At 61.8% G+C, this 113,069-nt stretch overlaps 3 protein-coding genes across 6 annotated transcripts; 1 reads left to right on the forward strand and 2 right to left on the reverse strand.

Annotated features, from left to right (window-relative positions):
• Positions 1 to 6,773: 6,773 nt before the first annotated feature.
• LOC142069171 (HLA class II histocompatibility antigen, DR alpha chain-like) lies at positions 6,774 to 16,753 on the reverse strand. 4 transcript variants are annotated; one of them, XM_075119657.1, is made up of 5 exons: positions 16,622 to 16,753; positions 10,838 to 11,095; positions 8,135 to 8,416; positions 7,774 to 7,924; positions 6,774 to 7,486 (listed from the first exon to the last, which is right to left on the reverse strand). In XM_075119657.1, the coding sequence occupies exons 2-5, from the start codon at positions 11,085 to 11,087 to the stop codon at positions 7,483 to 7,485; spliced, it is 687 nt and encodes a 228-aa protein (XP_074975758.1). In that variant the 5' UTR covers positions 11,088 to 11,095; positions 16,622 to 16,753; the 3' UTR covers positions 6,774 to 7,482. The 4 variants fall into 4 exon arrangements, with proteins under 4 accessions (XP_074975758.1, XP_074975759.1, XP_074975756.1 ...); XM_075119658.1 differs by lacking the exon at positions 16,622 to 16,753 and adding an exon at positions 13,694 to 14,197; XM_075119655.1 differs by lacking the exon at positions 16,622 to 16,753 and adding an exon at positions 13,435 to 13,628.
• Positions 15,277 to 22,554, forward strand: LOC142069169 (DLA class II histocompatibility antigen, DR-1 beta chain-like). Its single transcript, XM_075119650.1, has 6 exons — positions 15,277 to 15,479; positions 16,608 to 16,877; positions 18,021 to 18,302; positions 21,112 to 21,222; positions 21,770 to 21,793; positions 22,164 to 22,554. Exons 1-6 carry the CDS (start codon positions 15,374 to 15,376, stop codon positions 22,175 to 22,177), a joined length of 807 nt encoding a protein of 268 aa, XP_074975751.1. The 5' UTR covers positions 15,277 to 15,373; the 3' UTR covers positions 22,178 to 22,554.
• Positions 22,555 to 35,793: 13,239 nt separating this feature from the next.
• Positions 35,794 to 107,863, reverse strand: COL11A2 (collagen type XI alpha 2 chain). Its single transcript, XM_075119659.1, has 66 exons — positions 107,642 to 107,863; positions 96,997 to 97,164; positions 96,108 to 96,318; positions 93,854 to 94,016; positions 92,775 to 92,912; positions 91,790 to 91,894; positions 88,192 to 88,356; positions 86,655 to 86,714; positions 85,591 to 85,632; positions 85,413 to 85,475; positions 84,868 to 84,942; positions 83,226 to 83,312; positions 79,346 to 79,402; positions 78,901 to 78,954; positions 78,118 to 78,171; positions 77,969 to 78,022; positions 77,199 to 77,252; positions 76,324 to 76,377; positions 76,030 to 76,074; positions 73,506 to 73,559; positions 73,372 to 73,416; positions 73,004 to 73,057; positions 72,747 to 72,791; positions 72,564 to 72,617; positions 69,723 to 69,767; positions 69,362 to 69,415; positions 68,916 to 68,960; positions 67,320 to 67,373; positions 67,125 to 67,232; positions 66,791 to 66,844; positions 66,648 to 66,701; positions 64,991 to 65,035; positions 64,157 to 64,210; positions 63,664 to 63,708; positions 63,019 to 63,072; positions 62,653 to 62,706; positions 61,787 to 61,840; positions 61,516 to 61,623; positions 61,325 to 61,414; positions 61,189 to 61,242; positions 60,821 to 60,928; positions 60,374 to 60,481; positions 60,244 to 60,297; positions 60,076 to 60,129; positions 59,119 to 59,226; positions 58,434 to 58,487; positions 58,290 to 58,343; positions 58,151 to 58,204; positions 57,182 to 57,235; positions 56,308 to 56,415; positions 56,069 to 56,122; positions 55,839 to 55,892; positions 55,297 to 55,350; positions 54,197 to 54,250; positions 53,741 to 53,848; positions 53,115 to 53,168; positions 52,967 to 53,020; positions 52,391 to 52,498; positions 51,896 to 51,949; positions 50,136 to 50,171; positions 49,987 to 50,040; positions 43,445 to 43,715; positions 42,772 to 42,884; positions 42,378 to 42,446; positions 41,310 to 41,543; positions 35,794 to 37,544 (listed from the first exon to the last, which is right to left on the reverse strand). The coding sequence occupies exons 1-66, from the start codon at positions 107,721 to 107,723 to the stop codon at positions 37,398 to 37,400; spliced, it is 5,229 nt and encodes a 1,742-aa protein (XP_074975760.1). The 5' UTR covers positions 107,724 to 107,863; the 3' UTR covers positions 35,794 to 37,397.
• Between the last annotated feature and the right edge of the window lie 5,206 nt (positions 107,864 to 113,069).

Consider the following 113,069-nt stretch of genomic DNA (forward strand, 5'->3'; position numbering starts at 1 on the left):
CATCTCCCCCGTGGGTGGAGACACTGATCACTGTCACTGCAGGAGGGAACAATAGAGTGGGATGCCCAGAAGAAGGAATGACTTGAGGACAATGTCCTGAAGGGTCCCTTACCCTTGCAGAGCTTTCCTAGCTCCGACACTCACATTTCCGCGTCGGATGGGTTCGCCCACAGAAATAAAAGTCTGCACCTCTTCCACGTGCCTTTGGACCAATGGCAAAAACCAGCTACAATTCAAGGGACTTTTAAAACTGCCTCTGAAACTGAGTTAACAAAATAAATGAACAACCGGAAAAAACACTTGGCAAGTGAACAGGGATGCATGGACGTCTTTGCAAAGCAGGTGTGCGGTTTCTTACGGGAAGGGAAGAGCAGCTAGATTTCCTCGCCCCGGGGAAATGAAATCCCCAAACAGAGAATGGCTGTGGCTGTGATGATGCTGACGACTGGGGCTTGCTCACCTGTGGCTCCCCCTCCCCGCGCTGTGCAGGCACCAGGCAGATCTGAGTCTGCAAGCAGGCGCCCTGCCTCAGGGGCAGCTCCCACTGGGCATGGGGGCCAATGGGCTGGGGGGGAGGGGGAAAGCAAAGGGGGAGTGTGACGAAGTGGGGGAGTTTCCTGTTTTTCCTTGTTTCCTGTGGGGGATTTTCTTGGTTTTGTCAATGGGTTGCATGCAGAGGGGGTGGGACTCAGTTTCCCTCGGTGCTACGGGTTTAAGGAGGTGATGGGAGAGGGAGTTTGTTGTTACAGAGGACCAGGGAGGGAACTTGGGACCCCAACCACTGGCGTGGAGAATGGAGACCCCAGCAACTGGTGATCGTTGACTGGTGACCCGGAGGCCCAGCTCAGGAGGCCCAGCCGGGTCTGGCCAGCGGGACGACAATGGGCTGCGAAGAGAGGAGAGGAGGCCCAGGCGACTCTGTTTACCTGGAGAGGAGACAATGGATGGGGGGGAGGGGCTTGGGGCCGGTGAGATCAGATGCCCAGCTGGGAAGCAGGGGGGCTCGGAGCTGAAGAGAGGGAGCAGGCAGGTCCCCCCTGGATGCAGGGGAGACTGGGATGTGCTGGGCTGAGGGAGGCCAGGCCTGAGGCCCTGAGAGTGTCCTGTGCTGGGTTCAGACAGTCAATAAACCCTCCTGTTTTACGCTGGCGGAGAGTCGCTCCGGTCTAGAGAACAGGGGGGCATCATCCCCTTCGGGGGGTGGAGGCCCCGGGGGTCCAGAGCGAGGGGACTCCCTGAGGGGGCCCACGGCAGAGACAGGGGTGCTGAGGCTCAGAGCGGTGCAGCTCCAGAAGATGGAGGGGCTTAACCCCGAGAGAGAGTGGACCCCCGGGAGAAGGGCTGTCTCACTGAATGGGGCACCCCCCACGGACTGCACGGGGCCAAGAGTGGGCACGATCTGTGAGTCCGTGACAGTGAGATGGTAGGGAGCAGGGGGGAGGGGAGCTGTCTCTGGAGGCACAAAGGGGGGGGGCTCTCTGGAGAGGAGTGACGGGGGCACAGGGGTCGGTGGGGGTTTCTCGGGGGGGGCGGAGGGTTGTGTGGGTCTCTGTGGGGCGGGGGGGAGTGATGGATGGAGCTAGCTGCAGCCCAGATCTGCTCTGTGGTGGGGGGAGTTGCTATAGCCCCCCCCCAGGAAGCCCCCTCTGTAGTCGGTATTTAATGCCAACCCCAGGGTGCCCATCGCTGCTCCCCCGGCCTCCATCTGTCTGTCCCAACCCCCACCCCGTCTGTGTCTGTCTGACAGTGACCGACACCTGCTGCTCCGCGGGCTGAGGGGCTGCCTGCGGCTCCCCCCCCACCGTGCCCGACTCCGGGGGCGGGGCCCGGCAGCTCTGGCCCCGCCCCCCGCAGCTCCCACTGGCCGCGGTTCCCGGCCTTGGTTCCCCATGGGCTGGAAGCCGGGTCAGCGCCGTGGGCGTGGAGCCGCCCCGTGGGAAAATGTCACTGGTCCACAGAGCTCAAGGTGTTTCCCACGGACACATGGCCGCCCCGTGAGGGTGGGGGCAGGGAGTGGGGAGGGCGGGGGGGTGGTGGGGAAGGGGGCAGGCAGCAGGGTAAGTAACCAAGCCAGGCAGGGGGACGACGCGCTGAGCGAGGGATGGTGGGGGACAGCCAAGGGGGAGGGATAGGCGGGTAGTGGGGAGGGGAGAGACGGAGGGAGCAAAAGGCAAATGGAATTAAAGCAGCTGGAGATCAATGCAGGAGAAGCAGCAGAGCAAAGAACCACAGAAGCAGAGATGCCGGACAAGAGGCTGCACACCAGAACGCCCTGGAACTGAGACCGATAGAGGCTGATAAGGAAATCGAGGCCCAGAAGCTCGCCATGGAGCAGAAGGAAAGAGAGAGGAAGCATGAACTGGACTTGATAGAGGAGCGGAACCAGCGCCCCATAGAGACACACCACGGGGTCCCACCGCTCCAAAAAGCCACCAATGGGAGCGGTTGTGTCCTGCATAGAGCGAGACAGGGGACATTGCTGAATATTTCATCACCTTGAGAGGCTGTATGTGCTCCATGAGATTCCTGAAGACCAAAAGATGCCCATGTTGGTTGCAAAGTTGTCTGGGAAAGCTCTGGACAGATTCAGTAAGATGCCTATTGGTGATGCTGCAGATTATGGTAAATTCAAGGAAATGGTTTTAAAACACTTTCACACTTGAAGCAGATTGAGTAAAATTCAGAAGCCTAAAGAGAGGGGCTGGAATGAGTAATGTGGCCTGTGGAAGCAGATGAGAGATGTGATGGGCAAGGGGGAAAAGGTGTTAGAAGCGCTGCAGAAATGGCTGATCATGTTGCTCAGGAGCATTTCCTGAGTGTGTGTAATGACGATGTAAAACAGCGTTTATGGGATAAAAAGGTGAAAACTGTCGATGAACTGGCTACTCTAGCTGACCAGTTTGAGCAATCCCAAGCATCTATTAGAAATAAATCACAGGCGGAGGGGGTTAAGTTTGGTAAACTTGTTTTTGTTTTCTCTAAACCCAGGGTGTGAAAATCATAACCGGGGGCAGAAGGCTGTGCATATTCCTCTCCACACTGAGGGAGGGGGTGAATTTCATGAGCTTATGCTGTACCCATCTCTGTGCAGTGCAAGACGGTATAATTTGGGGTTTATCCTCTAGAGGGGGGTGTGCACTTGAGTACCGGGCAGTTCCTTAGCTGAGCCTTCCCATGCAGAGCTGATCTCAGCATCTGTGTGAAGCTGCAGCTGGGGGTGTCCCTACCTGTGTGTGTGCTGGTAACGTGCAGGCTGAAGCCGGGGGGGCTTGGCAGGCTGCAGAGCAGTACGGTGTAAAGGGAGCCCTCGCTGGTGAGTCAGGTGGGCTCAGTGGTGCCCTACTTCCAAGTGGCACCATGGGGCGGGGGGGAACCATCACAGGGGTCTCCCAGCAGGTGCCAGTGAAGCGGTGCAAGGAAGCGCTGGGTTGGGGGCTCAGTGCCGTGTTTGGGGTGGGGGGATCTGCCTTTCGCGTCACAGTGACCCCAGCCTGGGGGACGTCACCGCAGCACCCAGAGAGGCCAGCATCTCTCTGCAGCCGCTCGCCCTGCGGGGTTCAGTCCCGGGGGACCCTGGCCCATGAGTCCTGCCCTTCTGCAGGGCTCCCGGCCATGGGACGATCTCAAAGCTCTTCAGGGACCATCCCTCAGCCCCAGAGCCCCCACCACCACGGCAGGAGGAGACTGGCCATATATCACACAAGGGGAAACAGGCTGTGACGAAGTGGGACTGTTCTTAATGTTTCCTCTGAATAGTGTGGTGGTGCCTCAGTTTCCCCTAGGCAGTTCTTAAGTATCTAGGGGGTGGGGTAAGGGTGTATGATCATTGCAGAGCCCTAGAGGGCATGTGTGTGCAGGAGTCTGGACACAGAGAATGGCCGACACCCTGTTTCCTGGCAACTAATGGCCTGGGCCCTTCCCCCCCTGCAAGGTGAGAGCTGAAGGGTTGGAGAACAAAGGAATCAGGTGACCACCTGGCCCGGGAAAGGAACAAAGCCCAGAGGAGGAGGGGCTGGAGGGGGTTTTCAGTTTGGGGCTGGCTGGGACATGGAGTGAAGTGCAGACGTGGTTATCTGGCTCACTGCCCCCCAGAATGGACCCAGCTGAGGGGTCCCGTTCTCTGCACCTGCAAGCTCTGTTTTAGACCATGTTCCTGTCGTCTAATAAACCTTCTGTTTTACTGGCTGGCTGAGAGTCACGTCTGACTGCGAAGTTGGGGTGCAGGACCCTCTGGCTTCCCCAGGAGCCCCGCCTGAGCGGACTCGCTGGGGGAAGCACACGGAGAGGCAGAGGATGCTGAATGCTCCGAGGTCAGACCCAGGAAGGTGGAAGCTGTGTGAGCTGTGTGTCCTGAAGACAGTCTGCTCACAGAAAGGCGACTACCCCAGAGTCCTGACTGGCTTCATGGGGAGCAGTTCCAGAGCATCGCCCAGGGACTCCGTGACAACTGGTGGCAGCGGTGGGATGTACTGCACCCCGTGGATGGCGCTTCCTGCAGTAAGTGACTGGGGAGCAGTAACACGAAGGGGGATTGCCGAGGACCAGGCCTGCTGAAGGCTCAGAAAGGAGCGGTTTCGGGGGGCGGTTAACCCCTGGGAGTGTGTGACCAGCGAGAAGGACTGTGCAGTAATGGGATCCTCCTGGGGACTGCAGTGAGCAGTCTTAGGGGCGGAGGAGTCTGCAGCTCGACCCTGGCAAAGAGGTGGTGACCTCGAGAAGGGCTGGCACACTAGGGGTTCTCCCTGGAAACCGTGGGGAGCTGAGAACACACGGGCCTGTGAGTCCACAACAACTTGGGAGGAGCGGAGTGATGGCCTGTCACCTTCTCCTTAAGAAGGACATTGTAACCCTGTGCAAAAAGAGAGGGTTGAGCGTTGGAAAGTTCACCAAAGCAGAGTTAATCGTGCAGCTGGAGGAGGATGACTGCTCTAAGGAACAGATTCCTGACCCCAACTGGGGCTATAGCAGGATCTGGGAGCAGCTGGAGTAGTAGCCAGGCATCGCCAAGACTCCTGTCCCCGACCAGACGAGGGTCTTCACGATCGGGTTCCCCATCGGGGGATCGAGACGGACGGGATTGGAGCTGAGTCTGAGAGAGCAAGAGGACCGTGGGAGACAGCGAGAGCCCGAGAAAGAGCTGCAGAAGCAGCAGCAGCATGAACTGGCGGTGGTGGGGCGGAGAGGCCTAGGGGACCTCCCCGGGGTGAGTGGGGATAGATCCCGGGGGGCCAGTTCCGCAGGGAACCTCGAGACTAAATTGCTGCCCCTGGTTAAGGAGGGGGGGGGTGTGGATGCCCACCTCACTGCCTTTGAGCAGGCTGACGATTTGAACCAAGGGGACCCTGCGGAAAAGCCCCGGTGTCTAGCTCCCTTGCTGGGTCCCAAGGCCATAGACTCCGTCAGCCAGATGGTTGGGGATGTGGACAGGCTCCCACTCCTGACCCCAACCTATATGTCTGTGTGGAGTTTCCTGGGGCCAGGCCCCTCGGACCTCCAGTGGGAGCAGAAGGTGATGGTCAATGGGGAGACATTCTTGGGGTGGCCAAAGGGCATGGGCTGCATAAACCTTCCCACATGCGGCCTGCGAGTGCTATCGACCACCCCTGACCTAAGGGAGGGCGTGAAACTGGAAAGGCCTGGTGTAACTCCTACCAAGGAATGGGAGAGATGCTGGGGCATCCATGGGAACGTTGGTGGCTTCAAACTTCCCCAGGTCACCGGCTAAAGTGACCCCGCTCAGTTCGATCTCGAAGGGGGGAGAGATGTGACGAAGTGGGACTGTTCTTAATGTTTCCTCTGAATAGTGTGGGGGTGCCTCAGTTTCCCCTAGGCAGTTCTTAAGTATCTAGGGGGTGGGGTAAGGGTGTATGATCATTGCAGAGCCCTAGAGGGCATGTGTGTGCAGGAGTCTGGACACAGAGAATGGCCGACACCCTGTTTCCTGGCAACTAATGGCCTGGGCCCTTCCCCCCCTGCAAGGTGAGAGCTGAAGGGTTGGAGAACAAAGGAATCAGGTGACCACCTGGCCCGGGAAAGGAACAAAGCCCAGAGGAGGAGGGGCTGGAGGGGGTTTTCAGTTTGGGGCTGGCTGGGACATGGAGTGAAGTGCAGACGTGGTTATCTGGCTCACTGCCCCCCAGAATGGACCCAGCTGAGGGGTCCCGTTCTCTGCACCTGCAAGCTCTGTTTTAGACCATGTTCCTGTCGTCTAATAAACCTTCTGTTTTACTGGCTGGCTGAGAGTCACGTCTGACTGCGAAGTTGGGGTGCAGGACCCTCTGGCTTCCCCAGGAGCCCCGCCTGAGCGGACTCGCTGGGGGAAGCACACGGAGAGGCAGAGGATGCTGAATGCTCCGAGGTCAGACCCAGGAAGGTGGAAGCTGTGTGAGCTGTGTGTCCTGAAGACAGTCTGCTCACAGAAAGGCGACTACCCCAGAGTCCTGACTGGCTTCATGGGGAGCAGTTCCAGAGCATCGCCCAGGGACTCCGTGACACAGGCATAGGGTGCATCACAACTCGCAGCAAGTCCGTGTCAGCAACGGGAATCGACCCCCCGAATCCTGACTCCCAGTTCTCCCCCACTAGCCCCCACTCCCCGCCCACAGCCGGGACAGAACCCAGGAGTCCTGGCCCCTTCCTTAGCCCTTCTACTGAACGCCCTTAACTCCCGCTATAACCCGGGGCCCCTGGACCAACTGCGGCTGGGCTGGGCTAACACAGGCTGCCGCGGACATGGCCCAGACTGACCAGATTTAAAATCATGATAAAAAACGTCCCCAAAACCCATTTTATGGCTGTTCGCAAAGCTGCAGGGCGAGATCGGGGGCGGCCAGGCTGTGGACACACACGGGGCGGAGACTATACAGGGACTGGGCCTTTCCCACACCGACCCCGCGCTGGGCCCTTGGACCCGGGGGAGCCGCACACGGGTGCCATGGGGCCTTTAGCCGGGCACTGGGGCTGCCCCACCCCCAGCCATGGGCCTGATCCCATCCCACAGGGACCCCATTGACCGGGAATGGCCGAATCTAGCCCAAAGCCTTCTGGGTAATGGCTGGAGGGGCTTTACCTGGGGTGACTGACAGCAGCCTCTGGCCAACAGGGGCCGGGCTCGGGGCCCAATCCAGCTCCCACTGGAGTCAAGAGAAACCTTCCCCACGATGGCAATGGGGTTTGGATCAGCCCCGTGGGCCCTGCTGCCCCTGACGAGGGGCGATCCCCATTCCCAGCCCCATGGGACAGCAGCCCTCTCCCTGGATAGGTGCCCCCTCCCAAGCCCAGCAGCGGGGTGGGTGAGGGAAGTCCGAGGGGCCGGCTCCCCGGTGAGTCTTTAGCGGGTTGGCTTGTCCCGGTTACGGGGTCGGGGTACAGCAGCTGGCACCAACGGGCACGGAGCAGGGACCCTGCGGGTAGCGGGGGGGCAGTACGAGTGGGTCTCACGAAGGCACCTGGGGGATTCAGGGGCCCGGCTCCTCCCCGCGTTTATCTGAAAGGCAAAGAGGGTCAGTTACCAGGAGCTCTGGGCCCCAACACGAAGCTGGCAGGGATCGGGGCCACTTCCCAGCACTGCCTGGGAGTTTCCCTGTGACACAGGGGGTGCTGGCTGGGAGGAGCACAGCGGGTGCGGGGAGTCTCCCCAGTGGGTGCTGGATGGGCTATGGGGCTGTGGCTGGCTGGGGGACACACAACAGGTGGGGGTCTCCCCGGGGAGTGCTGTGTGGGCCCAGGGGCTGCGGGTGCAGCGGGTGCCCTCCCCGGGCAGCGGCTACTCACAAGGGGCCCCGCGGGTTGCGGGCGGCGTTCATCTTCATGCCCTTGATGATGAGGATGGTGCCCACGATGATGCCGATGATGCCCACGGCCAGGCCCAGGGCGCACATCAGGGTCTCGGTGGTCTCGGGGACGGGGGTGGGCACCTGGACTTCTGGAGAGAGGAGGAGAGGGACAGGGCACAGAGTGAGGGGGGCTGTTCCCAACCTTCCCTCCCAGAGCTGGGATAGAACCAGGTGTCCTGGCTCCCAGCCCCCCTGCTCTGACCCACTAGCCCCCACTCCCCTCCCAGAGCCAGGACAGAACCCAGGCATCCTGGCTCCCAGCCCTGGGCCCACGGGGTTCCCGGGCATCCCAGCCTTACCCCAGTGCTTCGTGAAGGGCTCGGGCAGCCCCCAGTGCTCCACCCGGCAGTCGTAGAAGTCGCCCTGGCTGGGGAGGAAGGGCAGGTAGGAGAACTTGCGGAAGGAGTTGTCCTGGCGGGGGTAGAAGTCGGTCTCGTAGACGCCCCCCTTCACCTCCTGCCCGTTCTTCAGCCACGTCATGCTGAGCACGGGTGGGGAGAACTTGTCCACGAAGCAGATCAGGAAGTTGGGCTCGCCCAGCTCCACGGGGTCTTCGGGGAACACAGTCACCTCAGGGGGCACTGGGGAGACAGGGGTGAGTGGGTCCCATTGCCTGCCCCTGAGCCAGCCAGTCCCAGCCCTGGGACCAGACTGGAGCCAGCACCCCTGTCATAAATATCAAGGGAAGGGTAAACCCCTTTTAAAATCCCTCCTGGCCAGAGGAAAAATCCTCTCACCTGTAAAGGGTTAAGAAGCTAAAGGTAACCTCGCTGGCACCTGACCAAAATGACCAATGAGGAGACAAGATACTTTCAAAAGCTGGGAGGAGGGAGAGAAACAAAGGGTCTCTGTCTGTCTGTCTGCTGCTTGTGCCAGGGACAGAACAGGAATGGAGTCTTAGAACTTTTAGTAAGTAATCTAGCTAGGTATCAGAGTAACAGCCGTGTTAGTCTGTATTCGCAAAAAGAAAAGGAGGACTTGTGGCACCTTAGAGACTAACCAATTTATTTGAGCATGAGCTTTCGTGAGCTACAGCTCACTTCATCGGATGCACCCGATGCATCTGAGGAAGTGAGCTGTTATGCATCCAAGGAAGTGAGCTGTAGCTCACGAAAGCTCATGCTCAAATAAATTGGTTAGTCTCTAAGGTGCCACAAGTCCTCCTTTTCTTCTAGCTAGGTATGTGTTAGATTATGATTTCTTTAAATGGCTGAGAAAAGAACTGTGCTGAATAGAATGACTATCCCTGTCTGTGTGTCTTTTTTGTAACTTAAGGTTTTGCCTAGAGGGATTCTCTATGTTTTGAATCTAGTTACCCTGTAAGGTATCTACCATCCTGATTTTACAGAGGTGATTCCTTTACTTCTATTAAAAGTCTTCTTGTAAGAAAACTGAATGTTTTTTCATTGTTTTAAGATCCAAGGGTTTGGGTCTGTGGACACCTATGCAAATTGGTGAGGATTTTTACCAAACCTTCCCCAGGAAGTGGGGTGCAAGGGTTGGGAGGATTTTGGGGGGAAAGACGTGTCCAAACTACGTTTCCCAGTAAACCCAGTTAAAGTTTGGTGGTGGCAATGGAAATTCCAAGGGCAAAGGGTAAAATTAATTTGTACCTTGGACAAGTTTTAACCTAAGCTGGTAAAAATAAGCTTAGGAGGTTTTCATGCAGGTCCCCACATCTGTACCCTAGAGTTCAGAGTGGGGGAGGAACCTTGACAACCCCCTAGAGGGGAAAGGCCCCGTGCCCCATTCCCTGCCCCCCTGAGCCAGCCAGTCCCTGGTGCTCACGCTCCAGCTCAGGGGTCTCTCCCCAGGACTGTGGGGGCGTCACCGGGGCCGTCCCAGCTCCCTGCCCTGACGGCTCATGGGGCACCAGGGGCCGGCGAGAGAATCCCTCAGGGGCAGGGCCTGGGGCTGGGCACGGGCAAGGAACAGCCCTTGGCAAAGAGATGCCCTGGGCCACCAGCCTGGAGGGTGTGAACTGCCCGGGGCCCCTGCCCTGCACAGCCCTGGCCCAGCTGACTGGCTCCCTGGAGCCCTCCAGGGGCTGTGGGGGGAGCTGGGAGGAGACTCTCAATCTCTGGTGGGGTCTGGTATCAGGCCCGGGTGGGTGTGCGAGGAGGGGAAGGTAGGGGAGAGATGGGAGGGGTCTCTGCTCAGGAAGGTGGGGAGAAGGATCCGGGGAAGCGGGTGTGATGAAGTGGGACTGTTCTTAATGTTTCCTCTGAATAGTGTGGGGATGCCTCAGTTTCCCCTAGGCAGTTCTTAAGTATCTAGGGGGTGGGGTAAGGGTGTATGATCATTGCAGAGCCCTAGAGGGCAGGTGTGTGCAGGAGTCTGGACACAGAGAATGGCCGACACCCTGTTTCCTGGCAACTGATGGCCTGGGCCCTTCTCCCCCTGCAAGGTGAGAGCTGAAGGGTTGGAGAACAAAGGAATCAGGTGACCACCTGGCCTGGGAAAGGAACAAAGCCCAGAGGAGGAGGGGCTGGAGGGGGTTTTCAGTTTGGGGCTGACTGGGACATGGAGTGAAGGGCAGACGTGGTTGTCTGGCTCACTGCCCCCCAAAATGGACCCAGCTGAGGGGTCCCGTTCTCTGCACCTGCAAGCTCTGTTTTAGACCATGTTCCTGTCGTCTAATAAACCTTCTGTTTTACTGTCTGGCTGAGAGTCACGTCTGACTGCGAAGTTGGGGGGCAGGACCCTCTGGCTTCCCCAGGACCTCGCCTGAGCGGACTCGCTGGGGGGAAGCGTACGGAGGGGCAGAGGATGCTGAATGCTCCGAGGTCAGACCCAGGAAGGTGGAAGCTGTGTGAGCTGTGTGTCCTGCAGACAGGCTGCTCACAGAAAGGCGACTGCCCCAGAGTCCTGACTGGCTTCATGGGGAGCAGTTCCAGAGCATCGCCCAGGGACTCCGTGACAGCGGGGAAGGGGCCAGGCCTCTGGCAGGGAAGGTGGTGGGAGGGCTCAGGCCCCTGGTGGGGAAGGTGCCCCCCCGTTACCGTTCTGGGCCCGCGTGCGGTTCGACCTCTGGATCATGATCTCCATGTTCTTCTTCAGCACGGCGATGTTGCCCAGGGCGCCCTGCGCCTCGAAGCTGGTGAACTTGCCGAAGTCGGGCAGGCGCCAGACGGTCTCCTTCCTCTCCAGGTCCACGTGGAAGATCTCGTCCTGGTCGAACTCGAACATGAACTCCCCGGCCTCGCGCTGGGCCGGGTCCGTGCGCTGGTAGAAGGCCACCTGGGAGAGCATGTTCTCCGCTGCGGGGAGACGGGCGTCAGCCCCGGCCACCTGGGGGGCTGATCCCCCGCCCGGGGGAGGGGGTCTCAGCGCTTCCCCCAACAGCGCAGCCCCCCAGCTCCCGGGCTGTGACATTCACACAAACGCTCCCCGGTGTCGGGGGGGGGCAGGTGCGTGCAGCACGGCGCCCCCCAGCATCGCTGGGGGCAATGGGGCCAGCACTGACTGCGAGGGGAGAGCGCCCCTGCCCCAGTTCCCCCAGCACAAGCCCCCTAGGGCTGCCCCGGTGCAAAGACTGAGAGAGCAGAGACCCCCTGTGATGAAGTGGGACTGTTCTTAATGTTTCCTCGGAATAGTGTGGGGGTGCCTCAGTTTCCCCTAGGCAGTTCTTAAGTAGCTAGGGGGTGGGTGTCACGGAGTGTGCGGGAGTCCAGGCCCTGCACCCCTCTTCCTGGGATTCACTGAGACTCTCAGCCAGCCAGTAAAACAGAAGGTTTATTGGACAACAGGAACACCCAGGACCCCTCAGTCAAGTCCTTCTGGGGGAGCAGGGAGCTTAGACCCCAGCCCTGGGGTTCCCTGTGTTCCTCCACCCAGCCCCAAACTGAAAACTAAACCCCCCCAGCAGGTTCCCTGCTGCACTCCCCGTCCACATTCCTGGGCAGAGGTGTTACCTCCCCCCCCCCCTCAGGTGACAGGCTCTCAGGTCTCCCCTCCAAAGGGCACATTCCCAGGTCAACACTCCCCCCTCCCTGCTGCCTCACATCCTCACAGTGGGATAAGGGGGTATGATCATTGCAGAGCCCTAGAGGGCAGGTGTGTGCAGGGGTCTGGACACAGAGAATGGCCGACACCCTGTTTCCTGGCCACTGATGGTGTCTCTGTGTTAGACCATGTTCCTGTCGTCTAATAAACCTTCTGTTTTACTGGCTGGCTGAGAGTCCCGTCTCACTGCGGAGTTGGGGGGGCAGGACCCTCTGGCTTCCCCAGGACCCCGCCTGGATGGACTCGCTGTGGGAAGCGCACGGAGGGGCAGAGGAGGCTGAATGCTCCGAGGTCAGACCCAGGAAGGTGGAAGCCGGGGGAGCTGTGCGTCCTGCAGACAGGCTGCTCCCCGAGAGGAGACTTCCCCAGAGTCCTGACTGGCTTCGCAGGGAGCAGTTCCAGAGCATCGCCCAGGGACTCCGTGACACCCCCCTACTGACCCCAGCTCAGTTCCCTAGTTTCCATTCACGTCTCCCAGCCAAGCAGTGACCAGACCAAACGCGGCTCAGCTGGCAAGTGGGGACGGGACCCAGCCCAAACCGGCTCCTGGGGGCGTTGGGGGCTGGGGCTGCAGTTGCAGGACATTTCATTCTCCTGGCTGTCCATGGGGCTTGTTCTGTGTCCCGCCATAGCCATGACCTGGTTCTCGGGGCGATTTCAATCCCTGGTCCCCGACACTCACCCCCCCCCCCCCGGGGCTGGTCACCAGGAGCCTGGGAATTCCCCAGCCAGAGACATTAAAGCTGGCTCAGGGCTGAGGCTGGGATTCCCCAGGGCCCAAGGGACTTCAGCACCCACATCCCAGGGCAGGGGTTCTCAAACTGGGGGTCGGGACTCCTCAGGGTGTCACGAGCTTATTACATGGGGGGTCACAAACTCTCAACCTCCACCCCAAGCTCCATTTTGCCTCTAGCATTTATAATGATGTTAAATATCTAAACAAGCGTTTTTAATCTATAAGGGGGGTTGCACTCAGAAGCTTGCCGTGTGAAAGGGGCCACCCATACAAAAGTTTGAGAGCCACTGTCCTAGGGATCCCAGCTCGCCCGGCAGGATCTCACCCAGCCATCGCAAAGCAGGGAACCCGCCACCACTAGCCAAGGAGAGACAGTGCCCCACAGAGCCCCCGTGGGTCTGAGTCCTGGGGACAGGCCAGTCCAGTCCAGACAATGGGGCCAAGCCAGGGAGCAGGGCCAGGGGCTCCCTGCTCTGCACAGACGCTCTCACTGCTCAGCAGGGTCTGGCCCTGGAGTGACCCTCTGGGGAACGTTCCCCCATCTCCCCTGTGTGGAATGGGGGGCTGCACCCCTAGGGCAGGGCTGTGTCATACCCAAACCACAGCGACTTCCCCCGATCCCTCTGCTGCCCCCGTGCCGGCTTCCCCTCCCCCCTCCCTGACACAGGGGTGAGACCCACCACCCTCCACCCCATCCAGATCAGCCCCCCCCCCCCCCCCATGGGACGAGACCCTCCTCCCTGCAGCTCCCGCCATGCCCCTCAGCCCCCCATTGTCCCCTCCCTGGAGGTGGGAGTCGGGCACTATGGGGGTCAAGCTACCCCCCCCAGGCCCAGGCGTCACAGCCCCCGCCCGTACCTGTCACTGCCCCGGCGCCCGGCAGGGCCAGCAGGGTGAGCAGGGCCAGCTGGGCCATGGGGACGCCCCGTCCTGCGCCCATCTCCTCTCCCCGGACACTGGGCTGGGCGTGGGGCCGGCAGTGCTAGGGGGCCGGAGGGCACGTGTCACACTCTGGGGGGAGGCAGGGCTGGGGGGCAGTGCCCGGCATTGGCCAGGGGAGCCCGCCCCAGGGTCCCGCACCCAATGGCAGAAATCCCTGCGCGAACCAGGCTGTTACCGGGCAGAGCACCAGGGCTGAGCCTCCCCGAGAGGACACGGAGAAATTCAGTGTTCCTGGCTCTCAGGATTGTGTCACGAGTCTCAGGATAATTCTTGTGTTTTCCTAAAGCCCCAGCTCCTGGAGTCACGTGGGTCTGGGACGATTCCAGCCTCGATCTTAGAGACAAAGTGAGTGTCCAGCCCTTGGGGCTGTGGGGAGAGCTTCAAACTGTGACCCCCGGGCACCCGAGGGGCTCAAAGAGCAGAAGGCAAATAAACCCCACAGCTGGTATTCGTACATCGTCGCAGGATTTTAAAGCATTTGGGGCTGACCACACGGCACATTCCCGGCCAGATGCCTGCTCCTGGTGTGGACACGGCGCCTCCAGTGGGGGGTTGTCCCTGATGCGGACACGGCGCCGCTGGGTGGGGTCTCCCCAGACGGCGCTCACGCCCCCCCCAGGCACCCTGCTTTGCAGCACGGCTGGGTGCAGATGGGGGACTTGGCCGGCCCAGCTCTCCACTGAGGGGGGTCACACCCCTGAGCCACAGAGATCTGATGGGACAAGTGTAGACCAGGCCACACACGGGGTTTGGGGCATCATCCACGGAAGACTGGGACACGGGACCATCCCCCATGAGGCCCCAGGCTGGGGACGGACTGGCTGAGGAGGTGGGGACGGGGACATGGGGCCTTTCCCCTCTGCTGGCACCGGCTCCGACCTGTTGTTAGTGACCAAACCCCCTCCCTCCGGGGTCTGTCCTGGGCCCTGTGCGGGTGTGTCAATCCGTGTCCCCTGCCCAAACCCGCTGCCATCCGTCCCCCCACCCCCACCCCGCTAACGTGCTGGGTGTTCACACTGCCCCCGGCAGGAGGGGCCGAGAGGGGCTGGCCTGGGACCCAGGAGCCCTGGGGTCATTCCCAGCCCTGTCACAGACTGTGTGTGACCCTGGGCCAGTCACTGACTTCTCTGGGCCTCCCTCCCCAGCTGGGCATTGGGGATAATGGCCCGGCCCTGCCCCACGGAAGCGGGGGGCAAATGCAGTGGAGAGGGGCTCAGAAACAGGGGGGCCAGAGAAGCCACTTAGGGAGATCGATGGTGGGAGCAGCTGGGAGGCCGAGCTGTGCCTGACCCATGGAGACTGAACGTCTCTAGCAGGGTCCCAGGGGGCAGGGCTCAGGCCCGTGGGGGTGGGGGTGGGGGAAGCTCAGAACTTCTGCCTGTGGGGCCAGCCCCGAACCTTCCACTGGGCCTAAATTTATCCACAACCAGAGACCTCCCCCACAGACCTGGCCTGCCCCAGCCAGCAGCAGAGGGTCGAGGCACCAGGAGAAGGGGACGGAGGGTCCCAGGCTTGTTGCTGGGGGCCCTGCTCTGGTGGGGGCTGGTCCCTGGGCTGGCCCCGCTCTCCAGCTGCCCCGGGGCCATGGCAGGCACCAGGCGAGTCCTGCAGCCCGACCCCAGACCCTGCTCTGCCCCCTACGAGGGAGAAGTATGGAACCGAGACCTGCTGGGGACGGCTCTGCCCGGCAACAGATGATGCTGCCCAGACTTGATGCTGCCTGGCCCCTGGGCTGGGGGTGCCCAATCCCCGGGGCCGTGGGCAGCATCCTGGGGCTGGTGCTCGGAGCTGGGCAGAGAAGGTCTCAGGCTGGGGGGTCCCGACAACTTTCCAGATCTCTCCCTCCTGAGCTGCGATGGGGGCGGGTCGGATCCTGGGGGCCGGGAGCCCCTGGGCTGGGGCTCTGCTTGTGACACTGACGGTGCTGAGAACCCACCTGGCTCATTGCACGGAGCCCCCAGGTGAGCAGAGACCCCAGCACCCCGGGGGCTTAATCTGTAATGAAAGAGGGGCCGGGGCTCAGCCCTGGCACAACTTAAGCACTGCCCAGTGCCCAGGGAGCCCCGTCCTGGGCAGGCGCTGGGTGTATCCTGGGGGAGGGGGGTGATCAGACCCACACGCCCCAGGAAGCTCCATCCTGGACAGGCACTGGGTGTATCGGGGGGGGGGGATCGGACCCCACCCACCCTGCGGATCATGGCCCAGGTGGGTGCTGTGTGTATCTGTGAGGTTGGATTGGACCCCACAAACATGCCCAGGGAGCCACATGCCAGGCAGGCGCTGGGTGTATCAAGGGGTTCAGACCCCACATGCCCTGGGGAGCCCCATCCTGGTCACGGGTGCATTGGGGGAATCAGACCCTACTCACCCCGGGGAGCCTGGGCAGGCGCTGGGTGTATCAGGGAGGATCAGCCCCATATGCCCTGGCGAGACCCATCCAGGCAGACAGCAGATGTATGAGGGGGGGATTGGACCCCACACACCCGGGGAGCCCTGTCCTGGGCTGATGCTGGGTGTGTCGGTCTCTGTCTTTTCTCCATGAGCTCCGGCTCCCTGTGTAGTGTTTGGGGGGGTCCCAGGCTGGGGAGGGGCCATGGGGGGAACCAGGCCCCTCCCATGGGGGTGAGACTCAATGCAGAGAATCGTTCCCTTTTACACCCTTCCCCACTCCGGGGAACCTGGAGTCAATCCACATTAACAGGCTGCTCCAGAGCCAGACCCCGGGACCTTCTCCTGCCCCACAGCAACCGGCCCCCAGCCCCCGTGTCAGTGCCCCCGGCCTGGCTCCCCGCCCCCCTGCGCCCCCCATCTGTGCTGTGCCCCCCGTGACTCAGTCTCCCCGCACCCCGCCTGTGCCCCACCCCCGTTTCTCTGGTGTTCCTTCTACCCCGCCCCTCCCCCCGTGTCCCCCCCGCTCAGTGTCCCCCCGCCCCCCCCGCGTCTCCCCACGTCACTGTCACCCCCCCCCAGACCTGCGGGCTCCCGGGGCGCCCAGTGGATCCAGGGCGGAGCTGGGGGGGTCCCGGGGCTCGGGCTGTCCCCGCCCCCCCCCGCTGAGCCTGAGCCCGAGCCCGGCCCGCCCCCCCCAGAGCATTTCCTGTACCAGGCGAAGGCCGAGTGTCTGTTCACCAACGGCACCGGGCGGGTCCGGTTAGTGGTCCGGGGGATCTACGACCGGCAGCAGACCGACCACTTCGACAGCGAGCTGGGGGTGTTCGTGGCGGACACGGAGCTGGGCCGGCCCGACGCCGAGCTCTGGAACAAGGACCCGGCGATCCTGGCGGACGCGCGGGCGGCGGTGGACACGTTCTGCCGGCACAACTACGGGGCGGTCCGACAGTTCAGCGTCGACCGCAGAGGTGAGCGCGGGGGGCGGGGCTCCGAGGGGGCGGGGCCGCAGAGGTGAGCGCGGGGGGCGGGGCTCCGAGGGGGCGGGGCCGCAGAGGTGAGCGCGGGGGGCGGGGCTCCGAGGGGGCGGGGCCGGAGAGGTGAGTGCGGGGGCGGGGCCGCAGAGGTGAGCGCGGGGGGCGGGGCTCCGAGGGGGCGCGGCCGGAGAGGGAGCGTGGGGGCGGGGCCGCAGCAGGACACGCCCTGCCCCGCCCCCTCCTCCCCTCGCTGGGCGCGATCCGCCACCTGCACCCCGGGGGGGGGGACCGAACGTCTCGCGCCACGGCGGGAGGGGGGGGGGCAGCAGGCGCTGGGGCGGGGTCACGGGGGGGAATCTCCCCTTTCCCCCCCCGCCCCGCCCTGCCCCGGTCTGGCTGCGGCGCCCCCTGTCGGCAGGGAGCAGAGCCCCACCCGGGGTCAGTCTCTGGGGGACCGGTGACCCCTCCCCCTTCCCAGCCCCCCCCGCCCCCCCCAGACCCCCCTCGGGGCAGGCAGCTGCTGCAGCTCCTACCCCCCTTCCTGGGCTCGGGGGGCTGGGCGATGGGGCAGAACTTTCCCCTCCCCCCAACCCTGCCCCTCCCCCCTCGGGGTCCCCACTGGCAGGGGTCAGCGCAGCCCCTGGTCCCTGGCTGAGACCCCGTCTCCCGGGGCCCCGAGGGTCAGACCGTCCCCGGCTCTGTCCCCATGGGGGTGACGGGACGCGACTCCCCTCGGGCCCTTCCTGCCGGAGCCTGCCCAGGGCAACGGGGGGCAGGAGAGAAGCCCCACCCCAGGGCAGTGAGGGGGGAACGGGGTGGCCAGGCAATCAGACCCCACACACCATGGGGAGCCCCGTCTGTCCTGGGCGTGTCCCGGGGAACGGGACCTTACACATCCCGGGTGCCCTGCCCCGGGCAGCTGCCAGGTGTCTTCGGGGGGTCGGATGCCCTGTCCTGGAACGGCACCGTGTGTGCGGTTGGGGGGATTGGACTCCACACACCCTGGGGGGCATCGCCCTAGGCAGGTGCTGGGCACATGCGGGGGTTGGGGGGAGTATTTCCCTGGAGGGGCCCCTGTTCTCTCTGAGCCCCCGTCCATCTCCAGACCCTTTCCCAGCTCTCTCTCCCTCCCCCCAGTTCAGCCCAAGGTGAAAGTTTCCCCCACGACATCGGGGTCTGGGCCCCACTCCCACCTGCTGGTTTGCTCCGTGACGGGGTTTTACCCCTCGGGGATCGAGATCAAGTGGCTGAAGAACGGGCAGGAGCAGACGGCCGGGGTGGTGTCCACGGAGCTGCTCCAGAACAGAGACTGGACCTTCCAGATCCTGGTGATGCTGGAGATGAGCCCCCGGCGCGGGGACGTCTACACCTGCCAGGTGGAGCACATCAGCCTGCGGGGCCCCCTCGCCGTGAACTGGGGTAAGAGCCTCTGGGTCACCCAGCCCCCACAAATACCAGCCCAAGGCAAGACTTCAAAGCACTGTCTGCCGTAGCCTTTCGTTCTGTTTACGGTGAATCGCACTCCAGTGGGTTCAGCTCTGGGCTGCAGTCTCAAGTTCCACAACGTTGTCTCTGTTTCTTCTGGATTTAGAGCCCATAGGAACACATGGAGCCGTAGGCACCCAACGCATACGAGAGCATCTGTCTTTTAGCAGTTTTATTAAGGTTACCAACAAAGTTATACATGTCACCGCATATACAAGTCCTAAACATACGTCCCACGTGCCAGTTACACCTCCAGACTTACTCGCCTCCTCCTCGATGGTGTTAGAGTCTCTTGCCCCCTCCTGGATTGACCATCAATATACGGGAGTGGTTCCTGCTGGTTTTCCGTAGGACGCTCCATTTTCCTGCTCCGAGCACTTGGAAGTATTTATTGACAGGTTTCAGAGTAGCAGCCGGGTTAGTCTGTATTCGCAAAAAGAACAGGAGGACTTGTGGCACCTTAGAGACTAACCAGTTTATTTGAGCATAAGCTTTTGTGAGCTACAGCTCACTTCATCGGATGCATACCGTGGAAAGTGAAGAAGATCTTTTTATACACACAAAGCATGAAAAAATACCTCCCCCCACCCCACTCCTGCTGGTAATAGCTTATCTAAAGTGATCACTCTCCTTACAATGTGTATGATAATCAAGGTGGGCCATTTCCAGCACAAATCCAGGGTTTAACAAGAACGTCTGAGGGGCGGGGGGGGGGGGGGGTGTAGGAAAAAGCAAGGGGAAATAGGTTACCTTGCATAATGACTTAGCCATTCCCAGTCTCTATTCAAGCCTAAGTTAATTGTATCCAATTTGCAAATGAATTCCAATTCAGCAATCTCTCACTGGAGTCTGGATTTGAAGTTTTTTTGTTGTAATATTGCAACTTTCATGTCTGTAATCACGTCACTAGAGAGAGTGAAGTGTTCTCCGACTGGTTTTTGAATGTTATAATTCTTGACATCTGATTTGTGTCCATTTATTCTTTTACGTAGAGACTGTCCAGTTTGGCCAATGTACATGGCAGAGGGGCATGGCTGGCCCATGATGGCATAGATCACATTGGTGGATGTGCAGGTGAACGAGCCTCTGATGGTGTGGCTGATGTGATTAGGCCCTGTGATGGTGTCCCCTGAATAGATATGTGGGCACAGTTGGCAACGGGCTTTGTTGCAAGGATAAGTTCCTGGGTTAGTGGTTCTGTTGTGTGGTATGTGGTTGCTGGTGAGTATTTGCTTCAGGTTGGGGGGCTGTCTGTAGGCAAGGACTGGCCTGTCTCCCAAGATTTGTGAGAGTGTTGGGTCATCCTTCAGGATAGGTTGTAGATCCTTAATAATGCGTTGGAGGGGTTTTAGTTGGGGGCTGAAGGTGATGGCTAGTGGCGTTCTGTTATTTTCTTTGTTAGGCCTGTTCTGTAGTAGGTGACTTCTGGGTACTCTTCTGGCTCTATCAATCTGTTTCTTCACTTCCGCAGGTGGGTACTTTCTTCGATACTTTCCACAGTATGCATCCGATGAAGTGAGCTGTAGCTCACGAAAGCTTATGCTCAAATAAATTGGTTAGTCTCTAAGGTGCCACAAGTACTCCTTTTCTTTTTAAGTATTTATTGGTAACTTTGGTTTTATTTGAAACTTTAATTTCACTTCCTGCTTTTTATACTCCTTGGGCGGAGTTGAAATCCAGGGTGCTAGTTTAGTTGCTACGTGGGTTGAGGTGGGGTGTGCTGACTGCTCAGTGGCATGGAATTCATTTGCTGCTGTATTTCTTACATGTCAACGCTCGTGAGAATTTAGGTTCGGGGTCCAGTACCGATGCGTGTCCACCCTGGGAGCACTCTTCCAGAAGTGCTGAACTCATTCTCTAAAGCTTATAGTTATATTCAAACCCAACAGGTGCCAATGGTAGAAACTTATTTTGCTCTGGGATTTACAGATTAATTAGATTAGGGATTTTGGAAACAACAGCTGTAACAGCTGGAGAGACTTCATTTAAGTTTTGATCATCCGTACGAAGACGCCATGATCCATCTGGTTTTTGTCCTGGCCAAATGGGAGAATTGCACATGGAAGTACACACACAAATGATTTCTTGTTGCGGAAGAGAGTCAATGGTTTTAGCAATTTAAGGTTTGGCCTGATTTGGAAAAGGACACTGCTTTTGCGGGGGGAAACTTTCTTCTAAAATTTTAACAGTTACATCCAGATTTTTACATTTATGCTTGTGTTTAGCAAGAGCATCGACCCTACTCACAATTTTTAGAGCACTTGTTTGAGCCCTGCTAACCCAAATCTATTGACCTGGGCTGGGAACTCCTGTTCTCCCTGTCTCGCAGCACAAGGAGAAGGGGACGCTCGACGGAGGGGGCAAATTCACACCTGGGAAAAGCAAGGACGTTTTTCACACACTGTGTAGTTCCCCTGTGGAACTAACAGCCACAGGATATAACGGACCCAAGAGCTGAGCAAGGTTCACAAAGGGGTTGGCCATTTCTGTGGCTCACAGGAGTATCCAGGGCTCGACTAGTTCATGCTGACAATGGGCAGGATGTCAGACCTCGTGCTGCAGAGCCGGAGACCGATCTCTGATGATCACAGACCGGGAGGAGCCCTGATGTCCCATAGCTGCACCTGCGGGCTATGCCCCGGGCTCTGCCCCGGCTGGCGCTGGTCCCTGGTGCTGACGGGAGCCTGGCCCGGAGGCCTCTGGCTCTGACCCGACTGCCCGTTCCCCTTTCCCTGTCTCACAGAGGCACAGTCTGATGCTGCCAGGAGCAAGATGCTGACGGGCGTCGGGGGCTTCGTGCTGGGGCTGATCTTCCTGGTGCCAGGACTCCTCATCTACCTGAAGAATAAGAAAGGTGAATGGCTCCGGGCGGGGTCGGGGCACCAGCGTTTCTCTGTGGGGGGGATGTGGGCCTGGCTGCAGGCTCCTTCCCACCCCCCAGCAGGGGCTGCTCAGAGCCTGGCAGGGGCCTCCCAACTTCTAGTCTCCTGGGGCTGGGTCAGATCTCCCCCCCACACCCACCCTTAGGGCAGGGACAGAGCAGGGGCCATGGGGAGATCTCAGTGGGGGGCCCCAGGGCCAGCCTGGGAGCTCCCATTCTCCCCTCTCCCGGCCGAGACCCCGGGGTGGGACAGAGACCCCGACCCCTCGCAGTGCAGGGAGCTGCCCGTACCCCGGGGCTGAGAGCCTTTCCCGTCCCCTCCCCCAAGGCGGGGATCCTGGGGCAGGGATTTACAATACTGTAATAACAGGCTGGGGGGAACCCCAGGTCTGGGGGTTAGACGGGGGCTGGGGTCCTAGTGAGGGGCGTTCCATGCCGTGGGGCGGGGGCTGGAGCTCTGACCCCCAGGATCTGGCTCCCCCTGCCGATGGCTTTGACCATGTCTCTCTTTGTTTTTCAGGGCGCCCCGTTCCCCAACCTGCAGGTAATTTCAATCCCCCTCCCCCCGTTAAACCCGCCTCCCCCCACACTGACCACAGGCTGCCTGGGACACCTGTGGGGCGGCTGCTTCTGCCCCTCAGCCGATGACACCCGCCCGGCTCAGCCCCGAGGCAGCTGGGCAATGGGGCATTGGCATCGCGGAGGAGGAGTCTGCGGCTCCCTCGGTCCCAGTTCTGGCCGATCCCCGAGCTGCTCCCCGGGGGCAGAGGGTCCTGGGTCCTGCCGAGCATCGCCCAGCCCTGCGGCTGCCGGGCAGAGTCCCTGGGGGCGCCCTGGGGCCTGGCAGAGAAAATCCCCCGTCCCTCCTGCTAGCCCCACGGCCAGGGGCTGATTTCTCTCCCCTCTCCCTGCAGGGCTCCTGAGTTAGATCCTGGGCGTCGGACCCCCCGGCTGGCAGGAGTTTCCGTCCGTCTCTCCCAGCCCCTCGCCCAGCCCGGAGAATGCAGAACCTGGGGCTGGTCCCTTCCCGTCCCCGTCTGCTCCCTGCGCTCTGCCCGGCTCCAGCCCGCGCTGCCCCCGCCTGGGGACCCGTCCCTGCCCCTCAGTCCCCACAGGGTCTGCCACGGGGGTGACCCCTTCTGCGTTAACCCTTTCCCTGACCAGACCAGCCCCTTGTTCCCTCTCGCTGACCCTGCGGCCCTCGGGGAACCTTTGGGGGGACACTGCTCCACAGCCCGGGGGGGGAAGCCGGACCGAGGCCGGGCGCTGTTAGAACTGCTGCACCCTAATAAACCATCCCCAGCCCCCCCGAAGCCAGGCAGGACTCTGGGGAATTCTCCTTTCTGGGAGCAGCCTGTCTGCAGGACACACAGCTCACCCAGCTTCCACCTTCCTGGGTCTGACCTCCGAGCATTCAGCATCCTCTGCCCCTCCGTGCGCTTCCCACAGCGAGTCTGCCCAGGCGGGGTCCTGGGGAAGCCAGAGGGTCCTGCCCCCCAACTCCACAGTCAGACATGACTCTCAGCCAGCCAGTAAAACAGAAGGTTTATTAGACGACAGGAACATGGTCTAACACAGAGCTTGTAGGTACAGAGAACAGGACCCCTCAGCTGGGTCCATTTTGGGGGGCAGTGAGCCAGACAACCACGTCTGCACTTCACTCCTCATCCCCAGCCAGCCCCAAACTGAAACTCTCTCCAGCCCCTCCTCCTCTGGGCTTTGTCCCTTTGGATTCCTTTGTTCTCCAACCCTTTAGCTCTCACCTGGCCCAGGGGGAAGGGCCCAGGCCATCAGTTGCCAGGAAACAGGATGTCAGCCATTGTCTGTGTCCAGACCCCTGCACATACCTGCCCTCTAGGGCTCTGCAGTGATCATACAGCCTTACCCCACCCCCTAAATACTTAAGAACTGCCTAGGGGAAACTGAGGCACCCCCACAATATTCAGAGGAAACATTAAGAACTGTCCCACTTTGTCACATCTCTCCCCCCTTCGAGATCGAACTGAGCGGGGTCACTTTAGCCGGTGACATGGGGAAGTTCGAAGCCACCAACGTTCCCATGGATGCCCCAGCATCTCTCCCATTCCTTGGTAGGGGTTACACCAGGCCCTTCCAGTTTCACGCCCTCCCTCAGGTCAGGGGTGGTCGATAGCACTTGCAGGCCGCATGTGGGAAGGTTTCTGCGGCCCGTGCCCTTTGGCCACCCCAAAACCCCAGGGGGTCAAACTGGGATTGGGTCTTCTCCCCAACAAGCTGGCCAAACACAGCCACTTGGTTATAGGACTGTTTAACTTTCTTAACAGCTTTCACTTCATCTGAGACCTCCTCCAAGCTCTCCACACTGGGTCTTTCAACAGGAAAGTCAGTGGACCCATTCACAACAGAAAATTTCTGGCTGTTAGGAACTGAAACTTTCTTGATTAAATCACTTTCACACCCTTCAGTTGCAGTAAACTGCTTGCAAAGACTCCATGAGGATTCCTTTCCCTAGGGCTTTTCTATGCAACAATTCACCCCTCCCAGAAATGCTGCTCTTACCCTCTTTACCTAGGGCTTGCTCTAGAGGAACACTTTCCTGAGCAAAAAGAAAAGGAGGACTTGTGGCACCTTAGAGACTAACTAATTTATTTGAGCATAAGCTTTCGTGAGCTACAGCATCCGATGAAGTGAGCTGTAGCTCACGAAAGCTCATGCTCAAATAAATTGGTTAGTCTCTAAGGTGCCACAAGTACTCCTTTTCTTTTTGCGAATACAGACTAACACGGCTGTTACTCTGAAAACTTTCCTGAGCAACAACAGACTCTTTCTGGGTCTCCCTTTCATCCAGAATTACCTCTGGCCCATCAGGCGGATTCCTACACAATCCCCTTTCAGGCAAACTTACAGACTTCCTAGATAAAAGGTCAGAAGCATTCTCCTTCCCTTTGCCACACACAAGTTCAGGAATCTTTTCCTTCTTGCTACAGGTTTCCACACCCTCAGTAGGTAACACAATCACATCACCTTCATGCTCTCCTTGTGCCCTGGCTAGGATCTCACCCTGATTAGACAGAGTTGCTCCACCCTTTCCCAACAACACACTAGCAACAGGCAAAATACAAGCACCAGAATTGTCTGGTCTCTGGGATTTTACATAGACACTAACTGGATGTGACCTAGTTACAGGGCCATTTTCCCGAGCAGACACAAACTTAGGACCATTCCCTTCCTGGGCTTTAGCTGAATCCAGAACCAGCTCTGAGACAACTGCACGACCCTCAACCATCACAGGCTGAAAGGCCCCTTCTGTCTGCTCCACAGACAAAGAAGAGCTGGACACACTTTCTCCTTTCCCAGACACACTTTCTCCTTTCCCAGACACACAGCTTGGGATCTCATTCCCCTGGTCCCAGCACACAAGGCGGGTCACAGACAACTGCTTGGAGATCAGGGTAGCTCCCTCCATAGGCAAGTCAATACACCTGACAGACACAGGCACGTTTCCTTCACTGTCCCAATTCTCCACCCAGCTAACAGGTAAGGTCCAGGGACACTCAGCTTCCACTCTCCTCGCCTTCCCCCACTGCTGACTAGACACAGCCATCAGCTCACAAGGCTGCCTAGGCTCATCCAGACTTTCCTTACCAAGCACCTTGCCACTCCCCACAGATCCCCTGCCCTGCCTGTGTCTCCCCCCACTCAGCTGGGGTCTCAGCTCCCACTGTGCTCAGCGCTGCCCTTGCTGTCCCAGTGGGGGTAGGCAGCGAGCTCGCTGCTTTCCTCACAGCATCAGAGCCAGCCTGAGCCCCTTCTCCAGTGTGCAAGGGGGCAGGGAGCATCTCTCTGTCCCACCCAGCCCCAGGGGTCTGGTTACAGGCAGGCAGGTAGCCTGAGCCTAGCGGCTCCTCCCTGCTGCCAGCCAGGTCATCTGCATTTTCACTGACCATTTCCCTCTCCGCCGATTGGTTCCCTAGATTCAAATTCAAACCCTTGGCCATTACAGGAACAGGGCCTGGATCCTGTCCCAAAGAGACACAGTCAGCCCACAACAGGGTCTCGCAGCTGGTGTCCTGGGGCACCCCAACGACCAGCCAGCCCCACCCCTCCTGGGTCTGCACAGGGATCTGGGCCATAGGCAGGGCGAGGGGCTTCGTCCCTGGGACCCTCACCCAGCTCACACAGGCCCTCAGCATCTGAGGCTGCACCACCCGGGGTCTGACACCAGTTCTCTCTGTCCCAGGATCTCGCCACCCCAGGAATGTCTCCCCATTGACCATCACCTTCCACTCCCACTGGGGGTCCGAGGGGCCTGGCCCCAGGAAACTCCACACAGACATATAGGTTGGGGTCAGGAGTGGGAGCCTGTCCACCTCCCCACCCATCTGGCTGACGGAGTCTATGGCCTTGGGACCCAGCAAGGGAGCTAGACACCGGGGCTTTTCCGCAGGGTCCCCTTGGTTCAAATCGCCAGCCTGCTCAAAGGCAGTGACGTGGGCATCCACATCTCCCCCCCTCCTTAACCAGGGGCAGCAATTCAGTCTCGAGGTTCCCTGCGGAACTGGCCCCCCGGGGTCTATCCCCACTCACCCCGGGGAGGTCCCCTAGGCCTCTCCACTCCCCCACCGCCAGTTCATGCTGCTGCTGCTTCTGCAGCTCTTTCTCGGGCTCTCGCTGTCTCCCACGGTCCTCTTGCTCTCTCGGACTCAGCTCCAATCCCGTCCGTCTCGATCCCCCGATGGGGAACCCGATCGTGAAGACCCTCGTCTGGTCGGGGACAGGAGTCTTGGCGATGCCTGGCTCCCACTCCAGCTGCTCCCAGATCCTGCGATAGCCCCAGTTGGGGTCAGGAATCTGTTCCTTAGAGCGGTCATCCTCCTCCAGCTGCACGATTAACTCTGCTTTGGTGAGCTTTCCAATGCTCAACCCTCTCTTTCTGCACAGGGTTACAATGTCCTTCTTAAGGAGACGGTGACAGACCATCAGTCCGCTCCTCCCAAGTTGTTGTGGACTCACAGGCCCGTGTGCTCTCAGCTCCCCACAGTTTCCAGGGAGAACCCCTAGTGTGCCAGCCCTTCTCGAAGTCACCACCTCTTTGCCAGGGTCGAGCTGCAGACTCCTCCGCCCCTGGGACCGCTCGCTGCAATCCCCTGGGGGACCCTGTTACTGCAAAAGTCCTTCTCTCTCCCCGGGCCAAGCTGCAGGCTCCTCCGCCCCTGAAACTGCTCACTGCAGTCCCCGGGGGACCCCATTACTGCACAGTCCTTCTCGCTAGTCACACACTCCCAGGGGTTAACCACCCCCCGAAACCGCTCCTCTCTGAGCCTTCAGCACGCCTGGTCCTCGTCAATCCCCCTTCGTTTTACAGTTCCCCAGTCACTTACTGAAGGAAGTGCCATCCATGGGGTGCAGTACATCCCACCGCTGCCACCAGTTGTCATGGAGTCCCCGGGCGATGCTCTGGAACTGCTCCCCATGAAGCCAGTCAGGACTCTGGGGCAGTCGCCTTCCTGTGAGCAGCCTGTCTTCAGGACACACAGCTCACCCAGCTTCCACCTTCCTGGGTCTGACCTCGGAGCGTTCGTCATCCTCTGCCCCTCCGTGCGCTTCCCACAGCGAGTCCGCCCAGGCGGGGTCCTGGGGAAGCCAGAGGGTCCTGCCCCCCAACTTCGCAGTCAGACGTGACTCTCAGCCAGCCAGTAAAACAGAAGGTTTATTAGACGACAGGAACATAGTCTAACACAGAGCTTGCAGGTGCAGAGAACAGGACCCCTCAGCTGGGTCCATTTTGGGGGGCAGTGAGCCAGACTCCATGTCCCAGCCAGCCCCAAACTGAAACTCCCTCCAGCCCCTCCTCCCCTGGGCTTTGTCCCTTTCCCGGGCCAGGAGGTCACCGGATTCCTTTGTTCTCCAACCCTTTAGCTCTCACCTTGCAGGGGGGAAGGGCCCAGGCCATCAGTTGCCAGGAAACAGGGTGTTGGCCATTCTCTGTGTCCAGACCCCTGCACACACCGGCCCTCTAGGGCTCTGCAGTGATCATACACCCTTACCCCACCCCCTAGATACTTAAGAACTGCCTAGGGGAAACTGAGGCACCCCACACTATTCAGAGGAAACATTAAGAACAGTCCCACTTCATCACACATTTCTTAAGTCTCTAGGTGGTGGGATAAGGGGGTGTAATTGTTGCAGAGCAAAGGGCCAGGGTACATAAATGGCCGACACTCTGTCTCCTGGCACCTGATGGCCTGGGCCCTTCCCCCCCGCCAGGTGAGAGCTAAAGGGTTGGAGAACAAAGGAATCAGGTGACCTCCTGGCCCAGGAAAGAGACAAAGCCCAGAGGAGGAGGGGCTGGAAGGGGAGTCAGTTTGGGGCTGGCTGGGGACATGGAGTGAAGTGCAGACGTGGTTCCCAGCTGCCAGGTCCCAGCCCAGAGGTGGCTGCAGTTCTGTGGGGGGAATTGGCCCCAGCGCTATCAGGGTGCAAAGAGCTCTGGGATCCTGGCTGGGGAGTGTCCCGGAGAGTGAGGAGACGAGGCCGTGGGGACGTCCCTGTCAGCTGCACCCATGGGCTGTCCCCGCAGGACAAGGGTGTGAATCTGTGTGAGTCACTTAGAGCCTGGCCTGCAGCTCCTACTGCTGGCCAAGGCCCACCCCTGCCATGGAGTTTCCTCTCTCCAGCGCCCTACAAGGACCATCCCAGCACTGCTCCTACTCTCCCCCCCCACCCCCGGGACCCTCCTCCCACAAGGTATTCACCATCCTGCCGCTGTGCAAAGCAAAGTCTGTGTCACAACTTAACAATCATGTAGCTATGGCAGCCCGATGGCATCAGGACTCCAGGGTTCCAGCCCAGCCCTGAGTACGGGCCCCTGCTGACTCCAGCCCTAGAGCGTGGCCCTCCCTGGGCTTTCCCTGCGCAGGCTCCATCTGGGAGGGCAAGTGGATGGGGCTGCGCGCCCTGGAGTTACGCTGAAGGTCCGGGTCAGGGAGGGCAAGGAGGGACTGGCTGGCTCACGGGGCCGGGGCCGGGACATGGGGCCTTTGCAGTCCAGGGCCGTCAATCCGGTGTCAGCCGTGCAATTGCCCACAGGCCAGTGGAGACATTTCTCCGGCCCCGCAACCCAGAAAGGGTTAACTCTCTGTGACGAAGTGGGACTGTTCTTAATGTTTCCTCTGAATAGTGTGGGGGTGCCTCAGTTTCCCCTAGGCAGTTCTTAAGTATCTAGGTGGTGGGGTAAGGGTGTATGATCATTGCAGTGCCCTAGAGGGCAGGTGTGTGCAGGGGTCTGGACACAGAGAATGGCCGACACCCTGTTTCCTGGCAACTGATGGCCTGGGCCCTTCCCCCCCTGCAAGGTGAGAGCTGAAGGGTTGGAGAACAAAGGAATCAGGTGACCTCCTGGCCCGGGAAAGGAACAAAGCCCAGAGGAGGAGGGGCTGGAGGGGGTTTTCAGTTTGGGGCTGGCTGGGACATGGAGTGAAGTGCAGACGTGGTTGTCTGGCTCACTGCCCCCCAGAATGGACCCAGCTGAGGGGTCCCGTTCTCTGCACCTGCAAGCTCTGTTTTAGACCATGTTCCTGTCGTCTAATAAACCTTCTGTTTTACTGGCTGGCTGAGAGTCATGTCTGACTGCGAAGTTGGGGTGCAGGACCCTCTGGCTTCCCCAGGAGCCCCGCCTGAGCGGACTCGCTGTGGGAAGCGCACGGAGAGGCAGAGGATGCTGAATGCTCCGAGGTCAGACCCAGGAAGGTGGAAGCTGTGTGAGCTGTGTGTCCTGAAGACAGGCTGCGCACAGAAAGGCGACTACCCCAGAGTCCTGACTGACTTCATGGGGAGCAGTTCCAGAGCATCGCCCAGGAACTCCGTGACAACTGGTGGCAGCGGTGGGATGTACTGCACCCCGTGGATGGTGCTTCCTGCAGTAAGTGACTGGGGAGCAGTAACACGAAGGGGGATTGCTGAGGACCAGGCCTGCTGAAGGCTCAGAGAGGAGCGGTTTCGGGGGGCGGTTAACCCCTGGGAGTGTGTGACCAGCGAGAAGGACTGTGCAGTAATGGGGTCCCCCTGGGGACTGCAGTGAGCAGTCTCAGGGGCGGAGGAGTCTGCAGCTCGACCCTGGCAAAGAGGTGGTGACCTCGAGAAGGGCTGGCACACTAGGGGTTCTCCCTGGAAACCGTGGGGAGCTGAGAACACACGGGCCTGTGAGTCCACAACAACTTGGGGGGAGCGGAGTGATGGCCTGTCACAGTCTCCTTAAGAAGGACATTGTAACCCTGTGCAAAAAGAGAGGGTTGAGCGTTGGAAAGTTCACCAAAGCAGAGTTAATCATGCAGCTGGAGGAGGATGACCGCTCTAAGGAACAGATTCCTGACCCCACTGGGGCTATAGCAGGATCTGGGAGCAGCTGAAGCGGGAGCCAGGCATCGCCAAGACTCCTGTCCCCGACCAGACGAGGGTCTTCATGATCGGGTTCCCCATCGGGGGATCGGAGACGGACGGGATTGGAGCTGAGTCTGAGAGAGCAAGAGGACCGTGGGAGACAGCGAGAGCCCGAGAAAGAGCTGCAGAAGCAGCAGCAGCATGAACTGGCGGTGGTGGGGCGGAGAGGCCTAGGGGACCTCCCCGGGGTGAGTGGGGATAGATCCCGGGGGGCCAGTTCCGCAGGGAACCTCGAGACTAAATTGCTGCCCCTGGTTAAGGAGGGGGGGGGGTGTGGATGCCCACCTCACTGCCTTTGAGCAGGCTGGCGATTTGAACCAAGGGGACCCTGCGGAAAAGCCCCGGTGTCTAGCTCCCTTGCTGGGTCCCAAGGCCATAGACTCCGTCAGCCAGGTGGTTGGGGATGTGGACAGGCTCCCACTCCTGACCCCAACCTATATGTCTGTGTGGAGTTTCCTGGGGCCAGGCCCCCCGGACCTCCAGTGGGAGTAGAAGGTGATGGTCAATGGGGAGACATTCTTGGGGTGGCCAAAGGGCATGGGCTGCATAAACCTTCCCACATGCGGCCTGCGAGTGCTATCGACCACCCCTGACCTAAGGGAGGGCGTGAAACTGGAAGGGCCTGGTGTAACTCCTACCAAGGAATGGGAGAGATGCTGGGGCATCCATGGGAACGTTGGTGGCTTCGAACTTCCCCAGGTCACCGGCTAAAGTGACCCCGCTCAGTTCGATCTCGAAGGGGGGAGAGATGTGACGAAGTGGGACTGTTCTTAATGTTTCCTCTGAATAGTGTGGGGGTGCCTCAGTTTCCCCTAGGCAGTTCTTAAGTATCTAGGTGGTGGGGTAAGGGTGTATGATCATTGCAGTGCCCTAGAGGGCATGTGTGTGCAGGAGTCTGGACACAGAGAATGGCCGACACCCTGTTTCCTGGCAACTGATGGCCTGGGCCCTTCCCCCCCTGCAAGGTGAGAGCTGAAGGGTTGGAGAACAAAGGAATCAGGTGACCTCCTGGCCCGGGAAAGGAACAAAGCCCAGAGGAGGAGGGGCTGGAGGGGGTTTTCAGTTTGGGGCTGGCTGGGACATGGAGTGAAGTGCAGACGTGGTTGTCTGGCTCACTGCCCCCCAGAATGGACCCAGCTGAGGGGTCCCGTTCTCTGCACCTGCAAGCTCTGTGTTAGACCATGTTCCTGTCGTCTAATAAACCTTCTGTTTTACTGGCTGGCTGAGAGTCACGTCTGACTGCGAAGTTGGGGTGCAGGACCCTCTGGCTTCCCCAGGAGCCCCGCCTGAGCGGACTCGCTGGGGGAAGCGCACGGAGGGGCAGAGGATGCTGAATGCTCCGAGGTCAGACCCAGGAAGGTGGAAGCTGTGTGAGCTGTGTGTCCTGAAGACAGGCTGCGCACAGAAAGGCGACTACCCCAGAGTCCTGACTGACTTCATGGGGAGCAGTTCCAGAGCATCGCCCAGGAACTCCGTGACACTCTCTACATCGTTTCACACCCCGTCCACCTGTGGGTGGACAGACAGACTGACGTCTGCTTTCCCCCCTGTCACGGAGTCCCTGGGCGATGCTCTGGAACTGTTCCCCATGAAGCCGGGCAGGACGCTGGGGAAGTCTCCTTTCTGTGAGCAGCCTGTCTGCAGGACACACAGCTCCCCCGGCTTCCACCTTCTTGGGTCTGACCTTGGAGCATTCAGCCTCCTCTGCCCCTCCGTGCGCTTCCCACAGCGAGTCCGCCCAGGCGGGGTCCTGGGGAAGCCAGAGGGTCCTGCACCCCAACTTCGCAGTCAGACGTGACTCTCAGCCAGCCAGTAAAACAGAGGTTTATTAGACGACAGGAACATGGTCTAACACAGAGGTTGTAGGTGCAGAGAACCGGACCCCTCAGCTGGGTCCATTTTGGGGGGCAGTGAGCCCGACAAAGCCCTTCACTCCATGTCTCCAGCCAGCCCCAAACTGAAACTCCCTCCAGCCCCTCCTCCCCTGGGCTTTGTTCCTTTCCCGGGCCAGGAGGTCACTTGATTCCTTTGTTCTCCAACACTTTAGCTCTCACCTTGCAGGGGGGAAGGGCCCAGGCCATCAGTTGCCAAAAAACAGGGTGTCGGCCATTCTCTGTGTCCAGACCCCTGCACACACCTGCCCTCTAGGGCTCTGCAGTGATCATACACCCTTACCCCACCCCCTAGATACTTAAGAACTGCCTAGGGGAAACTGAGGCACCCCCACACTATGCAAGGAATCATTAAGAACAGTCCCGCTTCGTCACACCCCTCACCTGGTTTCACTCCCCCCAGGGATGGTTCTGAGCCACTCCCAGCCCTGGGCCCCAGCAGCATCCAACACACTCTGCTCCCGGCCCTCCCGGCCTGACTCTGCCCGGCGCCCGGTGATGCCCGGTCGGTGCCGCGCTGCCCCTGGCCGAGCCCCGGAGGTGCTAACCCCGGCCCAGCGTCCTGCTTGTTGGTGCGTCAGTGAGACACCAGGGTCCCATGGGCGGGCGTTATTTCGGTGCCAGGGATTTTCCACCCGAAACCACCCGGCATCCGGGGACCTGGCCCAGCCCCACACCTGCACTGGAGAGGAATAAACTATGAGAGAAATGCAGCCCCGGTCGGTGTCCTCACCCCACTGTGCAGCGGGGGGACACTGAGGGCAAGCGACTTGTCAGAAGCCACAGAACTGTGATAGAACCCAGGAGTCCTGGTTCCTAGCCCCCCCTGCTCTAACCCACCAGCCCCACACCCCTCCCAGAGCCAGGACTAGAACCGATGGGTCCTGGATTCCCAGCTCTTAGAGTTACACCCCACTCTCCTCACAGAGCTTGGAATAGGACCCAGGAATCCTGTCTCCCCCCAACCCCTGCATGCTAGAGACAATCATGGGGGCTGTCTGTCCATCTGGGGTGCTCAGTCAGAGGAGTGGGGCTGGTGTGGAATGAGGGGTCCTGGCTGAGGATGGGGGTTTGGGGGTGCTCAGGCTCGGGGTGCAGACGGAGGGACAGGCTGCGGGTCACGGATACAGACATCCCTGCCCAAGCAGGACCCTGTGCGGCCGGCTTTCCTGTGGGGGGGGGGGGGTCTGTAGGACACGTCCCCTCCCTCATGGGTGAGGCACGTCCCAAGAAATCAGGGCCAGCCTGCGCTTCCCCCGCTAGATTCCCCCCCCCCCATGTTCCTGCTCCCCACCCCCCTGAGCTCTGTGGAGAGGGTGTTGCTGCAGGGGTGAACGGAGCGCCCCCCCAGTGACGCTCTCAGAGACAGACACGGGTCGCAGCTCCCTGTCCCCACGGCGTCAGCAAATGCTGCTCCCTGCAGGGAGCCCAGCCCAAGGGATCCCCCTGCCCCACCCCACCCCGGCACAGACCCATAGCGAATCCCATCCCAGAGCCGACAGCCTGCCGCATGGGTCTCCATAGAGCAGGACCCAGTGTGAGCAGCAGTGGGGTGAATCCAGGGGGCTCTGCGAAGACCAGCTGCTCCCCCTGGGGCGGGGGTCAGGCCCTCTCCCCCCTACCCACCCAGCTCGCACCCACCCAGCAACGGCTGCCACCAACACAAGATCTTGTCTTTATAGCTGGGTGTTTGCAAGGGACAGACCCTCCCCCAGGGCAGGAGACACATGGTCATCCCCACACTGGCCTGTGGATGTGGGGGACGCCAGCTGGGCCCCTCCGGGCACCACAGAGCCGGCTGAGACTCCGGCAGTGTCTAGCGATCGGGGGCCAAGCAGCCCCCCGTTCAAGGGGCTGGGTCGTCACGCCGCACTGCCCGCCTGCTCCCCAGACATTGGGGCTCCTCAGGGCGTCCTGGGTCAGGCCCCCGGAGATGGAGGTGCCACACGTGGCCTCGGCACGTGCCCCCCCCCAGTTCAAGGCAAGGGGCCTGCCCCACGCAGGGATGGAGCCGGGCTGAGGAGCAGCGGGGACGGGGGGCGAGACTCCTGGCAGGTGGCAGCGAGGGCAGCATCTGGAGTGCCGGGGTCGTTCGTTCAGGGCAGCACTGGAGAGCTGGGGGAGCTCTAAGCCCCACGGCAATGGGGCAGCCGGGGCCCAGCTGGGGGGACCTTGCTGGGGTGGGTGTGGGGGGGAAACGCAGTATGGGGGGAGGGGCTCAGTTTGACCCGAAACCAGCAGAGCACGTCAGCACACGCGGCTTCTCACAAAATCCAGGGGGTCGCTCAGCAGCTCGTAGCAGGATCGGGGCCTCTCGCCCCTGAGTGACCTGCCTGCGTCCCCCTCGCCTGCCGTTCTCAGCCCCTGGGATCTCCTTCCAGCTCCTCCCGCTGCCGGGACCCGGACCTGGCCGGGCGTTTCCCCAACAACCTGGGGCCTGACCACGCCAGAGAGAGGTAGGTGGGGGGGGGGGTGTCTCCTTCACAGAGCGTGAGCACGGGCGTGTACTTGGCGCAGTTCACCCCCGTCCCGGCCACCTGCCCCTTCTGCGGCATGAGGGAGACCCTGGCGCACGTTTACCTGGCATGCGCCAGGTTGCAGCCCCGTTCCGGCTCCTTTTAGACACTGTTACATTTCTGGTTGCACTTTTCCCCTCACCTCCTTATCTGTGCAGTCCCTACCCATGGCCCCACAAAGCCACGGTTCCCGGTTAACCTCCTCCTGGCCCTGACTAAAGTGGCCATCTACAAAGGCAGGGAGAGGAGGTTGGCCGATGGAGACTCCTGTGACCGTGGGCCTATTTCCGACCCTCAGTCCGCTCACACCTCCGGGCAGAGTTATTCTGGGTGGCATCCACTGACTCCCTTGATGCCTTGGAGGAGCAGTGGGCGCTGTCCCCATCTGGTTCCCTTTGTTTGACCCTTTGACCGCACGCCTGTCCCTGTTATTTCATTAGTTGTCCCCCGAAATCATTTGGTTGCCAGGTCCTGTAGATCCCCCCCTTGAGCTGGGGGGGATTTTTTAGCAGTGGGTGGGCTTCCACCCGCCACTTCCTGGATCCCAATAGGACCAGGGGACCACAGGTGGAGTGATTTAGTTTTTTTAATTTTTTGATTTAGTTGGGGTTGGTCCTGCTCTGAGCAGGGGGTTGGACTAGATGACCTCCTGAGGTCCCTTCCAACCCTGATATTCTAGGAGTCTATGAATGCCCCCCCCCAGACAGCTGCCCCCCCCCAAGCCTGCACACACCTGCGCCTCCCAGGTGATTACCTGGGTCCTGCCACAGCTGCATGGCTCTGACTGACTCCAGGCTGAGGGTGGATCCCTCTGGGGTAGCTCCTCCCCGGGTGCAAACCAGCATTGCCATGGGGAGGGGGGGTGTTGCTGATTCACACCACTGAGTAGCTGGGCCATTTCCACGTGTCCTTGTCATTGGGCGGGGAGGGGGGTCTCCTGGATCTCTGCGTCAGGCCCCCGACGGGAGCGTCCCGGCCACAGACGTGTCTGGCTCCTGCTCCACAATCAGGAACGTCTCAGCCCCGTGTAAATGGCTGCATGACGCACCAGGCAGCGGTGAATCAGGCTGGGCTTGGGCATAAAATCCAGCTGTGAGCGGCTGGTGCAGGTCACAGGCTGGCCTTGCAGGGGGCCACGGATCTGCACGAGGGTTTGTTCATAGCCTGTATTTTCATGGGGGGTGAAGGAAAACAGAGCAACGAAAAAAGCCCCGGGATGGAGCAAAGCGCCCAAGCAAGGTGTGACGAAGTGGGACTGTTCTTAATGTTTCCTCTGAACAGTGTGGGGTGCCTCAGTTTCCCCTAGGCAGTTCTTAAGTATCTAGGGGGTGGGGTAAGGGGGTATGATCATTGCAGAGCCCTAGAGGGCAGGTGTGTGCAGGGGTCTGGACACAAAGAATTGCCGACACCCTGTTTCCTGGCACCTGATGGCCTGGGCCCTTCCTCCCTGCAAGGTGAGAGCTGTGGGAAGCGCACGGAGGGGCAGAGGAGGCTGAATGCTCCGAGGTCAGACCCAGGAAGGTGGAAGCCGTGTGAGCTGTGTCCCCTGCAGACGGGCTGCTCACAGAAAGGCGACTGCCCCAGAGTCCTGACTGGCTTCATGGGGAGCAGTTCCAGAGCATCGCCCGGGGACTCCGTGACACAGGGCAAGGCCAGAGGGAGGGTTGGGAGGGAGCCAAGGGGACGGGACAACAAAAATAACAACCCCCAAAAGCAGCAAAATTATAGCTGATATATTACAATACAACTTCCAAAATTACTTACAAACATTACACCGGCCGCCGGCTCAGCACTCCGGGGCGTGGGGGGGGGCTGCCTGTTAGACCCCGAAAAGCAACAACAGTCACCCCATGAAACGTTTGTCCGGCAGCCCCAAGAAAATGAATTGGGTTCCCCCCCGGCCCAGGACTGGCAGCATCATGCCAGAGCGCATGGGCTCATTTGGGATTCAAAATCCGCAGCAGGGCCCAGACCCCTGTGTGTCTCCACGCCTTAAATAATATAATTAATTTAAAATAAAACAATAAAACCAGCGTCCTTCTCTTCGCTCCTCAGCTTCTTCCATGGGGGGAGGTTGGTGAAGGCTTTTAAATACACCCAGAGCAACAGTCACTTGCAAATAGCCGGGAGTGGGGGGATCTGAGCACTGTGGAGATGTTAATTAACAGGCTTTATTCATTATTTTAACTGATATGGCAGGGAAGGAGGAGCCCTATCCATGTCAATTAATGCTAATTAGTACTGGGGGAAGGGGGAGCACCCCACTGATATTAATTAATAAGATTTTCTCCTTTGATATTAATTAGTTCAATGGGGGAGGGGTTAGAGCCTCACAAATCAATACTAATTACCATAGTGGGGGAGGGGAGCAGAGAACCCTACTGAAATTAACATTTCTTCTTCCTTTGACATTAATTAGTGCCCTGGAGGAGGGGGACTGGAGCCCATTGATAGGAATGAATGAAGCAGAGGAATCCCAGCCGGGACCAGACCAGTGGGCCCATCGAGCCTGGCCTCCCGCCTGTGGCTGCTCTGGGTGGAAAGGGCAGGAACCCTGCAGGAGGTGACTAAACCAGTAATTAAATGAGCCCTCAGTGAGGAGGAAGTTTCCTCCTGACCCCATCCCTGCAGGCCAGCACCTGCCCTGAAGCATGAGGGTCGTTGTCACTGCGACAGGTGTCAGCACTGTGGGGAGGGAGGACGGGAGCCCACTGGTGTTAACCCAGGTCCTCTGTTCACGATGCTGCCCGGCACAGGGGAGCCAGCCACACTGCTGACATTAATTAACTCTGGTTGGCTCACAATGTTCATTAGACATTAATGGCTTTGTTCCACGGTCAGAGGGGAAATTGGGGTACCGGTTCCACCATTTCGGGGTGGCCCCAGTCTGGGGTTAGAGTTGAGGGGCTCTGGGAGATATGGAGGGTGTACCCTGAGGCATTCTGGGAAATATGGCCCATGGGCTCTGAGGGATGTTGCTGGGGCATTCTGGGAGCTCTGGCTGGAGGATTGTGGGAGGGGGGATGTGGGGCTCCGAGGGATCCCGCCAGCGCGTGGGTGTAATTGCCCCCCCCTCTCTCTACACATTAAAATACAGGTGGGCTCTAAGCGGTGACGTCTCTTCGGTGCCTCTCTCCGGTCCCTGGTCCCAGCAGGAGACGGCAGCGGGTGCGTTGGTCTCGGTGGCTGTAGGTGGTCATGGCGTGTCCGTCCCTCAGGTGGCCAGAAGGCCCCGTAGCTTCGCTGCTCGGGGGATGGTGGGGCCTGGGCCAGGCTGGGACATTCCCTCAGGGGCCAGGGCAGGGCTCATGGGGGTTTGGTCCTAGCCCAGGAAACAGGCAGGTCCCACCTCGAACCCAAACTTCTGGTTAGGCTCCCCAAAGTCCGTGAAGTGCGCGTCCAGCAGGGGGAGCTGCTCCACGCGGGGCGTGTTCACCTCTAGCACCGTCCTGTCCGGGCCCTTCCGCAGCTGCTGGGGGGGCATGGGGAGGGTCAGGCCGCGGGGTCAGCGGCTCCAGGGCCTGTTCCTGCCACAGGCTCCCCGGGGAGCCTCTCGCTCCACTGTGACCCGGGCTCTGCCCTCTGTTCCTGGCATGGACACCAGCCTGTCGCCTCCTTCTCCTGCATGCCCCATCCCCTCCCTCCGCCGGGGCGCCTGCCTAGCCCCTGGAACCGTCTGTCTGTTCCTGCACCCGGCGTATTCATCTATCGATCCATCCTCCCCTCCCTCCGCCGGGGCGTCTGCCTAGCCCTGGAACCATCTGTCTATTCCTGCACCTGGCGTATTCATCTATCGATCCACCCTCCCCTCCCTCCGCCAGGGTGTCTGCCTAGCCCTGGAACAGTCTGTCCATTCCTGAGCTTGGTGCATCTAGCTGTCTGTCTGACGTCTGTTCCTGCACCTGGTGCATCCATCCGTCTGTCTATTGCTACACCTGGCACGTCCACCTATCTATCCATTCTTCCCTCCCTCACCCTAGTGTGTCTATCTGGTCACCCAGCCACCCCTCTGCGTATCCCTCTGCGTCCTGGAATCCTATTGCCTCTATCTGTCCGTCATCCCCACTCCGGCTCCCGGTGCATCTGCCCATCCCCCCCCCCCCCCCCCCCCTGCAACTGTCTGGTCATCCAGCCTCCCTCCTAGTGTATCCATCCATCCATCCATCCATCCCTCATCTCCTCATCCCTCCATCCATCCCTCCCTCCCTCCTAGTGTATCCATCCATCCATCCCTCCCTCCCCATCCCCCATCCATCCAGCATCCCTCCTAGTGTATCCATCCATCCATCCCTCATCTCCTCATCCCTCCATCCAGCCTCCCTCCTAGTGTATCCATCCACTCTCCTCAACCCTCCAACTGTCTATTCACCCATCCCAGGGTATCCATCCTGTGACGTTGCACTCTATATGATTTTATGAAAATATAATAATGAGTGTGAATATGTAACTGGAATATGCTTCATGCAAAAGGTCTCTTGTAAGGTATCATTACAAAGATTATAATCTACTGAGTGTGGTCATCCTATTTGTATGAATGTATCATTCTTGTATCTGAAGCTAGATATATGAAATATAACTCTGAGGGCCTACTGTAATTATGCCAAGTGTGGGCCATTAATGGTGGTTTGGAATTGTGATGGCTCCCATTAACCAGGACAATTGACTGTAGATGGCTCTGTTTACTTGTAAGTCTTCCTGTATACCTGTGGGCTGGCAAGTGGGTAATGAAGTCTTACAGTGCCATGTGATCATGTCACCTGACCTGGAATCCATCTTTAACCTGGTGCTTTTCCATTGAGAAGGAGGGGTGAGAACCCAGAGAGGGACAAAGGATTCCCACCTTGTGCAAAAGATATATAAGGGGGTGGAACAGAACAAAGGGGGCTGCAATCATGAGAAATCCCCTCGTGACCACCTGAGCTGGAACAAGAGCTGTACCGGGGAAAGGGTTGTGCCCAGACTAGGAAGGCGTCCAGACTGTGACAGAAGCTTATTGAAACATCTCTGAGGGTGAGGTTTTACCTGTAATCACTTTTTTACTGTATTAGGCTTAGACTTGCATGTTTTATTTCATTTTGCTTGGTAATTCCCTGTGCTCAGGGGTAGTCTCGGCACATCAGCCGGCAGTTCCCAAAGGGGGTTTCTGTGACCCACCCCGTCACAGTGTTCGAAAGCCAATGGGGTTTCCCTGCACAGGTTCAGATCTTGTTCGTGACACCACTGTGACGGGCTGGATCACAGAGACCGACTCTGAGCCTGTTTTCCCCATCAGCTTGGGATGTCAGTGCCCTGCCTGGTCGCGCCAGACACGCCAGCCTGCTACAAACACAGACCCACGTCTGAACCACGTCTCCCACAAGCTGCAGGCTTAACTGAAAACAGCTTAAGAAGTGCTCCTGTCTCCAGCACTCGGATACCCAACTCCCAATGGGGTCCAAACCCCAAATAAATCCGTTTTACCCTCTATAAAGCTTATACAGGATAAACTCATAAATTGTTCACCCTCTATAACACTGATCGAGAGATATGCACAGCTGTTTGCTTCCCCAGGTATTAATACATACTCTGGGTTAATTAATAAGTAAAAAGTAACAAAAAGTAGGATTTAAGTGGTTCTAAGTAATAACAGACGGAACAAAGTGAATTACCAAGCAAAATAAAATAAAACACGCAAGTCTAAGCCTAATAGAGTAAGAAAGTGATTACAGATGAAATCTCACCCTCAGAAATGTTCCAGTAAGCTTCTTTTACAGACTAGACTCCTTCTAGTCTGGGTCCAGCAATCTACTCACACCCCCTGAGGTTACTGTCCTTTGTTCCAGTTTCTTTCAGGTATCCTTTGGGGGTGGAAAGGCTATCTCTTGAGCCAGCTGAAGACAAAATGGAGGGGTCTCCCAAGGCTTTATATAGTTTCTCCTTGTGGGTCTAAACCCCTCCCTCCCCCTGTGTAGAATCCCCTCTACAAGATGGAGTTTTGGAGTCACATGTCCAAGTCACCTGTTCATGCATGACTCAGTTCTCTACAGGAACGTTCCCAGGAGAGCTCAGATGTGGATTGGTGTCTCTCAAGGTCCGTTGTTCGCCAAGTACTTCCATTTACCTGAATAATCCCCTCACGCTATGTTGACCAGATCTGCCTTAGGTGCTTCCTACTGTGACGAAGTGGGACTGTTCTTAATGTTTCCTCTGAATAGTGGGGGGGTGCCTCAGTTTCCCCTAGGCGGTTCTTAAGTATCTAGGGGGTGGGGTAAGGGTGTATGATCATTGCAGAGCCCTAGAGGGCAGGTGTGTGCAGGGGTCTGGACACAGAGAATGGCCGACACCCTGTTTCCTGGCAACTAATGGCCTGGGCCCTTCCCCCCTGCAAGGTGAGAGCTGAAGGGTTGGAGAACAAAGGAATCAGGTGACCACCTGGCCCGGGGAAAGGAACAAAGCCCAGAGGAGGAGGGGCTGGAGGGGGTTTTCAGTTTGGGGCTGGCTGGGACATGGAGTGAAGTGCAGACGTGGTTGTCTGGCTCACTGCCCCCCAAAATGGACCCAGCTGAGGGGTCCCGTTCTCTGCACCTGCAAGCTCTGTGTTAGACCATGTTCCTGTCGTCTAATAAACCCTCTGTTTTACTGGCTGGTTGAGAGTCACATCTGACTGCGAAGTTGGGGTGCAGGACCCTCTGGCTTCCCCAGGAGCCCCGCCTGAGCGGACTCGCTGGGGGGAAGCGCACGGAGGGGCAGAGGATGCTGAATGCTCCGAGGTCAGACCCAGGAAGGTGGAAGCTGTGTGAGCTGTGTGTCCTGAAGACAGGCTGCTCACAGAAAGGCGACTGCCCCAGAGTCCTGACTGGCTTCATGGGGAGCAGTTCCAGAGCATCGCCCAGGGACTCCGTGACACCTACAGCAAACACTTTACATAGAAGCACAGAGCCAACACTCATAACTTCAGATATAAACATGGTCCATGCATACCAATAGGATGAAGACTTCAGTAGAACATAACCTGTGCAAAGGTGTGTTACATGGCATATGTAGCGTAAAACAGATTCCAGTTATGTCATATTTACACTCATAAACATATTTCTATAAAGCATTATGGGGTGCAACGTCACATCTCCCTCCCTCCCTGTACCTCCATCCCAGTATATCTGTCCCTCCCCAGACCTCCACATGCTCCCGTCTCTCTCTTCGCCCCCTCCATCCCAGCCTGTCCCTCCCCCGGCTCCCCTCCCCGGGCCCCGCTCACCGCGCAGCCATCGGTGAGGGCCGTGATGTAGGGGCTGGTGTCGTAGCTCATGTCCTCCTCGTTGGCGCCCCGGAGGCGGAGGGCACGCTGGTGGCCCCCAGAGGCGGCGCTGCCCCAGCCCACCGAACGCTGGCAGTGGTAGGTGAAGTTCTGCCGGGCGGCCACGCTGAGCAGCCGCAGGAAGGTGAGCTGCACCACGCCCACCGGGCGCCCGTCCGCGTCCACGTAGGAGAACTGGGGGGCAGGGACACGTTAGGGGGAGACGTATGTTGTGGCCACCCCCCCGCACTCCCTGCTCGGGGCAAGGCGCAGGGAGCCCCTGCCTGGGGGGCACTCAGTGGGGATCAGAGTCTGTGTGCTGTGGAGAGGGGCGCCAGAGGCAGGGAGAGAGATGGACAGAGCCCAGGACAGACGGATAGACAGAGCTACAGACGGGTTTCTCTGGTACGGATCTGCCACACCACAGACAGAGGGACTCAGGGCTGGACAGACATTAAACAGGCGACTAGCAGGGCAGACGAGACTCCAGGTGGATCTAGGGACGGGTAGCTTCCAGGACGGGTGGATGGATGGATCAGATAGAGGAGAGCCTGGGGGGACGGGCGGGGAGGTGAGGATCTAGGACTGGGGAGATACACCCTGGGGCCTGGGCACAGAGGGGGATTCCAGCGGGGATGAGGGGTGAGGATCTAGGACTGGGGAGATACACTCTGGGGGTTGGGCCCGGAGGGGGATTCCAGGGGGGATGAATGACAGAGGAGTTTGAAGGCTGGCTGGATGGACAGACGTTAGCTGGAGGGGGGGGTGCGGTCACTGGAGACCCCCCCTGCAGACCCCAGGTGTCAGCAGGGGGTCAGTGTTGGAGCTGCAGGGTACAGGAGGTATCTGCACACACGCAAACGCTGGGCCTGTCTCTGGGGCTCATTCACAGGGGCCAGGGCCGTGTATGGGGGTGCGAGGTGTATTATCAGGGTGCAGGATCCCCGGGACCAGGCCGCCTGTTGGGGTGACCCTGGCGGTGTCACCGAGCCCAGGACACGCCCACCGGCCTCCCAGCCCGGCTCTCACCTTCCTGCCTTCCTGGAACTGGCTGAACCAGCGCGGGGGCTTCTCCTCCTGCCACGCAGACATCTGGACCTGGCAGGGGAGACCCAGAGAGACGGGCTCACGGGGGGCTACACCACGGGGGGCTACACCACGGGGTGCCCCACACGCGTGAGCCTGTCTGGGGGCGAGGCTGGGGCTAAATCCTCCCTTCGGCCAGCCACAGCTGCTCCAGTGCCAAAACCAGACAGCGGCGTCTTGGGGTGGTTATAACAGGAGAGAACCCAGGAGTCCTGGCCCCCAGCCCCTGCCCCCTTGTTCTAACCCACCAGAGCCCACTCTCCTCCCAGAGCTGGGGAGAGAACCCAGGAATCCTGGCTGCCAGTTCCCCCTTCCCCTGAGCTCCCATCACACTCACCACCTGCGTCTCTTTGGTGGGGAAGAGGCAGGTCTCCCCGCCAGCCGAGAAGTCGCAGTGCACCTTGAAGGAGTCCCGGGAGCAGCCCTCGTTGGGGTCGATCCAGTACTCGCCTGGGGGGCAGAGAGGGGGTGTCAATGCACAAAGAATCCCCTTTATTTCCCCCACTGAGCCACCCCAGCACCACGGCCCCCTAGCGCCACCTTGGGGCATCAGGCCAGCTCTGACTGCCAGGGGAGAGCCCCCTGCTGCCCCCTGCCCCACTCCCTGCAGCCCAGCCCCCCCAGTGCTGCCCCGGGGCAATGGGGCCAGCCCTGACTCCCTGGGGAGAGCCCCCTGCTGCCCCCCACCCCGCTCCCTGCAGCCCAGCCCCTCAGTGCCACCCTGGGGCAATGGGACCAGCCCTGTCTGCCTGGGGAGAGCCCCCTGCTGCCCCCCGCCCCGCTGCCTGTAGCCCAGCCCCTAGCGCTGCCCTGGGGCAACGGAGCCAGCCCTGACTGCCAGAGGAGAGCCCCCTGCTCCGCTCCCTGCAGCCCAGCCCCTAGCGCCACCCTGGGGCAATGGGACCAGCCCTGTCTGCCCGGGGAGGGCCCCCTGCTGCCCCTGACCCGCTCCCTGCAAAAAAGGCCCCTAGCACCGCCCCGTCTCCCATCAAGCCCAGCCCGGCGCTCACCGTCGGGCAGGTCAGGGTGGCAGAGCCGCAGGTCCTGGCAGGTGCGGGCCGGGTTGTCCTGGGTGCCCATCGGGTGCTTCATGTTCTCAATTTCCAACTTGAGGGCGTTGAGGGAGCCGAAGATCTCATCCATGCCGCCCGCGTGGCCATGGACCCCGTCCGCCACCATCCCCTCCCCGTCCTCACCCACCAGCTGGCTGGCGTCGATCGACCTCTTGCTCTTCTTGGGCAGCTGGATGGGCAGCGGCTGGATCACCTCCCCGGGGGGGCCCTGCTCCGGCACAGCATCGTCAGTGGGCCAGGGGCCAGGCGTTGGGATGGGGGTGGGCAGGGGCAGGGCAGGGCAGGGACAGTGTGGGGCAGGGAAGGAAGGGGCTGGGGGAAGAGTGGTACAGGAGGGGCAGGGAGGGATGGGGGCAGGGAGGGAAGGTGGTGGGGAGGGTAGAGGGTGGGGTGGGGCAGGAAGGGCAGGGTAAGTAATGGAGCCGGGAAGGGGGATGACGCTGTGAGCAAGGGATGGGGGGGGGCAGGGGGAGTGGCAGAGAGGGATGGGGGTGTGAGGATGTGACGCAGCAGGGAGGGGGGAGTGTTGACCTGGGAATGTGCCCTGGGGATGGGAGACCTGAGAGCCTGTCACCTGAGCCAGGAGGGGGAGGGGGAGGTGACACCTCTGCCCAGGAATGTGAAGAGAGTGAATCCCAGGAAGAGGGGTGCAGGGCCTGGACTCCCCCACACTCCGTGACAACTGGTCGTAGCGGTGGGATGTACTGCACCCCGTGAACGGCGCTTCCTGCAGTAAGTGACTGGGAAGCAGTAAAACGAAGGGGGATTGACGGGGACCAGGCGTGCTGAAGAGTCAGAGAGAGACGGTTTCAGGGGGCGGTTAACCCCTGGGAGTATGTGACCAGAGAGAAGAACTTTTGCAGTAACAGGGCCCCCCGCGGGATCGCAGCGAGTGGTCCCACGGGCGGAGGAGTCTGCAGCTCGACCCTGGCAAAGAGGTGGTGACCTCAAGAAGGACTGGCACACGAGGGGTTTTTCCTGGAAACTGCCCGGCCTGCGAGTGGCCAGCAGGGAGATGTACGCTAAACGCCTGAAGAGAGACCTGGTGGAGCTGTGCAGGCAGAGGGGGCTGCGCATCGGGAGGTCCACCAAGAAACAGCTGATTGCCCAGTTGGAGGAGAGGGATCGCTTGGATGACCCGATCCCTGTCCCTGAGGGAAGCCACCCGGCAGATGCAGCATGGGCCCTGCGGCCTGACCGGGCTGGGAGGGGTCAGACTGCTGCAGAGGACATCCCGAGACCCTTCCTACCGAGGCCTGGGGGAGGGGTTGGGGGAAGCCCAGCGAATACCAAGGGCACCCTGACCCCAGCAGCCAGCAGGGGATCCTCCCGGCGGAGCTCCCCATCCCTGGAGCGGAGGCGGCTGGAATGGGAGAGGGAGATGAAAATGAGGGAGCTGGAGGATCATGAAAAACAACGTCAACATGAGCAGGAGGAGAAGGAGCGGGAACGTAGGCATGGGCAGGAGGAGAAGGAGAAACAACGTCAACATGAGCAGGAGGAGAAGGAGAAACAACGTCAACATGAGCGTCAGGAGAAGGAGAGGGAGCGTCAGGAGAAGGAGAAATAAAGACAGCATGAACTGGAGCTGGCCAGGCTGAGGAGCAGTGGGGCGCCGGCTGTGGTGAGTGAGGGGGGACCCAAGACTGCAAGGAGCTTTGATAAGTGCTTCCTGGCCCAGCGGAAGGAGGGGGAGGACATAGATAGCTTCCTGACGGCCTTTGAGAATGCCTGTGAGCTGCACAGGGTTGACCCTGCAGACAGGCTCCAGTTCCTCACCCCCTTACTGGACCCCAAAGCCGTGGAGGTGTACAGCCGGATGACAGGGCCGGAGGCAGGGGACTATGAACTGTTCAAACAGGCCCTGCTCCGTGAGTTTGGGCTGACCCCCGAGATGTACCGGAGAAGGTTCCAGAGTCAGCGTAAAACGTCTGAGGTCACCTACCTACAACTGGTCAACCGGATGCAGGGGTATGCCCGCAAGTGGACAGCTGGGGCCCGAGCTAAAGAGGACCTGCTTGACCTAATCGTACTGGAGCAACTGTATGATCAGTGCCCTTCCGACCTGAGGCTGTGGCTGGTGGACAAAAAGCTCGAGAACCCCCAGCACGCAGGGCAGCTGGCCGACGAGTTTGTGAACAGTCGGTCAGGGGGTAGCCGGGAGGAGTCCCAAAAGAACAGACCCCCCCCGATGCAGAGAGAGAGTCACCAAGGGGCCTCCCAGCGGGGAAATAGGGAGAACCCCCTCCCAAGGGGAACGCCTGGTGTCGGGCCCCTCCGACCCGCTCGAGGGGACCAACGTGACCTGAGCTGCTATCACTGTGGCCAGAGAGGCCACGTACGGTCCCAGTGCCCCGGGCTCAGGGACAAACTGAGCAGACCCAACCTACCCAGGGTTAACTGGGTAGGGACCCAGCTGGACGAGGGGCAGACGACCCAGAAAAGGGGGGCTGCCAGTTTACCACCTGCTCAGGAGGGAAGAGTGCCCCAGGCCAGCTCTGCCAGAGGGCTAGAGGCTCTGGACTCAGGGTGCTCGGTTTACAGGGTGGGCGCGGGGCTGTCCCTCCGGAGAGAGTGCCTTGTTCCCCTGGAGGTGGATGGGAGGAAGGTCAATGGATACTGGGATACGGGCGCGGAGGTGACGCTGGCCTGGCCCGAGGTGGTGGCCCCAGATCGGGTGGTGCCCCCAGATCGGGTGGTGCCCAACACCTACCTGACCCTGACGGGGGTGGGCGGGACCTCATTTAAGGTGCCCGTGGCAAGGGTACACCTGAAATGGGGGGCCAAGGAGGGCCCCAAGGATGTGGGGGTACACCACCATTTGCCCACTGAAGTTTTGATGGGGGGAGACCTAGAGGACTGGCCAAGCAAGCCCCAGACCGCCCTGGTTGTGACCCGTAGCCAGAGCCGGCGAGGGGCACTGCTCCCTGACCTTGGGGAGGATACCACACCGGAGGCGCAGGACCCTTCCCTGGTGGGGAGGGAGCGCCGAGGGGCACGGCTCAGAGCGGCTGAGGCCTCAGACCTGGCCAATGAGGGGGAACCGGGCCCCATCCCTTCCCCAGCCACTGAGTTCCAGGCTGAGTTGAGGAAAGATCCCTCCTTGCGGAAGCTCAGGGACCTGGCCGACCTCAGTGTGGGACGGACCATGAGGAGAGGCTGCCAGGAGAGGTTCCTGTGGGAGAAGGGGTTCCTGTACTGAGAATGGGCTCCCACAAGGGAAGCAGAGTCCTGTGGGATCAGGAGGCAGCTGGGGGTCCCCCAGAAGTATCGCCGCAGGCTCCTGTACCTGGCCCATGACATCCCCCTCGCAGGGCACCAGGGAATCCGGCGCACCCGGCAGAGGTTGCTACAGAACTTTTACTGGCCTGGGGTCTTTACCACGGTCCGGCAGTATTGCCGATCCTGTGACCCCTGTCAGAGCGTGTGGAAGGCCCGGGACAAGGGGAAAGCGGCTTTGAGACCTTTGCCCATCATAGAGGAGCCTTTCCAGAAGGTGGCCATGGACATCGTGGGGCCTCTCAGCAAGACGACCCGGTCGGGGAAGAAATACATTCTGGGGGTGGTAGATTTCGCCACCCGCTACCCCGAGGCAGTGCCCTTAGCTTCCATTGAAGCAGACACCGTGGCAGATGCGCTCCTGACCATTTTCAGCCGAGTGGGGTTCCCCAAGGAAGTCTTGACCGACCAAGGCTCCAACTTCATGTCGGCCCTGCTCTGGTGCTTGTGGGAGAAATGTGGGGTCCGGCACGACTGGGCCTCAGCTTATCACCCCCAGTCCAATGGGCTGGTGGAGAGGTTCAATGGGACGCTAAAGATGATGCTGAAAACCTTTATGAACCAGCACCCGCAGGATTGGGACAAGTACTTACCTCACCTGCTGTTCGCATACAGGGAGGTGCCCCAGGAGTCGACCGGATTTTTGCCTTTCAAACTGTTATATGGAAGGAGGGTGAGGGGCCCCCTGGACCTGATGAGAGACGAGTGGGAGGGGAAGGCCACTCCCGATGGAGAGTCAGTGGTGGAGTATGTCCTGACCTTCCGAGAGAGACTGGCTGAACTCATGGGCCTGGCCAGGGAGAATCTGGCCAGAGCCCAGAGGAAGCAGAAGGTCTGGTATGACCGCACAGCGCGGGCCCGTGCCTACGCCACCGGGGATCAGGTGATGGTTCTTATCCCTGTGAGAAAGAACAAAGTACAGGCCGCCTGGGAGGGCCCTTTCAAGGTCGTCAAGCAGCTCAATGAGGTAAACGATGTGGTGGAGCTGTCGAACCGGGCGCACCACCGCCGGGTGTACCATGTGAATATGATGAAGCCATATTATGCCAGGGGGAATGTGGTGTTGGCCGTGTGTGGACAGTGGGAAGAGCAGGGAGATGACCCTTTAGTAGATCTATTCCCTGGGACCAGAGCTGGTTCCCCCCTGGAAACAATTCCCCTCTTGGATCAGCTAACCCCTGCCCAGCAAGCTGAGGTCAGGGAGGTGCTGCATCCGTACCGCCAGCTGTTTTCCAACCAGCCTGGACGCACTAATCTGACGGTCCACCGGGTGCAAACAGGGTCGCACCCGCCAATAAGATGCTCCCCCTTCCGAGTCACAGGAAAAACTGCTCAGGACCTGGAAAGAGAGGTCCGGGACATGCTGGCTTTTGGGGGTGATCCAGCCATCTGCCAGCCCTTGGGCCTCGCCGGTGGTGCTGGTCCCCAAAAAGGACGGGTCGGTCCGGTTCTGTGTGGACTATCGGAAGCTCAATGCCATCACTGTATCTGATGCCATCACTGAATCTGATGCCTACCCCATGCCCAGGCCTGATGAGCTCCTAGACAAACTGGGAGGAGCTCGGTACCTCACCACCATGGACCTTACAAAGGGCTACTGGCAAGTGCCGCTGGATGCAGATGCCCGGCTGAAATCGGCCTTTATCACCCCTCTGGGGCTCTATGAGTTCCTGACCCTGCCTTTCGGCCTCAAGGGAGCGCCGGCCACCTTCCAGCGCCTGGTGGACCAGCTACTGAGGGGGATGGAGAGTTTTGCCGTGGCGTATATTGATGACATCTGTGTCTTTAGCCAGACCTGGGAGGACCACGTGTCCCAGATTAGACAAGTGCTGGACCGACTCCAGGGGGCTGGGCTGATTGTAAAAGCGGAGAAGTGCAAGGTGAGGATGGCTGAAGTATCCTACCTGGGCCATTGGGTGGGGAGCGGCCGCCTAAAGCCGGAACCAGCCAAGGTGGAGGTGATCAGAGACTGGCCCGCTCCCCACACCAAAAAGCAGGTCCAAGCCTTTATTGGGATGGCAGGATACTACCGAAGATTTGTGCCCCACTTTAGCACCATCGCCACCCCCATCACGGAGCTATGCCAGAAGGGGAAGCCAGACAAGGTGGTCTGGACTGAGCAGTGCCAGGAGGCTTTCCGGGCGCTGAAGGAGGCTCTGGTCAGTGGCCCAGTTCTGGCGAACCCGGACTTTGACAAGGCCTTTGTGGTGTTCACCGACGCCTCCGACACGGGACTGGGGGCGGTGTTAATGCAGGAGGATGAAAAGGGGGAGAGACACCCCATCGTGTACCTGAGCAAGAAGTTGCTACCCCGGGAGCAACACTACGCGGCCATCGAGAAGGAGTGCCTGGCCATGGTGTGGGCCCTCAAGAAACTAGAGCCCTATCTCTTCGGGCGACACTTCACCGTCTACACCGACCCCTCTCCCCTGACCTGGCTGCACCAGATGAAAGGAGCCAACGCCAAGCTCCTGAGATGGAGCCTGCTCCTACAGGATTACGACATGGACATGGTCCACGTGAAGGGAAGTGCCAACCTGATAGCGGATGCGCTGTCCCGGAGAGGGGGCCCCGAACTTCCCCAGATCACTGGTCAGCGTGACCCCGCTCAGTTCAGTCTCGAAGGGGGGAGAGATGTGAGGATGACGCAGCAGGGAGCGGGGAGTGTTGACCTGGGAATGTGCCCTGGGGATGGGAGACCTGAGAGCCTGTCACCTGAGCCAGGAGGGGGAGGGGGAGGTGACACCTCTGCCCAGGAATGTGAAGAGAGGCCACAGAAGGGAACCTGCTGGGTGGGTTTAGTTTCAGTTTGGGGCTGGGTGGAGGAACACAGGGAACCCCAGGGCTGGGGTCTAAGCTCCCTGCTCCCCCAGAAGAACTTGACTGAGGGGTCCTGGGTGTACCCACAAGCTCTGTTGTGGACTGTGTTCCTGTTGTCCAATAAACCTTCTGTTTTACTGGCTGGCTGAGAGTCTCAGTGAATCCCAGGAAGAGGGGTGCAGGGCCTGGACTCCCCCACACTCCGTGACAGGGGGGCAGGGCAGGGCAGGGGGCAGGGTAAGTAACCGAGCCAGCAAGGGGCACGGCGCTGTGAGCGAGGGATGGGCGGGGACCAGGGGGAGCAGACAGAGCACAGGGAACAGACGGTGTGAGGCAGCAGGTCAAAGGGAAGCAGGGGGGGAGTGGGGGGTGTCACTCACCGGGTGTCCAGGGGGGCCGGGGACACCTCGCTCGCCCTTGGGGCCGGCTTGTCCCTGGCGGGGAGAAAACAGAGACGTCAGCTGGCTGCAGGGCTGACGGGGGCAGGGGGAAGGGCACCCCCTGCTGGGGCACCAGGGACAGCGCTTACCGTGGCTCCCTTCGCACCCTTGGGACCGGCTGGGCCCTGTAAAGCAATGACAGGACAATCAGAGACACGGGGGGCTGGGAGTGGGGGGCGCTGTCAGCCCTCAGGCAGGGGGAGGGGCGGTGTGACAGGATCGCCCTCTATTCACACCCCACTGTAATGCACCTAGTGAGGTCCCTTTGCACACCAGTGACTGGCTGGTCCGTGAGCTCACGGGGCCCCATGCAGCCATGTCGTACGCACGTCACAGACAGGCTGCAGTCACGACTGACAGGTCTGGGGCGGCGACAAGGACAAGGGCTCGCGTCCAACCCGGCGCCGTCCGAGCTTATGGGCCAGCACCTAGCAAGCGGCTGTGCTCTGGCACGGACGGGGCAGGAACAACCAGGGCTGAGGCCAGGTCTACACTGCAGACTGTATCGGTGTAACCACATTGCTCAGGGCTGTGAATAATCCACCCCTGAGTGAGGCAGTTACACCGACCTGCCCCCGTGTGGCCAGCTCTGTCCTGGGAGAGCTTCGCCCGCCAACACAGCACCGGCCCCTCGGGGAGGTGGATTAACTCCACCGATGGGAGAGCTCCCAAGTGTCGACGTGCCCTGAGCTCAGCTCACCCGTCCCACCGATTCCATGTCCCCTCACTCGGGGGACAGAGCATTATCTAGGGGTCCCCACGGGAGCGCGCATGTCACAGGGGCTGAGCTATCCAAGGGGGGCGAACATCCTATGCTCTCACTCCCTGCCCAGCTCTTTCACCTTTGAGGACACAAGAAACCAGCCGTCGGCCCCTGGGATAGACCCCGACCTGGTGCTTGGCCAGCAGTGGTTAGAGACCACGCCCAGCCTGTTAGGGTTCGATCTGGGCAGCATTTTATCTTTATTCTCCTGTGACCATCTGACCTCGACACCTTGTCACCAGGACTCACTGACCACCTGCCGCTCTGTAGTGAACAAAGCTTCTTCTATTGTTTATTGACCCTAATCCTGGGCTGCGAGCTGTGTGGGTAATGCCATCTGTGGGGCTACCGGCTACATGAAATCCCCTATCGGGCCTGTCCAGGAGAGGGCTGGCAGTGCAGAACACATGGCCTGGGGTGCAGACCGGGGCGGGAGCGGGCTGGGGTCACCCTGCAGCACTAACCCAGGCTGGTGGGGCCAGGCGTGACCTGGGCGTGGCTGGCAGTGCAGAACACACGGCCTGGGGGGCAGACCGGGGTGGGGAGCAGGCTGGGGTCACCCTGCAGCACTAACCCAGGCTGGTGGGGCCGGGCATGACCTGGGCATGGTTGGCAGGCGGTGACTGTATCCAAATCTCGGGGTGGGACCTGCATGTGGCTGGATAGTGCAGAACACACGGTCTGGGGGGCAAGCCGAGGCGGGGAACGGGCTGGGGTCACCCTGCAGCACTAACCCAGGCCGGTGGGGGCCGGGTGTGGCCTGCGAATGGCTAGCAGGTGGTGGCTGTACCCAGCCCTCGGGGGGAACATGCATGCTGGGGGCTAGTTGTGGGGGGTCCAGGCTGGGAGCTCCAACAGCAAGGCACCGTAGGGCACCCCAGGATACCGGGCAGCCGATGACAAAGCCCCTGCCCTAGTCTGGAGTGCACCCCGTAGTGTCACGGGCATGTTACAGGGGATGCCCAGACACAAGGGTAAGGGGCAGGTGACAAAACGGGGCCCATTACAGGTGATGCTCAGACAGGGGGGCCATGGGGTGAGGCCCAGACCCACAAGTGGCACAGGGGAAGGTCAAAGGTCACTCACAGGAAGGCCCGGGGGCCCGGCAGGTCCGATGGGGCCGGTAGCACCAGGGATCCCCTGCAGGGACGAGAACAGAGAGCAAAATTAGCGCAAGAACAGAAGCACCCCAATTAACCCCTCACAGCCCAGACTTCACAGGGGCTCCCACGCTCACCCCCCGTCTGCCCTGGGTCCAACACAGCCTCCTCCCTGGGCAGCCCTGCTCACCACACCCACCCTCAGAGCAATGATTAGAACCCAGGAGTCCTGGTTCCCATCCCCTCTGCTCTAACCCACCAGACCCCCCACTCTTCTCCCAGAGCCAGGGATAGAACCCAGGAGTCCTGGCTCCCAGCCCCCCCTGCTCTAACCCACTAGACCCCACTCCCCTCATAGAGCTGGGGAGAGAACCCAGGAATCCTGGCTCCTGGCCCCCCAAGCTCCCACTGCTCCCCACATGGCAGGGGTCTCTGGCAGGGGGTCTGGCAGTGGAGAACTCCCCCCCACCCCAATACTCACAGTCTCTCCTTTTGACCCCAGGGAGCCCTGCGGGCCAGGCAGGCCCCGGTCTCCTTTCTCTCCCTGCTCGCCTGGAGGCCCGATCAGACCGATCAGACCAGGATGGCCCTGGGGAAAGACAGACAGTGGTCACTGCAGGACAGACAGATGGGGGAAGGCATCGAGGGCTGTGTGTGGGACAGCCTGGGCGTGTTGATACGGACAGTGTGTGGGGAGGGGTCTGTGCGGGGTCTCTGTCCCGGGCTCTCACACACCCTTGTGCAGGCTGTGGGATGTGCACCCCAGGGATACTCGCACGCTGTTGTGCTGATGTGCCTCGTTCACACAGGCTTGTGTATCGCTTGTGCCACACTCGTGATGTGCGTGTCGTGGGCGTTCCTGACTCTCGCTGCGTTCACCGGCACTGTGCACCACGTGTGCGCTGGCATGTTCCCGGGCGCTGCGTGGCGTGGGCTGGTGTCACGTGGCACACGCTGGTGCACACGGGTGCACGGGGCGTGTATCATTCCCCCCCACCCGCTGGTGTATTGTGCGTTCACACACAGGCTGTGTGCCCCCCGTGTGCTCCCCGCTCACCTTCTCTCCTTTGGCTCCGGAGTCCCCTTTGAGGCCGGGCAGCCCCGGGGGGCCCTGCAGGGAGACACAAGCCGACCGGTTAGCCGGGGAGGAGAGGGGGCTCCCCAGCTGGGGATGCTGTCACAGGGGAGGGCAGAGTCACACTCACCACAGGTCCCGGGGGGCCCGCCTGGCCCGTCGCACCCGGCTTGCCTTGTTCTCCCTGCGGAGGATGGAGAGAAGAGGTTAGAGCTAAACGCTGCCCTGACCATGCCCCAGGGTTGCCCCCCACAGCCCAGCCCCAGAGGCCCCACCCTGCTCTGGGACTCCCGGCCTGGAGGCAGGGGTCCTGCACCCCACCCTTCTGGGGCTCCCCAGTCGGAGGCAGTGGGTCTCATGCGCTGACTGCCCTGGACAGGCCTGCAGTGGGGAAAGCTCCACTCTCAGCCCATTGGCATCGGGGGAGGGCAGTTCTGGATTTACAGCGGGAGGGGGGGGCAGCTGAGACCAGCCCCTGTGTGTCTGGGGCTCAGGGATCCATCAGCAGGCCGGGAAATACAAGCATGGATTGCGGAGCTGGGGTCAGACCCCCCCCTCCCAGAGCCGGGATAGAACCTAGGAGTCCTGGCTCCCCATTCTAACCACCAGCCCCCACTCCCCTCCCAGAGCCGGGGATAGAACCCAGGAATCCTGGCTCCCAGCCCCCCCCGCTCTAACCCACCAGCCCCCACGCCCCTCCCATTGCTGGGGATAGAACCCAGGAGTCCTGCTGGCATGCAGCTGGCTGTCACTTACCACTGAGCCAGGGATGCCTCTCAGCCCATCAGGCCCCTGCTTGCCGGCCGGTCCCTGGGGCCCCACAGGGCCAGTCTTGCCAGGAGGTCCCACGGCACCTGGCTCGCCCTGGGGGACAGAGGGGCAGGGTGAGCTCGGGGATGGGCGACAGGTTCACAGCTGTGGCGGGGGTTCCTTGGCATCACCCACCTCGTTGGGGTCAGCGACCATCCTGGGGCTCCCCATCACACCGACCCCAGTGCACCGTGGGACAGGAGCCCTTGGCGTGGCTGGGCCGCGGCCTGGCTGGCTGTACTGGGAGCTCCCAGCCTGGGCCCTGGGCCTAGGGACAGACCCCGCTGCACCTCGTCTCTGGGGAGCTCCGAGCTGGGTCTGACCCCAGGGGATCCGGGACCCAACACCTCCCCAGCAGAGACCCCACCTGGGGGAAGAGCCCACGGAGCCTGGTTCACTTACCTTAGTGCCCTTCTCACCCTGACGCCCCTCGGGACCCGGGGAGCCTGCGGGGCCCTGCGGAGAGAGGAGACGGGGGGTGAACAAGGGAATGGGGCACGGGCCTGTCCCCTCTAGGGGGCGCCGGTTCCCATCCAGCCCCAGGGCAGGGACTGGCTGGCTCAGGGGGCAGGGAATGGGGCACGGGGCCTTTCCCCCTCTACGGGGTGATGGCTCAGACCCGGCCTCAGGGCAGGGACTGGCTGGCTCAGGGGGTGGGGAATGGGGCACGGGGCCTGTCCCCTCTAGGGGGCGCCGGTTCCCATCCAGCCCCAGGGCAGGGACTGGCTGGCTAAGGGGGCAGGGAATGGGGCACGGGGCCTTTCCCCCTCTACGGGGTAATGACTCAGACCCGGCCTCAGGGCAGGGACTGGCTGGCTCAGGGGGTGGGGAATGGGGCACGGGGCCTTTCCCCCTCTAGGGGGCGCTGGCTCAGACCCGGCCCCAGGGCAGGGACTGGCTGACTCAGGGGGCAGGGAATGGGGCACGGGGCCTGTCCCCTCTAGGGGGCGCCGGTTCCCATCCAGCCCCAGGGCAGGGACTGGCTGGCTCAAGGGGGGCAGGGAATGGGACACGGGGCCTTTCCCCTCTATGGGGCACTGGCTCAGACCCGGCCCCAGGGCAGGGACCGGCTGGTTCGGTGTGGGGCGGGAGGGGTCCCTAGAGCTAAGAGGTTTCCCTGGCATTAGCTGCCGCACTCTGGGCTGGGCGTTTCGCTTGCTGCCTGGGACGGGAAGGAATTTCCTGTCCTCGGTGCCAGAGGCGGCTTCACAAATCCCAGCCCCACCCTCCCCGCAATGAGATTCCCAGGGAGCCGGATTTATGTGCGCTTGCGTGTGTCTGCTGACCCCTGCGGGCGGGGTCACTGTGGCTGCAGAGGGGGTGGGTGCCCGGAGTGCGGGGGGGGTCTCTGTAGGTGCAGGGGATTTTGTCCTGTGCCGGTCAGAGTCCCTATCACACAGTGGCTGGGACAGCAGGACGCCTCTGCCCTGCTCCTGGGGGACGGCAAGAGGAGAGGGGTGACCTGGGCAGGGCAGGGGGGCCCAGACAGTCCCATCACTTACCCTCTTCCCTGGAGGGCCTGGGGGGCCATTCTCTCCTGTCGGGCCTGGCGAGCCCTAGAGAGAGAGAGAGAGAGAGAGAGAGAGAGAGAGAGCGCTGGAGTTAGGAGAACCAATCTCATCCAGAACATCACAGAGAGTGGAACCCGGAGAGGAGGGGAATCTGATCCAGAACATGAGGGAAAGGAGAACCCAGGGATGGGGGGGGGGGTCTGATCCAGAACAGGGGAACCCAGAGCAGGCTGGGGGCAGATACAATCAGAGAGGGGGATCCGGAACATCGGAGGCGGGTTCCAATCCAGAACATCAGAGGGGCCAATCAGGAAAGTCGGAAAGAAAGGAATCCAGAGAGGGACCCGATCTGGAAATTGGGGGGGCGCGCGGAGTCTGATCAGACTGTTGGGGGGACTCGGAGGGGCACAGATCCCATCCGGAGCGCTGGGGACACAGGTGCGGTGTCCAGTCCAAATGTCAGGGGAGATCCACTCCAAACCGTCGGGGGGGGGACCCCATCAGGGCCCTGCTCCAGAGCCCTGGTCACTCACCAGCTGCCCGGGTTCCCCATCCTCGCCTCGCTCGCCCTTTGCCCCGTCCTGGCCCTGGAGGGGGAAAACAAGCCCTGAGTCAGCAGGAGGCCTCAGCAGGGACCCCAAACCCCAGCTGGAGGGCCCCAAACCCTGCTGCATTCCCCCTGGATCCCCACCCGACCTCCGAGCACCTCCCCTGCCCCCAGACTGCAGGGACCTGGAGGACAATGCATGGGGCTGATACTTACCCTGGGGCCCATTTCACCTACGGGGCCCGGATCCCCTGGGAAACCAACAGGACCCTGGAAGAGACAGGAATTAATTAGCCTGAGCCACCTCCTCCTACAGCCAGGCACAGAACCTAGGAATCCTGGTTCCCAACATCCCGACCCGATCTAACCACTAGACCCCACTCCCCTCCCAGAGCTGGGATAGAACCCAGGAGTCCTGGCTCCCCCTCCTCCGGTCTCTGCGCCGCGTCACTCACAGGGTTCCCCTTGGGCCCGTCGTCTCCAGGGGGCCCTTTCCCTCCAGGGGGTCCAGCTGCACCGGCGGCTCCCGTTTCTCCTTTCTCCCCTCGCTCTCCTCGCGGGCCCTGGGAAGGAGACAGAGCATGCAGGGGGGTATCAGTCAGTGTGGGGTTCGTGAGGAGGGGGAGGATGAGGGGAGTAGCCTGGCTGAGGGCAGAGCTCTGGGGGTCAGCTCTAGGGGAGGGGTCCCAGTCCCAGTGTCCCTTGGGGAGATCCCCCATGTGTGCGGGGGAAGGAGTCTCTTCTGTGGGGGCCTGTCAGGGGGGAGGGGTCCTGGCCCCAGTGTCTCTGGGGTGGGGTCCACAGCCAGGAAGCGGGGAGCACTCCAGACTTGGGGGGGTTCCTGTTGGAAGAAAGGGGCTCTGGGGTGGTCCTCACTGGGTGGGGGAAAGGCCAGGCCCGGCCCCGGGTCTCCCCCCGCAAGGCATGGGGACAGATGGGCCCTGAGGGGCCTTTGGCTAGGGGGAGCAGTGCTCTGGGGGCCCCTGACAGGAGACACCCCCCAAGAAGGGGTCCCTGGCTGGAGGCTGACAGCTCTGGGTGGGCCTTAATAAGGAAGAGACAAATGTGGGGAGCTGGCCACTGATTCCCATAGCAGGCAGGGCCCCAGTACAGGGGATGAAGAAGAGCTCGGGGGGCTCCTTGGTGGGGGACGCAGCGAGGCCATCCCATGGGATAGGGGCTGGGCAGCCAGGTGTGGGCGAGGACCCGGGGGAGCCCCAGGGGGGTAGGAGAGGGACAAATGGGGGGAGGGGATTTCCAGGGGGTTAGTGGCCGTGCTGCCAGGTAGGATGTGCGAGGGAGCAGGAGCAGGGGGACCCGAAGACTCACCTTGACTCCTGGCTCCCCGGGGATGCCGGGGGCCCCCGACTCGCCAGGCTCACCCTGAAATGAGAGAGACATCAGCGCTCACGCTCCGACCGGTCCCCCTCTGGATGGTCCCAGGAGCCACAGCGCAGCAGCAGCCGACAGGCCCTGTGTCACTAGATCCCACTCCCCTCCCCTCCCCGAGCTGGGACAGAACCCAGGAGTCCTGCTCCAGCCCCACATTCCCATGGGCGAGTGGTGGTGGGTCCCTTTGACTCCTGCAGTCTGTGACTCTGAGTCCCTCCATGCGTCCCCTCCCTTCACGGGCTATGGGGAGAACAGGGTCACCTGCACTGCCCTCTGCATGCTCTGCACAAGGACAGTGACTCATCCAGTCTCAGGCTGCAGGGCGGCAGGGTCAGGAGGGGATTTGCTCCCCGAGACTCAATTGGCCAGCTGTCTCTGGGGCTTTTCCTCGGAAGCATCCGGGCTTGGCCCAGCTGGAGACGGGGCACCACACAGTGGGGGCTGGTGCTCTGAACGGCTCCAGAGACACCTCTGTCTGGCTGCTGAGTCTGGCTCACATGCTGCGGGTCCCCAGATTGGGGGCAGGGAAGGAATCTCCCCCAGGACAGACAGGCAGGGCCCTTGGGGGGTTTCCCTTTCCCCTGCAGCGCGGGGTATGGGTCACCGGCTGGGCTCAGCGGATCAGGTCCCTGCCATCACAGGGGTGTCGGCCCTTGGGGCCCCTGGGGCCCTCCTGGGCTCAGCTGTCGCGTCCCCAGGCTTGGTCCCCTGGAAGCTGACAGGCGTCAGTCCAGCCAAGTCGCGGGGCTGAGCACAGGGTGACAGGGAGAGATTCTCTGCCCGCTTCTGTCCAGGGGCCAGGCTGGAGAGAATGGGCCCTTCACTCCATGAAATCTACCAGCCCCCACTGCCCCTCCACACACCCCCAGGGCTGGGAGAGAACCCAGGTGTCCTGCCACCACCTACCTTCTCTCCAGGGGGGCCCAGGTTGCCAATGCCTCCAGGGCCGCCTTGGGGTCCCTGCAGGGGGAGAGAGCAGAGCTGGTTACCTCCGGGGATGCCCTGGGCAGAGCTGACAGGGGTGGGGGGCGGGGGTGGCACTTACGTCGGCTCCGGAGGGTCCGGCTGGGCCACGCGGCCCCGGTGGTCCTGGGGGGCCCTGTGGGGAGAAAGAACAAGGTGAGGGGAGCTCTGGGACATTCCCACCTGGAGGGGGAACTGGGAATGGGGAGCAGCCAGGGTCACTTACCATGGGGCCCACGTCACCTGTCTCGCCCTTTTCCCCCGCCGGGCCCGGCAGACCCTAAGGAGAGACAGAGAGCGTCAGTGCGGGGCACATCTGGACTGGGGGGAGAGGGCAGATCAAGAGGCACATCTGGATTGAGGGAGATGGCGGAAGCAGGCAGCACATCTAGATTTGGGATGAAGAGGGTTCTAGACCTAGGACACATCTGGATCTGGAGGATGGGGGGGAGAGATGGAGGGACACATCTGGATTCAGGATGGGATGGTGGTCCAGAGGGAGGGACACATCTGGATCCAGGTAGGTGGGGAGGAGGGCACACAGGGATAGCTTCCCCCACCTCCCAGAATAGCTGGCTTGGGGGTGGGACCCAGCAACAACTGGCCAGTGGTCGCACCTTCATGCTGCCCAGCAGTTTGGGACAGGAAGTGAAGGGGAATCCTGTCCCCAGCTAGAACTGCACCATGGGACAGGTGTTACTTAGGGAGGACGGACTGTGTGGCTAGGGCTGGGGCCATGGCTAGGTAGCGGGGCTCGGGTCGGGTCTGGGTCCAGGGGAGAGGACGGAGACAGGGGGAAGGTATGGAGCACGGGGGTGGGGCCAGGTGCAGGGGCAGGGCCAGGGCACCGGAGTGGCTCAATGGGGGACAGAGGGTGCAACCCTGCAAGGCCAGTGACAGGCCCCACTCACCTGCAGCCCGATGGGGCCAGGCGGCCCGTTGAATCCGCGGGTTCCTTCGTCGCCCTTCGCCCCAAAGTGGCCCTGGGGGCCCCGAGCGCCCGGCTCCCCGTCAGCCCCCTCGACACAGACACGAGAAAGAGTGAGACAGGCTGCGAGTGGCCCCAGGGAGACGGGACTCACTGAGTGGGCAGGGGAGTTGGGGGAGGTCTCGTCGCTGTGGGAGCAGCGGGAAACTCTGCCACCACCGTTCCCCATTGACGGGACCCCCTGGAATCCCACCCACACTCCATCAGTGCGATGTGGGGCCCCTGTGCCATCAGGAACCAAGCACCTCACCCCATGGCATGAGTGAGGGGCTGGGACACTGCGCTGCCAGGAGACAGGGACCCTCTGCCAAGCACGGAGCAGACCGGGCTCCATCACCCTCAGCTACGCACCCCCAGCCAGGGAGCCAACCAGGCTCCATCACCCAGGCCCTGCACAGACCCAACCCAGCTCCCTCATCCAGCTTGGCAAACAGCAGACCCGGCTCCATCACCCTCAGCTCTGTCCCCCAGCCCAGCATGGAGCCAACCTGGCTCCATCCCCCTGCCCTGAACGGGGCTAACCTAGCTCCATCCCCTTGACCTGCATGGAGCCAACTCAGCTCCAACCTCATCAGCTCCACGCCCTGCCCTGCATGGAGCCAGCCAGCTCCATCCCCATCAGCTCCACGCCCTGCCCTGCACAGAGCCAGCCAGCTCCAACCTCATCAGCTCCACGCCCTGCCCTGCATGGAGCCAGCCAGCTCCATCCCCATCAGCTCCACGCCCTGCCCTGCATGGAGCCAGCCAGCTCCATCCCCATCAGCTCCACGCCCTGCCCTGCATGGAGCCAACTCAGCTCCGTCGTCCCGCCCTGCCCAGAGCTGGCACAGCCCCTTGCTACCAGCTGCAGAAGGCTATCTGAGGGGTGCAAGGTACTTACAGTTGCTCCAGGCTGCCCGACTGGGCCCATGGGACCTGGGGGGCCTGGGGGACCCTGGAAGGAAGAAGACGGGGGTCAGTGGTGCTGAGACACAGAGATATCCCGGGCAGGAAGGGGGGGGGGATCAGCCCCTGTCTCGGGTCAGGGGAGCTCCAAGCTCATACTCACGTGCTCTCCCTTGTTGCCTTTGCCACCCTTCTGGCCCGGCTCACCCACCTCGCCCTGCGGAGAGAGGAGAAGGGGGGTTTAGCCCATTGCCGCATGCAGGGTCAGGACACAGACACAGACAGGGCCTTACCTTATCGCCATCCTCACCAGCACCCCCCGGGGGCCCTGCTGGGCCAGGCAGCCCAACGGGACCCTGGACTCCGTCACGGCCAGCGGGGCCTATGGGACCTTTCTCACCCTAGGGAGAAACAGAGTGGAGTGAGGTGCACAGAACCCAGGAGTCCTGGCTCCAACCCATCCCCCATTGTAACCCACCTGACCCCATTCCCCTCCCAGTACTGGGAACAGAACCCAGGAGTCCTGGCTCCCCGCTCTCCTGCTCTAACCCACTAGGCCCCACTCCCTTCCCAGAGCCAGGATAGAATCCAGGAGTCCTGGCTCCCAGGCCCCCCTGCTCTAATCACGACACCCCACTCCCCTTCCAGAGCTGGGATAGAACCCAGGAGTCCTGGCTCCCATCCCCCCCTGCATCCGACTAAGCCCCACTCCCCCCATGCCCTCTGTGCCCCCTACTCACAGGAACTCCTTTCTCTCCAGCGGGGCCTGGGGGCCCTTGAGGGCCCGGTCTGCCTGGGGGTCCGATGGGGCCGCCCTGTCCAGGGCCACCTCTCTCTCCGGGCGAGCCCTGGGGGAAGAGAGAGGAGGAGTCACTTGCTGCCCCCCACAGCAGGGTCCCCCCAACACACATTGCGGGGACCGGGATCAGGGGTGAGGGAGGGGGCGGATCAGGGGGGTTAGAGGTAGGAGGTTAGGGAGGAGAGGGGCTGATGGGGGAGTGAGGAAAGGGAGGTCAGAGAAGGGTTGGGGAGGTGGGGGCCTAGGGGAATAGTTGGGGGGAAGGAGTTGAGGGAGGGGCTGGTGCGAGGGTCCCCACATCATACTCACTGCGGGTCCTGGGGGTCCGGCCGGCCCCTCATTCCCTTTCAGCCCCGTGCCGCCCTGCGGGAGAGAAGCACAGGTCAGGGCCTGCTGGCACCGGGGACGGGCGGGGGGCATTTGAGCGGGGGGGCCGGGTACTCACCGGGGTGCCAGGCAGCCCCCGCTCACCGGGGAAACCGCGCAGTCCAGCCGGGCCGTCTTTCCCGAGGGCTCCCGGGGGGCCAGGGTCTCCCTGCGCCGGGGGAAGGAGAAGGAGGATTAGGTGGGTCCCCCTCCCTGCTCTCTGCAGCACAGCGCCCCCTAGCACCGCACTGGAGCATCACAGCTCCTTACCTTGGTTCCTTCTTTCCCAGAGGGTCCTGGCAAGCCCTGCTCTCCCGGGGGTCCAGGGGGGCCTGGGTGACCTCTCTCCCCCATCGGACCAGACTCCCCAGAAGCGCCCTAGTGCGGGGGGAGACAAGAAACAGTGTGAGACCTTCAGGGAATGGGCCAGACCCTTCGACCCCTGCCTCTTCCACCACCAGGGGGAGCTGCTGAGTAACTGCACCCTATGGGCACAGCCTCTCCCAGCCCACCTGGAAACCCCCACCACCCGACTTCTTACCTGAGGTCCCACCACCCCCGGGGGGCCGGGGGGGCCCGTCTTGCCTTGGAAACCCTGAAAGACAGAGAGAGATGGGGGCATTAGCACGAGCCGCGGCAGATGGCTCTGCCCCCCACCTCCCAAGTGTAAGTGGAGAGTCACACAGGAGTGAGCGAGGAGCAACACAGGAAAGTGTGAGGAGTAACAATGGTGAATCCAGAGTGTAATGTGAATTTATGAGCAGTAATGTGGGGGTAACCAGAGACTAACATTGGAGTATGTGAGGAGTAATGCAGTGTAATACATCAGTGTACAAGGATTAAAATGGGAATACCGAGAGTTACATGGGCATAAGAAAGGAGTAAAGTGGGAGTAACCAAGAGTAACAGCGGAGTGAACAGAGAGCAATGTGGGAGTAACCAGAGTGCAACGCAGGAGTGAGAGAGGAATAATACAGGAGTATCCAGAGAGTAACATGTGAGCAACCAGAATGCAAAGCGGGAGTGAAAGAGGAGTAACAGGAGTATCCAAAGCGTAACATAGAAGCATGTGAAGGGTAACACAGGAGTATCCAGAGAGTAATGGAGTAATTTGGGGTAACGTGGGAGTAACCAGAGAGTAACGCCAGAGTATGTGAGGTGTAATATGAGAGTAACATGAGAGTAATCAGAGAGTAACATGGTAGTAAGAAAGGAGGAACAGGGGGAATAATCAGAAAGTAACAAGGTACTATGTGAGGAGTAATGAGGAAGTTTCCAGAAGTAGCCTGGAGTTACTTAGGTGTAACCCAGGAGGAACCAGAGTGTAACACGGGAGGAACCACAGAGCAACACAGGGGTAAGAGAAAAGTATCCAAAGCCCAACAGTTCAGTAACAGAGACACATACGACTTCTCCTCGCTGACCGGGATGCCCGGGAAGCCCGTCCTTGCCAGGGGGGCCCTGTGGGGAGGAAAAAGGAGAGGTCAGTGGGACAGGGGGAGATCGCAGGGGGAGGGAACTGGGGAGCAGTCAGGAGGGCAGGGGAGCCAGCTGGGGGGCCAGGGAGCAGGCGGGTGGGAATGGCAGTGGGAGAGAGCTGGGATGCAGGCAGGAAGGCTGGAAAGCAGGTGAGAGGGGGCTGAGAAGCCAGCAAGGAGGCTAGAGAGCAGGTGTGGGGTAGCTTGGATGCAGGGGGAGGGGGCTGAGGAGCCGGCAAGGGGCTGGGGGCAGGCAGAGGGGCAGGGGAGCCAGTAGGTAGGGTATGTTACTCACCGGTGGTCCTTTGGGTCCGGGGAAGCCGTTTGGCCCCTGGGGGCCCGGGAGTCCCTGTGGAGAGCAGAGCGGAGGTTAGGGGGGCTGGGGGGGCAGGAAGAACAATGCCTGGCCCCACGGACACCAGCTGGAGGCCAGCACGGCCAGGTGCAGGCGTCACGAGCAGGGGCCAGGCCAGTGTTGTACCAGGAGGCCAACTGCACAAAGCCAGCCGTGTCGCATGGCAGTGACCCGTCCCTTGCACCAGGGACCTACTGAGGCTGCTGTGCACCGTGCCGGGCCCAGCAGCCGTGACTGGGGCCGTGCAAGCATTGCACTGCCGTGACCTGCCCCTCACACCAACAAATCTGGAGCCGGCTCACGGAGAGGCTGAACAGTGATAGCGACATTTGGACAGGGCAGGCTGAATGAGGCCTGGCGGTGGTGAGCAGAGGCCTACTGCGAGTGTTGCACTAATGTGACCCATGCCTGGCACACCTGTCGCACAGGGCCCTGGAGAGGTGAACAGGCATGGGCACAAGGCAGGGGAGGCTGCACGAGGCCCAGCAGTGGTGTTCCAGGCCCAGCTGGTGCAGCGAAGGGTGGTGCCCAGTGCCCAGGGCTCTTTGCACACCCAGGTCCCCCCCATGCCACGCTCACACTCACCCTTTCCCCTGGAGGGCCGTGGGGGCCGTCACCGCCAGAGGTGCCCTGCAGGGGGAGACAAATGTGAGGGGCAACCGGAAGCATGTCCCCTTCCAACACACACTGACACGTGTGCACAAATGTGTACATTCATCCCTGTGCATGTACACACGCCCATTTTCACACACACACACACACAGATGCACAGAGACAGACACACAGGGACACGCATACATACGGGGACACACACGGACACACACACAGGGACACACAGAGAGACGCAGATGGGACACACACATGCAGACAGGAGACACACACACACACAGACAGGGACACACAAAGGAACACATTCAGCCTTGCACGTTTGCACACCCAGAGCCTACTCACACTTGCTGACATCTGAGCCCTGCCCAGACCCAACCCTGTGACACACTGACCCCACCCCACCCCACCCCACCCCGACACTCAGACCAACGGACAGACCCGGTGCCCCAGCCCCTCCCCCAGCACCCACCTTTGCCCCCAGCTTTCCAGTGGCTCCTCGCGGCCCCCGCTGGCCCCTGGGACCCTGGAGGAATGAGACAGAGGCGGGTGAGTGTCTGAGCCCTGGCTCTGCCCCCTTCCATCCTCCAACCCCCACTTCCCAGGGGGCAGAACCCGAGCAGGCCACACAGTGACCTGGGGGCATTCAGGAGGATCTCAGGGGTGGAGGCAGCAGACGGGAGGGACCCACCAGCCACGTAGGACACATGATGGGCACATGACCCCCAGCCCTGGTAGGGGAATGCCGGATCCCCCCAACCCCAGATGGGAGGATTAAGGAAGGTAGGTGGAGGGGGATATTTGCCTCCCCACCAGAGAGGGGCCCAGCCCTGAAGCCCTGTGCCAAGGCAGGGTGGAGCCCAGAGGGGACACAACATGTATGAGTCAAGCTGGGGGGTGAGCCCCATGGCAGGGGAGTGGCTGGCTCCAGGGGTCATGGGCATGACCTCACTGGGGACTGGGTGAGGTGGGGATCCATGTGTGGGGCAGGGGCTGGGATGGGGAGGCCTGCACTGGGCACGGATGGATGGATGGACAGAAGAAACGTGGATGGGAGAAGGAGGGGATGGAGGTTTCGGATGGAGAAAGCAGAGGGAAGGATGGACAGACAGATGAGAAGGAACGGATGGAAGGGGATTGGGACTGAGGACTGGGGCAGGGATGGGAGGACGGAGGGCTGGATGGAAGGAGAACACAGATGGAAGGATGGACAGATGTGAAGAGATGGATCGCGGGGAGTGAGGATGGTTGGGGGGAGCCCAGAGACTTGGCTGCACTAACCCCCCTGCCTCCCCCACACACTCACCGAGGGGCCGCGCTCGCCCCGGGGCCCTGGCCTCCCGGATAGACCCTGCAACAGAGAGAGTCAGTGAAACACAGACAGGGCATGGGCACCCATGGGAGAACTCAGCCAGCCAGGGCCCTTCAGGGATCCATAATATACTGTGACGAAGCGGGACTGCTCTTAATGTTTCCTCTGAATATTGTGGGGGTGCCTCAGTTTCCCCTAGGCAGTTCTTAAGTATCTAGGTGGTGGGATAAGGGTGTATGATCGTTGCAGAGACCTAGAGGGCAGGTGTGTGCAGGGGTCTGGACACAGGGAATGACCAACACCCTGTTTCCTGGCAACTGATGGCCTGGGCCTTTCCCCCCTGCAAGGTGAGAGCTAAAGGGTTGGAGAACAAAGGAATCCAGTGACCTCCTGGCCCGAGAAAGGGACAAAGCCCAGAGCAGGGCGGGGCTGGAGAGAGTTTCAGTTTGGGGCTAGCTGGGGACATGGAGTGAAGGGCAGACGGGGTTGTCTGGCTCACGGCCCCCCAAAATGGACCCAGCTGAGGGATCCTGTTCTGTGCATCTACAAGCTCTGTGTTAGACCATGTTCCTGTCGTCTAATAAACCTTCTGTTTTACTGGCTGGCTGAGAGTCACGTCTGACTGCGGAGTTGGGGGGCAGGACCCTCTGGCTTCCCCAAGACCCCGCCTGGGCAGACTGGCTGTGGGAAGCACACGGAGGGGCAGAGGAGGCTGAATGCTCCAAGGTCAGACCCAGGAAGGGGGAAGCCGGGTGAGCTGTGTGTCCTGCAGACAGGCTGCTCACAGAAAGGCGACTGCCCCAGAGTCCTGCCTGGCTTCGTAGGGAGCAGTTCCAGAGCACTGCCCAGGGACTCCGTGACATATACCCACCCACGGAAAACACACAGGGACCCCCCATGCCCCACCCAGCTCACACAGGAACCCCTCAGCCAGCCTGGGCCTGGCAGGGACCCCTAACACCCACCCCTGGAACCCGCCACCCAGAACCAACCCCCCTCTTAGCCCCCATAAAGACCCCCCCATCCATGGCTCTGCAGGGCCCTCAACCCCACAGAACCTGCATAGGGATCCCCCAATCCAGGGATCTACAGAGACCCCACCCATAGGACACCCTATTTGCAGCTCTACAGGGACCCCCAACTCCAACCCCCATGGGGAGCCCACCCCACCCAGGGATTTGCAGACACCCCCACCTAGAACCACCCCCTCATCCAGCCCGTCCCTGGAAGACCCTCCCCCACCCCCCAACAGCCTCTCACTCTTAGCTCAGTGGTTTGAGCACTGACCTGCTAAACCCAGGGTTGTGAGTTCAATCCTTGAGGGGGCCACTTAGGGATCAGGGCAGAAATTGGGGATTGGTCCTGCTTTGAGCAGGGGGTTGGACTAAATGACCTCCTCAGGTCCCTTCCAACCCTGATATTCTATGATTCTGTGATTCACCCAGCCCCACTAGTAAGTCCCAGTTCTGATCCATCCCTGGTGGGTGTCAGCCCCACCCAGCAGAACCTGTACCCCCCCCCCAAGATCCTCCCAACAGTTTCCCCCATGGGGATGCCTCCTGCAGAGGGAAACAAGGACCCAGCTCCACCGGGGGGCAGTGGTGGGGAGCCATGCTGGGGGTGCGCGGAGCCATGATGGAGGGTTACTCACCCGAGCACCCTTCTCACCATTGCTGCCAGGGAATCCAGGGAAGCCCTGAGATCCCTGTGGAGAGAGAAGAGATGGGGTTAGGGGGAGTGCTGGGGGGCAGAGTGGGGGGAAGAGGGGGTAGACCCACCATCCACAGCACTCACCTTCGGGCCTTGCCGTCCTGGGTATCCGGGAAGACCTGGTACGCCCAGCTTCCCCTGCAAGAGAGAGAGAGATGGGATTAGGGGGATGGGACATGGGGCCTTTCCCCACTTGGGGGCACCGGCTCTGATCCAGCCCCAGGGTGGGGGGCTGGCCGTTCAGGGGGGCAGGGAATGGGACACATGGCCTTTCCCCACTTGGGGGGGCCGTCTCCCATCTGGGCCCAGGGCAGGGACTGGCTGGCTCAGGGGGCAGGGAACAGGACACATGGGCAGGGGCCCACTCCCTCATGCTCGGCACTGCCCAGTCCTGCCCCATGCTGTCCAGGCTCCTCACCTTCTCTCCCACCAGTCCAAGGGGACCCGGGTCACCCGAGGGTCCGGTCCGGCCTTTGGGACCTTCCGGTCCATCCTCTCCTCTGGATCCTGGGACACCCACCTCGCCCTGTGGGTGCAGAGAGAATAGAGGAGTGGATGAGACTGGCATCGCCAGGAGCAGGCGGGCAGCGAGGGGCTCCGGGCATAAACTTACCCTGTCTCCTTTCACCCCGAAGTCGCCCTTGAACCCAGGGAATCCATCCTCACCCTGCACAGACAGACAGACACACCGGTGACAGTCGTACAGCCAGAGAGGTAAGGCCAGAAGGAACCAGCAGCTCAGCCGGTCCGATCTCCAGTATGTCACAGGCCACCAGCCCCACCCTGCCCCCGCACACGAACCCAGCACACGAGATGAGACCAAAGTGCCACAACCCCCGGGAGACTGGACTGTTACAGAGAACGGGGGGGGGGGGCCGAGGGGCACCAGGGCCTGAGACTCTGCAATGGCAGGGAGAGGGTTAAGTGAGAGACACCCCCCCCGGATAATCCTGGCCAATGACCCACCCCCGGCTGCAGGGGAAGGTGAACCCCCCAGGTCACTGCCAGTCTGACCATACGGGGGGGGGTGGTGAATTCCTGCCTAACCCCACCCACGGCGATCAGCTGTACCCTGCACATGAACGCAAGGACCAGCCAGCCATGCCCATGGGGGAGATAATGCTGGGTGCCCCCTCAGCGCCCGGCCCTCCCTGCCCAGGTCCCATCTCCAGGTGGGGCTGGCCCTGACGCTGCAGAGGGAAGAGAGTTAAAACAAAAAACATAGAATACACTGGGGAGGGGGAAATCCCTTCCTGATCCCTGGTCAGGGGTCTGCAGCTAGGGAGAGATGTGCACTATTCCCACAGCCTGGCACGAGGGGCCACCATGCACCATTACCCCACCTGGCACTAGGGGGCACCGTGCACCATTCCCCCAGCCTGGCACTAGGGTGCGCTGTGCACCAGTTCCCCAGCTGGGCACTAGGGAGTGCTGTGCGCCATTCCCCCAGTTTAGCAGTAGGGGGGCGCCGTGTACCATCCCCCCAGCCGGGCACTAGGGGGCGCCGTGCACCAGTTCCCCAGCCGGGCACTAGGGGGCGCCGTGCACCAGTTCCCCAGCCAGGCACTAGGGGGCGCCGTGCACCAGTTCCCCCAGCATGGCACTAGGGGGCGCCGGGCGCCGTTCCCCCAGCCGGGCACTAGGGGGCGCCGGGCGCCGTTCCCCCAGCCGGGCACCAGGGGGCGCCGGGCGCCGTTCCCCCAGCCGGGCACCAGGGGGCGCCGGGCGCCGTTCCCCCAGCCGGGCACCAGGGGGCGCCGGGCGCCGTTCCCCCAGCCGGGCACCAGGGGGCGCCGGGCGCCGTTCCCCCAGCCGGGCACCAGGGGGCGCCGGGCGCCGTTCCCCCAGCCGGGCACCAGGGGGCGCCGTTCCCCCAGCCGGGCACCAGGGGGCGCCGTTCCCCCAGCCGGGCACCAGGGGGCGCCGGGCGCCGTTCCCCCAGCCGGGCACCAGGGGGCGCCGTTCCCCCAGCCGGGCACCAGGGGGCGCCGTTCCCCCAGCCGGGCACCAGGGGGCGCCGTTCCCCCAGCCGGGCACCAGGGGGCGCCGTTCCCCCAGCCGGGCACCAGGGGGTGCTTTGCGCCGTTTCCCCAGCCGGGCACTCGGGGGTGCTGTGCGCCGTTTCCCCAGCCGGGCACTCGGGGGTGCTGTGCAGTGCTGCCAGCATCATGTCTGACCTGCGGTTGAGGGTCAGGGAAGCAGAACTCACCTTCTCACCCTTGTGACCCTTCAGTCCCCGAATTCCATCCACGCCCTGGGAGAGACGGGGAGAGTTCAACAGGGTGAGCTGCACTGCAGAGACCAGCCACAGATCTAGGCAGAGAACCCAGGAGTCCTGGCTCCCAGCCCCCCCTACTCTAACCCACTGGACCCCACTCCCCTCCCCGAGGTGGGGATAGAACCCAGGAGTCCTGGCCCCCAGCCCCCCGGTCTAACCCACTGGACCCCAATACCCTCCCAGAGCTGGGATAGAACCCAGGAGTCCTGGCTCCCACTGGCTACAATCCTCTTGTCTTGTTTTCCACTCTAGCCAGAATCCTCTTCTCCCCTTGAGGGGCAGGGACCTCCTGGCTGCACCCATCCTTACTAAGAATTGTGGGTAATATCCCAGTCCCAGAGAGTCACGCCAAGTCCTGGGACCAATCAGCCGCTTACCTTCACACCACGTGGGCCTGGGTAGCCAATTGGACCTTGGGGACCAGACGGACCCTGCAATGGAGAGAAATCAGACCAATCACAGGGGAGAGTCGCTGGGGTCCCTGCTCCCTACTAGGGGGGTTTAGAATCAGGGATGGGAGAAATGTCACCCCACCAACCTGGGGGCTCTGACCCCTGCACCTTGGGGGACAGGGTCTTAGCACCTCACCCCTAGCACCTGGGGGGTTGTGACTTGGCCTCCGAAATCTGAAAGGGCTAGGACTGGGGGCGGGGCTCAACCCCAGTGTCTGAGGGAGATGGGGATATTGGGGTCGGGGGGGACGACGGGAAGGGGCAGGAGCGGACGTTATCCCCTTACCTGGTTACCTTTGGTTCCCGGCGGACCTTCCTTCCCCGGATGCCCCTGAGAGGGAGGGAATGGGAATGGGAAAGGGAAAAGACAGAGAGGGATGAATCATTAACACCAGCATCACAGCACTTAACCCCTGGGTGTTGCTCTGTCCCCCTGCCCAGGGAGCTACCCCAACATCCCACCCCCCGCTCCTGCGGAAAGGGCACTGCCCCCTGCCTGTGGGGCAGGAATAGCCCTCATCTGCCCAGCTCTGACCTGAACCTCTTTAACCAAGTGTTGGGGGACACCTGGCCTGCTCGGTGAGAATGGTCAGTGGTACAGGCTCACTTCCTGTTAAACATGGCCACCAGGTCCTTGCCCCATGAGCACGGGTGCGAGTGGGGGGTCAACAGGAAGTGATGCTAGCTCACTTCCTGTTAAACACGGCCACCTGGACCTCACCCATGAGCAGGGGTGCGAGTGGGGGGCCAACAGGAAGTGGTACGGGCTCACTTCCTGTTAAACATGGCCACCAGGTCCTCACCCCATGAGCGGGGGTGCGAGTGGGGGGCCAACAGTGAGTGGTACTAGCTCACTTCCTGTTAAACATGGCCGCCAAGTCCTCACCCCATGAGCAGGGGTGCGAGTGGGGGGCCAACAGGAAGTGGTACTAGCTCACTTCCTGTTAAACATGGCCACCAGGACCTCACCCCATGAGCAGGGGTTAGAGTTGGGGGCCAACAGGAAGTGATGCTACCTCACTTTCTGTTAAACATGGCCACCAGGACCTCACCCATGAGCAGGGGTGCGAGTGGGGGGCCAACAGGAAGTGGTACAGGCTCACTTCCTGATAAACATGTCCACCAAGTGCTCACCCCATGAGCAGGGGTGCGAGAGGGGGGCCAACAGGAAGTGGTACGGGCTCACTTCCTGTTAAACATGGCTGCCAAGTCCTCACCCCATGAGCAGGGGTTAGAGTTGGGGGCCAACAGGAAGTGATGCTACCTCACTTTCTGTTAAACATGGCCACCAGGACCTCACCCATGAGCAGGGGTGCGAGTGGGAGGCCAACAGGAAGTGGTACAGGCTCACTTCCTGATAAACATGTCCACCAAGTGCTCACCCCATGAGCAGGGGTGCGAGAGGGGGGCCAACAGGAAGTGGTACGGGCTCACTTCCTGTTAAACATGGCTGCCAAGTCCTCACCCCATGAGCAGGGGTTAGAGTTGGGGGCCAACAGGAAGTGATGCTACCTCACTTTCTGTTAAACATGGCCACCAGGACCTCACCCATGAGCAGGGGTGCGAGTGGGAGGCCAACAGGAAGTGGTACAGGCTCACTTCCTGATAAACATGTCCACCAAGTGCTCACCCCATGAGCAGGGGTGCGAGAGGGGGGCCAACAGGAAGTGGTACGGGCTCACTTCCTGTTAAACATGGCTGCCAAGTCCTCACCCCATGAGCAGGGGTTAGAGTTGGGGGCCAACAGGAAGTGATGCTACCTCACTTTCTGTTAAACATGGCCACCAGGACCTCACCCATGAGCAGGGGTGCGAGTGGGGGGCCAACAGGAAGTGGTACAGGCTCACTTCCTGATAAACATGTCCACCAAGTGCTCACCCCATGAGCAGGGGTGCGAGAGGGGGGCCAACAGGAAGTGGTACGGGCTCACTTCCTGTTAAACATGGCTGCCAAGTCCTCACCCCATGAGCAGGGGTGTGAGTGGGGGGGCCAACAGGAAGTGGTATGGGCTCACTTCCTGTTAAACATGGCCACCAGTCATTGCCCCAAAGCGGGGAGGGGGCACTGCTCAAGAGCATCTCTGTGATGAGGGGGCTGTGACAAAATGGGACTGTTCTTAATGTTTCCTCTGAATAGCGTGGGGGTGCCTCAGTTTCCCTATGCAGTTCTTAAGTATCTAGGGGGTGGGATAAGGGTGTACGATCGTTGCAGAGCCCTAGAGGGCAGGTGTGTGCAGGGGTCTGGACACAGGGAATGGCCGACACCTGGCAACTGATGGCCTGGGCCCTTCTCCCCTGCAAGGTGAGAGCTAAAGGGTTGGAGAACAAAGGAATCAGGTGCCCTCCTGTCCCGGGAAAGGGGCAAAGCCCAGAGGAGGAGGGGCTGGGGGGAGTTTCAGTTTGGGGCTGGCTGGGACATGGAGTGAAGGGCAGACGGGGTTGTCTGGCTCACTGCCCCCCAAAATGGACCCAGCTGAGGGGTTCTATTCTCTGCACCTGCAAGCTCTGTTTTAGACCATGTTCCTGTCATCTAATAAACCTTCTGTTTTACTGGCTGGCTGAGAGTCACGTCTGACTGCGGAGTTGGGGGACAGGACCCTCTGGCTTCCCCAGGACCCCGCCTGGATGGACTCGCTGTGGGAAGCGCACGGAGGGGCAGAGGAGGCTGAATGCTCCGAGGTCAGACCCAGGAAGGTGGAAGCCGGGTGAGTTGTGTGTCCTGCAGACAGGCTGCTCACAGGAAGGCGACTGCCCCAGAGTCCTGACTGGCTTCATGGGGAGCAGTTCCAGAGCATCGCCCAGGGACTCCGTGACAGGGGCCTCTACAGGAAATATGAGCTCACTTCCTGTTAAGCATGGCTGCCCCACCCTTGCACCCATGCCAAGGTCAGGCCAGACGTCAAGAGGAAATGGCACTGGCCCACTTCCTGTTAAACATGGCTGCCGGGGTCTCGCCCCAGGGGCGGGAGGGAGCCATGCCGTGCAGGATGCCAACAGTATGGGCTCACTTCCTGTTAAATATGGCTGCCGTATTGCCATTCTGGGGCTGGGGGAATCTGGGGGCCAGGGTGCTAGGAGGAGAGGGTAGAAGGAAGGAGAGGAGTAGCTGGGGTGAGCAGGTTACTCACGGGAGGCCCGTCGGACCCCGGCATGCCGGGGAGGCCAGGTTTGCCTCTGGGACCCTGCAGAGAGAGAGAGAAAAGCAGAGCTCAGAGCTGGCAGAGCAGAGACCCTCATTGTGTGAGCCAGGCTGGTGCAGGGGGTGGGGGCTACACAACACCAGGGGAGCAGGGGAGGTTTGGGGCACTCACCTTCTCTCCGGGGGGCCCCATAGCACCTTGTGGGCCAGGCAATCCCTGAAAGAGAGACACATGGTCAGATCTAGCCCCCACTCCCCACCCAGAGCCAGGGAGAGACTCCAGGAGTCGCTCCCAGCTCCCCCTGCTCTAATCCACTGGACCCCACTCCCCACCCAGAGCGGGGACGCAACCCAGGAGTCCTGACTCCCAGCCCCACTGGACCCCGAGTCCCCAGAGCTGGGCTGTTTCAGGGCAAGGGTATTCCTTACCTGGGTGCCTGGAGTTCCCTGCTGACCTGGGGGGCCTGGCTCGCCTTGCGGCCCCTGTAACAGTCAGACACAACTGCAGTTAGAACCAGAACGACCTGCATGTTATACAGAAGGGAGAGAGGGCACTGCTGTAGGGGAAGTTCACAACACTGGGATCACTGGATGGGGGCACTGCTATAGGGGAAGCTTGCAGCACCAGAGACCCCATTTAGGGCACTGCTGTAGGAGAAGCTCGCAGCACTGGAGTCCCTGACTTGGGGCACTGCTGTAGGGGAAGCTCACAGCACTGGCGTCCCTGGGTGGGCCAACCCAGTCCATAGCAGGACCTGGCAGCGCAGACAGACAGACAGACAGCCGTGCCGACTCACCAGGTTCCCTTTGGGCCCGATGGGACCATCTATGCCACGCACGCCCTGCGGAGGAGACAGACAGACAGATGGAGGTTAATGTGGTGGGGGTCACGGGGGGCTGGGGGAATTGGGATGCCATGTGTGGCACTTACCAGAGGCCCGGGGATCCCTGGTGGGCCTTTGGGTCCAAGCAAACCTCTGGGTCCCTGCAGGGAGGGGAGAGACCCGAGTTAGTGAGGCTGTAGGGACTAAGCTGGGCCTGGGTCCCCCACCAGGGCTGCGGGGGGAGCCAGCAATTGCCCCCCCCAGCCCAGCAAACAGCAGCACACGTGCACCCAGACATGCACACCCTGAACCAGCCCACACTCCCGGCACCACACTGAGCAAGCAACACATAAGCCCTGGAGCTGAGGACCCCATGAGGACGCTGCTCCGTGGTGCAGACCCTGCTCCTGCTCCGATCCCAGACCCTGTGGCCTGGGCCGCGTGCTGGGGTGAAACCCCAGAGCATCCTGGGACATGGCGCTAAGACCCCTCAGTTTCACTGCAACGAGACGCCGCGGGCGCCCGTATTAGGAGACGCTGGGCCCTTGTGGAGTCTGCCAGGGGCAGGCACAGAGGGACCCCACAGGCCAGTTCCCCAGCTGGTGTTGCTCTGTCCCCGACGCCCGGCCCCAGACAGCTCATCCATCCACCCCACGGGTAGCAAGGGCTAACCCCCAAACAGCTTCCGGAGGCTTGCCCAAAAGGGAACTGCTCTCGGGGAAGAGCGTTCTGGGCGACGGGGATACGGGCACCATGTGGGAATGTTCACACCGCTCAGGCTCTCGATAAACCCAGTGTTTCAGAGAGTCCAGACACTTGCATTTGTCCTGGATTTTACTACCAAATACCCCAGGAGAGAGGATTTTGGTGGGTTCTCATCCTCCCCCCACCCCAGGCTGTAGCTTTTCCAAACAGCGTCAAATCTGTAAATGTAACAGAGCCGCAAGAGCGGGGAAGGGACAGGAGAAAAGAGAAAACAAACCCAACCAAACCCCAACCCTGCCCTAACACCAACGCCGACTCCAACTCCAACGTCCACCCCAACCCTATCGCCGACCACAACCCTAACGCCAACTCCAACGCCAAGCCCACCCCACTGTCAACTCCCACTCTAAGCCTAACGCCAACCCTAGGACCAACTCCAACACCAATCTCAGCCCTCACGCCAATGCCAGCCCCAATACCAACACCTAGCCCAATCCTAGTGCCAGCCCCGATCCCTGCCTGGGTCCCATTTTCCAAACTGATCTGTCAAGAGTGTTCCCTGCACTAGTCGGCGCTCCCCTGTCGAAAGCTGGCTGCAGTCCCATCCCGTGGCTCCCCAACAGCAGGGCCTTAGCACCCCCAGTTTTCAGCTCACCCCTCACGGTGTCTTTAGGGACCCAGGCTGGGATTTTCAAATTGAGTCTAGGGCCCCAACTGGATCCCTTCCACGCCGTGCCAACCCTTGGCTATATCCTGCCAATTTCAAACTCCTCCCCTCCGCACTGCCAGCTCCTGAGGCACCAAGGAGTCCAGTCCCGGCAATACCGGGAACAATACCGGGAGCCGGGGGCACAGGAGAGGGGGCAGTTTGGACATAAATGGGAGCAGATGGAGGTTTGGGGATAAACCATTAACTGGCTTGTTTCTGCTGAAGTGAGGGCGGTGAAGCAGTTAACGTTGAGCTTTGATTTTGCCATCAGTAGGTTGAATGGTTAATGGTGATTTTATGGAAAGGGGTTAGCACAGGGGTGGGCAAACTATGGCCCGCGGGCCGTGTCCAGCCCGTCAGACCTTTTAATCCGGCCCTCGAGCTCCCGTCGGGGAGCGGGGTCGGGGGCTTGCCCCTCTCTGCGCGTGCCATGGCTCTGCGTGGCTCCCGGAAGCAGCGGCATGTCCCCCCTCCGGCTCCTGCATGTAGGGGCAGCCAGGGGGTGCCTCAGGCTGCCCCCGCCCCAAGCGTTGCCCCCGCAGCTCCCATTGGCCGGGAACCGCAGCCAGTGGACGCTGCAGGGGTGGCGCCTGCGGACAGAGCAGCACGCAGAGCCACACGGCCGGTGCCACGCCTCCGCAAAGGACCCGGAGCGGGGACATGCCACTGCTTCCGGGAGCTGGTTGCGGTAAGTGCCGCCCAGAGCCTGCACCCCTGACCTCCTTCCGTGCCCCAACCCCCTGCCCCAGCCCTGATCCCCCTCCCGCCCTCCGAACCCCTTGGTCCCAGCCTGGAGCCCCCTTCTGCACCCCAAACCCCTCATCCCTGGCCCCACCCCAGAGCCCGCACCCCCAGCCCCATTTTCATGAGCATTCATGGCCTGCCATACAATTTCCATATCCAGATATGGCCCTCAGGCCACAAAGTTTGCTCACCCCTGGGTTAACAACACAGAGCTGAGAGCCAAGGGGCTGAGAATCAAGGCTCTGCTGGGGCAGTTGCCTGCCCTCAGAGCAGTGGATTCAGACAGGGCCAGAACAGGGAGGATTGTGGGGCCCAATTCCATGGAGTGTAGGGGGAGTAAATCCCTGGCAGGGGGTGGGTGGGGAGAACAGGGTAAATGGGGCCCTGATTATCCCTCTGCACCACCCTGGGGAGCTGCCCCCTCTCGCACTGGCACAAGCTCCTGCTGCCTGCCTGGCAGGGAGGGGACGTACCGGTTCTCCAGGGAGCCCTCTGGGGCCGACCTCTCCATCGTCTCCCTGGGGGAAGAGAAAAAGGGGGTGAGGCAGAGAACGGGGAGGGGAGCAAGCTCAGCTCCCCCACAGCCATCCCTGCTCCCCGTTTCCAGATCCCTCTGCTCCCCCCACCTCCAGCCCCCTCCATCACCCCATTCCCCTTCTCCATATTCCCCACAGCTCTCCCACATCTCCCTCCCCGGGGAGCCACCCCAGCTCCCCTCAGTCTCCCTCCCATGCCCCCCCCCGACCCTCCAGTGAGCAGTTACTCACCCGCTGTCCGTCCTCACCAGGGGGGCCTGGGATGCCCTGGGAACCCGTCTCACCCTGCGGGGACAAAGCCTTGGATCAGCTGGGCGGGCGGGTGGGGAGCCATGGGGGTTGTGTACGTGGGATGCGCAGGTGCTTGGGGGGTGGCTGTGTGTGTGATGGGGACGCGGCTGTATGTGCCGTGGGGGTGACTGTAATTGCAGGGGGGTGGGGGTGCATTGCAAACGTGCCGGATGTGTATGTGTTGGGCTGTGAACTGCGTGCAGCTGTGTTGTTGTGCGCAATTGCAGATGTGCTGTGTGTATTGTTGCGTATCTGAGTGTGTGCACATACAGTTAGGAGAGCGTTGTTGTGTGCACGGTTGTAGCTATGTGACTGTGTGATTGCACACACCTGGCTGCACAAGTGCGCTGGGGAGGCTGTGCGTCTACTGCACGGTGCGGTGTGTTTGTGGTGACACAGCTGCGGGGATGTGTGTGTGCAGGAGGTGTCTAGCGTTCCGCGTGGCTGTGTGCGTTGCACAAGTTGCGTAAGACTGTGCGTAGATTCTGAGGCCAGAAGGGCTCGGCTGCCCCTGCGTTGCTCCGGCCGCTGGTCTGCCCCGAAACAAGCCCTGCTGGAACTAGAGTGCGTATATCTGTGTGTGTAGATACGCGTGTGCGTGCGGGTAGGGCGGCGGCTCTGGCTGTGTGGTGTACAGTTGTGTGTCTGTGTGTGTATCAATGCTCAGAGGGGGGTGCACAATTGTGTAGCACACACATGGGCTGGCCAGAACTGACCGCGGGGCGGCCCCATCTCTCAGGGAGATCCCAACAGTGTACCAGGACCGGGCCCCCCCTGCTCCCCGCACCACGAGGCCCCCGGCCAACATGACTCACCCTGTACCCCTTGTCCCCCGGCAGCCCCGGCAACCCGTCAAAGCCTCGGTCGCCCTGCGGAGAGAAGCACAGAACAGCTCCCTGAGCCAGCACACCCCAGCTGGGGAGACACCCCCGTAGGACCCCCTCCCAGGTCACCCCATCCCCAGGAGGTGGGCTGCAATTCCCCACTGGGAACAAGGGTGGGCCTGTCACGCACAGGCCCCCGGGATCCTTGTTCTGAAGCAGTGATGTTCCCACACAGAATGGGAGGGTCGCTGGTTGAGTTAGTGGGTCTCCAACGTGCTAGAGTGGATCACTGGTGCACGAGGATCACCACGCTGCATGGGTGGGTTACCAGGACAGTGCATCACCAGGATATTAGTGCATCACCAGGATATTCGTGCATGCTCTGAGTGGATCACTCACACAGCAAATGACTAGATCGCTAATGGATCATCATGCTGAATGAGTGAGTTGCTGGAAGAGTGGATTACCACTGGATTCATGGATAAATAGCTCAGGTGATCTAGTGATCTTCAGTGCCTTCACCTCATGGACTATTGGTGGATTTGCAGGGGTGGTGACCTAGTGGATTACCAGCAACGCAACCTACTGGATCAACACTGCTACAGCCCAGTGGGTCACCAGAGCAGTGACCTACTGGATCATCTGTGGATCTACAGTGCTAGGACCTAGTGGATCACCAGCCCAAGGAGGCCAGGCCCTGATTGGTCCCCTGGGCAGGCTCACACCCAGTGCCTTGTCCACGGAAGCCATGACCCTGTTACCTTAACACCAGACTCCCCGGGCATCCCCCGAGCGCCGTCGGCTCCAGCACGACCCTGCCAGAGAGAGACAGAGACGGGATGAGAGGCGGCTCACCGGGCACAGACCTGCCCCCACCCTGGGGTATCCCCACCAGGATCCACACACTTACCCTCCTTCCAGGCTTCCCCGGGGGGCCAGACAGGCCCTGTGGCCCGCGGGGTCCCTACAGAGAAAGAGGGAGGGAAAGGGTGAGCAGAGCTTCCCGCACAAGCCGCTTGGGCAGGGAGGAGAAGAGGGAGATACGGGGGTGGGAGCTCTCCAGGGCCGAGGGGCTAATGCGGGGGTCTGGGGGCTCAGATCAGGGTTAGGCTCCAGGGTGGGACGGGGCTCCTGGGGTCAGACAGGGGGGTTCTTCCCCAGTGTCTGAGGGGTTAATGAGGGGTGGGGTGACAGAGAGTGGTAACAAAGGGTAAACAGAGGGGCGGGCGGCAGTGACCCCAGCTCTGGGTCAGGGTTATAAGTCACAGGAGCCTGGGATCCAAACAGCCCAGAAGAAATCCAGCATCGGAACCAGGGGTCAGAGGTCGCTTGCCAGCGTCAGGGGTTAGACGTCAAGGTCAGGGGCCACTGATCGTGAGTTAGGGTCACAGAACAGAGGTGGGGGTCACGGGTCATTCACGCTGGTCAGGGGCCAATGATTGGGAGTAAGGGTCAGAGACCAGGGTCATGGGCTGGGGAGAGAGGTCATGGTGAAGGGGTCAGGGACTGGGGTCAGAGGTCAGGGACTGGGGTCAGAGTGAAGGGGTCAGAGGTCAGTGGCTGAGATCAGAGGTCAGTGACAGGGGTCATGTCCATGGGTCGGAGCAAGAGGTCAGGGCAGGAGCCAGGGGTCAGAGTCGGGGTCGTGCTGGGCTCCAACCCCCCAATCTCCTGCCAAGGCCAAGCCTGTTACCTGGGGTCCAAAGTCTCCGGCTTCCCCCTTCAGCCCGGGGCCCCCTGGCTGCCCCTGGAATGAGACAGCAGAGCAGAGGGGGTTACCTGGGGGCAGCACGTGGGCTCAGGGCCACAACCCTCCCCACAATCTCCCCAGGGCGCTGGGACCCACAGAACCCGGGGACGTGAAATTCCAGTGACACCAGCCCCACTCCCTGCCCCACATCCCGGGGCACTGGGACCCACAGAACCTGGGGACGTGAAACTCCAGTGACCACAGCCCCACATGCCCAGAGCACGGGGAACACAAGGACATGAAGCCCTAGTGACTCCAGCACTCTGTGTCCCACCCCAGGGACAAGCCAACACGTTCCCCCTAAGCCCTGACACCCGCCCCCACATCCCCAGAGCACCAGCCATCAAGCGATGCCTCCTCCCAACCCCATCCCGGAGCAGGTACCTACCAGGGGCCCAGGCCGGCCAGTGTATCCCATGGGTCCCGGGGGGCCACGCAGGGCCATCTAGGAGAGAGAGAGGAGAAGGAGAATTAGACTGCAGCAAGCCAGGATCTCCGCCAAACACAGAACAAAGCAGGGAATAAGGGGTGGGACTAGAACAGGGCTGAGCCGGAAACATGGGGATCCAGAGAATTATTGGGACTTGGGGGGTAAGAACAGGGTCCCAGTTGGGGATCTAAGAGGGGAATAAAACATGAATTTATCAGCATCTATAGACTGGAGGGAAAACAGTGACACTCATGTTCTAGAAGAGAAGCTACAGACTTACTGGGGTTTTAGGAAAGAGCACATTGTGATGTCATCAGGGTTCTAGAAGGGGACAAGCATGGTCCTAGCATGTTTGATGGGGGTTCTAGGGGGGTGACAAGGTGGGGCCTCATTGGAGTTCTAGAAAAGGAGAAATTGTGATTTGATCAGCACTCAGGAGGGTTAATAAGGTTTGAAGGGAAGATCAATCAAATCACAGTCTTAAGGCAATGATCCATGATAGTCTTGGGGTTCTAGAAATGCAGTAAAATGTTTTGTTACACTTGCAAGGGTTCTAGGTGGGCACAGACTGTAACCCCCATGGTTCCAGGAGAGCAGTTGATTGTAATCTCGTCTGGGTTCTAGAAGGGCAGGGATGTTGTTGAAGAGCTACTTAACCATAACGTTATAAATGAATCTAGAAGGGCAACGAACAGGGATCTGCTGAGATTCTAGAAAGGTGACAAACCATTATCCTGCAGTTCTAGAGTGGCAGTAAATTGTGACCTTGGGGAAGCTCTGGAAGGGTGTGACGAAGTGGGACTGTTCTTAATGTTTCCTCTGAATAGTGTGGGGGTGCCTCAGTTTCCCCTAGGCAGTTCTTAAGTATCTAGGGGGTGGAGTAAGGGTGTATGATCATTGCAGAGCCCTAGAGGGCATGTGTGTGCAGGGGTCTGGACACAGAGAATGGCCGACACCCTGTTTCCTGGCAACTGATGGCCTGGGCCCTTCCCCCCCTGCAAGGTGAGAGCTGAAGGGTTGGAGAACAAAGGAATCAGGTGACCACCTGGCCCGGGAAAGGAACAAAGTCCAGAGGAGGAGGGGCTGGAGGGGGTTTTCAGTTTGGGGCTGGCTGGGACATGGAGTGAAGTGCAGACGTGGTTGTCTGGCTCACTGCCCCCCAAAATGGACCCAGCTGAGAGGTCCCGTTCTCTGCACCTGCAAGCTCTGTGTTAGACCATGTTCCTGTCGTCTAATAAACCTTCTGTTTTACTGGCTGGCTGAGAGTCACGTCTGACTGCGAAGTTGGGGTGCAGGACCCTCTGGCTTCCCCAGGAGCCCCGCCTGAGCGGACTCGCTGTGGGAAGCGCACGGAGGGGCAGAGGATGCTGAATGCTCCGAGGTCAGACCCAGGAAGGTGGAAGCTGTGTGAGCTGCGTGTCCTGAAGACAGGCTGCTCACAGAAAGGCGACTGCCCCAGAGTCCTGACTGGCTTCATGGGGAGCAGTTCCAGAGCATCGCCCAGGGACTCCGTGACAACTGGTGGCAGCGGTGGGATGTACTGCACCCCGTGGATGGTGCTTCCTGCAGTAAGTGACTGGGGAGCAGTAACACGAAGGGGGATTGCTGAGGACCAGGCCTGCTGAAGGCTCAGAGAGGAGCGGTTTCGGGGGGCGGTTAACCCCTGGGAGTGTGTGACCAGCGAGAAGGACTGTGCAGTAACAGGGTTCCCCTGGGGATTGCAGCGAGCAGTCCAAGGGGCGGAGGAGTCTGCAGCTCGACCCTGGCAAAGAGGGGGTGACCTCGAGAAGGGCTGGCACACTAGGGGTTCTCCCTGGAAACCGTGGGGAGCTGAGAACACACGGGCCTGTGAGTCCACAACAACTTGGGAAGAGCGGAGTGACGGCCTGTCACTGTCTCCTTAAGAAGGACATTGTAACCCTGTGCAAAAAGAGAGGGTTGAGCGTTGGAAAGTTCACCAAAGCAGAGTTAATCGTGCAGCTGGAGGAGGATGACCGCTCTAAGGAACAGATTCCTGACCCCAACTGGGGCTATAGCAGGATCTGGGAGCAGCTGAAGCGGGAGCCAGGCATCGCCAAGACTCCTGTCCCCGACCAGACGGGGGTCTTCACGATCGGGCCCCATCGGGGGATCGAGACGGACGGGATTGGAGCTGAGTCTGAGAGAGCAAGAGGACCGTGGGAGACAGCGAGAGCCCGAGAAAGAGCTGCAGAAGCAGCAGCAGCATGAACTGGCGGTGGGGGAGCGGAGAGGCCTAGGGGACCTCCCCGGGGTGAGTGGGGATAGATCCCGGGGGGCCAGTTCCGCAGGGAACCTCGAGACTAAATTGCTGCCCCTGGTTAAGGAGGGGGGGGTGTGGATGCCCACCTCACTGCCTTTGAGCAGGCTGGCGATTTGAACCAAGGGGACCCTGCGGAAAAGCCCCGGTGTCTAGCTCCCTTGCTGGGTCCCAAGGCCATAGACTCCGTCAGCCAGATGGGTGGGGATGTGGACAGGCTCCCACTCCTGACCCCAACCTATATGTCTGTGTGGAGTTTCCTGGGGCCAGGCCCCCCAGACCTCCAGTGGGAGCAGAAGGTGATGGTCAATGGGGAGACATTCTTGGGGTGGCCAAAGGGCATGGGCTGCATAAACCTTCCCACATGCGGCCTGCGAGTGCTATCGACCACCCCTGACCTAAGGGAGGGCGTGAAACTGGAAGGGCCTGGTGTAACTCCTATCAAGGAATGGGAGAGATGCTGGGTCATCCATGGGAACGTTGGTGGCTTCGAACTTCCCCAGGTCACCAGCTAAAGTGACCCCGCTCAGTTCGATCTCGAAGGGGGGAGAGATGTGACGAAGTGGGACTGTTCTTAATGTTTCCTCTGAATAGTGTGGGGGTGCCTCAGTTTCCCCTAGGCAGTTCTTAAGTATCTAGGGGGTGGAGTAAGGGTGTATGATCATTGCAGAGCCCTAGAGGGCATGTGTGTGCAGGGGTCTGGACACAGAGAATGGCCGACACCCTGTTTCCTGGCAACTGATGGCCTGGGCCCTTCCCCCCCTGCAAGGTGAGAGCTGAAGGGTTGGAGAACAAAGGAATCAGGTGACCACCTGGCCCGGGAAAGGAACAAAGTCCAGAGGAGGAGGGGCTGGAGGGGGGTTTTCAGTTTGGGGCTGGCTGGGACATGGAGTGAAGTGCAGACGTGGTTGTCTGGCTCACTGCCCCCCAAAATGGACCCAGCTGAGGGGTCCCGTTCTCTGCACCTGCAAGCTCTGTGTTAGACCATGTTCCTGTCGTCTAATAAACCTTCTGTTTTACTGGCTGGCTGAGAGTCACGTCTGACTGCGAAGTTGGGGTGCAGGACCCTCTGGCTTCCCCAGGAGCCCCGCCTGAGCGGACTCGCTGTGGGAAGCGCACGGAGGGGCAGAGGATGCTGAATGCTCCGAGGTCAGACCCAGGAAGGTGGAAGCTGTGTGAGCTGCGTGTCCTGAAGACAGGCTGCTCACAGAAAGGCGACTGCCCCAGAGTCCTGACTGGCTTCATGGGGAGCAGTTCCAGAGCATCGCCCAGGGACTCCGTGACAAAGGGCACTGACCACTATGTGGTATGGAATCTTAAAGAGCAATAAAAGAGTGATCCTTAACATGGTTCTAGAAAGATAATAAATTGTGATCCCACTGAGGTTCTGGGATCGAGAACCCACTGAGGTTCTGGGTAATCGAGAACCCAGATACCCATTTGGTATCTGGGTTCTCGATTACCAAATTTATCAGGGCTCCAGGGTAGGAGATAAGGCAGGATCTTTTCCTACCCTGACCCGGCCCAACTCTCCCTGCCCTGTCTCCACTTTAGACTTACCCGGGCTTGCTGTAAAATGGCCTGCGCTTGTGCCTCTTGTGCGGACACCGCGGGCCCCTTGTCTCCACCGCTGCTCCCAAACCGAAACTGGGGGAGGAAAGACAAACCTTCAGGTGTGAAAATCACACTGCCACCATCCCTGAACTCACAGCAAAATCCCAGAACTCACACCACCCTCCCAGAACTGGGCTCCTGGGAGACATACCCGGAGCCCTCCCTAGAGCTCCAGAGCCCAAGGCCTGCTCTGTCCTTCACACGTCACGATGCCGGGGGGCGAGGGAGGGGGGGAAGCAGATCACATTGCCAGAGCTCCCCTGGCCTGTTGTAGATTCCCAGAGATTTGCTGCAACCTATCCAATTCCAGGCTGCATTCCTGGTACTCTCCCTTCTCGTCTAGACTCACACATATCCACTGCATGCTCTACGATTCTAGGTAATACTACCAGAGTGCCCATTTCTGTTCCATACACAGATAAGCGCACCATGTAGGCTTGCTAGTTTCAGGTAATGCTATCAGGGTTCACCCTTCTATTCTAGACTCCCTGCATCATCTTTGGTTCTAGATAATGCTATTAACACTAGCCTTTCTGTTCTTAACTCACTGTGCTCTCCAGTTCTAGATCACGCTACGAGAGCTCTCCCTTCTATCCTAAATTCCCATATCCCTATTATATTATCTACATTTCCAGAGAACAGCACCAGAGTCTCCCTGTCCTGTTCTAGATTCCACACAGGCCCATCCACTGTGCAATCTCCAGTTCTAGATCACAGGTTTTTCTTCTAATCTAGACCTAGACATCTTTTGTGGTTTTAGGTAATATTTGTAGAATCCATCTTGTCTGTTACAGATTTATACTCTAAGATGCCTCTGTTTTAGGAGTTACTCTCTGGGTTCTACATTCAAATAGCCCCACTACATACTAACCAGGACTAGCTAAGAGAATCAGCCTCCTCTTTCCCACATCTTAGATCCTCACAGATCCACTCTAAAATCTTCAGTTCTAGATCACAGTACTAGAGTTCCCCTTTTTGTTTTAGACTTCAGCTGACCCACTGTATCCTCCCCAGTTCTACCATCTCTGTTCTCTCATCCCTTTTAGATTCCTACAGGTCCATCTATCCTCTCTGGTTCTAGGCCATGCTATCAGAGTTCCTCTTGTTTTACTCTAGACCCCGCAAGCCCACTGTATAGGCTACAGTATTAGGTATCTGAGTTCTTGAGCCCCATAGACCCATTTTATCATCTACCAGTTCTGGATACTGCTATCTGAGCCCCATGCCTGCCCTAGATTTCCACAGACACATCATATTGTCCCTAGTTCTAGGTAACACAGTGAGAGTCTTCCTTGATTTATTCAAGACCCACAAACCCACATTATCCTTTCTGGTTCTAGATCACACAAATTAGTTCTCCTGATCTTATTCTAGACCTCAGAGCCCCCACCTTCCATATACTTCTTGTTCCAGCTCCCACAAGTATTTTGTCTAGTTTTATTCTAGAGCCCACAGAGCCACCCCAGTTCTAGGTCACCCTATCAGCACCTTCCCCTGCTGTTCTAGACCCTAGTCAGCCTGTGTTAGCCCATTCCATTCCAGACTGCAGCAGCCCCATCATTAACCCATCAAACACCTCCTCACTCACCGGGAGCATGAGGGACGTGCCAGGGGGTCCAGGCATCCCATCCGAGCCAGGGAGACCTGAACGGCCAGGAGGACCCTGTTGGAGGGAGACGCAGAGCGGGAGGTTATTGCATGGGGACGGGGCCTGCGATCTTCCCCTCAGACAGTGCTGCTGCTGCCCCTGCACGTCTCAGCAACCACAGCCCCTCCAGCGCTGCACCCATCTTCCCCACACACAGTGCCAGCCTCATATTCTCCCAACACCCTGACACACACTGGCCTTGCCGGGATCTCTGGCCTACCTCCAAACACCCCAGGCCATCGGCGCTGTGTATGCACACGCATGCACAATCCCACACGCTAATGCTTGCACACTCCGAGGTACTCACACGCCCGGCGCCTTCCCCAGCCAAGGGGGCACAATGACATCCCACCCCAGCACACATTCGCACCTCACCATGCAAACTCACGTTCACTCCTCCCTTGGAAGGGGGGCCGCGGTCTCCCCAAGAGCTGGTGCTGGACCCACAACCCCTGCCGTGGGGCCAGGTTCCAGCTCGCACTTACCCTCTCACCAGGATCTCCTGGGGGGCCCGGAGGGCCCTGTGTGCCCGGCGGCCCTGATATGCCCTGAGGAAACACATGAGAGACACACAGTGAGGTTAATGCACCAGCAGGGGGATCTGCCCCCAGCCCCAGAGCATCCCCCAGAACTCCCCGGACGGACAAACAGACAGGCTCTTACCGCAGGTCCCTCAGGGCCGGGGGGGCCCTCCACCAGCATTCCCTGCAGAACAAGAGGCAGAGAGCAGGGTTACGCCACCGACAGGCCCAGGTGGGGCAAGGGCAGAGTGGGCCCGGGGTGGGGGGCGATAAAGCCCCCAGCTGAGGAGGCCTTGGACAGACACAGCCCCTGGCCAGGAGGCATCCTAGAGAGACTGGGGACTGCCCAGGTGAGTTTGAAAAGGGGGAAGGTCTCCCGGCTCATCCACACCCCTCGCCCACTCCCCCCATCAGGAGAGACAGCCACTGGCTGTGCACACACGACAGGGCACCCTCCCACGCACATAGACATCTACTAACACAAACATGCAAATACAGTGGCATGCATGCACCAGAGTGTGCAAATACACACAGACACACATGCTGTGGTGCGTAACAGATGCACACACATGGGAACTAACACCTACACGCAAACTAGATGTGCACTCACAGGCACTCACAAATATACATTTGCACACGCATACACAATTGTGCAAGCACCGACAGAAAGGTACAAAGGTGAATCTGCAGGCAGAGGCCTGTGCAAACTCATGCACACACTCAGGGGCACATGCAACATATGTGCACACACATGATTCTTCCCCCTGGAAGTGTGACAATACATATATGCTTGTTCACACAGGTGTGCAGGGACACGCACACGTCCCATCCTGCCGTGCGCACCCTGCCCCCCTGCACACATACACTCGTCTGTGCCTATCATCACACGATAGATCACTACGTCCATCACACACACACACAACCCCGGGGGGGCTCCAGGCCCAGATGACCTGTGACGGGGCATTCAGGGCGTGCTGATCCCTGAACAGGGCAGGGGCTGAGACAGGACAGGAGGCGTTGGGGGGGGGCTCTGTCCCATGCACAGCAGGATATCCTGCTCCTGCCACAGGGTGCATTGGGGGCTGCATGGGGGTGGGGCACCCCAAGGCCCGGACTATGCAGAGATGGGCAACGTCCAGGCATGGACAATGGAGGGGCTGGTGGGATCAACTGATCTCCCCCTAACCCGTCGACGCAGAGACCTACCGGTTCCATGACGGCCGGCTCTCCCTTCTCTCCTTTGTAGCCTCTGACTCCGCGCACAGCCTGGGGGTAACACACATATAACCGCAAAGAGTGGCCCGGTCAATATAACACACCCGAGGCCCACTCTGGCACCCTCCCATCCCTGCAAATCCCAGCTCCCCCATCGGGCGGCAGGGCTCATCGAGCACCACTCAGCCGCACCACCCCGAGGCTCTGTTATCTGAGACTCCCTGTCCCCCATGGTCTGAGGAAAAATGGAGTAACGGTGAAGGAAATGCAGATCAGGGTCTGTGTAAATGTGGAGTAAAGTCTGAGTAAAGCTGAAGTAAACCTGGGGCAGGCTCTGTGTAAGGCCTCAGGATCGTGTCCCAACCCTTCAGTTATCCGCCTGCAGCCTAGGGAGACAAGGCTGCCGTTTCTCATTGGAACCCACCCTCGCCCCTATCAGCTCCCTTGGAGCCTCTGGGCCTGTTGAGTTAGGATTCTCCGTTAGCTCTGAGCTAATCAATGCATCGCAACCCACAGCAGCTCTGAAGGGAAACTGAGGACAGGTCACATCACCAGGTGAAACACACCCCAGGGGAGGCGGTCAGGGGGAGGAGAGATTTAAAGGTCCACATCTGGAGATGCCCCAGCCCTAAATCGCCAGCCCCATCGAGATGGCAGCGTGCGGGGAGGGGAATTACCGCATCCCTTTTGGAGGTTACCCCCCAAATCGGTAATTGACACCAGCGCGGCCAATACTCGGGGAGGTGGGTGAATAACAGAGATGGCCGTACGTGGGGATGACATCACAGGGCGTAAGATGACATCACAGAGTGGGGATGCCCTGGCGGGTTGGGGCATTGCCAAGGCAGAGGATGTCATGGTTATAACATCAGGTGCGATGCCATCGGGGCACGACAGGCCCATCTCTGAACATACGAGGTGGGGGAGAGGGTGCTGATGTCACTCCGAGCAAGAAGTGACCTCACAAGAGAGGAAGCGCATCACAGGAAATGGAATGGCGGAGGGAAAGTGACACAATGGTCAGTGAGGTGCAGGGAAGGACTGCCAAAGACAGGAAGCGACCACTACACTGGACAGCCATGACCCGCATGATGCCAAGCCAACACGGAGGAAGTGATGTCACGACAAACAGAAAATGACTGTGACACAACAGTAAATGCTGACAAGGAGGCAGGGATGCCACAAACAAAATGACACCACACAGGAAGTGACAACAATTCAAACAGTAGTGACACCATGAAAAGCAGGAAGTGACACATCGACAAACAGGAATTAACACATCAGAAAGCGACACCACGGCAAACAGGAAGTGCCGCCATGACACACCAACAAATGGCCACAAACAGGAAGTGACACCATGACGATGACAACACAGAGCCATGAACGGGACGTGACATCTCAACAAACAGTAACTGACACCATGAGACACCAACACAGGACCACAAACATGACGGACGCCACCGAAAGACCATCCACGAGAGGCCAGCAGGAGGAAGGGCCCGAGGAGACGTCCCCGTGCCCCACTTACGCCTCCATTCTGGGGGGTCTCTGCAGAGAGCACGGGCCCCAGCTCCGATGGCTCAGCTCCCTCAGGAAAGTCCTTATAGACGTACTCGTACTCCTGCCCCATCACGTACTCCTCCACAAGTACCTCGTCCTCACCCGGAGCGGCAGGGGCCGGGCTGGGAGCCTCCTGCCCCACGGGATGGGGGAGAAGCGGAGCAGGGAAGGGGAGAACGAAAAGAAACCCAGCAACACGTTAATGCACAGCACGGTGCCTACTGGGAGACAGGACCAAGGAGATGTGCTGAAACTGGATCCCCCAGAACTCCTTGACTCCCAGCCTCCTCTCTCCCGGCTCTAACCCATTAGACCCCATTCTCCACCCAGAGCTGGAGATAGAACCCAGGAGTCCTGATCCCCCAGTCCTGAATCCTCAGTCCTTTCCCCACAGACCCCTCTCTCTTCCCCCTGGAGCAGGGTCTCCATCTCTTCCATCATGGGATCAGCACAGAGGCAGCTCTCAGGGGGACCAGCCCTGAATAGCGTGGGGAGGCTTTAAGGCCCCACCCCACTGAGACAGATAGTGGGGCTGTGGAGAACTAGGGGGGAGCTAGACCCTAACCCTGGAGCCAGCTCAGCCCCGTTCCCCTTCCCATCCAGACCCTTAGCCACCCCCCAGTCCAACCCCAGGGCGGTTACCTCAGCCCAGGGCTCCGAGGGGGACGGGGGAGTCACCTCCAGCCCCATTGTCTCCTCCCAGTAGGCACCATCAGGGTCCTGGTCAAGGGGTAGGATATAATCCAGGTTCTTGCCAGCCCCCCAGGGCTCCTCTGTAGGGGACAGCCCCACATCCTGGGGGGTGGGGTTGGCAGTCACCAGGACCCAAGGGGAACAAGGTTGGAACAGCAGTCATGGGGGCCGGGGGAGAAAGATGGATGGATGGATGCGATGGATGGATGGATATGCATGAGGACAGATGGACAGATGGATGCAGGCCATGGATAGATGGATATACATGAGGACAGATGGATGCAATGGATAGATAAACATGCATAGGGATGGATAGACAGATGGACAGACAGGCAGATATGCACATGGATGGATGCAATGGACAAATGGAAGTGCATGGAGATGGACGGCGATACATGAGGATAGATTGACAGATATGCACAGGGATAGATGGATTAGAGGAGAGAGAGAAAGAGGACAGAAGTATTAGTAGGTTATTCTTGTTCTACCTCCTGGGGAAGGGGCAGGGGCAGCAGAACTGGATTCATCCCGGATCGTTTTCCCAGACACACGGAGACAAACCGATCGCTGATGGAATCGCACCACCCTGCAGCACCCCCTGCCAGGGAGCGACTACCCCTTGTCACTCAAGGAGGACTCGGGGTGTCCATTCACGGGAAAGAAGGTGCAAGATAAATAAACACAGAGAGAAAATGTGAGGGAAGTGGGACACGGGACCTTTCCCCTCTAGGGGGCACCGGCTCCAATCCGGCCCCAGGGCACGGACTGGCTGGCTCAGGGGGCAGGGAATGGGACACGGGGCCTGTCCCCTCTAAGGGGCGCTGGCTGAGATTTGTCCCTATGGGGGGCACTGGCTGGCTACGGGGGGCAGGGAATGGGACACAGGGCCTGGCCCTCTGAGATTCGGCCCCATGCGGGGGACTGGCTGTCTCAGGGGGGCAGGGAATGGGACACAGGGCCTGGCTCTCTGAGATACGGCCCCATGGGGGGGACTGGCTGGCTCAGAGGGGCAGGGAATGGGACACGGGGCCTGTCCCCTCTAAGGGGCGCTGGCTGAGATTTGGCCCCATGGGGGGAACTGGCTGGCTCGGGGGGGCAGGGAATGGGACACGGGGCCTGTTTCTCTGAGATACGGCCCCATGGGGGGGACTGGCTGGCTCAGAGGGGCAGGGAATGGGACACGGGGCCTGTCCCCTCTGAGATACGGCCCCATGGGGGGGACTGGCTGGCTCAGGGGGGCAAGGGAATGGGACACGGGGCCTGTCCCCTCTGAGATACGGCCCCATGGGGGGGACTGGCTGGCTCGGGGGGGCAGGGAATGGGACACGGGGCCTGTCCCCTCTGAGATACGGCCCCATGGGGGGGACTGGCTGGCTCGGGGGGGCAGGGAATGGGACACGGGGCCTTCCCCACATTCCCTGTCTGCTGGTTTATTTACGTTGCCGAGGTGCTTCCCGAATGGCCCCGCCACCGACGGACAGACACGAGCGAGACGCACAGACTTGGGGGGCGGGGATGGGGTGGGGGGAGCATGCTCCCCCGCACGGATCTCAGATCGTGCTGCCCCCTCGGGGCGGTGCCCAGCACCGATCTGGATGCCTCGCTCTTGCTCTACCTGCTGGTAGCTGTTGCCGTGTTTCCTGGGCGCGCCGGTACCAGCGTAGGCCTTCCCCCCCGTCTGGGCCTTGCCCAGGGCATTTTTCACGGCCGGGTGTTTCCCCCCAGCTGCCATCTTGGCGTTGCCGGGGGACTTGGCGTTGCCGGGGGATTTGCCGTTGCCGGGGGACTTGCCGGGGGCTTTGCCGGGGGATTTGCCGTTGCCGGGGGCTTTCCCGCCGCCGGGGGCTTTGCCGTAGGCTGGGGCCGTGCTCATCAGCTGCTGCCGTTTCTGCTGCTTGGCTGCCGGCTTGGCGGGCGCCTTGCGGCCCGGCCCGGCGGGTTTCTGGTGCCGCAACGTGAGGAGGAGGAGGAGGAGGAGGAGGAGGATGGAGGTGATGAGGGTGAGGATGAAGATGGCAGCGACACACACACAGACCGGGAGCCGGGCACAGAAAGAAAACACAACACACAGGGCATGAGTTCACGAGGAGCAGGGGCGCAGGGGCTGCTGCTGCAGGGACCCCCCCGGTGTACGAAGCACCCCACATCCCTCAGGGTTGCCCCAAAGCCCCTCTGCCCCTGGGATCCAGATACATACAGAGCACCCCAAATCTCCAGGGGTGACCCCAGAACCCCCTCTCCCCTGGGGACCTGGATACATACAGAGCACCCCAAATCTCCAGGGGTCGCCCCAGAACCCCCTCTGCCTCTGGGGACCTGGATACATATAGAGCACCCCAAATCTCCAGGGGTTGCCCCAGAACCCCCTCTGCCTCTGGGGACCTGGATACATACAGAGCACCCCAAATCTCCAGGGGTCACCCAGAGCCCCCTCTCCCCTGGGGACCTGGATACATATAGAGCACTCCAAATCTCCAGGGGTCGCCCCAGAACCCCCTCTGCCTCTGGGAACCGGGATACATACAGAGCACCCCAAATCTCTAGGGGTCATCCCAGAGCCCCCATTGTCCTTGGGACCCCCATGTGTATGGAGCACACACCGGGATTCCCTCCCCTCTGCCCCACCCCCAGAGGCCCCATCAGCAGGTTACAATGTGTGGAGGGCATGGCTTGCCCCCCACTAGTATCCCCATTCCCTGCCCCCCAACCCGTGCCTCCCGCGCTCCTGCTCAGGGGGTGCAATGAAGCAGTGATGGATGGACGGATGGATGGATGGATGACACTGCCATGAGAGGATGAGACTCAGACACAACGGGAGCTGGGACAGACAGACGGACGTTGTGGGTGGAGCAGAGCCTGCCCCCCCCGGTTACCTGCTCCACTGTGCCCCCCGAAGAAGTGGGGAGGGACGCGTTCCCATCCTCTTTATTCCCGTAAGAGTCGGGGTACTCATAGTACTCCACCTCCTCCTCAAAGTACTAGGCGACAGGGGGGAGGGAGGGACGGTGGAAGGGGGGAAAGGAGGAGAACAAAATAATCATAACAGAAACCCACAGCGCGGGGAGGGTCAGGGGCTGGACCAGGGTGTGGGGGTCTGTCTGGTCCCCCCCACCCCAGTTCTTCCCCCCCCCCGGCTTCCCCACCCCTGGGCACCTCCCCCTCCCTAGGCCTGACTCTCAGCTCCCCCACTCAGGGCAGGGATGAGGGGGGGAGAACGGCCTTTAAACCTCCAGTTCTGGGGTTCACCCCCCACCCCACCGCAAGCCAGAGCAGCCTGCCCCGAGAAGGAGCAGGGCACGCTGGGAACACGGGGGGCGGGGGGCCCCGAGAAGGAGCAGGGCACGCTGGGAACACGGGGGGCAGGTGGCCCCGAGAAGGAGCAGGGCACATTGGGAACACGGGGGCGGGTGGCCCCATATGGGGGAGAGTTATGAGGGGCAGGTGGGAGGTCTGGGACCCTGAGATGAAGCTGGCAATGTTTCCCCAGGGGGCCAGTGCGGGGTCCCAGTGGATGGGTGGGGTCTGAGGGGCAGATTGGGGTGGGGGACCCTGAGATGAACCCGGCAGTGTCTCCTCGGGGGGTTTCAGGCTTTTTCCCTTTGAACCTGAAAACGTCAGTGAAGGACCAGCAGCCCCATATCCCCCCGAGATGAGCCCCACAGGCCCGACCAGCCCCGTAACCCCCCCGCCAGATCAGCCCCACAAGCCCGATCAGCTCCACGGGCCCATCCAGCCCCATATCCCCCACGAGATCAGTGTATCCCCCCGAAAATCAGCTCCCCGGGCCCACCCAGCCCGTATCCTCCCCAAGATCAGACCCAAAGGCCTGACCTGCTCGGTCTGCCCCATGTCCCTCACCTGGGGCCTGGCAGGTCTCTGCAGCGCCTCCTGTGCCTGGGGCAGGTGGGGCAGGGCAGGGCAGTCGGGGCTGTAGTGCTCACAGTAGTCGTAGGCCGCCTGGGGGTTCGGGGCGATGAGCAGCTGCTGGATGTCACCCTGCAGAGAAAGATGGGGTGATGGGGGGACGGGCACTGCTGGGCCTGGAGTCCCCACGCGCCACGAATGGGGAAAGGGGCCAGGGACGGAGGGATGGGGTTGGATGGAGGGGTGAGAGGGGATGGATCATGGATGGACTGCAGGGGATAGAGGGATGGGGGGCTGGAGGGAGGGGATGAAGGGATGGATCATGGATGGATGGAGGGTAGGGTGGATGGATGACTGGGTGGATGGACAGGTGTGTGGGAATGGAGGGAGGGAGGGAGGGTGGGGATGGAGGGATGGATTGGGGGGACAGAGGGATGGGTGGGTGGAAGGCTGTGTGCAGGGATGGATGGATGGATGGATGGATGGTTGGAGGATTGGGTGGATGGACAGGTGTGTGGGGCTGGATGGAGGGACGGAGGGTGGGTGGAGGGGTGTGTGCAGGGATGGATGGATGGATGGATGATTGGGTGGAAGGACAGGTGCGTGGGGATGGAAGGAGGGAGGGAGGTGGGTATGGAGGGATGGATTGGGGGGACAGAGGGATGGGTGGGTGGAGAGGTGTGTGCAGGGATGGATGGATGGATGGAGGATTGGGTGGATGCACAGGTGTGCGTGGGGATGGAGGGAGGGAGGGTTGGGATGAAAGGATGGATCGTGGATGGATTAGGGGCATAGAAGGATGGATGGATGCATGTGGGAATGGATGGAGGGATGGATGGATTGGGGGATAGATGGAGGGGTGTGTATAGGGAACGAGGGTGGGAGGAGAGGCGTTACCCTGATACCATCCTGCTTCCCTATTGTGACCCCACCCAGAAATAACCCCCAATTTCCCCCCAAACCACCCCCAGGCACTGCCCCCCATTCCTCACACCCAGCCAGTCTTAGGGGAGACATGGGGGTCAGGCAGGGTCCCCATGGGCCGGGGGATGCAGGAAAGTCTGGGCCGGTACCTGGAAGACCTCCTCGTCGAGGATGCGGGTGCCAAAGACAGTGATGCCACGGGTGTCGATCACCGGGCGGGGGCCCCGGGGCAGCGTCCGCGTCACCTTCTTCTTACAGTCCAGGATCAGGGTCACGGACTGTCTGTGCACACTCAGTGCCAGCCGGTGCCACCTGGGGGCACAGACACGCCGATGGGAGGGGGCAGGACAGACAGACACGGGGGGAGACAGGACAGGAGGACGTGAGGGATGAAAAGGGGAGTCCTCCGGGGTTGGAGTCAGGTCGGTGTAGGGGGCAGAGGGTACCCATGAGCTGCAGTGTTGGGGGTCAGGGGTCGGCAGGTACCCACTTGCCGGCACTGAGGTTGATACCCGGGAAGAGTGGGGAGTCCTCAGGGGTGGGGTGGGGGGTGCAACGGTTTGGGGGTCAGGGGTCGGTGGGTACCCACTTGCCGGCACCGAGGTTGATGCCCCGGAACAGTGGGGAGTCCTCGGGGGGGGGGTGCAGTGTTGGGGGTCAGGGGTCGGCAGGTACCCACTTGCCGGCACTGAGGTTGATACCCGGGAAGAGCGGGGAGTCCTCGGGGGTGGGGTGGGGGGTGCAACGGTTTGGGGGTCAGGGGTCGGTGGGTACCCACTTGCCGGCACCGAGGTTGATGCCCCGGAAGAGTGGGGAGTCCTCGGGGGGGGTGCAGGGTTTGGGGGTCAGGGGTCGGCGGGTACCCACTTGCCGGCACCGAGGTTGATGCCCCGGAAGAGTGTGGAGTCCTCGGGGGAGGGTGCAGGGTTTGGGGGTCAGGGGTCGGCGGGTACCCACTTGCCGGCACCGAGGTTGATGCCCCGGAACAGTGGGGAGTCCTCGGGGGGGGTGCAGGGTTTGGGGGTCAGGGCTCGGCGGGTACCCACTTGCCGTCAGCGAGGTTGATGCCCCGGAAGAGCGGGTAGTCCTCGGGGGGGGGATGCAGGGTTTGGGGGTCAGGGGTCGGCGGGTACCCACTTGCCGGCACCGAGGTTGATGCCCCGGAAGAGCGGGTAGTCCTTGGGGGGGGGTGCAGGGTTTGGGGGTCAGGGGTCGGCAGGTACCCACTTGCCGTCAGCGAGGTTGATGCCCCGGAAGAGCGGGTAGTCCTTGGGGGGGGTGCAGGGTTTGGGGGTCAGGGGTCGGCGGGTACCCACTTGCCGTCAGCGAGGTTGATGCCCCGGAAGAGCGGGTAGTCCTCGGGGGGGGTGCAGGGTTTGGGGGTCAGGGGTCGGCGGGTACCCACTTGCCGGCACCGAGGTTGATGCCCCGGAAGAGTGTGGAGTCCTCGGGGGGGGGTGCAGGGTTTGGGGGTCAGGGGTCAGCGGGTACCCACTTGCCGTCAGCGAGGTTGATGCCCCGGAAGAGCGGGTAGTCCTTGGGGGGGGTGCAGGGTTTGGGGGTCAGGGCTCGGCGGGTACCCACTTGCCGTCAGCGAGGTTGATGCCCCGGAAGAGCGGGTAGTCCTTGGGGGGGGGGGTGCAGGGTTTGGGGGTCAGGGGTCGGCGGGTACCCACTTGCCGTCAGCGAGGTTGATGCCCCGGAAGAGCGGGTAGTCCTTGGGGGGGGGGTGCAGGGTTTGGGGGTCAGGGCTCGGCGGGTACCCACTTGCCGTCAGCGAGGTTGATGCCCCGGAAGAGCGGGTAGTCCTTGGGGGGGGGTGCAGGGTTTGGGGGTCAGGGCTCGGCGGGTACCCACTTGCCGTCAGCGAGGTTGATGCCCCGGAAGAGCGGGTAGTCCTTGGGGGGGGGGGTGCAGGGTTTGGGGGTCAGGGGTCGGCGGGTACCCACTTGCCGTCAGCGAGGTTGATGCCCCGGAAGAGCGGGTAGTCCTCGGGGGGGGTGCAGGGTTTGGGGGTCAGGGGTCGGCGGGTACCCACTTGCCGGCACCGAGGTTGATGCCCCGGAAGAGTGTGGAGTCCTCGGGGGGGGGTGCAGGGTTTGGGGGTCAGGGGTCAGCGGGTACCCACTTGCCGTCAGCGAGGTTGATGCCCCGGAAGAGCGGGTAGTCCTTGGGGGGGGGGGTGCAGGGTTTGGGGGTCAGGGCTCGGCGGGTACCCACTTGCCGTCAGCGAGGTTGATGCCCCGGAAGAGCGGGTAGTCCTTGGGGGGGGGGGTGCAGGGTTTGGGGGTCAGGGCTCGGCGGGTACCCACTTGCCGTCAGCGAGGTTGATGCCCCGGAAGAGCGGGTAGTCCTTGGGGGGGGGGTGCAGGGTTTGGGGGTCAGGGCTCGGCGGGTACCCACTTGCCGTCAGCGAGGTTGATGCCCCGGAAGAGCGGGTAGTCCTCGGGGGCGGGCCGGCCGCTCTGGTCCTGGTAGAGGAAGACGGGCGAGCGCCCCAGCTCCACCCCCAGCTGCTGGGTGCCGTGCTGGTCGTACATGGAGAGCAGGAACCCCTGGGTCCCGGCCTTGGGCCTCACCAGGGCCATGATGGAGAAATCCTCCGGGAACTTCCCTGGGGAGACAGCAGGGGCTGTGGGACCCCGCGGGGGAGGCGGCGGGGGCTTGGGGGGCAGGACGCTGGGGGGTGCAGAGACAGCCCAAGGGCGATGTAGGAATGTTCCACTAAGGACCAGGGGCGGGGGGACATCCCAAGGGGGACACGGGAGGTGTGGGAACATCCCAAGGTGGCGTGGGAATGTTCCACTAGTGACATGGGGGTCACAGGAATGTTCCACGATGGACACTGGGGGGGTGGGAACATCCCAATGGGGCTGTAGGAAAGTGGGGGTGGGCACACAGGAATGTTCCACTAGTGACACGGGAGGTGCGGGAACGTCCCAAGGGGGTGTGGGAATGTTCCACTAGTGACATGGGGGTCACAGGAATGTTCCACGATGGACACTGGGGGGGTGGGAACATCCCAATGGGGCTGTAGGAAAACAGGGGTGGGCACACAGGAATGTTCCACTAGTGACACGGGAGGTGTGGGAACGTCCCAAGGGGGCGTGGGAATGTTCCACGGGGGGCGCGGGGCCATGCTGTGAGCTAGGGGGCATCGACCAGCCGCAGAGGCGGGGGGAGCCTGTGGGCAGGGCCCAGCTGATGGAGGACGCAGGGAGGGGGAACGTGCCGCAGGACAGGGAGGGGGTGGAGGATCCCATGCGGTTGGGGCGGGCGCACGGCCCGGTACCTGAGAAGAGCTGCCTGGTGGGGGCGCTGATCTGCGCCTGCCGTGATATCCTGTAGGCCACGTCTGGCCCCGCCCCTGCCCGCCTGGCGGGGCAGAACCCCGTCGTCTTCCGCACGCCGGCCGGCTGGGCCTGGAAGTGCAGCGCCTTCAGCACGTCCACCGGCTCTGCTGCGGGACACGGGGGGAGGAGGGGTCAGAGCTCTGCAAACAGCCCCCACCTCCCCGACAGGGGCCCCCTCCCCAGCCCCACAGAGCTCCCCAGTTCTGGGATCACATAAACTCACCCCCCGCAGCTACCAGGGTCCCCCCCTCCAGCCGTGACTCCCATTCCCCGCTGAGCCTCTCCACATTCAGGCCCCACCAACCTATAAATCCCCCTCCCCATGAGAGACCTTCTGCCCTGGGGGCTGAGCTGTGGGGGGGTCCTGGAACAAGGTGGAGGAATGCCCCCAGAGCAGGCAGGCCTGGCTGCATGGAAGTGGGTGTCTGGGCAGCTCAGGGGGACTGGCCGTGGGTGCAGGAGATGGGATCCCCCTGCCCCGGTGCACTGGAGGCTGGCTATAAGACTCCTGGCTGGGGGCTCAGGGCAGGGGGCCCCTGACTGGGGAGCGGGGGGCTGGCAGGGCTGAGGAGGGGGTAGGAGTCCCCTCAGGTGCGCTGGCCAGTTCTATCCAAATTCCAATCTTCCCTCCCGGGACGCTCACAGAGACGGGCTTTTTCAGGCCCAATCAACAGGGTCTTTGTTCCCAGCCAGCGAGGGAGGGGGTCTGGAGGGTCCAGGGGAAAACACACACACACACACACACAGAGCAAGGGGGGCAGCGATTCACTCACACCCCCCCGTCTCACAATCACACACACACCCTCCCAGGCACACCGCCTTTGCTGCCCAAACGCAGCCCCCCCCGCCTCCCGCAATGCCACCCCCCCCAATGCCCCATTGCACACGCAGAATGCACCCTAAGCAGGCATCCAGCCGGCTTCTCCTTCGGGCACGCGGCCCTCAGCACACACTGCCTCTCGCACACACACGCACCCTTTCACCCCGGCCCCTTCTCCGTTGCAAGCCCCCCCACTCCACAAGCACAGCTGCCTCCACACACCCCCCACCCACAACGGCACCCCCCATGTCAGGCACAATCACATGCCCGGCCTCACAGACGCACCCACCAAGAGCTCACAATCCCCAGCTACACAAACCCCGTAGCACAGCGGCTCACCGGTATCACAATTACACACATACCCCCCCCACACACACTTCACAGCCCTACAGATCCCATTTCACAATTGCACGCAGCTGGGTCACAATCGCGTGCGCACCCCGTTACACAATTCGCCCCCAGCTCCCAGTCTGCCCCCCGCCCCCTCTCAGCTGAGCTCAATATTCCACGCTGGACAGAAACAGAAGCCATCAGCTCCAGCCGGGCCTGGCTCATGGCCCACCCTCCCGCCCGCACCCCATACCTCAGGTGGGGCCGACCCCTCCCAGCCAGGGGCGAGGGGTGATGGGGGACAGCAAGGCCAGCCTGCATATGGGGGCGGGGGGGAGACGCAGAGGCGCTCAGACGGACAGACGGACAGGGACATGGACGGGTGACCCTCGCTCCAGCCAGGGCGGGTTTGTGAGGGAACGCCATCACCGCCCCGGGGTCTTGGGGTCAGGACCCTTGGGGTCAGGACCCTTGGAGGGAATTATCCCCCCTCCATGGGACACTGGCCACAAGGCGGAGCCCAGGCCTGCTCACTGGGGTCAAGGGTGGGCAGTGGGTGAGCCTGCCGGGTGGGGGCACTGACCCCCCAAGTACAGGGGCTGCCCTAGTTGGGGGGTGATGGAGCAGGGCTGGGGGCAGGGACCTCAGGGGGTACTGTGCTGTGAGTGACCCCACCCTCCCGCCCCGTCTGTCTGTCTGCGTCTCTCCACATCTGTCCCCCTCTCCCATTTTTCCATCCAGCCCCCATCTGGGTTTCTCATCAGCCCCATGTTTATGGCCCTGTTGTGAGGGCGGGAGCCCCATTTCTCCCCCCCCCCCCTGCCCCGTTGTTCCATTCGGCGTCTGGCATCCATTAATATCCCCCGCAGGACACAGACAGTGAGACAGAGACCAGAGCCCTTGGCTCAGGGCACTGCCACGGGATCTCCAGCTGGGGGCACTGCTCCAGGGAAGTCTGCAGCGCCAGACTTCCCGGCTGGGGACAGTGTTGTGAGGGAGGCTCACAGCACCGGGGTCCCTGGCTGGGGGCACTGCCACGGGGAAGCTCACAGCACTGGTGAACTGGCAGGGGAGGGGAACGTTAGCCCCTGGCAGAGAGGATCCAAGCCCCCCCCCACACGCTCAGAGCCACGTCCCCAGCCGGGGTCCCCGGCCCCCCGGCCACACGCTGAGCTCGGTGCTGGCCCAGCCCCAGCCGGGAGCGCTGGCAGCCAGGCCACGCCAGCCGCACAGAGACACCTTTCTTCGGGCTGCCAGGCGGGCGCGAGGAAAAGCCATTAGGGCTGCATAGCTCAACTCCCCAGGGAGGGGTGGGGCGAGAATGGGGGAGGGGAGACTCCCCAGAGCCAGGGCTGGAATGGGGGGTCTGAGGGAGGAGACACTAGAGGAAGGGAGGGTTAAGGGGGGGTCGGGGGATATTGGCTGTAGAAAGAAGTGAGGGGAGAAGGGCCAGGAGCGGGGGGGGGAGGGAGAGGGCTCCAGTGGGGGGGTCACAGCGTGAGGGTCGGGGGGGGCTTATTCCCATGGAGGAGGAGCAGGAGAGAGGGGTGGGGGGGGTCAGGTGGAGTGGGAGGGGCCAGACAGGAGAGGTCACAGTGGGGGGTCAGGAGGAGGGGAAGTGGGGGGCAGGTGGAGAGGGGAGCAGAGGGGAAGTGGAGACAGAAGGAGGAGGCAGAGGGGAAGGGAAATGTGGGGCAGGTGGAGAGGGGCAGAGGGGGGGAAGTGGGGGGCAGGGGGAGGGGCCTGGGCAGCAGAGAATGGACCCTTTATACGAGTCACTTCCTCTGATTGAACCACGAGCTTCCCAGCACAGAGGGCCGTGGCGGGGTGGCAGGCTTGGGACCGGACGGGGTCACTTGATCCTGCCAGCGACCGCACAACCCACAGCTCCCCCCCCAGCTGCCCTGGCTCCCCCCGGCCCTGCCCCCCCATCTCCCCCCCAGCTGCCCTGGCTCCCCCAGGCCGTGCCCACCCCATTTCCCCCCCAGCTGCCCTGGCTCCCCCTGGCCGTGCCCACCCCATCTCCCCCCCAGCTGCCCTGGCTCCCCCGGCCATGCCCCCCCATCTCTCCCCCAGCTGCCCTGGCTCCCCCCGGCCGTGCCCCCTCCCCATCGCTCCCCATGGCTCTGGTGCAGGCTTGGCTGGGACGGGACATATTTGTGGCAAGACGCAGGGACCTGCCAGTCCAGCGGCTCCTGGGAAAGAGATTAGTTCCCCGCCCCACACCTGCTACTCCCATGCACCAGCCCCACAGCTGCACTGCCCCGGGGTGGGGGGCAGGGTCCCTGCACAGCCCCATGGGGGGATCTCTGGGGGACAGGGCCCTGAGCATCTGCTGGGGACGCGCAGGAGGCTCTGCCCCGAACCAGCCGGAGGTGAGCAACCTTGGCCCCCACTTCTGAAAATCCAGCCACGGCTCATCCCACCGTCTGAGAGTGTCCATCTGTCCTGTTCCCCCAGTCACGCCGCGTCCATCTGTCTCTCCTGGTCCCAGGTCCCACCATGTCCGTCTGTCCTGGTCCCAGGTCACGCTAGGTGACAGCCAGTCCAACCCCACCACTCCACGCGTGCCAGCCATCCCAGAATGCCTCGGGGCCACAATCCCCCGGGGCAGCCACTGCTCCCCTCCCCAGCCTCTCAACTCTCTCCCAACATATCCCTGGCCCCCACCATCCCAGGGGGGGACCCAGTGCGCCCACCCCACCGCCGCATCCCAGGGGGGACCCAGCATGCCCCACCCCATGGCTCCATCCCCGGCCCCCACCATCCCGGGGGGACCCGGCGTGCCCCAGTTCCACACCAGCAGGTCACCAAAGCAAGGATCCCGCAGCATCCTATAAATTCCAGGGCACACTGGCTCTTCCCAGGCCCCAGAGAGCGACCGGCAGAGCCCTCCAGTGCCCCTCCCCGGAGCACCCTGCTGCCAGGGTGGGGACAGACAGAGAGACAGGCTGGTATCTGGGGCCGGTGACCCCATACAGGACACCCAGCTCCACTCCCTGCTATGACAGACCCTCCCCAGTATCAGCTGCCCACATCCCCCAGCAGCACCCATGGATAGAAGCCCCCCCTCCACCCCTCTTGTATAGGATCCCAACTCTTCCCACAGAGCCCCCCCTCCCCCAGGATCTTGGCTCTGCCCCGCTCAACTGCCCCCGCTCTGATCCCCATGGCCACCCCCATATAAGGTCCTGTCTCTGGTCCCACCCCCCAGCCTCTGTCCAGCAAAGTCAGGGCTTGTGCCCCGGTGTCTGTTTCTCCCCCTACCCTACACACACCACAGCTAGATCTGGCTACCGCGCCCCCCACCCCAGAGGTGGCTGCATTTCAGGAACGCTGGGTCCCCAGAGAGCCGGGGGAGGGGCGCATTCCCATTGCCCAGAGGCCCCACACAGAGGGGAGACATACCCCCAATCGGGGGCAACCGGAGATTGCCTAGGCAGGCAGGCAGGGACCCGGGCACAGAGAAAAGCAGTGCCACCTGGGGACAGACTGGGGGGGCAGACACTAGGACCTAGGGATGGACAGACAGCGGAGCGGGAACCTGGAGCCAGATGGGACAGACAGACAGCGTGACCCGGGGGACAGGACAGACAGCCACAGCGGGACCTGGGGACAGACAGGACAGAGGGACACGCAGGGACACTAGGCTCTGGAGTGGATGGACAGTCAGACAGCCATCTGGCGGGGGGCAGACATAAAGCTGCCCCCACCCCTTGGTGATAGCTCCCCTCCCCCAGCTCAGTGCTATATGAAAGGCTCTCAGCCCCCCAGGCCAGGTGGGGCAGGGCAGGAAGCGGGGGGCTGAAGGGCCCCTTTCTCTGCCGCCCACGGCCCCAGGGGTCAGGGCAGGGGCTGGCAAACCACAGGAGAGCATGGCTCCTGCCACAGGCCGCTGGCTGGGCCCCCAGACATCAATGCACTGAGACAGCCATTCACACTGCTATGCTGGCCCCCACCCCCGGGGGGCATCACACCACTGGCCACCCGCTGCCTGCCAGCCCCCTCAGCACCCACCCCACGACTCTCCCCACCCACCAGGACTCCTGGGTTCTATTCCTGGCTCTGGGAGGGGAGTAGGGTCCAGTGGGTTATAGCAGGAGGCTGGGAGCCAGGACTCCTTGGTTCTATTCCTGGCTCTGGGCGGGGAGGCACTGGGAGCCAGGACTCCTGGGTTCTATTCGTTAAGGGGGAACTCCTTTCCCTTTTTCGTGCCTCAGTTTCCCTGTCTGGGATAAAGTCCCATTGTAAAGTGCTCTGAGAACCACAGATGTACCTTGGCCCCCTCCCCACAGAGGCCAGCTATTTACCCCACTCCCTGTGAAGGTCAAACCATATATCCTTAACTCTGCCCCCCACCTGCTTATCCCCCAAACCCTCACCAACAGGCATGTGTGGGAGGGGCTGCTGCTTCCACAGTCAGATGCAGAGAAGAGGGGCAGCTCAGAGAAGGTCCCCGATCCTTGATAGCTTTCCCAGCTCCTGGCTTGACCCCCAAAGTCCAGGTGGGGCTCTCTGTGACCCAGGGGTTGGGCTGCACTGAGGTAAGGGAGAGGCGACACTGGGACTTCTACATACGGCGCAATGCAGCCAGCTCTAGGCAGGAGCATGGAAAGCTGAGTATAACAGTGAAAAGTGGGTGAGGGGTTTTAACCAAGGACAAAGAGGGGGGAACATGGTACCCTGGGGTTATTAATATCCCCACAGAGCTGGGTTTGTGGATTTCCTAGACTCCATTCCCCAACCCCAGAGGCACAGACAGAACCCAGGTGTCCTGGCTCCCATCCCCCGCAGCCCCAATCTGTGTGGCCCTCACCTCCCGCTGCCCCTACCCCACCCATTTGTGGTTTCCAGCCCACTGCTCCCCAGCCAGCTCCTCCAGCCAGTTCGCTCCACCTGGGCTCCTGGGGGTGTGTCCAGGGGGGACACCACCTGGCATCGGGGGGCACCCAACCCCCACAAGACTCAGGGCAGGGTGTGGGGTGGATTGAGACCTAAAGAAACGGGCAGAGGAGCTGGGGTCTGCAAAGGACCAGATGCCATGGGGAGGGGCACAGGGATAGATAGATAGATAGATAGATAGATAGATAGATAGATAGATAGATAGATGCTGAGTGAAGTATGGAGATGGATGGATGGTGACGCTAGAAGACAGGAATGGGGCGAGATGGATGGATGACACCCTGGGAGCAAGGAAGGGATGGAGGGATGGATGGAAGTGAGGGATACATGGATGAAGACAAACACGGGAATCTGGGAATGCATGGATGGATGAAAGCACAGATGGGATCTGGGGATGGAGGGAGGGATGGAGGGATGGAAGCGAGGGATACATGGATGGATGGATGGAAGCACAGCTGGGATCTCGGGAAGAACGGGGGGAGGGAAGGAAGTGAGGGATACATGGATGGATGGAAGCACAGCTGGGATCTGGGGATGGAGGGAGCGATGGAGGGATGGAAGCGAGGGATACATGGAGGGATGGAAGCGAGGGATACATGGAGGGATGGAAGCACAGCTGGGATGTGGGGATGGAGGCAGGGAGGGGCAGGTGGAGCGATGGAGGGATGCCCTGGGATCTGGAGACAGGGGGTTGATACACATTCCAATGAGCTGCAGGTCCCTGGTTGTTCTGTGGGGTTAAATAACTGAGGGGCACAGTGAAGAGAGAGGATGAGCTGGAGACATGGGGAGGGCTGCGGCTGCAGGTGGGGCAGCAGGGAGAGCCTAGGGGGATGATTATGCATCCAGGTCCAGCTCCAACCCTTTGGGACCATCCCAGCCAGACCCCCAGACCCGCCTCTGGATCTGCCCCAGCCAGACCCACCCTGGATCTGCCCCGGCCAGACCCCTAGCACCCCCCCTGGATCTGACCCGGCCAGACCCCTAGCACCCTCCCTCTGGATCTGCCCCGGGCACTCCCCAGCACCCCTCTCTGGATCTGCCCCAGCCAGACCCCCAGCACCCCCCTCTGGATCTGCCCCAGCCAGACCCCCAGCACCCCCCTCTGGATCTGCCCCAGCCAGACCCCGTCCTGGAGCTGCCCCAGCCGGGTGGGGCGCAGCGGGTCTGGAGGCCTGACTCTGCAGCGTCTATTTTGGGCAGGTTCAGGCAGCTTTCTGTCCGGAAACCCAAATAGTAATTAGAGCGAGTGTCCAGAGTGGGGGGGGGGGATTCAGAAAAGGAATGAAGGCAAGAGGAGCAAACAGGAAATGAAAGAAGAAACAAAAAGGAAGAGAGGAAGGGCCCAGACACTGGGGGTCCGGGCGGGGGGGAAGGAGGAGAGGAAGGGCCCAGACACTGGGGGTCCAGGTGGGGGGGGAGGAGGAGAGGAAGGGCCCAGACACTGGGGGCCGGGCAGGGAGGGGGGGGAGCAGAGGAAGGGCCCAGACACTGGTGGTCCGGGCGGGGAGGAGGAGGAGAGGAAGGGCCCAGACACTGGGGGTCTGGGCAGCGGGAAAGGAGAGGAAGGGCCCAGACACTGAGGACTGGGCGGGGGGGAGGAGGAGAGGACGGGCCCAGACACTGGGGGTCCAGGGAAGGGGGGAATCAGGACTTGCTGCCTCCCTTCCCGGCTGCTCCCCCCTCTCCACACTCTGCTGGCTTTGAGTCCACAGTCCCCCATTCTGCAACCCTGGGGCCAACCCAGCCCTTCTCTTCCCCCACCCTCAGATGCCCCCTAGCACTCCCCCTTCCCCCCCCCAGGGTCCCTCCTCTGCCCCCGGCCTATGAAAAGCCCCTTTGTTGGGCAGGAGAGAGGGAGGTGGGGGAACCACAGAAGGAAAAAATGTTTCCGAGAGAGGGAAAGTTCAGGCCTGTGGAGGAGGCGTGATATCCCTCCCTACAGCCCCCCATATCTGCTCCTCCCCCCCAGCCATCCCAGTGCCCGCTCCCTATGTCTACCCCCCAGCCAGTTACCCCTCCTCAGTCTGTCCCAAGGGACTCTCCCTCCCTGCCCCCCCAGGAATCGCTCCCCACTCCCTGCAGTGTCCATCCCAGCTAAAGGGGGGGATGTCCGGGAACTAACCCCCCTCCCAGCAGCCCAGTCACCCTGGTTAGGTGAAGGTGATGGGGGGAGGGTACACAGCAGGTGTGTGAAGGAACACAGCTACACAATGGGCACAGAGACACACCACTACACACCCACACCAACCACCCCACACACCCCCAGGCGGAGACACAACTGTCTACACACACAACCTGGGCGGGTGGGGACACAGGTACAGAACTACACGTGCTCACACACACAACAGACACACCCCCCCCTTGTGGCAGGAAACACAAGTACACAACTGAAAAGGAGGACTTGTGGCACCTTAGAGACTAACAAATGTATCTGAGCCTAAGCCAACTGTCTGGAACACACGGAGCTGCACACCTGCCTACACACCCACCCCTTACACACCCTGCGGGGGGGCAGCTGACTCCACACCCTACTGGGAGACACAACTGTGCAAGCCCCACACACTCACAACACAGGGCCAGAGCGGTGCGGACCAGACACATGCAACCCTCCACCCCAGCCCCAGCCCAGCAAGACAGAGACCCCCTGAGTCCACCCCCCCATCCCGGAGTCTGCCCTGCGAAGGGAGAAGGGGGGATGCGGGGAGGGTGCAGGAGACATGGAATGAAGAATAGGGGAAGAAGGGGAGCAGGGGAGATTGGCGGGCAGAGGGGGGCAAGCAGGGAAGGGGAGGCAGTGTCGGAACGGAGGGGTGGGGGTGCGCAGTGGGGCTCTGCTCTCACTTCCCCGGGGTTATAAATCCCCTACACCCAGGCCAGGCGGCTCTGGCTCAGCACAGGCCGAGCTGGGCAGGGTGTCGGGGGAAGCCGCAGCCCAAAGATAAATAAACCCCCGCCCCAGCCCGGCACACACTCCCCCACTGTTCCCAGCACAACGAGCCTCTGTGTGTGCAGGGCCCCGGGGGGTGCAGGCCAAAACGGGAAATGGGGGGCCCTGGGGGGTGCAGGCCACACAGGCAATGGGGGGCCCTGGGGGGTGCAGGCCAACACGGGAAATGGGGCAAACCTGGATAGGTCGAGGGGGCAGATCCCCCATTTTCAGTCCAAGCCAGTCCAGGTGGGGGGGAGGCTGGATAAACAGGGTTGGATTTATCGCACCAGAGAACCCCCTGTGCCCCCATGCCAGCAATTCCCCCTCCCAGAGCCCCCCAATACCTGAGACATCCCCACTCTGACCCTGATGCCAGAGAAACCCCCACAAGCCCCCCCCGGCTGCCCAAGATCCACCCCCAAGCCTGGGGGAGTCTCCCCCATAAGAAGTTTGGGGGGCTAAAGTTGGGTATGGAATAAAAAGGGAGGACTGTACCCCCCTGAATTCCTGCCCCTCTCCCTACCCCCCACTCCATGACCCCTTCATCCAGTTCTCATTGCCCTAAAATCCCAGCCGTGCCTAAACCCCCAAATTCTGGCCCCCGTTTTCAGATCCCCTGAATTTCTGACCCTTCTGCACCCTTAAACCCCTGCTCCCCGGTACCCCCCATGCCCACCAGTGCCTTCCCCCTTGTCCCCCCATGGCCCCCACTGCCTGCCTCCCAGTACCCCCCATGCCTATCCCAAGGATCGGTCAGTGCCTGCGATGCCCAGAGAAGAGGGTGGGTGTTTCTGCCACATCACCCCAGCTGGCACCCCCAGCCCCCCCCCCCCCCCCCCCGGCCACCTGCTGGCGGCTCCGCAAAGCACAATGGGGGGGGCTGGGTGACAGGCAGGGACACCCCCCCACCCCGGGCTCGGCTGTCACAGCTGGGACCTGCCTTCCGCAGTCCCCCACCCATCCCCCCTCCAGACACCGGGCCCCCACCCAACCCCTGGCCTGCCTCGTGTCTCCACTCGCACACCCAGACCCTGCACCCGCCTGCCCCCCACGCCGAGCCCGGGCTCCAGGGGACCGTGCCAGGGCCGTGGCACCACTCTTTGTGCCCCAGGGCTGATACCCCCCATGCCAGCCCTGGACTGGGCACTGACCTCCTACCGCAGCCCTTGATCCCCCCCTCCAGGGCATGGACACCCCTGCCCCGCGCCCCAGACATACACACCCCGGGCACAGAGCAGGGCACTGACCCTGTCCCAGATCTCCTGGTCCCAAACACAGAGACCCCCTGTGCCCTCCCTGCGCCCCAGACACAGACAGCCCAGCATCCCCCTGCGCCCCAGACACAGAGCCCCCCGGACCCCCCTGCGCCCCAGACACCCCCGGATCCCCCTGCGCCCCAGACACAGACAGCCCAGCATCCCCCTGCGCCCCAGACACAGAGCCCCCCGGACCCCCCTGCGCCCCAGACACCCCCGGATCCCCCTGCGCCCCAGATACAGACAGCCCAGCATCCCCCTGCGCCCCAGACACAGAGCCCCCCGGACCCCCCTGCGCCCCAGACACAGAGCCCCCCGTACCCCCCCCGGGTCCCCCCCCGTACCTGCCCGGGCGCACAGAGCGGGCAGCAGCAGCAGCAGGGGCAGCAGCAGCCCGGGGGCCCGGGGGCGCCCGGCGCGGGCCATGGCCGAGGGGGGCTCTCCGGAGCCCGGCAGGAGCAGAGGGGGCAGCCCGGGGTCGGGGGCGCAGGGCGAGGGGGTCCCGGCTGCTCGGTAGCTCCGGCTGCCCCGTGTCCAGCCCCGGCTCCGTCTGCGAGCGCCCGGCTCCCTGCACCGTCCCAGCCCGGCCCGCTCCCCCCCGGCCCGGCCCCCCTCCATCCCTGCCCGGCCCCCCCGGCCCGCCCCACTGCCCGGCCCCTGTCCAGCCCTGCCCGTCCCGGGGCCCCCGCACTGCCCGGCCCCCCCGGTCCGCCCCACTGGCCCCTCCAGCCTAGCCCGGCCCGGCCCGCCCCCTCCAGCCCTGCCCGCCCCGGGCCCCCCCACTGACCCCTCCGGCCCCCCAATGCTCCCTGCCCCCAGCCCTGGCCCCCCGGCAGGGACCTCTCCAGCCTTCCAGCCCTACCCTGTCCGCCCCCTCCCGGCCCCCTTCCAGCCCCGGCCCCCCTCATCCTTCCTTCCCTACCTGCCCCCCAGTCTTGCCCTGCTGGCCCCAGCCCTGCCCTGCCGGGAGACCCGCCCCTTCCTACGCCCCTGCCCAGACCGGCCCACCCTGAGATCACCTCAGCCCCCCACTCACACCTGCAGCCCCCACCTCCCAGCTCTGCTCCACCCCCCTGCCTGGCTCCTTTCCCAGCTGGGAGACCCCTCCCCTCTCACCCCCCAAGCCCCCCGTACTCCCACTCTCCCTGGGAGACCCTGTTTCCTGCACACTCTGCCCCTAACTGCCCCTCCCACCACCTGACCCACAGCCCGATCTCTCCCCCCACTCAAAAATCCCCTCCCCCCAGAGATGTCCTTCCTCCCTTTACCCCTCCAAGCCCCCCCCCCACACACACACACCCTTTCCAGGTGAGACCCACCCCAGTGCCACCTCCCTCTCCTGGCTCAGAGCCCCCCATCTCCTAGCAACCCACCCCACTAACTCAGGAACACGCCCCCCATCTCTGAGCAGTCCCCTCCCTGCTCATGCAGGGAACCCCCAGCCCCTGGGGGGTGCTGTAGGAAATGGGCCTCCCCCTGCTGGGTGTACTTGGAGGGAGGGGGAGCTAATCACACACAGACACACAGCCCTGGACTGCACCCATTTCCCCCACCCCCACCCCCCAAGCAGGGACACAGCCCCTGGGCTGCAAAATCCAGACCGGTTCAGGGAGGCAGGAATGGGACGTGGGGCCTGTCCCCTTTATGGGGTGCCAGTTCCCAACTGGCCCCAGGGCAGGGATTGGCCAGTTTGGGGGTGGGAGCTAGGAGGCCTCCATTTCTCCAGCACAGCCGTTTGGTCAGGGTTGGATGCTGCCTCCTGGCAGGGTAGAGGGGCCAGCGAGCCGAACCCCTGATCCCCCCCAGAGCTGATCAGCCAGGCCAGCCCCTGCGCCTTCCCCTCCCTCCCCGTCAGCAGCTTCCCCGAAATAGGCACCCGGGGGTCCTGCCCAGGGCCCCGGCAGTGAGGGATGTGGGGGTCCCTGCCCAGCACTCCTGCAGCATGGGGGGGGCAGGCAGAAGCACAGATAATTGTGCAAGAGTGACCCTGCGTGTGCAGGTGCCCGCTAAGCCGTGTGCTGGTGAGCCCGTGGGTGTGGCAAGAGGTGTGAGTGTGTCTGCTCACTAGCCTGGGTGACAGCACCTGTGTGTGTGTGTGCCCCGGGCGGGTGTCGGCGTGCCCCGGGCGGGTGTGAGTGTGCCCCGGGCGGGTGTCGGCGTGCCCCAGGCCGGGTATCGGCGTGCCCCGGGCAGGTGTCAATGTGCCCCGGGTGGGTGTGAGTGTGCCCCGGGCGGGTGTCAATGTGCCCCGGGCGGGCGTCGGTGTGCCCAGGGCGGGTATCGACGTGCCCCGGGCGGGTGTAGGCGTGCCCCGGGCGGGTGTCGGCGTGCCCCAGGCGGGTGTAGGCGTACTCAGGGTGGGTGTGAGTGTGTCCCGGGCGGGTGTCAGCGTGCCCAGGGCGGGTATCAATGTGCCCAGGGCGGGTGTAGGCGTGCCCCGGGCGGTTGTCGGCGTGCCCCGGGCAGGTGTGAGTGTGCCCAGGCGGGTGTCGGCGTGCCCCGGGCGGGTGTGAGTGTGCCCAGGCGGGTGTCGGCGTGCCCCAGGCCGGGTATCGGCGTGCCCCAGGCCGGGTATCGGCGTGCCCCGGGCGGGTGTGAGTGTGCCCAGGCGGGTGTGAGTGTGCCCAGGTGGGTGTCGGCGTGCCCCGGGCGGGCGTGAGTGTGCCCAGGCGGGTGTCGGCGTGCCCCGGGCGGGTGTTGGCGTGCCCCGGGCGGGTGTCGACGTGCCCAGGCCGGGTGTCGACGTGTCCAGGGCGGGTGTCGGTTTGCCCCGGGCGGGTGTCGACGTGCCCCGGGCGGGTGTCGGTTTGCCCAGGGCGGGTGTCGGTTTGCCCAGGCCGGGTATCGGCGTGCCCCGGGCGGGTGTCGGCGTGCCCAGGGCGGGTGTCGACGTGCCCCGGGCGGGTGTCGGCGTGCCCCGGGCGGGTGTCGACGTGCCCAGGCCGGGTGTCGACGTGTCCAGGGCGGGTGTCGGTTTGCCCCGGGCGGGTGTCGACGTGCCCCGGGCGGGTGTCGGTTTGCCCAGGGCGGGTGTCGGTTTGCCCAGGCCGGGTATCGGCGTGCCCCGGGCGGGTGTCGGCGTGCCCAGGGCGGGTGTCGACGTGCCCAGGCCGGGTGTCGACGTGCCCCGGGCGGGTGTCGGTTTGCCCAGGGCGGGTGTCGGTTTGCCCAGGCCGGGTATCGGCGTGCCCCGGGCGGGTGTCGGCGTGCCCAGGGCGGGTGTCGACGTGCCCCGGGCGGGTGTCGACGTGCCCCGGGCGGGTGTCGGCGTGCCCAGGGCGGGTGTAGGCGTGCCCAGGGCGGGTGTAGGCGTGCCCAGGCCGGGTGTAGGCGTGCACAGGCCGGGTGTCGGCATGCCCAGGCCGGGTGTCGGCGTGCCCAGGGCGGGTGTCGGCGTGCCCAGGGTGCATGTGAGTGTGCCCAGGCGGGTGTCGGCGTGCCCAGGGCGGGTGTAGGCATGCCCCGGGCGCGTGTGAGTGTGCCCAGGCGGGTGTCGGTGTGCATGTGGACGCTGGCAGGAATGGAGGGGAGCGGGTGGGGGAGGACATGCTTGTGGATGGGGCCCTGGCCTGGCTGGTTTGATCCCTCGCTCCCTGGGGCCCCACAGCAAGTTACTGGGGCTCTCCGGACCTCAGCCCCCTCCCCCTCTCTCTGGGGCCCCACCTGGGTCTGTGCGAGGGGGTGGGGGGGTGGAGGCACAATAGGTGGGCAGGAGGGTCCCATCCCCTCCCCCCTCAGCAGGGCCACGCACTCACCTGGAAATGGCCTAGTGAGCACGGGGCCCTGTGTGCACGTGAGTGTGTAGCCATGCATGCGTGTGCGTACTGTGAGGCTGGGCATGTGCGTGTGACTGTGGGTGTGCGCGGATACGCCTGCCACCTGGAACACCCTCTTCATCATGGCCCAGGCCCGTCCTGGCCCAGCCCCAGGCTCACCATCCAGCCCCCACTCGATGCCATCACCCTTTTGGTACCGGGGCTGGCTTCAAGCTGCCCCCATGCGGGAGGGGCAGCTCCCCACAGACAGCCACAGAACTAACCCCCCCGAGCCCCCCGGCCGAACCTGCCTGCCCCAGCCTCGGCCCGGGGGACGGGCACTCCACGATCGCCCAGTTCCGCTCACGCCCTCGGCAGCTCCTGGCACCGGCCGGGCGCTGGCCCCCTGGGCTGACCCAGCCCGGCTGCTCTCGGGCTGCCGGTGCGCCAGGCTCAGCCTGTCCCGCTGCCCCAGCAGCGCGACATCGGGGCCTTGTGCCCCCCGTCTGTCTCTCTGTCTCCAGCTGTAACCACTGGGGCCAGGGCTTTGCTCTGGGTTTATGCCTCACCTGGCGCAATGGGGCTGGGGTCCCCGCACCACCCTCATACAGCTAGCAAATACCAACACCCAGTGGGGCGCACAGCATTCGGGGGGGAGAACAGCCCCGCCCTGCAGCTCCCCGGCCCGAGCACCAGAGACACCCCGGCTCCCTGGAAATTCATCGGTGCTGCCCCCTGTGGGAGGGGTCTGAGACTACAGCCCCCTTGGGACAAGCCCCTGCTGCTACGAGCCATGCCGCAGACGGGGCCTCGCCCAGCTCCTGGGCCCCAGCCCAGTGCTCCCACCATTCCCGGCACGTGGGGGAAGGAGACACGGGGGGGAGAAATGGGGGGGATGAACAGGAAAGCCACCATGCCCAGGAGACTCCAGCCCAGCCCAGCCGAGGTATATCTGGATCCAGAGCTCCCCACCCGAGCTATAATCAAGGCTCTGTAATTAAACACTTCCCCTAGGAGCCAGGGGCCCAGTCCTGAGGGTGGGAGGCGGGAACAGATGGAGAGAGAGCCTGAAAATAGAGGGGGAAGGTTGGAGGTAGGCTGGGGGGAGGGGACACCGGGAGGGAGGGGCAGGCTGAGGGGGAGCAGAAGGGGGTTGGAAGTGGGGGATCAGAGGGGGAAGTTGGGGAGATGGAAGGGGGGAGCAAGCTGGCTGGGAGGAGGAGACAGGAGGGAAAGGATAAGATGTGGGGGACAGGGGCTGGCAGGGGAGGGGGCCGGTTGGGAGGGGCAGGTGGGGGTGGGGGGCCAGTGGGGGAGGCAGGGGAGCCCCAGCTGTGGCCCAGGGCCAGGTCTCTGGCTCAGGCCGGCCCCACCCCAGCTCCCGCAATGAAAGGTTCCCCGGTAATTGCAGCCTGGCTCAGCCTGCCCCAGGGAGGCTCCCAGAGCCACCCACATCCGCACAGGGCTGTATATACCCTCGGCCGGGGGGAGGCATGGCCCAGCGGGGACAGCGCTAGGTTGGCAGAGGGACCCACCGAGCACATGGGGAGCTGGGAGACTGAACCCCGGGGCCAGGGGGATCCCTCAGGGGAAGGCTAGACCCTGGTGCCCTGGGTCCCACCGGCTGGGCCCAAGGGCTAGTTGGTTCCTGGTCTGCCAGGGTCAAAGCCCCGCTGGCCTCTGCCGGGGGCTGTTTGCACCGCTCACCCCCCGGGATGGGGGAAGTGGGGGGTTGTGGTTCGTGGCTGGGCCCCGGCCCAGCAGCCAGACAGCCGGGCCGTTCATGCCCGGCACAGAGCTGCCTCTGTCCGCCCTGCGGATAAACACGGCACCGAGACGCTGCCCAGGTTCAAAGGGGCCCTGGTGCGGCCCCCGCCCTGCCAGCTCCCAGCCACGGGGTGGGGCTCTGCGCTGAGACGGGGGGTGCCCACGGTAGCCTGGCTGGGAACAGGACCCCCACTGTCCATGAGGCAGGGACCGTCCTGCAGGGGGCGGGGCCTGTGTGGGAATCGCACGG

The sequence above is a fragment of the Caretta caretta genome, chromosome 14 (genome assembly GCF_965140235.1).
Source record: "Caretta caretta isolate rCarCar2 chromosome 14, rCarCar1.hap1, whole genome shotgun sequence".
Classification (NCBI taxonomy): Eukaryota; Metazoa; Chordata; order Testudines; family Cheloniidae; genus Caretta; species Caretta caretta.

What these genes read in the sequence shown, in the direction of transcription:
- LOC142069171 (XM_075119655.1), bottom strand. Translation starts at nt 13,516, where the DNA reads ATGGGCGCAGGACGGGGCGTCCCCATGGCCCAGCTGGCCCTGCTCACC. An exon ending in GGGCGCCGGGGCAGTGACAG is followed by an intron (nt 11,096 to 13,434) that starts GTACGGGCGGGG and finishes GTCTCCCCGCAG; the next exon opens with CGGAGAACATGCTCTCCCAG. An exon ending in GCCCTTCACGAAGCACTGGG is followed by an intron (nt 7,925 to 8,134) that starts GTAAGGCTGGGA and finishes TCCTCTCTCCAG; the next exon opens with AAGTCCAGGTGCCCACCCCC.
- LOC142069169 (XM_075119650.1), top strand. Translation starts at nt 15,374, where the DNA reads ATGGGGGCGGGTCGGATCCTGGGGGCCGGGAGCCCCTGGGCTGGGGCT. An exon ending in GTTCAGCGTCGACCGCAGAG is followed by an intron (nt 16,878 to 18,020) that starts GTGAGCGCGGGG and finishes CCCTCCCCCCAG; the next exon opens with TTCAGCCCAAGGTGAAAGTT. An exon ending in CCCCCTCGCCGTGAACTGGG is followed by an intron (nt 18,303 to 21,111) that starts GTAAGAGCCTCT and finishes CCTGTCTCACAG; the next exon opens with AGGCACAGTCTGATGCTGCC.
- COL11A2 (XM_075119659.1), bottom strand. Translation starts at nt 107,723, where the DNA reads ATGGCCCGCGCCGGGCGCCCCCGGGCCCCCGGGCTGCTGCTGCCCCTG. An exon ending in GAGGGCTCCCTGGAGAACCG is followed by an intron (nt 73,560 to 76,029) that starts GTACGTCCCCTC and finishes CCCTCCCTGCAG; the next exon opens with GGACCCAGAGGTTTGCTTGG. An exon ending in CAGGTGACGTGGGCCCCATG is followed by an intron (nt 58,344 to 58,433) that starts GTAAGTGACCCT and finishes TTCTCCCCACAG; the next exon opens with GGCCCCCCAGGACCACCGGG.